The 143459-nt window shown below is 38.5% G+C and overlaps 2 protein-coding genes across 2 annotated transcripts; one reads left to right on the forward strand and one right to left on the reverse strand.

Moving 5' to 3' along the window:
• Nucleotides 1-39783: 39783 nt before the first annotated feature.
• LOC131155656 (ubiquitin-conjugating enzyme E2 28-like) lies at nucleotides 39784-41233 on the forward strand. The gene is made up of 4 exons (XM_058108931.1): nucleotides 39784-40087; nucleotides 40264-40391; nucleotides 40553-40657; nucleotides 40757-41233. Exons 1-4 carry the CDS (start codon nucleotides 40018-40020, stop codon nucleotides 40898-40900), a joined length of 447 nt encoding a protein of 148 aa, XP_057964914.1. The 5' UTR covers nucleotides 39784-40017; the 3' UTR covers nucleotides 40901-41233.
• A 1719-nt stretch (nucleotides 41234-42952) lies between these two features.
• On the reverse strand, nucleotides 42953-80442 carry LOC131155664 (vacuolar protein sorting-associated protein 35B-like). The gene is made up of 22 exons (XM_058108943.1): nucleotides 80181-80442; nucleotides 79997-80093; nucleotides 79711-79834; nucleotides 78364-78549; nucleotides 78139-78226; nucleotides 77888-77944; nucleotides 77697-77786; nucleotides 77459-77581; nucleotides 62293-62367; nucleotides 62161-62220; nucleotides 61824-61940; nucleotides 54236-54475; nucleotides 54095-54160; nucleotides 53782-53871; nucleotides 52032-52121; nucleotides 46269-46358; nucleotides 45407-45475; nucleotides 45231-45311; nucleotides 45021-45128; nucleotides 44832-44935; nucleotides 43728-43841; nucleotides 42953-43584 (listed from the first exon to the last, which is right to left on the reverse strand). Exons 1-22 carry the CDS (start codon nucleotides 80271-80273, stop codon nucleotides 43374-43376), a joined length of 2373 nt encoding a protein of 790 aa, XP_057964926.1. The 5' UTR covers nucleotides 80274-80442; the 3' UTR covers nucleotides 42953-43373.
• Between the last annotated feature and the right edge of the window lie 63017 nt (nucleotides 80443-143459).

The raw sequence follows: 143459 nt of genomic DNA on the forward strand, positions 1-143459 counted from the left end.
ATGGCACACATTGAAGCCCACGACATTGCGCATGCCGAGGATGAGTATTTTATTTCAGAGAGGTGCAAAGTCAGATACATACGAGAGTTCTGTCCCAAGGAGGCAATATTAGGTAAGATCCTTGATCTGGACTTCATGAATCAATATTTTAGTAACGTAATGGATATGTTCGAGTATTAGGGGTGGAAGACGTTTATTTCCTACCAGCCTGGGGGTCATTACCCAACCTATGTTAGAATGTTTTACGCCAATTTGGGTAACGATGAAAACGGGTACTTCTCCCATGTATTGAGGACAGATGTGTGTTTTGACGCCCAGTATATCTCAGATGTCCTTGATATTGACCGTGGAGACTTCGAGTGCCCAGATGTGGTAAATTCCTAGATCTTTGAACATGAATTCATGGTCGCCACATTTGCTAATCTAACCTTATCTGACCCTAGCACTGCTAGCCAAAACCATCCCCTACAGTACAAACAGTTCACATTAGAGGCGAAGGTCGTGCACCACCTGATCATATACAATGTCTTGCCTTCGGCAGGGTCTAGAGTGCACGTGTCGTTCTTGGACTGTTTTAACATGTGGTGTCTGTTTGCTCGAAAGAAATTGGATCTGCCCAGCCCGATAATCTGATGGATGATGGCCAAAACAATTGGCCACTGTATTATTATGCCATGTGGGGGGTATCTTGAACAAGCTATTTAGGAATATTGGAGTCACGCGCTCAAATGTGGCTTCACTGAAGAGGAGACGACCTGCTGATATCTTCTCTGGCATGATCCTGATACTGATGGGGTACGAGCTTGTTGGGAATATCTGGGTACCCTCTAGGGGAGCAGCAGCACATGTAGAGGCCCTACAAGAGCCACCACAACCTCCGCAGCCATCAAACTTGGATCTTATGCTTGTCATCACTAGTTTGTCTGACTCATTCGCATAGTTTTGAGGATCAGTCCAGTTAGACTTGGGGGACTTGGCATCGTCATCCACTGCACTTCGTGAGGAGTTCCAGCAGTTCTCCATCTCTACTGGCAATTGCTTTACAGATTTGGAGCGGTCCATGACAGTCAGCTTCAGTGAGCTGAACGACCGCATTCAGGAGATGCAGGATAAGAGAGACAGGATGACCATGGACTTCGATTTTGATGCTGGTGATGGGGGTGATGGAGGAGATGATGGAGGGGAGTTCTAGACTCCGGAGTTGTCTGCAGATCAGATCGCGTGGCTTTGATTCATTCTATTTTATCTTATTTCATCTGATCTGTACTAAATAAAAACAACCTTTACTTTTATTTTGTATTCTCATGATACTATGATATCCTACCCTATTTGATTATGATGTATATCAGCAGTACCTTGATTTTCATGTGCTTGTGGTTAAACGATTATTCTATTAAAATGCATGAATTGTATAGAATGCCTACTGCATAGCGGATGTAGTTGATGAGTATTGCCTGCTGGTAGATGATAGGTTCTCACATGCCTTACTCCTGTGATATTGTCTATTTGAGAATTGTTTTTGTGCAGGTAAAAATTTTGGGAAATGTCCTATTTATAGTTGACATGTTGCCGAATTTTCTGCAAATATTTGCCCAAATGTTTGGAACATTCCTATGTGTGCAAAATCTAAATATGTCACAGTTAATTCATTTGCATTGAAATATTAAAATTCCTTGGGGTTGATTGTGCGCGCGCGCGCACACACACACACACACACACATATATATATATATATATATATTTAGAGCAATTGGACCAAAATGCTCATTCTTAGGGGGAGCTCTCTCATGGGAACTTTTTCAAGTCTTAGCAAATAATTTTATTGTTGACTTATCTTTTTTCTTGAAACCTTGTGAAAGTTGATTATTGATTGTGTCCACAGTTCACATTTCTATCACATGCTTATATTGATTATCTTCTGTGTTGCACAATTTGTCCAATTCATTTTCATATTGATATTTTATTTGTTTGATTGGACCATACTGAACTGTTTGAGTGGTTATGAATAAATTGCTAGGAAATTTTAACTCAAACAGGTTACACTTATACAGGTTTTCTTTTGGAAAGTCTGATTTACAAACAGCACTTTGCCGAAATTTTCAAAAATTCTTTCCAAAATTATTCTTGTATAAATGTAATAATCACCCATTGCCTAGGATTTTAATTCAAATGACCCTTTTTTTCTATTGCCAAAAGGGGGAGATGGAAAGGGGCAAAAATAATGGGTGTGTTTAAAAATAAATTGGATGCATATTGTGAAGGGGAGCCTTCTTAGGCTTAACCCTATATTTTTTCCAATCGTATTTGTCATCATCAAAAAGGGGGAGAATGTTGACCTTATAGGCCACGCCCGATTTTGATAATGCAAATACTCATGTATTTAATAAATATCTAGTTCATGTGCAGGTCTATATTAGCAGATACATTGATAGCACGTGAAAGCTTAAAGCTTGAAGACAAATTCATGTTTTCAATTGTAATATTCAGCAGTGAAATTTGTCTGTAATAGTAATTAGGATATTTGGTTTGTAATAAGCACACACAACACATGCATGATTTATTATGTAAGCTCAAACAAACCGTAACCTAAAAGTGACCTCAGGGTTGGTCAACCGACACCGGATTCTTTCGGTGTCTTGATTTTGGATATAAATGATCATAGGACACACACATTTGCACCTATGTTTGTTAGGCACTTGATTAGAGTTTGTGTGATTCATAACAGGACCAAAATGCACACATTGTGCACTTTCGTTCGACCGGCCAAGGCAGTTCATTTTGCCCTGGTTGACTGAAACAAGCCTGGGTCAATAGTTGACCAAGGCCCTGGTCAATCGAACCAATGTAGTTCAAAACCCCCCGGTCGATTGAAACCCACAGAGGTAAACAATTTGACCATCTGGTCGACCGATCCAATTTTGTACTCCAACTACCTGGTCGACCGAGGGTCTTTGGGAAAAATCCCAACTATCTGGTCGACCGAACCAGCCAGTTCAAAATGGTCCGATCGACCAAACCTCGGAGAAATGGGAAATCGCCCACTTTCGGTCGATTGAGCCTTTGGTTCAAAATCCTCCTAGTCAACCAAACCATATGAGATATGGTCGACCGAAACCTTTCTAATCGACTAGACCTCTCGAGTTGCCCTGATTTTTACAGTAGTTAAATATTTTTTAAACAGGATTAACATATTTGAAATGTCATTAAATTTTCCTAATAGTACCCAATAAGTCCCTAACGGTCATATCTCTTTCCATGTCTATATATATGAGATCATTTGTGCAAATTTGTAGAGGATTAGCCACTTTGATTAGGAGAAATTCTCTGAAATTTCTAAATCCTATAATACTCATATCTAAGCCGCAACCACTCATACTTACCTTCTCTTATTGCTCAAACTCTCTGTAAGTTGATTGAGTGCTTGATTAGAAATGTTTGCTTTCCCATTCTGATTAGATTGATTTGATTTTTATGAGAGTTAAACCTAAGTATTCTTAGGGGACTTTGTTAATAAGTCTCTCCTAAGAAGACTTATATAAAACTTCTGGGTATTGCATAGTCATTGCAATATCTTGAGAAGTTTGTATTTGTTTTCGGATTGCAAAAACTTTTCAAACATTTTCAAATATCTATTATGCTTTCATCTTGAAGAATATTTGAAGAGATATTTGTTTGTGTGATAGTGATATTTGTTGCAATATTCACTTACTCATATATTATTTGCTGAACACAAAGATTACACATTTGTTTTGTAAACCAAGCATATACATCATTTGATGTTTTCATGTTAAGACATCTGACTGATTGAAATACTTGAGAGTTGACATCTTTTTGTGAACTTATTGGCTGAATATCTAGTGATACAAAGATCATATATATTTGCACTCTCATGCACTAATTACATCGATAGTAAATATATTTGAAAGTTGATATATTAGACCACATTGAGCTTACTTATTAAATCATATTGTGGTGTATGTGATTGAACGTAACTGGGTACACATCTGCTTTACTTGAAAGCATAATCACTGTACTATTTCATTTATTGAGCAAAACTGTTGTATTCCAGGCACGGGCCTGAAGAAGGAGACTAGCCCCGGAATAGTCTCGGATTGGCTTAGACCCGGTTAGGAAAGCTAGGTGCGCCATCCTGTTAAGGCGTGTAGGTTGAGGTCAGCCCCACTAATTGACCTAGTTAAGGTTTAGGTCAACCCTGTGCTAATTGACTTGATTGTAATCGATGCCGCCCCACCCTTAAGTGAGCTATTAGTGGAATCCTCGGGCTTGCGAGTTAGAGGCGGGGACGTAGGCACAGTTGGCCGAACCCTGATAACATATCATGTGTTTGTTTATATTTCCACATTTTATATTTACCGCACGTATATGTTGTTATGTGGATGATGCGCTTGATTTAAAATTCCGTATATTATATTTATCAGCGCATTTTAAACTACATAGAAATACCCTAGGTTGTAATATTTTGCCAACATCTTGTTCAACCTAGGAGAAAAGTTTAAAATTCCAATTCACCCCCCCTCTTGGGAATACACCAATTCTAAGAGAGAGGATGATACAAATCTTGGAGGATATGTTGCGAGCTTGTGTGTTAGACTTTGGTGGTAGCTGGATACATTTTATGCCATTAGTAGAGTTCGCTTATAACAACAGCTTCAAGGCTAGTATCGAGATGGCACCGTTCAAGGCTTTGTATGATCGGAGGAGTCGATCTCCTTTGTGTTGGAATGAGGTTGGTGAACGTCAGATGTTAGGGCTTGAACTTGTGCAGCAGGCGTCTAAGAAGGTGGGTTTGATCCGGGAGAGGATTAGATCGGCTCAAAGTTGGCAGAAGAGTTACGCAGATGTTCGCCGCTGTGATTTAGAGTTCCAGGTGGGGGGTAAGGTATTTCTACATATCGCTCCGATGAAAGGGGTGATGAGATTTGGGAGGAAGGGCAAGCTAAGCCCGAGGCATTTCGGACCATTCGAGGTACTTGAGCGAGTGGGTCCGGTAGCCTACATGATTGCACTACCCCCAGCACTCTCAAGGGTCCACGATGTGTTTCACGTATCCATGTTGAGGAGGTACGTGTTGGATCCATCACATGTTATCAGTTATGATGAACTAGAAATTAGGGATACTTTAGCGTATGAAGAGATACCTGTTCAGGTTCTAGACCGTAAAGTTCAGAAACTTCGTACTAAAGAGATACCATTAGTGAAGTTATTGTGGAAAAACCATGAGGTTGAGGAAGCTTCTTGGGAACTGGAAACGAAAATACTCCGAAAGTATCCACAGTTGTTTTGAGCACTTATATATTATCCTACTTTGGGTTGGGATAGGTGGTTAGTCATCGGGAGTGTGTATATTGTGAGCTCCTGAGACAGGTGTATATGTAACCACGGTATTCCTCCGCCATAAGTGAGGGTATGTAGGTGTATGTGTATGATAGGGCTACGCTGTAGTAGTCGCAAGTTTATTTCTAGAGTTGTGTATATGTGTTTGATTGTACGAATGAGTTTGCGAACGAAAGATGGCAAATTTCGAGAATGAAATTTTTGTAAGGAGGGGAGGTTGTAAGAACCTGAACTGTGATATATGGGTTTAATTAAATAAGAGAGGGGAAAATTGGGAATTTAGCAGGATTCGTCGACGAAGCCAGAGTTCATCGACGAAGTTCATGTAAGTCTCATCGACGAAGTTTAGAGGCTCATCGACGAGGAGAAGCTGAGAGATTTCGGGAAAATAGTGATATCAGGATTCGTTGACGAATCCATCGTCTCGTTGATGAGTTGAATATATGACATCATCGATGAGGACACCATTTCATCGACATGGACGCCCGAGTCAAAGGTTTATAAATATCAATTCTCTTTACTTCTCAACTAAGAAAACTAAATCCTATCTCTCTCTCTCTCTCTCTCTCTCTCTCTCTCTCTCTTTCGCTCTAGAACTCTCCCTAGTCTTTATCTCTCTATATTTCTTCGCCGTTCATCACGAGAATCGTAAATTTGAAGTTACCACGAGGATCGTGGAAGGATTCTCTACAAGTTCTACGAATCGAAATCCTGTTTCAGAGATTTTCGAGTTTCGGCTTAAAATTGAGGTAAGGCTCGATTTCCTTTTCTGATCTGGTAGTTTGGTAGAGGAACTGTTGATTGTAGGTTTTGGAACTCGATTCGCTATTTAGGGGCCTTAGAGTTTGAGATTTGCTATTTGGGGAAAAGGTAAGGGGAATTGTGTTTATATCGATTATTTTTGAAATCAGACTTGGTAGAATTGTGGTTCACGGTCCTATGTGTGTTTTGGCTACTCATTTCGGGGGATCTAACAAGGAAAACTATGGGTTTTTCATGATTACAGTTTTAGGAAAAAGGGGGCAACAGGCTGCATCCCTAGTTTTGTTGAAAATCGAACATATATGTTGATTTATACTGTGTTATAGGGATGGTCGTGCCTTAACTTATTTTAAACTGTATGTGTTTGAAAAACCATGATTTTAGATTACCAAATCGGTGTGATTTGTTTGGTTATATGAGCATGCATGTATGTATGATTAGTCGAAATGCTAGTAGGAACACGGCTCCGAATTGTTCCAGGTATTAAGAGTGTTCGGCTTTATATTCGAGGGCGTATGAAATCGCTAGCCATAGATTGGTAGAGTGTTCGACTCTATATCTGAGGACATGAGCCTATTCCAGTAGATCAGGCCGAAGGGTGTGGATCCACCAGTTTAGCGCCGGTACGATGCCATGGGAATCGGGGACTAGCCATGTGCCAATGGCCTTGTGTTCCTGGGTTAGCTACGGGCCAACGCCGTATGTCGTGGGTCGACTTCGAGCCGATGGGTGTGACGACACCGGGATTGCTGATCATGTGTGTGTGTGTGCGTGCGTGTATGCACTGTTGTGAATTAGTACTGGAACTGTATTTAATTGCTTGCATGTTGCATCATGATAACACTCAAATGTCACACACCGATATAACCTGTGTTCTTCCTTACTGAGAGGTGTCTCACCCCTACTGTACATACATTTTTACAGGTCCTTTGAGTAACTGGAACTAGCGTCCTGGTGTAGGGAGCGTAGTGGCCGATGTATTGCATTTAGCGCTTGGGTAAGTGCTAGGACTGTATTTTGATGGGTTGCAAATTTTGGGATGTGTTGGGCACCCGGTTGTACGTTGTACGATAGAGCCTATTTTTGCTCTTGTATAAACTCTAGTATGGTACTGTATGTATATAGTAAGACCTTATTTCGCTGCGTATGATCTGTCATGTTTGGATGTGCATTAGGTGCCTGGGAACCCCACGGGGTCGGACCCTCGTCCATTGTCCTGTAACTTTGGATGATTTGTATGGTACAGGGACTGGTTGGTTTACATTTCACCCTTGGGTCCCATTTTTGGGTTCGGGGCGTGACAGATAGTGTATGGATTATGATGAAATTAGTAGTACTTATAGATTAGCTCACTTGTTGAATCCCAATTTCATCTTGGGCAGCCACCTCAACTTGTGATAATCTTGGATCAACATTAAGATTTTTTTTGCGATGAACTTGTTACTGGTTATGTAATTGTTGAAGGTTCTCCTTGGTTATGCCCTACTCCTTTTATTGTTTCTCTTGGGGGCTTTGGAGATGGAATGTGTTGCCTTGTCTACTCGCATTCCTCTTCCCCACATTTAGGAGGAAAGCCTCTCTTTCTCTTTCTCTCTCGCCCTCCCTCCCTCTCTCTCTCTCTCTCTCTCTATGGATGTTTGTTAGGAATCTGTGAGCAATAAACACACACCAGAAAAATAAGAGACACCAGAAATTATGTGGTTTGGTCTAGATTGACCTACGTCCACGGAGCACACCACAATTCACTATTAAATTGGGAGAAAATACAAACTCTCTCTCTCTGCTCTCTCTGCACTCTTCCTCATGCTCTATTCTATACACATTTTTCACTAGCACACACCTCTCTATTTATAAATGGCTGGAGGAATTGCATTAAATGGTGATGGAAGAATTCCAATAAATCGGCAATCAATAGCCGCGGACACAGCTTAACGTGGCTCTAGCTTGCACCAGCTTGCACGCGGCACCGGCTCACACACAGCACCGCGTCTCTGGCTCTAACTACTCAACAATCTCCCACTTGGAGACGGAGATGCCTCCTCAACCAGTGATAAATTGTAACGACCTGCTATTTATTTCCAGTTTTTTTTTGTACTATGAGATTTATAATACTCTGATACCAAACTGTCAACCTAAGCAGCAAGAAGCTGAATTCATATATTCAAAATATACAATATTAGAGTGCTAAAATGTTCCCAAAATATATACATGCACAACTGTTCCCTAAAATACCCTCAACTAGGTTAGGGCTATACAGAAATACACCAAAAAAAATACTCACTCTCTACTGACAAGGCAGTACTAAAGCCCCTCTACCTACGAGCCTGATCTGCTCGCCTACCTAGAGCACTTGAAAAATATTAAAGTAATGGGATGAGACGACGCTCAGTAAGAAGAAATATGCTATTGCTAGTGTGTGGCAAATGAGTTACAATACTATGAAAATCTATTACTATATAATCATGTATAGCTGAATCTGTAAATACAATACAAGTAATATAAACCACCATCTTTTCCATATTGCTTAACATATCTATACATTAGGTTTCTACTCAAAATAATTCTAATGTACACAAGTATATTCTCTGTTTCTGTAAATTTGTATATACATATTATGTACATTAGGGAATATATATATATATATATATATATATATATATATACATATAAAATAATAACTGAAAACTTCCCTGTGGATAACTGTGTTTCATGATTTAACCCCTCATGACAGGGTTGCGGCCCGTAGGCGGAATCTATCCTGACTTGCCAACCAGGATAAACCACTATACTCCATCGATCTGATCAAACCTCCTCAACCCATATCTGATGGGGAGCCTATCCACTCGTGGGCTCTATACGATCGACCTTTATGCCACGTATTATCTAAATAGGTGGTTGTACTCTATACTGTATATAGCTACGGTACCATACTCTGTAAACTGTAATGGTCCAACAGAATCTGATACTATATAATACATTTATGTATATAACTATCTGTTTTACCATGATTCTAAATAACTGCATTAACCATGACGCTATGATAAATTGTATCTGTATCAACTGTATTTCTTAAATGAACTATAAAACTGTATGTTATGGTATTCTGTAATTGCTATAAAACATATCAATTGTCTGTATATTCCATAAAAACATATCTATGAAAAATATTGTAAAGCATGTTTATGTACTATATCCATATTCTCAAGCCACACAGTAATTTAAACATATTATTCATAATTGATAAACTGTATAAAGTTCTTCTGTGAATATTAATATGGTAAAAATATACATTTCATACTGAAAATCATTTTAAAATTGCCTGGCATAACATATTTCCCTTACTTGTTTCCTGCTAAAATCCCCCTACTACGACGGGTCCTAAACCCGCAGGGTTCTCCACTTAACACCCTGAAAACCATATATCCCAGAATAAAATACTACTATTTCTACGTCTACAACATTTCCTACAATTGCTGGAAAGCCAAATTTTGCTTAAAAGACCCTACCCTGAACCTAGGATGAAATCTAACTTCGTCCCACCGACGATCCGCTCCGGCAGACCTAAAGAGAACTTCCCTAGGAGCGTTGTGATGGCCTTAGATTTTCGATTCGGCAGCTAACAGGGCCGAAATCGAAGAAAAATGGGAGAGGAAGCGTAGAGAGAGGATAGAGAGAGTCTTCGCTGAAATTTCTGCGTAAAAACTGAGTTTAAGCACTATTTATACTACGAGATTCATCGACGAGACGAGACCTCATCGACGAGATCCTTAAGAACCCTTGTCGACGAAACCATTGTGTTCATTGATAAGGACTGGAACATTTCTTGGGTTATTTCCTCCAAAGTGCAACGAAGTCACCTGCCTCCTTCTGTTTCTGATTCCATTTCCTTCCCTTTTATTATTTAAATACCATAATTCTTCGGATCGTTACATTCTCCCCTCATAAAATTTCGTCCTCGAAATTTACTATTCATAAAACTCATCATCCCTTAAAGGCAAAACGGTCTACTTATTTTATTACCTACCCTCACTTATGGTGGAGAAATATCGTGGTTACATGGGTAGTTTTGGGAGATTACAGGTATAAAAGAAAATTCCCCCAAAATCAAAATACTACCTATCCTATACTCTACATTACAATTACATTGTACAAAAAAAAATTATCACTACTTTAATTTACACATCACTGCTATTACCCACTAAAAAGTGGGGGTATTTCTGTCTAATTTCATCTTCAAACTCCCACGAGGCTTCTTCTACCGCGTGATTCATCCACAAGACTTTCACTAACGGTATCCTTTTGTTGCGCAATACCTGTTCTTTTCTATCTAGAATCCGCACTGGAGCTTCTTCGTATGCTAAATCACCACTGAGTTCCAATTCCGCATAGCTGATGGTATGAGAAGGATCTAGAATGTATTTCCTTAGCATAGAAACGTGAAACACATCGTGAAATCTGAATAGAGATGGCGGTAAAGACAACCGATAGGCAACTAACCCAATCTTCTCGAGCATCTCAAATGGGCCAATGAACATAGGGCTCAACTTACCATTCTTCCCAAACCTCATGATTCCCTTCAACGGTATTATTTTCAGAAATACATGATCACCTACTCTAAATTTCAATTCCCGGCAGCGAGTATCTGCGTAGCTTTTCTGCCGAGTCTGTGCTACACTGATTTGATCTCAAATGAGTCAAAATTTATCGTACGCCTGCTGAACTATCTCTGGCCCCAAAACTCGCCTCTCATCTAGATCACTCCAGTATAAAGGGGAACGACACTTCCTACCATAAAGTGCCTCATAAAGAGCCATGCCAATGCTAGCCTAATAGCTCTTGTTGTAGGTAAATTCCACCAATGGCATATACTGAGTCCAGTTACCCCCAAAATCCAAAACACACGCTCGTAACATACCCTCGAGTACCCAAATAGTTCTCTCTGTCTGACCGTTAGTCTGAGGATGGAAAGCGGTGCTGAATGCTAGCTGAGTCCCTAGTGCCTCCTGAAAACTCCTCTAGAGCTGCGATGTGAAACGTGGATCACAGTCCAAGACTATGAATACTGGCACTCCATGGGGTCGAACAATCTGCCGTATGTAAATCTCTACTAATCTGTTCGTAGGGTAGTTAACCTTAATGGGCAGAAAATGCACTGTCTTCGTCAACCTATCAACTATTACCTAGATGGCATTCTGACCATGCGGTGCCGGCGGTAACCCAGTAACAAAATCCATGGATACGTGGTCCCACTTCCATTCAGGAATGAAAAGTGGCTACAACTGACATGCCAGCCTCTGGTGCTTAGCCTTAACCTGCTGACACGTCAAACATTGCTGCACAAACTCTGTTATTCCCCTTTTCATGCCACTCCACCAGAAATACTCCCACAGATCCCTATACATTTTCGTACTGCCAAGATGGACAGTGTATAAAGATCTGTGTGCCTCTTCTAGAATTGTCCTCCTGATACTGTCATCTGTGGGCACACACAATCTGGTGCGAAATCTCAGAGCCCCATCATAAAAAATGCAGAATTCTTCCCCTTGACCATCCTATATTCTGGCTATCACTTTTGCCAATTCTGGATCATCCCTCTGAGCAGCTTTAATTCTCTCATAAAGTGTAAGTTGTACAACCAGACTGGCAATAAGTGTCTGAGGATCATCTTCCACCAATTCGCATATTCAACTCTTTCTGTGTAAAGAAGTACTTTAGGCTCTTATGATCCGAAAATATTTCACATCTCTTACCATATAAGTAATGTCTCCAGATCTTTAGTACATGTACAACCACAACCAATTACAGATCGTGAGTAGGGTAGTTATTTTCATACTCTTTCAATTGTCTAAACGCATATGCCACCACCCTACCATAGTGCATCAGTGTACAACCAAGCTCTTTCAAAGACGCGTCACTATAAATCACATACCCATCACCTCCTGATGGAATTTTTAGTACTAGTGTAGTGATAAGTAGCTGCTTTAGTTCCTGGAAACTTTGCTCGCATTCTTCATCCCACACAAATCTAGCATTTTTCTTGGTCAACCGCGTGAGTGGTCCTGACAAAGCTAAAAATCCCTCCACAAATCAACGATAATAACCTGCCAGTCCCAAGAAACTTCTAACTTCCTGCACTTTCTTCGGCTTAGCCTAATTCACTACCACATCGATCTTGCTGGGATCCACTGATATACCGTCTCCTGAGATCACGTGGCCTAAAAATGTAACCTTCTCAAATCAGAACTCACACTTGCTAAACTTGGCATAAAGCTTCTCTTCCTTGAGAGTCTACAATACCCGTCTCAAATGCATCTCTTGATTCTCAAAACTCCTTGAGTAGACCAGTATATCATCAATAAAAACGACCACAAATTGGTCCAGATGCTGGTGAAAGAATCTATTCATCAATTCCATAAACATAGCTGGGGCATTTGTCAAACCAAACGGCATAACAATGAATTCATAGTGCCCATACCTGATCTTGAAAGTTGTCTTTGCAACATCCTCTACTTTTACCCTCACCTGATGATAACCTGATCTGAGGTTGATATTGAAATATACCCATGTACCCTGGAGCTGATCAAACAAATCGTCAATACGGGATAGAGGATATTTATTCTTAATAGTAACCTTGTTGATTTCTTTATAATCAATACACATCCTCAGAGACCCGTCTTTTTTCTTTACAAACAACATTGGAGCTCCCTGTGGCGATACACCGGGTCGTATAAATCCCCTATTCAGCAAGTCTTGCAACTGATTCTTCAATTCTCCCAACCCAGCTGGAGCCATACGATAAGGAACCTTAGAAATTGGTGTTGTCCCTAGAGGTAAATCTATGGGAAAATCCACCTCGCGTTTGGGAGGCAACCCTGGTAGTTCCTTTGGAAAAATATCTGAAAATTCTCGTACGACTGGGGTACTATCAAGCTTTACTTCATTCTCTGACACTTCCTTTACAAAAGCCACAAACCCCTGACTTCGATCCATGAGCAATCTACTCGCCTGCATTGCTGATACTAGCTGCAATGGAGCACGTACATGAGAGCCAACAAACCTGAATTCTTGCTCACTAGGGAGTCTGAAAATTACTTCCTTTTGAGAACAATCTATACTGGCGTGATTAGTTGCCAACCAATCTATACCCATTATAACATCAAACCCACACATCTCAAACACAATCAAGTCTGTTGGTAGCACTCTCCTCTGAATTTCTATTGGATAGCCTCTGTGTACCCTTTTACACCTCAACACTAACCTTGACGGTGTAGCTACTGATAGTTCTCTATCTAATAACTGAGTCTCACTTCCAGATAATTTAACGTATGATGTAGAGACAAAGGAATGAGTAGCACTTGAATCAAATAAAACAATAATAGAATGTGATAAAACAGTAAAAGTACTTGTCACCACATTCGCGGTAACCTCAGCATCACCCGACGTCAACGCATAAACCCTCATCGAGGCCACATTCCTCTAATGTCCTCCACAAGGCGCCTGATATCCTCCCCGATAAGGCCTAGAAGCTGGGACCTAGTCTGGAAGTCCTAGACATACACGTACCATGTGGCTGGGTCTCCCACATCAATAGCATACATCTCTCCCTACCCGGCACTCCCCCAAATGACATCTCCCGCACGTCAGACATACCGAGACAATTGGCGTACTCTGATTCCCACGAGGTTTAGCCATCTATCTTTGATCTCCCCTATCATGACCTCCTCTTCATGGACCCCTACTGGAGCCAGCCTGAAAGCCCTGAGGCGCAGACCTCTTCCTCTGAGTCTGAGCCACCATACCACTCTCAATTATCGCAACTCTGTCTACAACCTCCGTAAATGTTTGAGCTGTGAAGCCAACCACCTACTCAAACAAATTTTGCCTCAGTCCCTCTTCAAACTTCGTTGCCTTTTTCTCTTCATCAGGTGCTAGATGTGGAGTAAAACGTGACAACTCGATAAACCAAGCTGCGTACTGGGATATCGACATCTACCCCTATACCAGGTGCATAAACTCTGATGCCTTCAAGTTTTGAATGATAGCAGGGAAATACTGCTTGAAGAATAGCTCCTTGAATCGATCCCACATCACTGGCACTTTAACCGACCTCTGCTCCTCTATCAGTCGCGCTGATCTCCACCAGTGCTTTACCTCCCTTGTCAACTTATATGCTGTAAATACTTCTACTCATCCGAACAAGGAAGCACTGCCAATGTCTCTTCGATGTCCTGAACCCAATTCTCAGGTACAATTGGGTCATCTCCTTCAACAAAGGATGGGGACTTCATCCACGTGAACTGCTCGATCGAATAGTCACGCTCCATAGAGGTCCTGGCCATCTTAGCCATCACCTGTTGAGTGACACTGCGTAGCACAACATATATGTCTCCTCCACCTATGCTGGAAGGTCCTGGCCTACCCTCCCCAGCATTCGTATCACTACTTCCCGGGTCCATCCTGAAACGAGAAACACACTTAAGCACCTTATCTCCTATACAAACTTATCCTATACCAATTCAAAATTAACTACCTTCCCTGACCTTAACTCAATATCCAGTTCAGTCACCTAGACACACAACCCAACAATAGTTTACTATGGTTTTCTTGAAATCGTCACCCTAGGAAAAACACAGAAACCACCACGGTAATCCTATACCCAGACATAGAAAAAACCTCAAATCCTTTTCCTATACTCTCGTATTGCTTTTGCTGCACTCTAAAGTCTACAAAACCTAGAAACCTAGGCTCTGATACCAAATTGTAATGACCTGCTATTTATTTCCAGTTTTTTTTTTATACTATGAGATTTATAATGCTCTAATACCAAACTGTCAACCTAAGCAGCAAGAAGCTAAATTCATATAACCATATTCAAAATATACAATACCAGAGTACTAAAATGTTCCCAAAATATACATGCACGACTGTTCCCTAAAATACCCTCAACTGGGCCAAGGCTATACAGAAATACTCCAAAATAATACTCACTCTCTACTGACAGGGCAGTATTGAAACCCCTCTACCTGCGAGCCTAATACGCTCGCCTACCTGGAGCACCTGAAAAATGTTAAAGTAATGGGATGAGACGACGCTCAGTAAGACGAAATATGTTATTGCTAGTGTGCGGAAAATGAGTTACAATACTATGAAATATGTTACTATATAATCATGTATAACTGAATTTGTAAATATAATACAAGTAATATAAACCACCATCTTTTCCATATTGCTTAACATGTCTGTACTTTAGGTTTCTACTCAAAATACTTCTAATGCACATAAGTATATTCTCTGTCTCTGTAAATCTGTATATATATAATAATAACTGAAAACTTCCTTGTGGATAACCGTGTGTCATTATTTAACCCCTCATGACAGGGTTATGCGGCCTGTAGGTGAGATTTATCCTGACTGGCCGACCAGGATAAACCACTATACTCCATCGGTCTGATCAGCCCTCCTCAACCCATATCAGATAGGGAGCCTATCCACTCGTGGGCTCTATATGATCGACCTTTATACCAAGTATTATCTGAATAGGTGGTTGCACTCTATACTGTATATAGCTACGGTGGTACCATGCTTTGTAAACTGTAATGGTCCAACAGGGTCTGATACTATATAATACATTTATGTATATAACTATCTGTTTTACCATGATTCTGTAATAACTGTATTAACTATGACATTGTGATAAATTGTATCTGTATCAACTGTATTTTTAAAATGAATTGTAAAATTGTTTGCCATGGTACTGTAAACTGTATAATCATGGTATTCTATAATTTCTATAAAACATATCCATTGTATGTATATTCTATAAAAACATATCTCTGAAAAATACTGTAAAGCAAGTTTCTATACTATATCCATATTCTCAAGCCACACAGTAATTTAAAACATATTATTCATAATTGATAAATTGTATAAAGTTTTGCTGTGAATATTAATCTGATAAAAATATACATTTCATACTGAAAAACATTTTAAAACTGCCTAGCATAGCATATTTCCCTTACCTATTTCCTGCTAAAATCCCCTACTATGACGGATCCTAAACCCGCAGGGTTCTCCACTCAACACCCTAAAAACCATATATCCCAAAATAAAATATTACTATTTCTACATCTACAACATTTCTTACAACTGCTGAAAAGCCAAATTTTGCTTAAAAGACCTTACCCTGAAACTGGGATGAAATCCAACTCCATCCCACTAATGATCTGCTCTGGCAGGCTTGAAGAGAACTTCCCCAAGAGCGTCATGGTGGCCTCATATCGTCGATCCGGCGGCTAACGGGGCCGAAATCGAAGAAAAATGGGAGAGGAACCGTAGAGAGAGGAGAGAGAGAGAGTCTTCACTGGAATTTCTACGTAAAAACTGAGTTTAAGCACTATTTATACTACGGGATTCATCGATGAGCCACTTTACCTCGTCGACGAGTTCTGTAGAAAGTTCGTCGATGAACTTGCACTCTCGTCAACGAATTTCAGACATCCAAAAATCCTTCTCGATATCTTCTCGTTGACGAGATAGGACCTCGTTGACGAGATCCTGAAGAACCCTCGTCGACGAAACCCCTGTGTTCGTCGACGAGGCTTGGAAAATTTCTTGGGTTATTTCCTCCAAAGTGCAACATAGTCGCCTACCTCCTTCTGTTACTGATTCCATTTCCCTCCTTCTTTATTATTTAAATACCATAATTCTTCGGGTCGTTACATAAATAATGTGCTCAAATATGTCTTTAGGCATGAATACCAACTGAAGTTGAACACAACTTCAGCTTCTCTATAGTCACCACCTTTATCAACATATCTGCCAGATTCTTGCTACCTTTGATTTTTTCCAGTGTCAACACTTCATCCTCTAATAGAGATTTGATGAAATGATAATGTAATCCAATGTGTTTGGTTTTGGAATGAAATTGAGAGGTCTTTGCAAAATGTATCGCACTCTGACTGTCATTGTACAAAATATTTCTTTCCTGCTTTATTTTGAGCTATGTTAACAAACCTTGAAACCAAATCATCTCTTTACTTGCTTCTGTCACTACTACATACTCAGCTTCTGTAGTGAACAAAACAACAATTTTCTGTATCTATGACATCCAACTAACAGTTCTTGTGCCAACAGTGAATATATATCCGGTGGTGCTTCTACGATGATCAATTTCACCTGCAAAACTAGCATCTACATACCCTTGAATTTTCAAGTTGCTTTTGACGAAACATAGGCACTTATCAATAGTTCCACGTAGATATCTCAAAATCCACTTCAGTGCTTCCCAGTGAGTCTTCCCTGGATTTGACATATACCTATTGACAGCTCCCACCGCTTGGCCAATATATGATCTAGTACCAACCATAGCATACATGAGACTTCCAACAGCTGAGGTGTATGGTACCTTAGCCATGAAATCTTTTTCCTCATCTATCTTGGGAGACTGATCCTTAGAGAGACGGAAGTAACCTACCAATGGTGTATTTACTGCTTTGGTGCTGCTCATGTTAAACCTCTGTAAAACACGGCTAATGTACTCTAACTGAGATAATCGCAACGTACCTTGTTGCTTATCTCTAGAGATTCGCATTCCAAGAATCTGCTTTGAAGGACCTAAGTCTTTCATATCAAACTCCTCTGACAATTGTTGGTTCAAATTTCTAATCTCTTCTATATTTGTTCTCGCGACTAGCATATCATCAACATATAACAATAGGATAATATAGCTAGTACTATACCTCTTGTAGTAGCAATAGTGGTCGACATTGCACTTCTGAAAATTTTTGCTCTGCATATAGCTGTCAAATTTGTTGTACCATTACCTAGGAGCTTATTTGAGACTATACAAGCTCTTCTTCAATTTGCACACAAGATTCTCTTTACCTTTAACTAAGTAACCTTCTAGATGTTGCATATAAATTTCCTCATCAAGGTCACCGTGAAGAAATGTCATCTTCACGTCCAACTACTCAAGATGTAAGCCCTCTGAAGCAACAATACTCAAGACAGATCTGATGGTTCTCAGCTTCACAATTGGTGCAAAAATATCAGTGTAGTCAATTCCTTCCTTCTCCTCGAAACCTTTGACTACTAACCGAGCTTTATACCTTTTGGATCCATTATGCTCTTCTTTGATCCTATACACCCATTTGTTGTGAAGAGCCTTCTTACCTTTGGGAAACTTAGCTAGTTCCCATGTTTTGTTGGAGTTAAGAGACTTCATCTCGTCTTTCATTGCAAGCTCCCACTTGCTCAAATATCCTACCTAACATGCTTTAACATAGCATTCAGGTTCTCCTCCATCTGTAAGAAGTAAATGATTCACATACCTCCTATTTGGTACATGCTGCCGAGAAGATCTCCTAAACTCTGGAGCTGGAGTAGGAGGTGGTGGTGCAACAATCTGCTCCACAGGTTCCTCTGCCTAAGGATTCTCGATGTTCTACTGAGGATTCTCGATGTTCCACTGACGTGCCCTTACACCTTCTAGGACATCATCCACATCTGCATAGGTTGTTTCAAACTCTGTAGGTTCTGTTGTGTGTCTATCTTTGTACATTACCTTTTCATCAAAAATCACATCTCTACTTCTGATCACCTTTTTGTTTTCATCATCCCAAATGTGATACCCATATTCATCTCCACCATAACCGACGAAGGTGCATTTTCGGGATTTTGGATCAAGCTTATTCCTGACATGATCATTGATATGTACATATGCAACACAACCAAAAACTCTGAAATGTGAAAGTCTTACCTCTTTACCGCTTCATACTTCTTCTAGTAGTTTAGAGTCCAATGGTACTGATAGACTCCTGTTAATCAAGTAAGCTGCTGTGTTGACTGCTTCTGCCTAAAACATCTTTGGTAAGCCTGACTGCATATCATGCTTCTGGATTTTTCTATTAATGATATGTTCATCCGTTCGGCTACGCCATTGTGCTGAGGCATACTTGGCACGGTTCTTTCCATTCTGATACCATGCTCATAGTAGAATTTATTGAACCCGGTGTCATCATACTCACCACCGTTATCGGTTCTCAGCTTCTTGATTTTCAAACCAGTTTCATTTTCAACCATTGCTTTCCAAATTTTAAAAGAATCAAATACATCATATTTGTTCTTCAGGAAGTAAACTCATACCTTCCGAGAATGATCTTCAATAAATGTTATGAAGTAATGCTTCCCAGTTGTGGATGAAATGGTCGTTGGTCCCCATACATCTGAATGGACTAGCTCAAGTCTCTCCTTCTTTGGGGTACTGGTGTTAATCTGGAAACTGACCCTCTTCTGTTTCCCAAGTATGCAATCCTCACATGTGTTAATCTTCACTAACTGTAAATCACTCAACTTTTCTTTTGAGTGCATCACCCTGAGTCCCTTCTCACTCAGGTGTCCGAGTCATTGATGCCAAATATTGCTATTATCATTTCCTATAGCAACTGTAATAGACATGCATGCATTAGGGGTTATATAAAAAGTTCCACTTTTCTTACCTTGTGCAATCGTCAGTGCACCCTTCAAAATCTTCCATTCATCACCAATGAAAGTTGTGATATATCCTTCATCTGCCAGTTGACCAACTAAGATCAAGTTCTTCCTCAAGTCTAAAATATATCTGACATCTTTTAGCTTCCATACTGACCCGTTCATCTTTATCTTCACCGTCCCCTTGCTGGCAATGTCGCAAGGTTGATCATTGCCAAGGTATACTTTACTGAAGTCACCTGGTGTATACTCCTCTAGGAAATATCTACTGCAAGTGGCATGAAATGAAGCTCCAGAGTCTAACGCCCAAGACTCCTTTTTTTCTCTCCAAAGAGCATATCAACATATCATCATTTTCTAAAGCAACATATGCTTCTGTTTTCGCCTTCATCTCATATTCTTTCTTCGGACCTTTGCACTGGTTTTTGTAATGACCAGTTTTTCCACAGTTCCAGCACTCAATATTCTTTGTGCCCTGGGAACCTGTGTCCTGAGAACCTCTGGGTTTTCTGGATCTAGACCGCCTGGACCTAGATCTACTGTGATTTTTTGATCATCCATGCATGCTTCCTCTGCCTCAACTTTCCATGTTCAAGGTTGAACTCGAAGTGGAACCATGGTTTGACTGCATTTTGATTTCTTCCATCAAAATCATGCTGACAAACTCATCATATACTAGCTTTGATTTCCCTTTGGAGCTACTAATTGCAGTAACAATACCATTCCAACTTTCGGTCAACTGACTGAGAATTAGTAGGGCACGAATCTTACTATCAAATGTAATCACAACTGAAGTGAATTGATTCGACAGCTCATTGAAACTATTCAAATGCCTACTAAAACTTTCACCTATAGACATGGTCATAGTAAATAACATTTTCATAAGATGTACCTTATTAGCGGCTGACGGCTACTCGTACATATTAGAAAAAGCATCTATCAGAGACTTGATGGATGGTATGTGTTTGATATTAAATTCCACAGACTTTGACAACGTCATTCTAATATGTAACGTCCCTCAATTTCTTAACATAAAATATCATATAAAAATAAAATGGTCAACCAGAACCCGTGGGTAACGGGGACACCTGTCAAACACAGCGGAAAACCTAGCAGCAGTAAACATAAAATCTCAAACATCCAATCATAGAATATAATACCAGAGCATTCTATACATCCTCACATATATCCAAATATCTCTAGGGTCAAACACAAAATAACTCTGACCCTTTTACAAAATCTTACCCTTCTCACAGGGTAATCTCACTAGCTCAACGGCGGCCCTGACCCGCCAGTCTCTCAGGAGCTCCTGAAAAAAATTAATTAAGTTTGGGGGTGAGACACTTCTCAGTAAGGGAAAATAAACTAAATACAGCTGTGTGGCAACATGAATATTTAATGTATTTGTACGTATACAGTACATTTCATAATTCTATAAACATAATCATATCGTACTAGGTAAACATATATTTTCACATCTGTTAATAAATCATATCATACATAAAATCATCTATTATAACTGTAGTACTGAAAACAAACCCAGGATGACTAGCTAGCTGGTGTCATGTATTACCTCCCATGACGGGTTGTGCAGCCCGAAGGTGGGACCCGACAATGGCTGGCCGACCACTGGTGAATCAAATATGTCTGTAAGTACGATGAGCCCGCCACACCCTGGTCCGGATTGCCAGGTGGACGTCCACACTCTACTGAAAGCCACATCGACTATCCATCTCCCATCCCCTCGTGGGACGGTAGCACTAATAAGGCCTCGTGCCAAAATGAACCCATAGCTACGGTACCGAGCTCCTGGTCTGAACTAAACTAACATCCTGGTTGTGAAAACATATAATACATGATCATACGTAACATCATTACGGCCTCGTGCCGAAAACATAGATATGGCCTCGCGCCGAAATCATACATATGGCCTCGCGCCAAAATCATAGTAAATATGGCCTCGCGCCAATAATATAAATACGGCCTCGTGCCGTTAGCATAAATACGGCCTCATGTCGATAACATAAATACATGGTCTCGCGCCAATAACATAAATACGGCCTCGTGCCGATAACATAAATATATAGCCTCGCGCCAAAATTGTTTCAGGTATATATATACTGAAAATACATCATTTATCACATAATCGTCAAAACCATCGCAACATAACTCATATTTTCATAATACCTGAAATCATGCTTTGTTCGTAAAATCTTTCACATCATAATACATTTCACATAAAATAATATTCATGCCACACATATGCTGTTAAAAGTCATACTTCATATTCTAAAATCATGAATTTCTTACATCTCATACATACATATATATTTTAATCATCATAGTAGTATTTTCCCAATCGTACATTTCATTTGTAATACACAATATAACATATGCTTTTATGAAAATAAATTTACTCATAATCAATAATAATTTGTATGAAAAATTACTGCTTTAGTTTATTCCCTTACCTGCCTACTGAGAAATTCCTTAGGACCCAAAATTTCACGCCCTTGGCGCCCGAAATTTAATTCCTGCAATTTACATTTTTCCCTAGATTAATTAATCTATTTCTTCAAAATAATACTCATCTAGCCTTCCTTAGACTTCATATACCTCAAATTAACATTTAAACTATTATTTAACATCCCCACTTAATTTTCCAAGTTTTGCCTGCGGGTCCCAAAATTAGACCCGCGGCCCTCACCTGGGCCCTAAATTTCAGAAATCCTACTTCAGTCTCAGATGCTTAATATTTTAGCATTTCTAAATTAATGCTAATTAATTAAAAATAAGCCCCTTAATAATCGTCGCACCCCAAATTTGGGGTTTTGGCCCAATACCCCCACGAGAATTTCGTCCCACTAGACTTGTAGAGAATCATCCCTAGATTCTTGTGGTGGTGTCCGTTCGTCAATTGGGCTTATATTTTGCAAGAAATTAAATAAAAAATAAAAAATGGCTTACCCAAGGGAATACGCTTACGCCGCTCCTACCACCGATCTGCTTCGGTAGAAATAACGGCAGCGGCGAATGGAGTCCAGTGGTATCTTCGGATTTTCAATCGGGCGAAAATCTGTCACGTAATCGAGAAGAAAGGGAGAGAGAACGTGAGGAGAGAGAGAGAGAGAGAGAGAGAGAGAGAGAGAGAGAGAGAGAGAGAGATTACAGAGAAAAGAAAAGAACAGAAAAGAAAAGAAGAAGAAGAAGAAGAAGAAGAAGAAGAAAGGTGGGGGGGGGGTGGCTGCAGAGAAGAAACCAAGTTTTTTATAAAAAAAATTTCATCCTGAAGCTTTAAAGAAGCTTCAAGATGTTAGGTTTATAATAATAATAATAATAATAATAATAATAATAATAATAATAATAATAATTAATATTAATAATAATATATTTTATTAATAAAATAAAAATAAATTTTAATTAAATTTTTTTTTCTTTTAAATCTAATTAATTAATTAGTTAATTAATTAAAATTTTAATTAATTAATTATTTATTTATTTATTTATTTATTTATTTATTTTATTAATTAATAATTAATTTTTTTTTGGAAATCAATCCACTAATTTTTTTATATCTCTATTTTTGGGGTTTTTACATGATAGCTCTGAGAGCTTTCCAGTCAAGCAACTCCAACTCGTCCTCTTTCATAGATCTTGGTTTTCCCTTCAATGGTAAGTGCAACTCCTTCCTAAATAAGTAATCTTCAATCTACATATTCCAAAAACCAAAATTATTGTCGTTAAACAACTCGATCTTTGAGTTCTTTTCATTCGACATAATCTAGAGATGGAATTAGCTCAAATGGATAGCACGGTTGAATTTGGAACGGTCAAAAACCTTAGAAATGGTTCAAGTCGTTTGAAAAATGGACTCAAAATGGCTCCGAAAAGCTAGGTCAAAGGCCTGGTCAAATCTGGTCAACTATAACGAAATATTCCTCTAACTGACGGAATATTCTTGACTGCATTAATGACGCCGTTAACTGACGTTGTTTACTGACGTGGTAGGGTGTGGGGTTGTGACGCCCCGAACCCGAAAACAGGACCTAGGGGTGAACATATAATCTAACTTGTCCCTGTATCCAATATAATATCCAAAGATATAGTACAAAGGATGAGGGTTCGACCCCGTGGGGTTCCCAGGCACCCTAAACACATCCAAACACAACATAATATACGCAACAAAAAAGGTCATTCTATATATATATGCAATACCATACTAGAGTCTAAACAAGAGCAGAAACAAGGCTCTATCACAAATGTACAAACGGGTGCCCAATACATCTCAAAATGGCAACCCACCAAAACACAGTCCTAGCACTTACCCACGCGCAAACCGCAGTATACTAGCTACTACGCTCCCTATGCCAGGACGCTAGTTCCAGTTACTCGAAGGACCTGTAAAAATGTACGTACAGTAAGGGTGAGACACCTCTTAGTAAGGAAGAACACAGGTTATATCAGTATGTGGCATTTGAGTGTTATCATGATGCAACATACAAGCAGTTAAATGCAGTTCCAGTACTAATTTTACACAATGCATAAATGCACACAGACACATGATTAGCAATCCCGGTGTCATTACACCCATCGGCCCAAAGCTGGCCCACGACATACGGCATTGGCCCGTAGTCAACTTGCGTAACATGGCGCCACTGGCACATGGCTAGTCTTCGACTCCCATGGCATCGTACCGGCAATAAACTGGTGGATCCACACCCTTCAACCTGATCTGCCGAAATAGGCTCACACCCTCGGATATAGAGCCGGACACTCTGCCAATCTATGGCCAACAATTTCAAACGCCCTCGGATATAGAGCCAAACTGTAATGACCTGAAGAATAATAGTATTTAAATAACGATTAAGAGGGTGGAAAATGGAAACCAAAAGAGAAGGAGGCAATAGGCCACGTCGACGAACGCGAAATTGTAATTGGGCTCGTCGACGAGGAGTGGGTTTCATCAACGAAGTTATTAAAGGACTTATCAACGAGATGACGTGGCTCTTCGACGAGATGACGTGGGTCGTCGACAAATCCAGCCCTATAAATAGTGGAAAACTTAGATTTTTTATCGAAATTCAGCACAAAAACTCTCTTTTTCTCTCCCTTCGGTTTCCTCCCCTTCTCTCTTCGATTTCAGGCTGAATTTCCATTGGTTCGACAATCTGAAGCCACCACAACGCTCCTGGAGAAGTTCTCTCCATTTTTACCAGAGCGGATCATTGGTGGGAGCAAGTTGAAATTCGTCCCTGAATCAAGGTAAGACTTTTTATGCCAAATTTGGTTTTACCATAGTTGTAGGAAATGATATTTACGAAGAAATACAGATGTTTAATTCTGAGGGTTGTTATTTTTAGGGCATTGATTAGGAAACCCTATGGGTGTTAGACCGAGATTTTTAGCTTTCTCAGTAGTCAGGTAAGGGAATAAACTAAAGCAGTTCCACGCGTTTTATTATTATATATCAGCAAATTAATTTTCAGGGAAGCATGCATGATATTTGAATATTATTAAGAAAATATATGTTATTGGGAAATACTGCTATTATATGGAAAATGTGATTTTAGAATGAAATGTATGGAATTATTCAACTTTGTGTGGCATGAATGTTATTTTTCATGAAAAGTAATGATATGACAAATTTTATGAATAATGAACATTTTTAGGAGTTATGAAAAAATACAGTATATTATGATTTTGATAAGTACATGATAATTGATTTATTTTCAGAATGATATGTATAAAATGATTTCGGTGCGAGGCCGTATATATATGAAATGATTTTGGCGCAAGGCCGTATTTATGAAATGATGTTCGGTGTGAGGCCGTATTTATGAAATGTTCGGCACGAGGCCGTATTTATGAAATGATGTTAGGCCTGAGGCCGTATTTATGAAATGATTTTCGACGCAAGGCCATACTTATAAAATTATGAAAAATGCTATAATATCATGTATTATATGTTATCAGAACTCGGATGTTAGTTTAGTTCAGTTTAGGAGTTCGGTACTGTAGCTTATAGATCAGATATCTATGTTCAGATTGGTGCTAACCACCCCACGAGGGGGTGGGAGATAGATAGTCGATGTGGCTTTCAGTATGGAGTATAGACATCCACCTGGTGGTCCGAATCAGGGTGTGGCAGGCCCATTGTACTTATATACATTTTTGACTCGACAGTGGTCGGCCAGCCATTGTTGGGTCTCGCCTTCGGGCTGCACAACCCGTTATGGGGGGTAATATATGACATCAGCTAGCTATTCATCCTGGGTATGTTTTTAGTATTATCAGCTATAACAAACGTTTTATGAACGATATGATTTATTAGTAAATATGAAAGTATATAATTATTTAGTACGATATGATGAATGTTTACAGATATATGAAATGTACTGTATATGTATAATTGCATTAAATGTTCATGTTGCGACACAACTGTATTTAGTTTATTTTCCCTTATTGAGAAGTGTCTCACCCCTGAATTTAATTAATTTTTCAGGAGACTTTGAGAGACCGACGGGGCGTGGCTGCCGTTGAGTTTGTTGAGTTACCCTTATAGGAGGGTAAGATTTTGTACTAGGATCGGGATTATTTTGTTGTGAGATCCTAATTGTATTTGGAATGTTATGAGAGATTGAAAATATATGAATGTTATTTTGGTGTAAGTAGACTTTGGTATTATGTCTTATGGTTGGATGATTGTAATTTTATACTTACTGCTGTTTAGGTCTCCGCTGTGAAGGATAGGTGTCCCCGATACCCACGGGTTCGGGTTGACCATTTTATTTATTATGTTTCATTTTATATTAAAATAAGCAGGTCGTTACAGTTTGGTATTAGAGCCTAGGATACTAGGTTCTGTAAACTCTAGAGTGTAGCAGTAATAATACCAGAGTATAGGATAAGGGGATTTGAGGTCTGGTTTTGTAGTTTAGATGCAAGACTTTCGTGGTGGTTTATGTGATTTTCCTAGAGTGACGATTTCAGGAAAGTCATGGTAAACTATCGTTGGGTTGGGTATCTAGGTTGCAGGATTGAACCTTGAATTAAGATTAGGAGAGATGAATTAATTAGGAGTAAATACTATATTGGTTGGGTGATATGTATAGTGAAGGGGTTCTGAGTTAAGTTATTTGTTTTTAGGATGGACCTCAGTGGCAGTAGTGCCCACGCTAGTGGGAATGAGTGTGTTGGGCCCTCGGGCGCTACAGACGGTTTTGCGGATGCAGTTTTACGCAGCATTGTCCAACAAGTCATGGCTGAGATTGCCATAAGTTCAAGGGAACAGGATGCTCCGTCTGCGAGCCACGGTAGCTCGATCAAGAAGTTTATTAATATGAGTCCTTCGGATTTCTCAGTACGGATAGATCCTGTAGTCACTGAAAACTGGGTGCAGGAGATAGTGAAAGTGTTTGCAGTATTGCAGTGTTCGGAGGAGCAGAGGGTACTATTTGCCACATATAAACTGGTTGGAGAGGCTGAAAGATGGTGGTCGGCGGTGAGATTATAAGAGCAGCAGAGGACTGTACCTGTGGAGATGACGTGGGAGCGGTTTAAAGAGATATTCTTCGATAGGTATTTTCCAGCCTCGTCCAGAGAGGCTAAGATCGAGGAGTTCCTAAACTTGAAGCAGAAACAGTAGACTGTACAGAAGTACGTGGTGAGGTTCATCGAATTATCTCGCTTCGCCCTGTACATCATACTAGATGAAGCAAAGAAGGTATGACAGTTTGAGAGAGGTCTGAGGAGAGAAATATATAAGTGGGTATTAATATTGAAGTTGCATGATTTTGCTAAGGTGGTGGATAAAGCTACTATAGCAGAGATTGGAGAGCAGTTAGAGGCTGAAAAGTAGAGACAGAAGAAGAGATCCAACCTTTTGGTTCCCAGTAGGGGATTGGATTTGGTTCATGGAAGAGAAGTGGCTACTACAGAGACCGGAGGTAGGAAACCGGGAATCGCAGTTTTCAGGGTGCACAGCCATCTCTAGCTTGCCCATCATGCGGGAAGAGACACCTAGGGGAGTGTCATGCCGTGCGAGGTGTTTGCTATCGATGTGGGGAGCCGGGGCATTTGATGAGGGATTGTCAGGCCCAGATTGGTGCAACTCCTACTACTGCTCCTAGACCTGCTTGAGGAGGCTACCAGGCACCACGTGGCGGCCAGCAGAGGAATATGGCCCCAGTTAAGGTTTTCGCTTTGACGCCGGGTGATGCTGAGGTAGCCGGCGACGTGGTGATAGGTACGGTTAATATGTTTTCATTTAAAGTTATTGAACTTTTTGATTCTGGTGCCACACACTCGTTTGTGTCCTTGGGGTGTGTTAAATTGTGTGGGATTGAAACACAATCACTGGATGTCGAGTTATTAGTTTGCTACACCAACCGGGTCAGTGGTGAGATGTAGTAGGATGCTCCATGGTTATCCAGTTGATGTTCAGGGGAGAATTTTATCTTCTAATTTGGTGGTGCTGGATATGCATGAGTTTGATATCATCTTCGGCATGGATTGGCTAGCATCTAATTCTTCTATTATAGATTGTCGTACAAGAGAAGTGATTTTCAGACCTCTAGGGAAACTAGAATTCAGATTTATAGGGTCACGAGTGTAATCTTTACCTCAGATGATCTCAGTTATTCAGGCGAGGTGACTATTCTTGAGTGGTTTTCAAGGGTTCATGGCCTTCGTAAAGGAAGCAACAGGGAATGAAGTGAAGCTCACCAGTATGCCAGTGGTAAAGGAGTTTGTAGATGTGTTCCCAGGAGAATTACCAGGTTTGCCACCTGATCGAGAGGTAGATTTCCCTATTGATCTACTTCCAAGTACAGCGCCGATTTCTAAAGCACCGCATCGAATGGCGCTGGCAGAGTTGGCAGAATTAAAAGGTCCGTTGTAGAATTTACTTGATAAGGGCTTCATACGACCTAGTGTATCTCCATGGGGAGCTCCAATATTATTTGTGAAGAAGAAAGATGGGTCTATAAGGATGTGCATAGATTACAGGGAGACTACTAAAGTGACCATCAAGAATAACTATCCTTTACCCCATATTGATGACTTATTTGACCAGCTCTGGGGTACACGAGTATATTCTAAAATCGACCTCAGGTTAGGCTATTATCAATTAAAGTAAGAGCAGAAGATGTATCGAAGACGGCTTTTCGAACCAGGTATAGGCATTACGAGTTTCTTGTTATGTCATTTGGTCTGACGAATGCTCCTGCGATATTTATGGATTTGATGAATCGGATCTTCCATCCATTTTTAGATCAGTTTGTGGTTGTTTTTATTAATGATGCACTGGTCTATTCGAGGAGTTTTGAGGAGCACAAGATACATTTGAGGTAGGTTTTGCAGATGCTCAGGGAGAAGAAGTTGTATGCAAAATTTAAATGTGACTTCTGGCTAAAAAAAAGTTGTGTTTTTGGGGCATGTTATCTTAGGAGACGAAATTTCTGTGGATCCCAGTAAAATTGAAGCGGTAGTGAATTGGGCTAAATTGAGGAACGTCTAGGAGATTAGGAGTTTCTTGGGGTTAGCTGGGTACTACCGTCATTTTGTAGAGGGGTTCTCAGCTTTATCAGGGCCTTTGACACGACTAACTAGGAAGAATGTCATATTTGAATGGGATGATAGCTGTGAGCAGAGCTTTCAAGAATTGAAATAGAGGCTAGTCACAACGCCAGTACTAATCATTCCGTCTAGGGGTGAAGGTTGTACTATTTACAGTGGTGCGTCCTTGAAGAGACTTGGCTATGTATTGATGCAGCATGGAAGGGTGGTGGCGTATACGTCCAGGCAGTTAAAAGAATATGAAAAGAACTACCCCACCCATGATCTTGAATTGGCTGCAGTGGTATATGCATTGAAAATTTGGAGGCATTACCTATATGACAAGCAATGTGAGATTTTATCTGACCACAAGAGCTTAAAGTATTTCTTCACTTAGAGAGAATTGAATATGAGATAGAGAAGGTGGTTAGAGTTAATCAAAGATTTTGATTGTACCATCAGTTACCACCCAGGGAAAGCAAATGTGGTAGCTGATGCGTTGAGCAGGAAGACCGCAAGCCCAGTGTTAGTAGCTATGGAGATCCAGCATCCGATCATGAAGGATTTGGAAAGACTCGGTATCGAGTTGGTTAAGAGTGACCCACAGGTATATATTGTCAGTCTAGTGGTACAACCTACTCTATAGGAAAGAATTAAAGCTGCTCAAAAGGAAGATCCAGAATTAGCAGAGGTGATGGTTAGAGTGCAAATTGGTCAAGGAGAGGAATTCTCCATTTCAGATGATGGAGCTTTACAGTTCCATTTTAGATTATGTGTTCCTATTGATGCTAACATCAGGAGGACTATTTTAGATGAGGCTCACAGATCTTTGTATACAGTTCATCCTAGCAGTACGAAAATGTATAGAGATCTGCGAGAGTTTTACTGGTGGAGTGGAATGAAGAAAGAAATTGTCGAATACATAGCCCAGTGTCTGACGTGTTAATAGGTAAAGGCTGAGCACCAGAGGCCGACAGGTTAGTTGCAGCCGCTATTTATCCCAGAGTGGAAGTGGGATAATATATCTATGGATTTTGTCTCAAGGCTGCCGTCAACATCGCATTGCCAGAATGCGATTTGGGTGATAGTAGATCGGTTGACTAAGACCGCTCATTTCCTCCCTATCAAGATCATCTATTCCCTCAGCCGTTTAGCGGAGATTTACATTCAGGAGATAGTTCGTTCTCATGGGGTGCCTGTATCTATTGTGTCATATCGAGACCTGCGATTCACATCACGATTTTGGAGGAGCTTGCAAAAGGCTCTGGGGTCTTAGTTATCATTTAGCACGACATTCCATCCTCAGTCAAACGGGCAGACTGAGAGGATAATATAGATATTAGAAGATATGCTTCGTGCATGTGTATTAGATTTTGGGGGTAGCTGGACTCAGTTCATGCCACTGATGGAGTTTGTGTATAATAATAGTTACCAGACTAGTATTGGCATGACACCGTTTGAGGCTTTATATGGTAGGAGATACCGATCTCCTTTGTATTGGGACAAGATGGGTGAGCGGCGAGTTGAGGGTCCAGAGCTGGTGCAACAAACGTACGACAAGATTCGACTTATTAAGGATAGAATCAGTGCAGCTCAAAGCCGACAAAAAAGTTATGCCGATAACCGCCGGAGGAATTTGGAATTCGATACTGGTAATCATGTGATTTTGAAGATAGCTCCATTGAAAGGAGTTATGAGATTCGAACAGAAGGGTAAACTTAGCCCAAGGTTCATCGGTCCGTTTGAGATTTTAGAGAAGGTGGGACCGGTTGCCTACAGGTTAGCTTTACCACCTTCATTATCCAGGATGCATGACATATTCTACGTTTCTATGTTGAGGAAGTACGTCACAGACCCTTCTCATATCATCAATTATAGTGAATTATAGCTTAGTGATTCTCTAGTCTATGAGAAGGTGCCCATGCAGATTTTGGACAGAAAAGAATAGGAACTGCATAATAAGAGCATTCCTCTGGTAAAGGTTCTATGGAGGAATCATGTAGTAGAAGAGGCTTCTTGGGAGCTCGAAGAGTAGATCAGACAAAAATATTTGCAATTATTCCAAGAATTTTAAATGTAATTAGAAAATGTAAGTAAATAAGTAGTATTTCTTTTGTAGGTACATGCAATACTTTAGTTAGTATGTGGTATTTTAGTTTTGGGGGAAATTTTCTTTTGGTATATGTAATCTCCTAGAACTTCAAATGTAACCATGGCATTCCTCCGCCATAAGTGAGGGTAAGTAATAAAATAAGTAGATCATTTTGCCTTCAAGGGACGATAAATTACATGAATAGTAATTTCAAGGACAAAATTTTATAAGGAGGGGAGAATGTAATGACCCAAAGAATAATAGTATTTAAATAATGATTAAGAGTGTGGAAAATGGAAACAAGAACGCGTTCATTGACGAAATTGTAATTGGGCTTGTCGACGAGGTGACGTGTCTCGTCGACGAGGTGATGTGTCTCGTTGACGAGGAAATGCCGAGAGAGATTTTGAGGAGTCTGAATTTCATCGACGAGGAGTGGGTTTCGTTGACGAAATTATTAAAGGACTCATCGATGAGATTACGTGGCTCGTCGACGAATCCAACCCTATAAATAGTGGAAAACTTGAGTTTTTGATGGAAATTCAGCGCAAAAACTCTCTTTTTCTCTCCCTTCGGTTTCCTCCCCTTCTCACTTCAATTTCGGTCCAGATTTCCAATGGTTTGACGATCTAAAGCCACCATGACGCTCTTGAGGAAGTTCTCTCCATTTTTACCAGAGCAGATTGTTGGTGGGAGCAAGTTGAAATTCGTCCCCGAATTAAGGTAAGACTTTTTATGCCAAATTTGGTCTTACCATAGTCGTAGGAAATGATATTTATGAAGAAATACAAATGTTTAATTCTGGGGGTTGTCGTTTTTAGGGCATTGATCAGGAAACCCTACGAGTGTTAGACCGAGATTTTTAGGGGCTTTCTCAGTAGCCAGGTAAGGGAATAAACTAAAGCAGTTATTTTTCATGCATTTTATTATTATATATTAGCAAATTAATTTTCAGGGAAGCATGCATGATATTTGAATATTATTTAGAAAATGTATGTTATTCAGAAAAATACTGATATTATACGAAAATGTGATTTTAGAATGAAATGTACAAAATTATTCAACTTTGTGTTGCGTGAATGTTATTTTTCATGAAAAGTAATGATTTGACAAATTTTACGAATAATGCATGTTTTCAGGAGTTATGAAAAAATACAGTATATTATGATTTTGATAAGCACATGATAATTGATTTATTTTCAAAATGATATGTATGAAATGCTTTCGGCACGAGGCCGTGTATATATGAAATGATTTCCGTGCGAGGCCGTATTTATGAAATGATTTTCGGCGCAAGGCCATACTTATGAAATTATGAAAAATGCTATAATATCATGTATTATATGTTATCAGAACCTGGATGTTAGTTTAGTTCAGTTTCAAGAGCTCGGTGTCATAGCTTATAGATCAGATATCTATGTTTAGATTGGTGCTAACCACCCCATGAGGGGGTGGGAGATGAATAGTCGATGTGGCTTTTACTGTAGAGTGTAGACGTCCACCTGGCAGTCCGGACCAGGGTGTGGCAGGTACATCGTATTTACAAATATTTTTGACTCGGCAGTGGTCGGCCAGACATTGTCGGGTCCTGCCTTCGGGTTGCACAACCCGTCATTGGGGGTAATACATGACATCAGTTAGCTATTCATTCTGGATATGTTTTTAGTATTATCACCTATAACAGACGTTTTATGAACGATATGATTTATTAGCAAATATGAAAGTATATAATTATTTAGTACGATATGATGAATTTTTATAGATATATGAAATGTATTGTATATGTATAATTGCATTAAATGTTCATATCTTCACACAAATATATTTAGTTTATTTTCCCATACTGAGAAGTGTCGCACCCCCGAATTTAATTAATTTTTCAGGAAATCCTGAGAGACCGGCGGGTCGTGGCTGCCGTTGAGTTTGTTAAGTTACCCTTATAGAAGGGTAAGATTTTGTACTAGGATCGGGATTATTTTGTTGTGAGATCCTAGTTGTATTTGGAATGTTATGAGAGATTGTAAATATATGAATTTTATTTTGGTGTAAGTAGACTCTGGTATTATGTCTTATGGTTGGATGGTTGTAATTTTATACTTACTACTGTTTAGGTTTGCGCTGTGAAGGACGGGAGTTCCCGATACCCACGGGTTTGGGTTGACCAGTTTATTTATTATGTTTCATTTTATATTAAAATAAGCAGGTCGTTACACGGACACTCTCAATACCTAAAACAATTTAGAACGGCGTTCCTACTAGCATTTAAACGAATCACACACACATGTATGCTCATATAACCAAACAAACCACACCCATTTGATAATCTAAAATCATGGTTTTCCAAACACATACAGGTTAAACAATTCGAGGCAGGACCATCCTTATAACACAGTATAAATCAACATATACGCTCGATTTTCTACAAAACCAGGGATGCAGTCCGTCGCCTCCTTTTTCCCAAAACTGTAATCATGAAAAAGCCATAGTTTTCCCCATTAGATCCCCCCAAATGAGTAGCAAAAACACACACAGGACCGTGAACCACAGTTCCACCGAGTCTGATGTCAAAAATAACCGATATAAACACAACTCCCCTTACCTTTCCCCAAATAGCAAATCATGAACTCTAAAGCCCCTAAACAGGGAATCGAGTTCCAAAACCTACAAACAACAGTATAGAAGATACTCACAAGACTGTTCCCTACAAAACTACCAAATTAGAATTGAAAACCGAGTCTTACCACAATTTTACGCAAAAACCCAAAAATCTCTGAAACAGAAATCTGATCCGTAGAACTTATAGAGAATCCTTCCACGATCCTCATGGTAACTTTAGATTTACGATTCTCGCGAAAAACGGCGAGGAAATCTAGAAATATGGAGGATAGGGAGAGTTCTAGAGAGAGAGAGAGAGAGAGAGAATATATTTGAGTTTTTTTAACTTGGAAGTAATGAAACTTCTATTTATAGCCCTTTTACCCGGCCACTTCTCATCGACGAATTGCGTCCTCGTTGACGAGACCAAGACCTTGTCAACGAGTCTAGGATCTCCGGTTTTCCAAAACCCTTCAGCTTCTCCTCGTCAACGAGCCTCTGAACTTTGTCGACGAGACTTACATGAACTTCGTCGATGAACTCTGGCTTCGTCGATGAATCCTACTAAATTCCTAATTTGCCCCTCTCTTATTTATTTAAACTCACATATCACGATTTGGGTTCTTATAGGGGTCCGCTGCTAATGTGGCACTGTGGGGCCCACCTGCTAGCAGATTTTGTGGGTCCCGCTAGATGATGTGGCAAATGACGTGGCAGCGCTGTCGTGTCAGTTGATGGGGTTGCTACGTGGCGACTAACAGGGATGCCACATGTCAATTGGTCGAGTCTAGATCAATAGGTATAGATCCGAGTCAGGTACGGTCTGGGTTTGGAGTGTGACAACCCGAATAATAATGGGATTTAAATAATAGAGAGGAAAGAAAATGGAAACGAAAACAGCAGGAGGCAGTAGACTTCGTCAACGACAATGCATTTTGGGAATAATAACCAAGGGAAATTATTATCGCCTCATCGACGAACACAGGGGATTCGTCGACAAGGGTATAAGAGGACCTCGTTGACGAAGCCCAGTTTCGTCGATGAGAAGATATCGAGAGAGGGTTTTGGAGAAGACTGAAATTTGTTGACGAAGGTGCAGGTTCGTCGACGAAATTTCTACAGGACTTGTCGACGAGGCGATGTGTCTCATCGACGAATCTGACCTTATAAATAGTAGAAATCCAGAATTAAACGTGAAAATTAAGAAATCCTCACACACTCTCTCTCCCCCTTCATTTTCTCTCTCTTCTCTCTTCGATTCTAGCTCCGTCGCTCGCCGGATCGACTATCTGAAGCAACCACGATGCTCCTGGGGAAGTTCTCTGCATATCTGCCAGAGTTGATCGTTGGTGAAACTCCGTTGAAAATCATCCCTGAGTTGAGGTAAGGATTTTTAAGTCAAATTTGGTCTTACAATAGTTATAGGAAATGATATACATGTGAAAATACTGAAGTTTAGTACTGGGAGTTTTCATTTTCAGGATATTGATCAGGGAATCCTACAGGTGTGAGTCTAGAATTTATAGAGGCTTTTCTTAGTAACTAGGTAAGGAAATAAACTAAAGCAGTTATTTTCATGTAAATTATTATTATTTATAAGAAAAGTTATTTTCAGGTAAGCATGTATGATATATGTATATTACGAAGGAAATGCATGTTTGGGAAAATATTGCTACTATGTTGAAATGTATATATATGTATGAGATGCCAAAAATTATGACTTTTAGAATACAATTATGGTTTTATACAGTAAATGTGTGGCATGAATATTATTTTACATGGAAGAATATCATGATATGACAATGATACGAATGAAATATGTTTTGAGAAATTATGAAAGAATATAGTACATTATGATGTTGAAAATACATGATAAATTGATTATTTTCAAAATGATATACATATATGAAATGATTTCGGCACGAGGTCGTATTTATGAAACGATCGGCACGAGGCCGTATTTATGAAATGTTCGGCATGAGGCCATATTTATGAAATTATGAAAGATGCTATAATACCATGTATTATATGTTATCAGAACCTGGATGTTAGTTTAGTTCAGTTTAGGAGCATGGTACCGTAGCTTATAGATCAGATATCTATCCATCTCCCACCCCACGAGGGGATGAGAGATGGATAGTCGATGTGGCTTTCAGTAGAGTGTGGACGTCCACCTGACAATCCAGACCAGGGTGTGGTGGGTCCATCGTACTTACAGACATATTTGACTCGATAGTGGCTGGCCAGCCATTGTCAGGTCCCGCCTTCGGGCTGCACAACCCGTCATGGGGGGTAATACATGACATTAGTTAGCTATTTGTCCTGGGTATGTTTTCAGTATTATCAGTTATATCAGACGTTTTATGAACGATATGATTTATTAGCAAATATGAAAGTATATGATTATTCCACCATGTTATGATGTATGTTTTTCGATATATGAAAAGTACTGAGTATGTATAACTGCAATAAATATTCATGTTGCCACACAATTATATTTAGTTTATTTTCCCTTACTGAGATGTTTCTCACCCCTAAACTTAATTAATTTTTCAGGAGACCCTGAGAGACCGGCAGGTCGTGGCCACTATTGAGCGTATTGAGTTACCCCACTAGGAGGGTAAGATTTTGATCTAGGATCAAGAGATTTTTGTTGTATGATCCTAGAGTTATTTTGATGTTTTGGAAGTCGTGTATAAATATAGTATTTTGATGATTTAGTAAACTCTAGTATTATGTTTTATGGTTGTATGATTGAGATTTTATACTTACTGCTGCTTAGGTTTCCACTGTGATTGACAGGTGTCCCTGTTACCCATAGGTTCGAGTTGATATTATCATTATTTATGTTTATTATGTAATAAGTTAAGCAGTTCATTACATGAAGCGGGTTACCGGGTCGAGTCAAAGCGGCCAGGTGAGGAAGACGCGTGGAGTGCGTGCGGGCCCGTGGCCAACATGTTGCTGGCGCGTGAAGACACGAATGACTCCAGCGTGGCACATGTAGTGTCGTCTGGGCCTCGTTTGAGCTCTGGTTTGCACCGTTGGCTTCGTCTCGACGAGATGAATGTGATAGTGGCCAAAAAATTCAATTTTAAAACACTGGATAGGGCTCTATTTTCAGTGAATTTCTCCAATCTAGCATTTCTGCTCCAAACCAGACTCTAATACCACTTGTTAGGAATCTGTGAGCAATAAACACACACTAGAAAAAAAATAAGAGACACCAGAAATTACGTGGTTCGGTCTAGATTGACCTACATCCACGGAGCACACTACAATTCACTATTAAATCGGGAGAAAATACAAACTCTCTCTCTGCACTCTTCCTCACGCTCTGTTCTACACACATTTTTCACTCGCACACACTTCTCTATTTATAAATGGCTGGAGGAATTACATTAAATGGTGATGGAGGAATTACAATAAATCGGCAATCAATAGCCGTGGACACAGCTCAACGCGGCTCCAGCTTGCACGTGGCACCAACTCACACACAGCACCGCGTCTCTGGCTCCAGCTACTCAACAGTTTTGTTGCTCGATTTCCTATGCATATTTTTCCACATGCATATTATATATGATATCCTCTCTCTCTTTCTCTCTCTCTCTCTCTCTCTGTGGATGTTTTGTTGCACGATTTCCTACGCATATTTTTGCACCTGCATATATATGACGATATCTTAAATAATGAAGTCACTTGAAACTGAGTCTAAAATGGAAAGTTTAAACTTGGCTTCACACCCTTGTTAAGTTATGAAATTTGTATGGCCTCCTTATTGAATTATTGTGCATAATATTTATTAAAAAAAACAATTCATTACCTCCCTTCCTAATTGCCACCATCAAATTCACCACAATTTTTTTGTATTTTCTTATTGCTTAAGAAATGAGCCTTAAATATTTCTAAGAACTTATCAAAATTTGGAATAGAGTTATAAGAAGGTAAATTTATGCACCACTTTAGTGTAGCTCCAATCCCTTCAAAGTAGTAGTGAAGGATTTGCGTATAATCATATGGGATCTAACATAGCATGAAGGGTTATAACTTAAATTTATCCAAATGTTCCCCGAGTCTTGGGGTCCCATCATAATTTAATGTGTCACAATTGACAATGGCTTGCCTAGTATGTTCAAGATGAAAGGTAGGGAAGCTTGTGCAGTCACTACTAGGGTAGCATCTTTCTTCCCCTCTGTGGCACCTCTAGCACTTTATCTTTTCCTTACTTGTTCATGTGATGTATTGAACTAGAGCAACTCATTGCCTCGTCTCTTCTGTGTTTCATCCATATGCAATATATGTATCCTCATCCTTCAAATGGTGATGGGCTGGTCATCACATTTTAGAGTGCATCCTCCTCATTCCTACATTCTCAAGATGTGGATTCTTTTTGGGAGTGGGAGTTATGAGTTGCTAAAAGACCTCTTGTGCACGTCTCTCTCTATTCTTTGTCTTATACTATGCTCAGTAGAATGACAAGAGTATTGATTAGCCTATCGTCATGCACTTTCAACCCTCTCTACGAAGGTGCTCCATTTTTATACTATTCTATTTAATTTGTAGAGTTCTCATGATCCTTTAAATCTATGGATGCAAGTTTAAATATGTTTTTCATAGATTGCAAATATTGATACTACATAATTTGGTTTAATCAATGTGAATGGGGTATTTTTTTAATATGGTGCTTGAATGGTGCTCTTGCACAAGTACCAAACAAAACAAAACTATGCCAAAAGGGGTTCCAATTATGGCTCTCCAATTCAATTCTTGGTCAATAAGGATACTTAGATTCTTGACTATAGAGAAAATTGAATTAAATGGCATAACTTTGTCCTAAGGTCTATTTTCGTATAGGTATTCAATTTATTTCGTGTTACTCTTCATTCTGGGAGCATTAATGTCATTCATTTTCATGAGCTTCATGCCTTTTGTTACCACATGCGTACTCTTTTTTGAGTTGACATTCCTTAAATATTAATGTCATAAATGAGAGTCAACTTAACTTGAATGACATTGACCTTCAAGGCCAACCTTAACAATTTGACACCTTGACCGGGTCATGTGGTACTTGGACCTTTTTACCCCTTACTTTAAACAGTACACACACGTGTGTGTGTGTAGAGAGAGAGAGATGTTGGGAAAAATATGAACTAATTCTCACAACTAAATAAATGAAGTAATGTAAATAATAAATAAAAATGAGACAAAATTTAATATGATTTTCTCAAATGTTGAGGTACGGTCCAAAACTATAATCAGTTAAATGTGTACAAAGTAGGTATAAAAGGCATAAGTTTTACAAATATACAAGAATGTATAAACAAATATAGTAAGATGAAAAAAGCTCACCAATATTGTGAACAAAGCTTCCAAAAAAAGGAACCAACCAAAGTAGTTCAACCAGAATATCCCAATATGCTATTAATAATACACAGCTGGAGTTACAGAAGAGAGGAGTAGCAGTAGTTGGTGCAGGGAAGAAGACGACCAGCGTAGGCCTGGGCGTGCTAGCTGCAGGTGCTGAAGACTGTGTAAGAAAAACAGAGAGTGGAGAGGCAACCACTGTGCGCAATGCTTGGGCTGGGAGAAACTCTCGCAAAAATTAGTGAAGGAAGGGGAGGGGTCACACACTGCTGCAGGCGTGAAGCCTTGGGAAAAAAAATGCTCCAGTGCTTCCTTGAGAAGCCAACAAAACATTAAAAAAAAAACCTTTCTAATCTCTTGGGCCCCACAAGGAGGGACACCCAACAAGAGAGAGAGAGAGAGAGAGAGAGAGAGAGAGAGAGAGAGGATGTATTGTCTTTCCGACCAAAAAGAATGAGTTCATAGATTCTCTGGTCAATTTTTGATGTCTGTGGAATCTATATTCGCTGCCCACTTACTTTTTCTCCTGCAAGTTATAATCTATAAAGTAGCTTTGAAGGCCCACCCACTACATTTTACATCAATGCTCCATATATATATATAACCCCAGAGAGTTCCATCTAGCTAGCATGCATACATATATATGCTCCTGTGCTTGTTGATCATATCCATCATATAATATTTAGCATCGATCTGTTCTAGTTAATCAATTAATTAAGCTCGTACTTGAGTCCCCATCAGCAAAGATCTCACCAAGTTTTTTCATCACGAGATCAATTTTGTCTTCTGAGGGATAGCTGATCGAAATGGCGTCGAGGAGAATTATCAAGGAGCTGAGGGACCTGGAGAGAGACCCTCCAACTTCATGCAGTGCAGGTGTGTGGACTATACTCCCTCCCAATTATATATAACTGTCCGTTATGCAGACTGATGAAATTAATTAATTAATAATTAAAGAGATGGAGTAATTAATGATTGTGATAATATATACATGTATATATATAAATTAATTTGTGACATATGCATATGGGCGTGGGCATATATGGGGGTAGGTCCAACGGGTCAAGACATGTTTCATTGGCAAGCAACCATCATCGGCCCAAACGACAGCCCCTACACTGGTGGTGTTTTCGTCGTCACCATCCATTTCCCTCCTGATTACCCTTTCAAACCTCCTAAGGTACCTACTTTCCTCTTTTTCGCTTATTAATTACTTGAATTAATTTTCCCAGCATCATATATATCAACGCTACTGTATATAATTGCATGTGCATGGTTATTTACATGTATATTTGGGTTATTAATTAATTAATGGGTGGGGGTGGGGATGGGGATGGGCAGGTTTCGTTCAGGACAAAGGTCTTTCATCCTAATATAAGCAATACCGGTAATATATGCTTGGATATTCTCAAGGAGCAATGGAGCCCTGCTCTTACCATTTCCAAGGTCTCTCTCTCAGATCTCTCTCTCTCTCTCTCTCTCTCTCTCTCTCTCTCTCTCTCTCTCTAGACATGATAGATGATGATGATGCATGCATGGGTGCAGGTTCTACTGTCAATATGCTCCCTGCTAACGGATCCAAACCCGGATGATCCGCTGGTACCAGAGATAGCTCATATGTACAAGACTGACAAGTCCAAGTATGAGTCCATGGCAAGAAGCTGGACCCACAAGTATGCCATGGGTTGACTCGCTACTACTCTTCATTTCATTCTTCCAACAAACTTCCTTCCACTTCCCACTCAATAATAATATACATCCCACGTTTCACCATATAGTATCAATATATATCCCATGCTTCACTATATATTTTCATTATATATACTCATATGATTACTCTCATATGCGTTTTGCCCCCAAAGGTTTCTGCTTCTCACCGCTGGGTGCTGGCTTAATTTGCTAAACGTACACTAGCCTGTTTCTGTGTGTTGAATTATGTACTGGATCGTCAGCACTTTCGAGCCTGATGGTTTTCGGGGCTTTTAATTAAATTTATGGAATAAGAGGCTGTCATTTTTCCAAGCTAATGCGTATATGTTTAGGTGTTCCTTACTATGTATGTATGTTCATCATCTTGAGAGGAACCTCTTCTTCTTTCTTTTTTTTAATCGGTAAATGTAAATTATATTGATAAAAAATGGATATGTACAGAAATTTTAGGCATACCCATCAAGCAGAATGGAACAAATACAACCAATCTGGACATCCTCAGGGCACAAGGCCAATAAAAATAATCAAAAGGTATAAAAACAAGGAACCTCTTGCAATTAGGAAAGGACAGACAGATATTTCATAATAAATTCTTCTAAGCGGGCTCCATACCCAATTGATTATTTACTTAATTTATATGAAAAACTATAACTCATATTTGTGAAAATATTAGAGAGAAATAATAAATAGAAATATTAAATAAAATTTAAAGCAAAAATGTCATATATTTAATTATCAACGGGTACCCTTATATAACTAGTTAACTAATTGAATGGGTTTGGGTTGATATCTTAGACAACTACTAATGGGTCTACCAAAACCCAACCCCCTTAGATCCCATTCATTAAGGTTCCAATCCAACCTAAACCCAACCCGGTAACCATTTTGCATGCCTAATGACAATTTTATAATATTGAATTATGACTTATTTATTTTAAGGTGCGATTTGCATGAAAATTATATTTAACAAACATTATGTAGCACTATAATCATGTAAGAATTTTTCCTAATTTATTATTATTTATATATATAATTTAATTTTTTAAGAATATTAATAGAATTAGGATGTGATGTCAACTAGTTACTTTTCTCAATATGACATGACCAACGGAATTGATTAGTTCAAACGCAAGTATCCAACTTGGTTACAATTCGATTTTCAAAATATTATACTTTAGTTAACAAATTTTCTTACTCAGTTAAATCCATGTCATTTTCTTAATTTAATTTATTACAACTGACTGAAAAGGATAAAATTTTAATTTTACAAAGAGTATAATTCATTTTTTCCATATAGACTTAACAATTAGCTATCGAAGAAATTTTGTACTAGTGAAATTAAATCAAAGAGGTTTTTTTTTTACCTAAAAAATTTTAAACACTCAAGGGTGGGCATATTAAGTAGATTTAGGAATGGTTACTGCATTTGACCCTAATGGCCTTTGTTTCACTGGCATTGAGATAGAACCATTACGCTCTTTACCAATAGCATCATATGATCAACTAAAATTACTTATTAAACCCCATAAATTGGTAAAATATAATGTCATTGTTGGAGGTTTATATATATCATTAAAAAAATTTAAATTGTCCCAACACCACGTCAGCAAGTGGTGATCTCCGACACGTAAGACCCTTTGGGCTAATGTTGCATTTTGTTCGCTTGTCTAATCGGAGTTGGAGAGGTTTGAACCACCTCTCATGCTCGTGCATGAGATTTGCGACGGTGATTTAGGACCAACTGCACCTTCTTGCCGAGTGTTGTACCAGTAGGACAAGTTGCTTTTGATTCTCTGATGCTTCACAGCTAACTTGGCATCCAAGCTCGCCGCCCCACTACTTCCTTTACTACAAATATATTCTTCCAAATCCAATGGACCAATATTTAATAAGACTTGCTTCCTTTCGAGCCTCTCACTCCATCAGCGAAAAAGGGACCACGGCAGAAGCCATAAATATCAACAAGCACATTCACGGTTGCACCATAAAAGAAGTATCTAATCCAGCATGCAGATGGAGAAGGCCGAAGGATGAAAAATAGTTCATAGGATTATAAAATCGTACAATTCATACAAATCCAGGATATTAAAAAAAAAAAAAAAAAATGATTCTAACCTGTTTGCTGTAACCTCCAATATGGTATTGTGATAATTATTTACTTATTTATTTATCAAAACTATCATACACCCAAAAAAAAAAAAAAAAAAGCCATTGAAATTATCAGTGTCAACAGATGTTAAGCGCAACAGAATTTCTGCAGAATCAGGATTGTTGGCCTGAAATTCCTAAAGCATTAGGCAGCATCCCAAAGAGCACAGCAGCCAAGCCACCTCAGTCCCTCGGTGGGAGATGGAACTCCCGGGACAAGATATTTTTGAACATCCATACTGCAAAAACTCAATGGGCCGTCATTGCCCCGTCACCGTGCTTTTCCCTGGTATCCACCAGCAACTCACACTTTGATGGCTTCATATTTCTCCCCCATTGCAGCACCTTTCTGCTTCTGGAACTGAATGTACCGTAGGGTGCTAGCAAAGAAAGCATCTGCAGCTGAATCTGCTACTACGTTCTCACTTTGCATCTCAGTGGTAATTAATTCAATTAGACCCTGGATAGCAGCAACAGTAATTTGCGGGTTTCCCTTCTCAAAGAAATAGAGGTACCTGAGATTTAACCCAAACCAACACACCCCCACCCCCCCCCAAAAAAAAAATATCTCAACAAAATCTTCCAATATTTAAGAAAAAGCTGCAGTGTAATAAACAAACAATCATGAAATTCAGAATACTGTCTGCAAGTCATTTACTTGTTCAGAATTTCAATGAAGAGCATGACTGATCCGCTGCTACCTCGTGTTGCATTGGCCATTTGTTGAGCAGCATTTGCAATTCTCAAAGCACGCTTTAGGCAAAGCAGGACCCTAGACCATGACCAACAAGGAAAAAATATCATTAACAAGCTAAGCCGGTAGACTGCCAGCAATCATGCACACAGAAAAATCAATTCAACAATGAGGTGAGCATTTAAAATTGACCTATTACTTGATTAGGCAGTTCGAACTTTAAGAACCTAAACCATTTTGCCCAGAAGTTGGTGTCCACAAATAGAGAGCAGACTACTGAATCTGATCCATAATGACCCTATACATGGTCTCTTCAACAAGAAATCCCAAATAATCGCATAAATGAGCACCTCCAACCACAGTTATCAGAATGCCTTAACATCCTAACAAACATGGATTTTGTAGGGATGTCACAAAAATGCAATACATTTTCATTCTGGAACATTAATGCTAACTATCCACAGTTCCAGTTCAATATTTTTCACAGAACATTTTTTTGTTAGTTGAAATGGAGAACTATTGCATTATGATTCTATTTTCATCCATCATTAATCTGTTTCACAGAAGATCTCAGTATCCTCCCCAAATATACAAGTGCCTATTCATATTTTTCACCAGTATATCTAAGTATGCCCTTAATATTCCACATTTTAGAGCACACGTTGTACTACAATCCTGTCCCTGTTCCATAAACCGGAAAATTTTGCATTATACCATTGCTTCCAACTATCATTTCTACACAGAAACCCAATGAACTGTTTTCTATTCCACTTCCAGAAACATCACTGATAGACCCGAATTTTTTTTAAGGTTGTCGCCAAATAAAATACATAGAAAGTAAAACAGAAGCTTCAGAACATTTACACAGACCCAACCAGTCAATGATCTCAGTTCACCCATCAGAAAAAATGCACTAAAGGAAACAAGCAGCACACCGTAGGCACAGTTGATCTACTTGAATTAACTTAACATTCCCATATTTTATGCCGAAAACAGAGATGACACATGCAAGAATCAGAAGTGCAAACACTTAATGGATTTTGAAAATGTAAAATATTAAGAACACACCTTTCTCCATCCTTGACACTATCCTGATCATCAACCCAGAAGAGATGTGAGCATGCATAAACAGCTCTACACTGGTCTGGCTTCTTTAATAGCTTTGCAGAGTACTGCTCAGAAGAAATAGCACATGAGTGCTTCATAAGAGGAAACGGCTAAAATGACTTCATAAACATACAAATGTCCTATTGTTACCCCTGTGGCCTTGTGTGTCAACGTGTCCCTGTTCTCAACGCCAAAGACATGCATCCTCTGGAGAGTCCCTATTATTAAATGTATTGCAGTCACCTGTGCCTTTGAGTCCTAGTCGAAATAGACGAGAAGAAATAAGAAACCCTCCATCCACTAGAACTCAAAAAAAAAACCAAAATTAGTTCCAAAGAAAACTGGTTTGCAATCATTTACCGCAATTTCTTCTTCATACAATATATAAGCTTGGGTGAAAAATTCATACCCAACGGGTTCTAAATCAGAGTCATTGGCTGCCTGAATCCAAGGAAATTAAAGCAAATACAGGTTAGGAAGAACATGACTTTGCCACATCATTCCATAGACATCTAATGGAAAGTGTCTTTCCATACCTCGGCACATTCCAAGTACAAACGCAATGCCAATTCAGGTGCTGGGATGGTTGATAAAGCCTCAATAGTCTGTGCAGAGAAGAAGCAGCAGAATTAATAAATATATGTTCAACGTATAAAAACAAAATGAAGAAAATAACAGAAAACTCTCCACAATTAGAACAACAAATAAAAGAATCTTAAATTAGATATGCCCAACGGAACAACAAAGGCAGGCAGGAAAAGTCAACAACGGTTGAAAGACACAAGAAAAACGGAATAAACATGGGGAAAAAAAAATGCTGGTGAATGTTGATAGAAACAATGAAATATGATGGCAGATAAGGTAGCAAATATGAAGCATAAGCATTAATCAAACAAGTTGTCAAAGAGATCTTGCCCACTGAAGTTCCAGATGGATTACTATGATGGCAGATAGACTAGAAAATATGAAGCAAAAGCTGCAGAGCAAACAAGTGCAAAGAGAACTTCCCTTGCTAAAGTTCTCCAGATAGCTTCCCATGATATAATAGCTTACTCATGTTCCATTGGGTTTCAACATGGTTCTCTCCACAAAAAACAGAAAAAATGAAACTGAGAGTCCATGTATCTTGGTCAAAAGCTCAATGATAAGTTAAAATGCCCACATAATATATGAACTGATGTCAAGGTAAAGCCTGGTCAGTCCTACTGCAACAGCAGAACACTAAATTCCCGTTTTTGAAAAAAACAAACCTTTTAATGTATGCAACTATTTATTCAAAACATATTCTACTACATGCTTGAAGCCTTAACAATAATGAAAATAAACAATAGGTATGGCATCTATAGATTGGTGATTTGGGGCTCATTATGAAAGACAACTTTTTTGAGAGAAGCTTACCTGATTTAAAAGCTGGAAGATTTTCTTTGGCGTAGCTGATGCCTCTTCTGCAAAAACATTTTCCTCCTGGCCTTGCAGTTGTCTGACCAACTGTATGTCACAATTAATATCGTGTCAATGATGTGCCAATACCACATTTGACTTGCAAGGAAATGTTATTATCCAGCCTAATATTGACAAGTGTTCCCTCTCAAGGGTTTTGGTTGTGGTTAGCCTCCAGTGGCAAATTATGCTCGCCTTGATTGAGGTTTTGTCTATATTATATGAACCTACCCAGAAGTTTGCAACCAAAAAACAAAAACACCAATTCCCCCTGGTAAGCCTGTTGAATATACATCATTAGCATCACTACACTGCCACAAAGTGTCCTATCCTTACCCTTAACAAAACCCTTAAACATAGTACAAGTGCAGTACAAAAAGCCTTCAAAGTGGAGGGGCACCCAGTTTTCGTCAATTACTAAATAACTTATCCCAAATAGCCAAAGTAAAGGTACAGTGTAGAAACAAATGTCAACAGATCTACCCACTCCTAAAACAAGGGATACAAAAATCAGACAACAGAGCTGCCTTGTTGGGTCTTCTCTTCTGAAGTAAATCATTGGTATTGACTTTTACAAGGACTAGATTTCAGTAAAACTTTATTTTTCAAGGAATATTAGCTTTCCTATCCAACAGTAAGAGCAAAAGGAGCAGCAGTAGGGCCATGAGTCAAAGAAGTAAAGACGGACTTACAAGAGAATTCCCCAAAAAAAAAATCCAAGCTCCAAACCCTTTTATCAATTTGTTAAACTCTCTCTCATTAAGATTCCTCCTAAAATGGAAATCCTAAGAATGTCCATCCTCTTGCAAAAGGTGAAAGAAGAAGTAGGGGTTTCATGAAGATTTGATAACCAAAAAAGACAAAGATATGCAAGAGCCAAAGGCATCTCCCCCACTCAATGGTCCTCCCAAAAACAACTCTCCCTAATACCAACTTTGTACGTGGACATCAAGAAAGAATGCATGATAAATATGAGACAAAAAATTCCCATGACTCAAATAAGTGATATTAACACTTTAGCATCCACCAATTTTGTAGCAGTCCAAATTTACTTGAAACCGCGGTTTTAAATAGCAATTGCGGATAGCGTAATGTAACGGTAATGGGTGTAGCAGCACACGAGAGTAGAAGATGTTACATAATAGGAAGCAAGTGTAACGGCCATGAATTTTTTTCAAGCACACACAACCTTATGTAAATTAGAAAATTTGTATGTTTTAAGCTCTTAATTCTTCTTAAAAAGAGTTCTACTGTATTTTGGACCCTTTAGTTCAACTTACTAACATTGTTTAGTAAGGTGAACAAATTTTCCATTTTTTTTTAAAACCACTATTGACAGGAAAATTATATATATACTTTCATTTTTCCACCAATCACATATTTGATAAATTAATCGATAAAACAAAAGTCATTATACACTCCACTAATCTATTAGGTACATTAGACATAAATAATACAATAAATTAAAAAAATCTATTATTTTATTTGTTAAAGTAATAAAAATCAAATAATTTCAGACTAGCAAGTTATATTGTGCAACTGTAAGCTACGCTTTTAACACTATGACATATAATCATAAAAGTTATCATCACATAAATAATGTATTGAAGAAGTAACAACTTGAACAAGGTTAAAACTAGGAAAGAAAAGAAGCTTGGAATTAAAAAATGTAGAAGAAAAAAATCAATTTATTATCAAAATAAATATTTTTAACGAAATAGCGTTCATATCAAATTATTAATTAATGCATCTCTAGTGAATATTAAAAAAAAAAAAATTGTATCATTATCATCCTTATTATAAACCCCCCTCCATATAGCTTAATGAAAATAATTTATGAAAAGGAAAAAAAAAAAAAGTCAGAAGAAAAATTATTTAAAAAAGAAAAACATATTTTTTGCTTTAACGGTCTTGTAACGATTAAGTAATGGCCAACAATAGTGGCCATTACGAGTGTGATTTTTCTTCCCACCGATTTAGCAAGGTGCAATGTTATTGAGGACCCAAAAAACCGTTATGTAATGGTGTTACATAACGGTCATGGCTGCTATTTTAAATGCTTGGAACTACCTTATGCCAAAGAAAAATAGGTCCCAAAGGAAAGCACGATAACTACTTTCCCACCAAGAAGATGTTTTAGACACCAAATTACCTAGACCTAAACTTCCATTGCTTTTAGAGGATTAGATCTACTCAATAGCCCAATTCAAAAGATTGTCTCTATCTCGCACTCTTAGACCAAATCACCTATTGGCATCCAAACCTAGAACTTTGGCAACTCCTGCCTTCTCATTCACAATCACTCACCACCTATGGGCCACCATCCATTCATCACCCAATAACACCACCACCAACACTCATTCTCTTGTCATCAATAATCACCAGCACTATTACCATGCACATCTTCCATCACCACAATTCATCTCTCCTATTTCATCGAACCATTGTTACAAGTGGGTATTGATGTTCTTATTTCTTTAAATTTGTTAGAAAGAAGAAAGAGAAATACAAAAAAAAAAAAAGAGGAGAACAAGGCCCACTCCACACGCAAGAAAAATAAAAACAATAAACAAATACACCAGATTACTAATGCCTATTTAGAAAGCCCCTTTTATGACCCCCTACATGATTAACGGAAACTTTTTAATTAACCAACTCCCTCAGCTAATTCCTTTCCTTAGCACAATCCTCTGCCCAATTGTCAATTTTAACTTTTTGATCACCCAGATAAACCAACACTAAACCCATCTTATCTAACAAGCATTGAATTCTGTACTACCAGATTGATCCCTCATTCCCATGCAGTTCAGAGGTCTCTCCTTACAGAAAGCAAGGAATGAAAAGACCAGAATCTCACCTCCACTCCAGCACAACTTTCAGAAATATGAGATGCCTTAACTTTTTCTCACACAAAAACTTTATTAGATATGACCACAAAACAAATGTAGAGTCAAGATCACCAGAAATATTAATTCCAATCAATCATGTTTCTACAGTTCATTTACTTGTTCAATTTTTAAATTTGCATAACCATATCATTTGTTTTGGATTCAGCCTCAATCAGTGGATCAATTAGATAAAGAAATCATTCAAGTTGATGACTGCCAGCTTTTTATTTCAAGTAAGAAGTTGAATACTCTCACATATATGACCCTCGCTTGAGCTCAAGGAAAAATGATCTCATTTCTTATTTTACTGTAGACTCAAGCAGTCCTTTACCTTCCTGGGATTTTCACTTCAAGAGAGCCTTGAATGCTATGAAAACGACTGAGTTATCTTCTTTGTTGGTTATGTTGAATAATTGTAGGGTATCTTCCAAAACTGATAGTCAATCTTGGTTGTTGGATTCTTCGGATGTTTATTCTTGTAAATCTTTCTGTTGGTTGGTACCAATTTCTCCTTTCCACTCTACAAAGTTATCTGGAAGGTCATACCCCCCCCCCCCCTAAAATCAAAATGTTTCTTTGGTTGATTGTGCTTAATAGGATAAATGCTATTGACTTGTTGCAGATGAGGAGACCTTTAACAGCTCTCTCTCCTGGTATATGTATGCTTTGTTTTGATTGTTCAGAATCTGTTTCACATCTTTTCTTGCACTGCAATTTTGCATGGAAGGTTTGGAACAAGCTATTCAATTTCTTTGAAGAAAGCTGGGTTTGTAGTAGAACAGTGGAGCAGTTCTTGGCAATATCTTTTGTGGGGTTTGGGAGGAAGAAGGAATTGCATTATGGAATTGTGCTTTTTTGCAGTGTTCAGGGGCTTGTGGAAGGAATGTAACTCGTGCAAATTTTCAGGGAAGAAATTACCATATTGGTTGGTGTAAAAAAGGTTCTTTTTATGGCTTCTTTACGGCCTGTGGGCAATGGAAATTTCAAGGGTATATGTATTTCAAATGTTCAGCATGATTGGCAGTCTCTTCTTAGGGTGTGTTGATTTTCTTTTGCTGTCTATTACTTTTTGTGTTTTTTCTTTTTTCTGTTTTCCTGTGGATTCTCACATTTGTTCTAAGGAGATGTCTTCTCTCCTGATTGCACATTATTTCTTCATCTAATGAATTTATTTCTCTATAAAAAAAAAATTTTTAAAAATCAAGTTCGCAACTATTGGGTGATGATCTCTTCTGTGGCAGCAACCGATGTTTTGCCATCAGCTTTTGGAAGATTTGGGAACTGTTTTCCAAGTGTCAGAGTGGGGAGGGTATATTACTGGTTGGCAATGGGGAAGGGAAATTTTATTAGGTGGTTGTACTTCGTGGATCAAAAAGATATGGATGGAGAGGGTTTTTGGGTGAATTCAAAGGATCTGGGATCACTCCTGGTAATGGAGATTTATGCTAGGGTCACAGGTTACAGCTTGATCTTGAAGTTTTTGACAGTGGAAAAGAGAACGTATGTGTAAGTTGTGGGGGAGCAATGCAAGCAAAGAAGCCTCATAATTTCAGAGAGGGAGCACAGAACCTGTTGCAGAGACAGCTAGTAACACGATGGGGGCTGGATTGACGATTGGGTCGAGTGGCCCAGGCTGTTAGAGAAAAGCATTGGGCCTGGGCCACTTATTTTTTTATTGGGTTGTAACTTACAAAAATAATGTGGGTTTATGTCCTCAGCTGGGCCAGCAGATGATTTCATATCAACAAGGCCAATGTCTAGCAGGGGGCCAAGTGCCAAATGGGGATGCTGCTCAGGAAGCAATTCGAGCAGGACTTAGTGGCCACGAGCTGTGATGTGGCTGAGTCATCTACAAGGCAGATTATACTGGACAAAGAGATGAATAGACAGTTTGGCATTTGTTGAGTGTTTTGACACATACTGAAGGACGTCATAAGGCTTTACCAAAAAAGAAGAAAAAAAAGAAAAGCTGAAATTTGTCATAAAACTAGATGAAAGTGCCTAAGAGTTTTTGTACAATCAAGTTAATTTTATACAGTTGACCTATTAGAATACTTGGGCTTAATCACTTTTTCAACTCTGTAATTGCCTACTTCTTCGCTTGTAGACTATTTTATTGAAGAATAAAAAGGGAGTCCTTTAAAATTATAAGACAGCTCCAAATGACTTTAGGGTTAAAACAAGGCAGTTCTAAAAAATTAGATGAGCATCATAACATTCCACTAGTTTCGGCAACCACTGAAGAACAAAGGGGAGAATCTGTTTCTGACACCAAATCAAAGGGACATGCATGTAACAACAAAAATCTATGGGGAGGTTGTCTTTAATTCTGGTAAACCTATGGATATGTCTTCTTAATGCACCCAAAAAAGAAAACAGATGCTTGTGTACTGCACCCTAAAAAGTAATACCTTTACCAATCATTCAACATATTGAATTTGACGCATCTTTTTTCCTAATCACAAATCCAAGTGGTTATAGAATATAAACAAACATCAGGGCAACTGCATACACACCCAAACTCTTCATCAAATGTCAGGTCATTATGGCATTTTCCATTACAAACCCTTACGGAGAATTTTGCATTTCACAGTCAGATTCCAAGCGAGGTAGTTATTTCCAGTTTCGTTATTATACTGAAAGTCCATATGTTTAAGGATCTCGAATGAAACAGCTCAGCATTCATGAAAATCATCTAAACCTAGTTTGCTCCAAGAATTGCAATGGCAATTTTACATATTCAATCTTAATAACGTTAAGATTGACACTTCCATCCAAAAAAAAACATGCAGATTGACACAGAAATGTCTCATATTGAAAGATAGAATCAAACCTTCAGAGAAGAAAAAATAAGGGGAGGCACAGTAAAAGGTAAACGTGTTGGTCCTCCAGTCAAGATATGCTTCCTCACAGCACATATGATCTGATATTTCAGTGATAAAATTATGATCAACAACACAGTTTACAAGTGATTAAGACAAACCAATATTCAAGCGCAGAGATTACGGATGGGAATCAAACTAAAAGGGGCAAGGGGAGGAGTAAAGACCATCTCTATAAACAGCACGCAGAAATCTTTGTACAAGGAAAACAATAAGGAGCTAACGATTAAATAAACATGAAATACAAGAATCACTCCAGAAATTGATTCATTACCACAAACATAAACTAGCACAACATGAAATATTGCAATATTCAAAATTTCACAAGAACAAGATATATGACCCAAAAAACATGTAGGAACCACCCCAACCATACATTTCAAATTTCAAGCCAATTAGCCCCCCTACACTTATCAGGCCTTAAAAAATACTGATTGCTGATGGTTAAGATCGAAAAATATCATTCCACTTTTTTGATTGAAAATACTCCTGATACATAGTGCCCATGGATCTACCTTGAAAGTTTTCAGCTTCTCGTACTTGCATAGGATGCTAGAGATTATTTTCCATTGTTTAGCAGAGGAAAATGTGCTTACTGAATTCTGAAAACAATTCTAGGATTGTAAGTTTCTACAAGAATCTTTCTCCAATCAAGCAAGCTGCTTTCCTTGACTGAAATATTCTGAAAAACCAATCACCAAAAAATTTGGTAAAATTTTTCCAGAAGGTGATTTTCCATGAAAGGGCCTAAGCTTTCATAAATTTCCTGTGTTATTTCCATGGTCTTAAGTATCCAATAAATAGTAGAAATTTCCATCAATTCAGCTTTCCACCACTCTTGAAATCGAGACAGCAATCAATTTCTGTCAACAAAATTCTACTGAAGTTTCCACAAATCATCTGAAATATATCAAAATCTTAAATATGTTGAAAATTTGTATATGGAACAAAAATTCCTTGAATTAAAAAAAAAAAATACAACATTTTATTCAGTCATCTAGATGTAGTAGTTATATTTGCATAAGAACTAATATTGAACTGATTTATGAATTTCATATATACTAATTGAAGTTGTTTAATATGGTCATTGTTTTACAGTGTCTGCACCTAATACATCAAATGCTTGTCCTTGATATATTTTAGTTCCAAATCAAGTATTGTATAAGTCCATTAATAGTCCTAAAGTTTCAAAGAAAAATTCTAATTTCATAACCAAAAACAAAATAGCATCATTTTTTTAAAATCAAAATTGAAATTGGCTTCAAAATTTCCACATTTCTGAAGCCTCGAAATTTAAGTTGAAACCAAAACTTAAAAACTCACCTATACCCAGCTAGCAGCATCAATGATTCTAATTTTCTTCTGAAAAAACGATTATATATTTTTTGAGAATTCAAAGAACAAATAAAGGAAAAAAATATAACCAAAGAGGGGAGGTAGCATTCACATTAACAGAAGATATTTTCATTATAAAATTGTAGCACAATAGGAAGAGCAACTGTAGCACAGGGTCATTATAAAAAGAATGGTGCATAGCAATCCCCTATCAACATAGATGCATTAATAATTCTCCATGTCCAAATTTATTAAGGATAAATAGCTTTAAAGAAATACACACACACACACAAAATTTAAAAAAAAAAAAAATTGATACAAAAATGACAGCGGAAATACATAAAAAATCTTTAGCAAATCAATTACCTTTAACATCTCTTCTGGATCATTATTATACAGCATCTGGATAAGACGTGCAACAGAATTCTGCTCCTCCTTAAAATCTTCTTCATCAACCTGTGTGTGTTTTTTGGGAAAAACAATAATAAACAAAATGATAACTATAAAAAGAGTTAAATTTCCAAAAACAAATTGAAAGAATAAAGGGAAAAAAATTGATGAGATGGCTAGAAATAAGAAAGTGTGCCTATCCAAGGAGTACAAAAAATAAGTGGCAGATGAAACAATAGGTGATATCACTACATAGAAAAACTATAATGACCAGAAATTTCAGAACAACCTCGTCAAGGGAAGTTCCATCCAAATCCTTAATGAGACCTTTTATCAATTCAAACAATGCCTCCACCTACAAAGAACAGCAATACCACATAATGACAAGGCACACTTGACAGAACAATACAAACTGTGAATGAAAACAAACCTTGTCAGCAGTAGAAATGCAAGTGTTATTTTTCATGATGCTTTGAATAATAACAACAGCCATGACTTTATTTGTTCCATTGTCGAGGTATTCCATAACACGAGGATAATTAGAAAGCTTCAGGGCAGTCACAATGTCATTATACTTCTCCAGTGGAGCGCTTAGAAGTGTAACAATCTGTTTTGTTGCTTGGCTATCTTCAAGCTTTCCTTTTGCAGATAATTTCATTACACACGCTCCCTGCAGAAATTGGAAAATATGAATGCCAATTGAAAATAACTCATTGACTAACTTCCACAATTACATTTAAGTAAAACTGCTGAAACTGAAAGAATTTGAAGGGTGGGGGAGGGGCCTATCAATATAATGAATTGACAGCTACACAGAATTGGATTTAAGAGATTGATCAAGGAAAAAAGTACATAAGATGGAGAACAAAGGCTCTTCCAACCCAAATGGAAAAAAGGGAAACTACAAAAGAGCTGCCCCCAGTCCCTTTGAAAATCAGTTAGTGAAACACCCAGAAGCTGAAGACTAAGCCCAACGGGAAAAAGGAAAAGCTACTCTATCCCACAACAATTAAGGTGTAACTTGATTCTTGAAGATTCTAGTGTTTCCTTCATTAGCAAAGCAAGCACATCAACCAGCACTTTAGCTTTATTAACCTTGCCAAGACCCTAATACTTCACCGTTAAAAGCCACTTATAGCATGAGTTAACCACATCTCACAATTCTCACCAGAAAAGGAAAAAAGTGCTGAACTTTTTTCTTCTAAATTTTTAAGAATACATGATCCATGGAAGTCATACAGATGCGATTTAGAGAATTTTTTTCCTTACTGGTTCCTTACCAAATCTTTTCCATCACAACTTATTTTCTGAAAAACAAATTCAATATTCTTAACACCCTAGATGTGTGCTAACTTTTGAACTCGCAACAGCCACCACCGCACTGGCTCCAATGACCATCGCCCATATCTCCAGGGCCAGGAGAATCACCGTCTTCATTGAACGAAAATCCTTTGACATTGCGATTGAAGGGGAAAGCAACGATCTCCTTCGAATCACTGAGAACTGAAGGGGCAGAAGTTCTGGAAAAGGGGGAAACAGAATGGCTCTTCTTGGTGCTTGAAGAGTTCTGATTCGGCTGCAGGGAGAGGGGTACTTGGATCTCCTCCCTCCTGGGGGGGTCGCACCAGATCGAAGGAGAGACCCTTCAGCTTGAGCTTTGAGAGTACAGGTTGAATAGATTTCTTGCCCTAAACAAGACAAATGATAGTGGATGGAGGGTCGTCACCCTCCGTTCAACTTGAACAGGTAGCTCAAAATAAGCAGCACCATCTTGGAGTTGGGCAGAAAAATCACCCCATCCTCCCCTTTCACTCCAAGTCTTGGCCAGAGAAGTTGAAGCCTTCGGTCGAGCTTCCCCTCCTCCCCTCTCAAAAACACAAGTAGCCCATCTCGTACCTTTGCAGGCTCTTGCACCTGTCCTCACTGCAGTGGCTGCCTGAGTTTATCAATCTCCAAGTTGCAGCTGTTGAAGACAGCAAGTAAAGGTACGAGCTCTTTTGCGAGTGCAATACATGTTGGGCTTATGGTCAGCCATCCAGCTTTCAAATTTTGAATCTCCTGGGCCACTTTATCCTTGGCCCAAGATGTTTGCCAGCTTCAGTGATGTTGGGTCTTGTCTTTTTTGGTAGGCCCTCTGAGCCCCAATCCTCTTTTCTTCTATTTTGGGCTTCCTTCTAGCTGGGCCTCCCCCTTAGCCTCCTTTCAGGCCCAAAGCTTTCTCCCCCTTATCTTCCTGCACTGGTCCAACCAGAGGCGTGGCCCCACTGCATCACTTTGGCCCCCCTCCCCCTCTCAGCAAGTCCAATCCCCGCCAGCATTGTTTGCTTTGACAGATGATCGCCTAAGAGAGAAGTCTTCAAAGTCTGGGATTCTGGGAGATAAGCTGGTGATCATACCTACTGAGGAGGCAGAAACCTTAATGGTAGAAGACTACCATCCCCCTCTCCCTCTGAGTGATCTTAACAAGATTGATTTTGGCAGCCCCAGCTTGAAACTGCAGCTTCCAAACTAGGTTCTCACCAAATGAATATGGCGAGCAAGGCAATTGGTGTTTCTTTTGAAGGATTCAAAGATAGAGCTTTTTGTCTCTTCGATAAAATGGGGGAGGAAAAAAAAAACAAGGCAGCAACTGTAAGAAGGGCATAAGGAAGGAGCTGAACAGGCTGGAATCTTCTGTTAAGTATGATAAAACGAAAAAAGTTTCAGATGTGAGAATTGCTAGAAGCAGCAGGTCTCTTACGAACTGATGTTGACGAAAATAGTCTCTTGGTATGTGAGGGGGTTAAATGCCAAACTAAAAGAGCTGTTATAAGGTTGTTTCTCAATGACTGGAGACAGGATATTACCTGTTCATAGGAAACCAGGGTGGAATCTCTGAACAGCCAATGATGAATAGTTTATGGGGTTTCTAAGGTGCAAATGGATAGCATTAAAAGCCACTGGTTCAGCAGGAGGGGTTCTCATCATGTGAAATGATTTGGTTGTGGATTTATTAGACCATTCCATCAATAGCTTCTCAATTCCTACCTGTTCAAGACCTTGGATGACAACTTTTTGTGGATTTTCACCAGGATCTGTAGTCCAGGCGAAGGTCCTTCCAGGCATCTCCTTTAAAATGAGCATGTGGAAATTAGAGAGAAATGGGAGGACTTCGCATTACTGAGGGAGATTTCAACCTGTGTTTTTTTGGATGGAAAAAGAAGATTCCATTTATAGGAAGATAATTTACATGAGGAAGAATGAGACATCTCCCAAAAAAAGCCCAGAACAATTAAAAAAATAACAACTACTAAATACCAAAAAAGAAAATATCAACATGCCAATAGATTTCAACCTGATCTTGTATCCTTGTGAAAGGAGTGGGACATCCTAACTCTTCCCACATACGGGAGTTTTCATGACTTCGTGAAACCATCATTGACCTTCCCCTCATTGGAGGCTCTTTCACATGGTCTAACTCAAGAGAGTTCCCCTCTCGCTCAAGGATTGATAGATTCCCTATTTCCTCTAATTAGGAGGAACATTTTCCCAAGGCTTCACAATCCTTACTCCCTCAAGCCCATTTTAGATCACTTTCCCATCTTACTTGACATGGGACGAATCAGGTGGGGTCCAACCCCCTCAGGTTTTGAGAACATGTGGCTTAGTCACAGAGGTTTTGGTGATCTAATCAAGAATTGGTGGCATACCACACAGATTGAAGGGAAAGCCAGCTATCTAGTTTTCTCTAAATTAAAATTACTGAAAGAGAAATTGAAGTGGTGGAACAAAAATATTTTGGTAAAGTCACTCTAAGAATGAGATCCTAAATGATTTAAAGGAGTTGGATGATCAAGAGATCAGAGGGAGCTTCTCCACGCCTCAGTGGCTTGAGAGACCCTTTGAAGAAGAGGAAATTAGATCAGCCCTCAAGAGCTGGAATGGGGATAAGGTCCCACGACCTTACAGCTTTGACATGGATTTCTTTCAATGGAACCAGGACACTCTGGGGAAAGACATCATTTGAGTCTTCAATGACTTCCACAACTCAGGAATATTTGTGGCTAGTATCAGTTCAACATTTGTCTCCTTGATCCCTAGAAGATCAAGGACCTTAAATGAGGTTGTGGACACCTATTTGAGGGGAAGGAAAAAAGGAGTAATCTATAAACTGGATATGGAAAAGTCTTTTGAACATGTGAACATTAATTGTCTATTTTATATCCTCAAGACGATGGGTATTCAGGAAATTTTGTGCAGTTGGATCAACCATTGTATCTCCACGCCCTCATTCTCAATGCTCATTAATGGCTGCACTACAGAGTTTTTCAAATCTTCACACAGTTTAAGATAAGGAAACTCCCTCTCCTTCCTTTAATTTATCTTGGTTATGGAAGTTTAGAGTTATATGATAGCCAAACCCAATGAATGTGGCTTGCTTAAGGGGCTTAGCATCAAAAGGAACAGCGAAATCTTTGTAGTCTCCCACCTGTTTTTTGCGGATGAAACTATTACGTTTTGCGAAGGCAATCCTAACCAAATTCTTAACCTTATATGCATCCTTCTTGGGTTCAAGGCAACCATGGGTTTAAAGGTGAATTCAAGTAAGAGCGATATCATCCCTATGGGACCTTCTGATTGTGGACCCTCTTTGCAGGCATTTTAGGCTGCAATCACAGGACTTCTCCCACTTCTTACATTGGCCTCCCCCTGGGAGCTAAGTTCAAAGACAAGGGTGTTTGGGATATTATAATTGAAATATTTGAAAGGAAATTGGCTGGACAGAAAGGAAGTCTCTCCCCAAAGGTGGCAGACTCACTCTCATCAAAAGCACCTTGGCCAATCTCCTTGTTTATTTGTCTCTATTTCCTGTATGTAGTGTAGTTGCCAAAGATTGAAAGGGGTTTAAAGAAAATTCATTTGGAAAAAAACACAAAAGCAATTCAAATATCATCTCGTAAAATGGAGGATTGTCAAACAACCCATGTAAAGGGAGGGCTCATCCTTAGATCCCTTCTAACTTTCCAACAAGGCTCTCTTGAGAAAATGGTTGTGGAGGTTCATGGCTGAGGAAAATTATTTCTAGAGAGAAGTTATTGCTGCTAAATATGGCCTCCACCATAACAGATGGGTCTCCAAAGAGGTTAATGAAGGCTATGGCACAAGTGTTTGGATATTCATCAGGAGAGGGTGGGAGAATTTCTTCTCTCACTTTCAGGGTGGGTAATGGAGAGGATTTTTTTTTGGCATGACATTTGGTGTGGCGAGTCCCAACTTAGCTCTTTGTTCCATTCCATTTATGTGTGATAAAGATGCCCCCATTTGCCATCACTAGGAACACACTAATCATGGGATCTTCTAGAACATTCCCCTTATCAAGAATGTTAATGATTGGGCAAGTTAGGCTTCCTCCAATAGGCCCATTTAGGCCCTGAGCAAGGAGGGTATTTTCAGTCAAGTCTTATAATAATCACCTTGGCAGCCTAGCGCAGAGCATGAGCAAATTTCCTTGGAAGCTCGTTTGGAAAACAGCAGCCCCTTCGAAAGTTGCTCTTTTCACTTGGGAGGCTGCATAAGAGGAACCCACCTTAGATAACCTCCCAAAAAAGGGGCTTGACTACAACAAATAAGTGTTATTGGTGCACTGAAGAAGCAGAATTGGTGAACCACATTCTTCTCCACTACCCTTGGACTAGGAATTTCTTAAGCTTGGCCATTTCCGTGGTCAAGCAGAGATGGGCCATGGCAGCTTTGGTTGAGGGTAAGATTTGGGCTTGGAAAGGGATCTTGCTCCAACAAGTTCGAAAGGGGGGCTCTTTCCCTTATCCCACTTTCTATTGTTTGGGCATTTGGAAAGAAAGGAATAAAAGGGTCTTCAAGCAGATGGTTTCTTCTTTGCAGGCTGTCTTGGATAACTGGATGTCTATGATCTCTAGTGGGAGTTCTTGATTGCCTTGATGCACTTATTTGACGAGTGTATTTTTTGTTATTTGTTGTTCTCGCTATACTTGATCAGCATCCCCTTGATGCCCCGTTTTTTCTTATAATATTTCTTTGATGATCAAAAAAATATTCTTAGCACCCTGCTTCAGAGGAGAACAAAAAAATTGGCCACGCTTAAAATTATGCTCCAACTGACCATCACTCTAATCCAATGTGGTTCAGTTTCTTTAATACTTACGGAATGAGAAGGAAAAAGAGCATGGAACCACATCTAAGGTAATGGCCCAGCTCCAAAATCTTAAATAAGAGCAACAAACAGTAGACATCAAACCATTTTAATGTTTTGTGTAGCGGGCTGAATACAGATATTAAAACTTCCCAATATATTTTTTGACAATAAAAGAACGTATATTAGATAGAGAAGGAGAAGTTACAACGAAAGAGCACAAGAAGTCCACCCCATAAAAATAAAATAAAATAAAATGAAATGAAAAAATAATTTTAAAAAATTAACAATTAAACAAGGAACCCCCTCTTCAAACAGCTACCCTTTGACCCTTTTTTAAATTCTGTTTTTACACCTATCAAAAAGCACTTCAGTCCCCAGGATCACAAAACTTTAAATATAATTTATCCATGAAATCTTTAACTTCTAAGTCCTTCCTTGAAATCTCCACCACTAGTATTGGTAAAATTCCGTCCTTGTGCTGCAGATCATTAACCAAACCGTCATTTTCAAATATATGGAATCCCTCAAATCCTTCCAAAGGGGATGATATACATTAGATAAGTCCCTTAGAACGTCACTGGAATCAGAAACATATCCATATTGTTCCCTAATTTCATCCAACAGTAAACCTCCACCACAATTAAACTCACTAAGACTGTCCTTTCATTGTCTGATGAATCCCCCATTTTCATTACCTCCTTTCCCTTGCTAACCCCATCACAAGAATGGCCCGTCTTCTTAGCATTTATGTCTTCCACAATAACTCATTCTCCTTTTAAATTCCTCTTTAAAATCTTTAGCAATACCTCACCAAAGTGTTCTCTCTTTTTCTTTGGGTAATTTTTTTCATTTCTGCACCCATCTGTGCAATCTTCGAACAAGTATAAACCTTGGGACTCTTAGATCCCTCTGCCTTAAGATCTGAGGCATCAGATATCCTGCCCAAAACACCATCACCTTTGTAAACCTTTGCCGCAGCATCCTCTTACCCCTCTGCCAAACCAGAACCTTCAACCACTTTTAACACTTTCAGTTATTTCCTTTTTGTTGTCAAGAGGATTTCCCAAAATCGAGCAACCGGATTCCTGTAATTGCTCCACGATATGATCTTTTCCACATGAATCTTCGGGAATTGGAAAGAGATTTTGACCTTCATTTACAGATGGGTGAAAATCCTTATTCACTACATTCTCCACCAGTGAATTCGGGGCTCGAGTATTGGGCATCTTGAGCTTGCCTATAATGATTGGCCCAATCACCCTTTCCCATAGGATGGGCATCTAAAATAGGGCCCTGAATTCAATGGGCCTGTTCGATTAATAAGCCCATTTTATATAAAAATGAGGCTCCTCCTTTTTCCATTAACTTTCCCCAGTCCAATATAATAACTAATCAGCCCAGCCCAGACTTTTTATCCTTCTCTTCCCCTATTGTAACCCTAGCTGCCTCAACTGGAGCTACACCATAATCTGAAACCCTAGCTGCCATTGCAGTTTCAGCAAGCCTGACTGCCCAAACAATATGAACGTGCATCTTTGACTGGGAGATCTTCTGGCATCAGCTCCCCTGCAATCTTCGACCTGAGCTCAGCCCCACATTGGATGCACATCTCATCTATCCCATTCGCATCAATCCGCCTCCATCCAAATATTTTTATTCCATTTATTTGAATAGTTTCAACACAAAATGTCAATATTCTTAGCACCCTAGTTCACATGGGAGGACAAATTGGCACCATTTGAGAACTACACTTCAAAAGAACCAACATTTCTATGCGCATAAATCCTACAACATGAGCAACAAAACTGTCCAAGGCAATGCCTCATATCAGCATGTATTTCTGAAGCAAGATGAAAGGGGTACATACCAGCACTTGATCCACATAATCAAGTCGATCAGGGTGCACATGGAGAGTAAATTTAAGAAGAGATGAATATAAGGTAACAGCTCCAACAACAGGCATGTCAGTATGAGCTTCTATAACCTGCATTAACAAACAAATAGGCATCAAATTGTTCATGCTTGAAAATAAATTCAAATTCTTTCATAGAATGAAGTGTACATGCATAACATTACAAAACTCAGAGATATCTAAAGACATAATTTGATATTCCTAGTAAAAAAAAAAAAATGGCATTGTTTGATACTAAATAATAGCTGAAAACAGATGAACATGTCCAGCACTAAACAGAAATTTGATTCACCTTCCCTATGGCACTGTTCAGTTTGGCAAAAGCTTCTACTTGCAAAAAATCAGGTAACACCTGCAGCATATAATGATCAGTAACAGTAAATTCATAATCTGGAGGCATGAAAATAGTATATGAACAACATACCTCTGCACTTGAGGCAGCATAATTTGATAGTCTTTCCATTAATTGCGATAACACTGTCTTGACGTCAACAGATGGCTGAGAAACACAGGGACATATAAGAAAAAAAATTAAAAATAGAAAATTTTTCATATTTATTAGAAAAGAGCAGAGAATAAACATTTTTTTTACAAGAATTTATTTGGAAACATTACTCTGATATCATCTTTTAGTAACTAAAACAAATATTATTCCAACTTAGTTACATACCTTCATTAATCAACTAGATTAACGCTGCGCCTCATTTAGTTCATCTTTAAAATAAAGTCCAATATTTGCTTCTTCTTCTTTTTTGTGGGTGGGTGGGGGGATGGTTAACAAAAGAAATGTATTAACATGGAAGAAAAGGAAATAATAACTAATAGAGGGGAAGAGGTCCTTAAAAAAAAAAAAAATTTTAAAAGCAGCAAAAAAAAAAAAGATAAGAGAACCCAACAAATGACTAAATGAGAGAACCCCTTTAAAAACCCCTTCCCATCATTAGTTAATTGAACACTTCAAGTTTTCTAGCTCACACTAACCTTATTTCACTTTCCTCTTAACCCCATCCAATCGAACTTCTAATCCCCTAGGATCAGACAACCACAAGCCCATGTCGTAAATAAAACATTGAGCTGCTCGGGATTGACCCTATTCTCCCCCTGCCGAGCAGTAGGAGGTAAAATGGGACCAACTCGTGGAAGGTGACATCTCTACTAATAAACAGCTTACGAGTTTGTGGACAATAATACCTGTACCTTTTGTGAAACATCGAGTACCCAAGGAAAATACACTTTGTTGCATGAGGTTCTAACTTACTAACATTGCTTGACACATTCTGAACAAAGCCAACACACTGGAAAACACGTAGTGGGAGATTAGAGTAGAATTTAACCGTGCGGTATACTTCCCATTAATCTGCACCAAAGAAGAGGCAGGGATACATGGAGCACAATCCCTACTATGATCATTCACTTGCTGCTCTTTACCAATACCATGACCCTCAAAACACCCTCTAAACCTTCAAGCAGAGTTGCTGGCACATAAAATATATCACCAACTAAATCAAGGAAACATAGAACCCATTTTGCTGAAAAAACTCCACAAATAATAAACCTTCCTCACAAGAACATTCACCATAAAAATCACTCTGTTGCCCCATTTCTTTTTTCCCTTTAGACTACCTTCTTCATTAATCTTCTCATCTGATTCCACCTTCAAAGCATTCAAAGTTTCCTCAAAGCTAAAACTACCATCAGTATCTCTTATTTAAATTTTCCTCACCTTCGAATCAGAACTAGTTTGAATATCAGGAGAATTCCTTGTTTCAAGACCTGTGTGCACTGCCACCAATGAGTATAAACTTTAGTAGACTCAGCCCTATCAGTTTTCTTTCTAGCATCCAGGGAGGGACTCATTATTTCACAGAGCATAAATCTGCCTTCTATGCTTAGCATCAACATTTGTTCCTTTAGCATCTCATATGTACAACTCGTCATTAAGTTTTGATTTGCTTGTTCTATAGTTAAGTTCCCACAACCACCACCAAGTGGAAGATAACTTTTGGGACCTCTCCACAGCACAAATAGGTTCCCTCTTCACATTGTGGCTCAGAATTGTCAGCTAAAGCAGAAAAGTAACCAAATCTGACAGCTTTAGAAGATTGCTGGTCTCCCAAAGATTGCTGGGCTCTGATTCCACTCGAATCCTCTGAACAAGTTAATAGAATTCCTTTTGGAGAGTGAGCAGCCTAGGAAGTAGAGCAACTAAACCACAAAAAGTTCTTCCCACCTGCGCAGCAGCCCTATCGGAGACACAATGACCCCACTGCTCCCAGATCTAATTTCTGGTCCTGCCGATGAATAACTGCCCCTTTCTTAAATGGTTCACCTCACTAGCCATACCAGAGCATGAAGTATGCTGGGATTAAAAAACTCTGCTGAACCTTTTCCTCATTCAAAATATGGGCCTCCATAAAAGGTTTTAACTGTTGCCTCAAATTGAAATTAAAAGATAAAATACCTGGCCCACTCCAAAATATTGTAGCTTCAAGCCCAGGAACAACCAAGCCATCTTCTCCCAACAAGTGTTATTCAACCAGCCTGGCACTCTGGTTGGACTGGAAACCCGGCGACCAGGTCCAAAAACCAGGCTGGGCATCTTCTTAGACCGGAAATGCCAAGGACCCAGTACAACCCAATTAAACCCATTGAAACTTCCTTGCTTCCCCTTCAGCCCTTCAACATCCCCATGACCCCATGCCGCCACTTACACGCAACGGCCACCAGCAGCAGATGAAGATTGAAGTTGAAATCCTTTACTCCTTCATCCCCATGACCCCATGCCACCATTTACATGCAACAGCCACTGGCAGCATATGAAGATTGAAGTTGAAATCCTTTACTCCCTCATCCCCATGTCCCCATGCCACCATCTACATGCAACAGCCACCTGCAGCAGATGAAGATTAAAATTGAAATCCTTTACTCCTTCGATTTCTCTCCATGCCATGGCTCCTTGAGTAAATATTGAAACATTTCTCATCTTCAGAACTTCAAGATTGCAGGTTCTCCAGCACTGCAATATCCCCATGCAGCCATGCTATGACCCTTCATATATGTTGGAAACTTGCAGTGCACAAGTATCCAGTACTACAAGTAGGCAAGTAATTTTGATTCATCCCTCAAGCCTTTTTTTCCCCAAAGCTTTCTAATTTATAGTTTGTACAGTATAAACTACAACTTTCTTCTAGCAGAACAGAAAAGCCATTTTATCATAAGACTCTTGCAATTTTTAATGAAGTAAAAATCTTTGATAATTCACACAAACGCCTGCAGCACCTATGAACTGGAGATTCGATGCACAAAAAATTGCCCCTACATCACATTAAACATCAATGTGATTTCCATTTGTATCTTTTCTTGTTTAGTTCTTTCAAAATTCTCACTTTAAACTTTCAATTTCATGCATCCCACTATGGCCAATGAACAGAACTTAATATGCTAATTTCCTCATCACAACACCTCATGGCTATTGATGGCAGCAACAACAAAACCGAAATCAAGTCAACAATACAACCGTGCCAACCAAACACCTCTCAAACAATCTCCCATTGCTAAAAACAATCAAAGCTTTGAGCATTGGCTAGTAGATTGGGATAGATTCTTATTTTTCAGGATGTGGGAGGACAAGTTTCCAAACCTTACTCAAAGTACTCTCCCTAGGACCACATCTAGACTTATGGATGAGTTGGCTTCTTTGGATAGGAAGGAAGAGGAGATTAATCTCTCAGTTAATGAGGAGAGTCGAGTCATTGAAAAATGAACTAGAAGAGGTAATCTTCCAAGAATTAAGGAGTTGGAGGCAAAAGACCAAATTTAAATGGGTAAAAGACGGTGATTGTAACTCTTCTTTCTTTCATAGGCCAGCCAATGGTAAAAGTGAGAATTTCATTAGAGTTAGATGTGGGGGATGAGAGAGTCAGTAATGACAAACATCAGATGGCTTCTGTTATTACTAACTTCTTTAAGAATTTGTGTTCAAAGGACGATCATCATAGACCAATGCTAGAAGGGCTAGATTGGAATCCTACAACCGTTGATCAAAAGAGTTGGTTAGAGAGAACCATTGGAGGAGAGGGACGTGAGAGGGGTGATTTTCAAGATGGAAAGGGATAAGGCCCCAGGTCTAGATGGTTTCAAATTTGCTTTTCCCCAAGTTTGTTGGGAGGTTGTCAAGGGCAATTTGTTGAAAGTTTTAACTAACTTCTTTGGGAATGGGACTTTGACCAAAAGTATCAACTCCTCCTTTATAGCCTTGATGCCTAAAAAACCTGGATCTATTAAGGTTGAGGAATTTAGACATGTTAGCCTTGTTTCTACTGTGTACAAGATTATTCTTAAATCCTTAGCTAATAGGCTGAGTGCGGTGCTTGCTAATGCAATTTCTAGTGCCCAATGTGCATTTGTGGGGGGCCCGCAGGGAGGGAGGGGGGGGGAAGGAGGTGGGGAAGGCAAACAGTCAATGCCATTCTTGTGGCCAATGTGGTGGTAGAGAATAGTTGTAGGAATAAGAACAGGGGGTTTGTTTTTAAATTAGATTTTGAGAAATCCTATGATAGAGTTAGTTGGAGCTTCTTGGATAAATTTTGCTAGAAAGTGTTTGATAAGGGGCTGTCTATCTAATGTGTGATTCTTGATGATCGTAAATGGTGAACTCAAATCCTGGTTTATACCTCTAGGGGGCATTAGACAAGGATACCCCTTATCCCCATTTTTATTCGTCCTTGTAGCTGATGTATGCAAGATGGTGGATATGGCTGTGAAGGAGGGGTTGGTTAAAGGCTTAGAAGTAGAGAGAAAGAGTTGCGATATCCCACCTCTAGCTTGCTGATGATACCATTTTCTTCCTTGATGATTATAGCCCCCCCTTTAGGAGAATTTTAAGTATTCTCCAAATCTTTGAGAGGGTGTATGGCCTCAAAATTAATATGGAGAAGAGCAGTTTAGTTTAGCAGCTTTGAATGAACCCAAGAAGTGTGTCAGGGAGTGTACCACTGAAGTGGGGTGCGGCATTCTGGATTTCATCTTCAGAAAGTGGACGGAGAGGGTTTGGATTTCATCTTCGGAAAGCCATTGCTCCTGAGACGTTAGCCACCAAACAGTTATTAGCCAACAAAAAGACATCCCAAACTACACTTAAACCCACAGGGGAGAATTCCAAAACTTTTCTGTTGACAGCGGTGGAGGGGGGTCGGAGAGACGATGGTGGCAGCAAGAATGGAAAGCAATTAATGCCATATTCTCAAAATTCAAAATTGAGAAATTACAATCACGATATACGTCATTTGAGTACTGGGAAGGAACAAGCAAAATCAAAGGCTAACTTACTGAGAACGTTAGTGGAAACACAAATGTATCTCTAAATATAAGCCTCAAATTACATAGTGGACCAGATGGAGAATGGAAGGTAATATGGTCCAAAGTTACTCAAGCTCAGGAAATGGGCCGTACAGAAAAGATCAAGGAAAACAATAAAAGTTTTAAGCCCAAAGCTCCCTTCAAGCCAAAGCCCATATCCAAGCCCAAGCCCATCTCAGTCTAGCGGCCCAAACCAACACAAGCCCTTCAAAACAATAAGACCCAGATTCCAAAATCGTCATCTTCAACCTTGGGGAGTTCAGTGAGAAGGGGCGATGTTGTGGTGCTCAATTTGAAGCGATCTAAAGTTGATCACCGAAGCATGTCGATGCTAGCTCAGTCGATGAAATCTTCCAATGACACTGGGATTGACAGTATCGGCACCAATGAGCCCGATAATGAGCTCTTAGGCTTCGACGAGATCGATACGGAGCACTTAGGCTATGATGAGGCTGATAAAGAGTGCCTCGGTACCGGTGAGTCAGCAAACACAGCCGATGGTGAGGAAAACTTGCAGAGTGAGACATCCAATTGATTCTTCAAGAACATTCTGGAAATATTTTCAGGAAGTGAGGAAATTTTGAGCAGTGGGTGCTTGAGCTGCAAGATGGAAGAAGATTTGCGGTTCCAATTCAGATTTCTTTGCCACTTGATGAAGTCATAGAGGGTTTGGAAGAGCAAAACCAAGTGTCCTTGGTTCCGTTGAAGCTTGCAAATATTTTGGAGGATTGTGCCTCGGACAACGATACAAAGGTTGCTGAGCTACCTAACGAGAGGGGTTTGTCACCTTTAGCAGTGAAACCACTAGCCTATTCTTTACCCTTGACTATGGAAGGACAGGAAGTTGTGGATGTGGAGAGTCCAGTGAGGGAAGTACCTTATTCCGAGTGGTTCCAAAGAAGATTTAAAGGGTTTGAAAAAATTTCGGGCATGTCCTTGCAAGGTTTGGAAAATCAAGTAACCATTTTTTTGTTGACGGTTAATTACACCGTAGGGCGACTTTGGAAAAAAAAATGCACATGACTTGAAGAGAACAGGTGCAAAAGGTTTAAGAGAACTGAAAGGTTTATTCAGTTCAATTAATTATGGTTCTGCTTCATCTAGGCACAGTGGAATTAATCGTGAGCGAGCTCTCTCTGATTCTAAATGAATCTGAAAATACTTTCTCGGAATGTCAGAGGATTGAATGAGGTTGAGAAGAGGCTTTAGATTCGTAATTTGTTGCGTACATGGTAACCTGATATTGTATGTTAGCAAGAGACTAAACTTGAATGGATTACTAGAGGAATTGTCCAAAGTATATGGAGTTTGTCCTTATTAAACTTGAATGGATTACTAGAGGAATTGTCCGAAGTATATGGAGTTTGTCCTTATGTAGACTAGTTGTACTAGGGTTCAAAAGGTGCTTCTGGAGGTATTGTTTTGATGTGGGATTGAAGGGTAGTGGAAAAGGTGGAGGAAGTAGTGGGGTATTTTTCTGTTTCATGCAAATTTAAAAATGTTGGTGATCAACTTGAGTGGGCATTCACAAGTGTTTATGGGCCAAATTTGAACAAGAGGCGTAGGAAAATGTGGGAGGAGCTGACAGGGCTGATTAGTTGGTGGGATTCGCCATGGTGTCTAGGAGGTGATTTTAATATACTCCACTTCCCATTAGAAAGACTAGGGGCTGTAAGTTATACTCGGGCTATGCATGAATTTTCAGATTTTATCTCTTTCCATGGGCTGATGGATATATCTATGGAAGGAGGCCTTTACACCTAGTCCAATTCTTCCTCCGCTTCTAGAATAGATCGGTTTCTTTTCTCTCCGTTCTTGGTAGATCACTTCACTCAATTTTCACAAAGAAGGCTGTCCAAAATACTTGCTAATCACTACCCAATTATTTTGGAGGGGGGGAGTCATCGGAGAGGTAGAACTCCTTTTCACTTTGAAAATATGTGGTTGAGGGTGGAGAACTTTGTTGATAAAGTGAAGGAGTGGTGGGCATCCTATTCGTTCCAAGGAAATCCTAGTTTCATACTAGCTAAGAATTTGGCAGCATTGAAGTTGGATTTAAAAAAGTGGAACGAGGAGGAATTTGTACAAATTGAAGACCTAGATGTTAGAGAGGAAACTCATCCTTTAACAGCCGAAGAAAAGTTAGAAAAAGCTACTCTCCGCACCAATATTGAAAAGTTCACTCTTTTAGAAGAGATTAGTTGGAGGCAGAAGTCTAGGGTGTTACATTTGAAGGAGGGGGATGCAAATACCAATTTTTTCCATAGAATGGCTAATTCTAATAGAAGAAACAATGGTATTGCAAGCCTTGTGGTTAATGGTGCCTTGTCTTCCGATAAAGGTATGATTGCTGATTACATCACTCAATTTTTCATGAATTTATACTCTGAGCAACAAGTTAGTCGATCATTCCCAAAAGTCTTAGTATTTCCAAGAATATCCGGTGATAACGCAGATTAGCTAGATAGACCATTTGAGAAGGCTTTTGATCATGTAAATTGGGGTTTTCTTATGAAGTTACTAGAACGGGGTGGGTTCTCTGCCAAATGGAGGCGGTGGATTTTATTTTGTACATCTACAGTTCGTTTCTCCATTCTGATAAATGGCACTCCTTGTGGGTTTTTTGAGAGCTCTAGGGGGTTAAGACAAGGTGACCCATTGTCTCCTTTGTTGTTTGTCTTGGTTATGGAAGCCCTGGGGAGAATGTTGGATAAAGCTGTCCATGATGGTCACATGTCAGGCTTTGGTGTGGGGAATATCGAGGGAAGAGCTTTGGTAGTGTCTCATCTTCTCTTTGCGGACGATACTCTAATTTTTTGTGATGCTGATCTGGATCAAATTTGTTTCTCCGTGTGATACTTATGTGGTTTGAGGCAGTCTCTGGTTTAAAGATAAATTTGGGCAAGTCAGAGTTGGTTCCTGCTGGTACGGTGTTTAATTTTGACTTATTCTTGCACTTCCTTGTCTGTAAACAAGGCAATCTTCCTATGAAATATTTGGGTCTTCCTTTGGGAGCCAAATTCAAGGATAAGACAATATGGAACCCAATTTTGGAGAAGATAGAACGAAGGTTAGCAAGGTGGAAACGTTTGTACTTATCCAAGGGAGGTAGAGTCACGTTAATTAAAAGCACTCTATCTAATTTACCCACTTACTTTTTATCTTTATTTCCTATTCCTGCTGCTGTGGCTAACCATATTGAGACACTTCAAAGGAATTTTTTATGGGGTGGCATTGGTGATGAACCAAAATTCCATTTGGTTAAATGGGATACTGTTTGCTCTCCCATTTCTTCGGGTGGTTTGGGGATAAGGTAAGACAGTTTAATGAAGCTTTGCTTGGGAAGAGGTTATGAAGATTTGGGGTGGAGAAGGCTGCTTTTTGGAGGCAAGTGATAGAGGTGAAATACGGCTGTGAATGGGGTGGTTGGTGTACTAGGCCTGTTAATGGTCCACATGGTGTTGGCTTGTGGAAAAATATTAGTCGGGGATGGCCTTCTTTTTCAGGCCACGTTCTTTATGATATTGGAAATGGGTCTAAGGTGAAATTTTGGCAAGACCATTGGTGCGGTGAGACGTCTCTTGCAGTCAGCTATCCTGATTTGTATAGATTTTGCCGAGATAAAGAAGCTAGCATGGCTGAGCTTATGAAGTTTGATAATGGAGTCTTGTTTTGGGATGTAAGTTTCTTTAGGGGTATGCATCTTTGGGAATTAGAAGCCTTGACTGGTTTAATGGATACCATATATGGTGCATCGGTGAAGGGGTTCAGTGAGGATAAGATGTGCTGGAAATCTGATAGAGAGAAGGGCTTCTTGGTTAAAGGTTATTATGGTATTTTAATGGGCTCCAAAGATTGTGGCTTTCCTTGGAAAAGTATTTGGAAACAGAAAATTCCATCTAGAGTAGCTTTTTTCGTTTGGACTGCTGCTTTAGGGAAATGCTTAACAATTGACAATTTACGAAAAAGAAAGGTTTGGATATTGGATTGGCGCTACATGTGCAAGTGTAATAATGAGACGGTTGATCATCTTTTTATTCATTGTCTGGTTGCAGTGGACTTGTGGGTTATGGTGTTGGATTTGTTTGGAGTGAGCTGGTTTATGCCGCAATCTGTAGGGGGACTTCTAGCATTATGGCAAGGCAGATTTGGTCGTTATCGAAATGGGTTTATTTGGTTGATAGTTCCTCATTGTTTATTGTGGTGTCGTTGGAGGGAGAGAAATAGTAGGTGTTTTGAAGATAAGGAAAGATCCATTTCAGAACTGAAGCTATTTTTCTTTACAACTTTTATGGATTGGTTGGCTGCTTTGCGAAACCAATCATTTTCTTCTGTTTTTGAGTTACTAGATTCTTGTAATTTCTGTTTTTGATTTGTTTACCCCATGTACACTCCTTCTGTATTTGGTGTTCATTTTGTTATCAATAAACTTATTGCTTATCAAAAAAAAAAAAAGATTCCAACCAGGATTCCTATTAAGTTTGAGAGAATTATAAGAGACTTTCTGTGGTTTGGTGTGGGGATTTCACAAGGACACCACTTAGATGGGATGAGGTCTGTAGGTATAAGGAGGGATGGCTGGGTCTTGGTAAGTTGGTGTCTAAAAACACTACTCTTTTAGCTAGATGATTATGGTGCTTCCTCTAACATATTCTTCCCTTTGGCATAGAGTAGTAAGAAGTAAGTTGGATTGGATAAGAATGGGAAGGATACCAATATTAATTTAAGATGTTCTTTGGAAAGTCTCCGGAGGTCCATTTCTCAAATTTATCATTCCTTCATCCCTCGCGCTAAAATTGTGGTGGGGAGAGGTTCATGTATCTATTTCCAGAAAGATCCTTGGCTGGGGAATGTAGTTTTTTCCACTTCTTTCCCTCATCTCTTTTGTTTGAGTTTTGAGAACAATAAAGCCATATCTTTCTTTGTTGGGGATCTAAGCAGTCCTTTGTTTCCTAGAATCTCCATTTCAGGAGGCCTCTAAATGAGAGGGAGATGTGGGAGTTGTCTTCTTTGTCATCTTTATTGAATGGAAATAATCTTTCATCAGGGAGAGATGTTTGTTCCTGGTCCTTGAATCAGTCGGGGGTGTATTCTTGCAAATCTTCTTTTGAACTCTTGATCCTCTCTAGTTCTTCATTTCCGTCCTATCCTATTATATGTACAAGGCTCCTCCAAAATTTAAGGCTTTCACTTGGTTGGTTCCGCTTTCTTTTATATAGCAAGAGAAGAGATTTCACTAGAATGAGAAAGAATTTACAAAGAGGAGAATAAGACATCTCCCATCAAAGTCTTGGTTGGTACTGCTTTGTAAAATAAATACTAATGACTTGCTGCATTCTGCAAATCAGAAGACGTTTGAAGGAACTCTCTCCCAATGTATGTGTGCTGTGTTTCAAGAACTCCGAGATAGTTTCTCACCTCCTTTACACTGTGATTTTGTTTGGAGGATTTGGAATAAGCTTTTTGGCATTGTGGGAGAGAGTTGGGTATGCCCTACATTGGTGGGAGACTTATTAGCCATTTCCTTCGCAGGTTTTGGTAGAAGAAAGGACAGGGCGACTTACAGAGGTGTGGCATATCTTCAGCTTTATGGGGGATATGGTTGGAGAATAATGCACAGATATTCTCATTGGGAGCTAATATGGGATAAAATACAGTATTTGACATCACTTTGGCGCTTTGGTTTTGGATCTTTCATAGGAATAGTTTCCAGGAAATTCAAAGAGACTGGAGGAATGTGCTGGGCTTATTGATTTTTTTTTTTCTCTTTTAGTAGTTTTTAGTTGTTTCCTCGAGTTTGTTCCATATTTTCTTCTGGAGATGTCTCATTATCCCCACTGTAAATCCTTCTTATTTATGAAATTTTCTTTTGCTAAAAAAAATAAAAATAATAAATAAATAAATAAAACATGCTGCAGGATGACAAAGGAAAAATGTAATCTTGCTACAGCAAAGCGGATTCTTGCATAACCTTTTAATGCAATCAATTCCATGTATTACCAACCTATATTAGATGTAATAGCTAGCACGGTTAGTATGGATGCGGGTTATAAAGGCCCTAATTTCTATTCACTACATGTCTATTTGTAGTCTAAAAATGTAGAATACGTGAGAAATTTTGTTGATAGCTTTCGTGAAACATGGAAGGAAAGTGATTGCACTATCATGGCCAGTAGATGTACTGACAATATAGGATACTTATCGATTATTTTGGTCTACTGTCCAAGGAGACTATTTTCTGAAATCAATTGATGCTACCAATGCCTATAAAACAAAAAAATCATTGTAGAAATTGTTCAAACAAGTTATGCTGTTTGTTGGACAAGAACAAGTAGAACACATGGATGCTGACTATGTTGCTAATTATGTTGTTGGAAGCAATGTCACCTAGAATGTGGACCGTTCTGGTTCATGGAACAGAATCGGGATCGCGGTACGGCACATGCTCTAAAATGCAGACTGCTAGGCCCGCTAGGGGTATATTTAGATAGATATATTGGTGAGAAATATGCTATCGTAATTGTGTAGTTTGTGGAGGATGAAACTGCAATAATTCTCCACCTTAAATAATAATAAAACAATGCTATGTGAAAAATATTGAATTAAAACTTTGGATTGTTAGATTTAGCGTGCCATAACGAAGATGTACTATGTTTCAGAACTTTTGTACCACTATGTGGCTAGCCAAAGTGTTAGTGTTTTCTGGAAACTACAATTTGAAGGCCACTGGAGCAAGAGTTTCATTGTCTCCATGTGTAACTCAATTGTGTTAAATCCCATATCCATGATTTTGGAAAGGTAGATGAGGTAGTAATGTGGTGATGCATGCTAAAAAATAACAAAATATATCTATAATCATTACTACCCATTGCATCCAGTTTGCTACTAATTTTATTGCTTTGCAAAGTATATTGATACGAAAAGATGCATTAGAAGCCATAGTGATATCTAGAAATTGGACAATCTCAGCATATGCCAAAGAGTTTTTCTTTATTGGGTTGGGGGGGGGGGGGGAGGTGATGGAGATCTTGTTGATTTAGAGTTAGATTCAATATTTTCAAAGGAGTGTGCTACTATTTTAAGGATCACAGGTCCCCTTGTTCAAATCTTGCATATTGTTGATAGTTATAATATGCACTTCTATGAGCTTGTATGGTGCTATGCTTAAAGCCAGGGAAGAAAAGCTAAATGGATTTCAGAGGAGGAAGAAAAGAATTGATCCTAATATATAAATTCTTATTGTTGCAGGGTATTGGTTATTCCTAGTGATCAGTACAATGGTGTTGAAATGGAAAAACACAAAAATAATTTTTCTAAGCTTTTGGATGTCGTTGAAAATGTCCTACAGGAATCCCACCTAGCAAAACAAGTTAACAAGTGAGATGAAATTATTTAGAAATGTCAAAGGAGACTTTGGGAGATGGTTTGCCAAAAATGACCATGAGGTAACCCCACTAATCAGTAATACTTCTGAGTAACAGATTTTATATTTCAATGTTAGGAATCACTTAAAGAAAAGTACTTTTCTGGAAAAAGTACTTACCGAAAGTATTTTTTCAGACAAAATACTTTTTTAGAAAAATAATTTTTCAAAAAATACCTATTTTCCTTTAAAAAGGAAATTTGTAAAAGTACTTTTTGAAATAAGTATTCATTTTAAGTGGAAATCAAACACTACCATTGACACAAGTACATAATTTAAGTACTTTTCAATGTTTTCATAATAAGTACTTATTTTTTAAGATGTTCCACATGGGGGCTGACTACTTATGAATTTTAAATATGTTTATATATTACATCCACCATGCATACAAAGGCACTTATTATGTACTCTCACATTAGAGTTATGAACTTTTGAGGTTGAAAAGTTATTTTTGTTATGTACTAAAAATGTGTCTGAATTTACACAGGAACCTTTTCAAGAGAAGATGCTGTGATCCAATTGATTTTAAAGATTTTGATGAAACTACAACTAGGGTGCTAGAAGATGAGCCTTCAACCTTATCAGTGATGAATTAGAAACTTTTTTATGTCATTAGCATTGTGCATTTGTGCACTGTTTTGGACAAACCCAATGTTGTGAAAACCGGACCAGAACGGTCAGTTGGTCCAGGAACTGGTTGCTCTCCCGGTCCGGGTTAACAGCAGAAAAAGCATGAATATTGCACCATGGAAACCTGATCAGAACTGGCAATCCAGCTGACCTAGGGTGACCCAGCCTGAACCAGGGTTGAAACATTAAGCCAAGTTTTGCTGTTTTTCGCAAACATTTCCGTGGCCCTATGAATTTGTTCTTCCCAGCCCAGCAGCCCTTATTCCCTAGGGTTTCTTTGAATCATCTTCCTTAGTTCCCTTTGAGCAACAAAGAAAGTCACTGCTGCAGATACCAGCTCCCCACCCTTGCCTGCGTGCCACCAGTGCTTGTTGCCACCATTGTCCTCAGTTTTCCGTCTTTCCGGCACTGCAGCTTGGGCCACTCCTGAAGCTCCTTCATTTCAGGTTGTCTACTTTCTTTTTACCTCTCTTTGAATTTCAGAATTTTTCTTTGTCTTTGTTTTTTAGAACAATTCGCACAATTAATAAAAAAAAAATCTAGTAGTCAAAAACCAGTTCACAATAAATAAAATGGTGGGTTCATCAAATAAGAAAATTAGGATGACTGATACGTGTTGAAAACAGGAGTCCTGCTTTTAACTAAGGTGCTTAGTGAAGGCCAAGGCCAGGTGGAGGAAGTACCATAAAAATATTGATTGCAGCTATGTAAAATAAGAATAAAAAAAAAAGGAAAAGCTTACCTCTTGTTTTCAGTTTTTAAATGATTTACACAACTTGCTTGAAAGCAACAGTGGGAGCTATCCTGCAACTCCTCTGATGCTCCAACCAAATTTTATATACTCCAGCATATAAAATTTCTTCTATGTATGTTGTTTTTTATTTTTTTTAGATGCATTAGTAATTTAATTTGCATGATAATTGCATATAACAATCATTTTATATTGTTAAAATTATCTAGTTTTTTCTTTTCTTTTTTTTTAACTTTTTAAGGATTATTTCATATTTTTTAAAATTTTATGAATTAAAAAAATTATTATAATGTCCTGATGATTTCGTCTGGGTTAACCAGTCGGTCAGACCGGTCCAACCAGTCAAACCATAACCCAGTTAGGCTGCCAGCTCGCCTTCCAATCTGGCTTTCAAAACATTGATAGTATGCATTAAACAATTACAAAAGTGTCACTAATTCAAAATTATCATTGGTTTAAACAATTTCTGTTATCCCTCTAAAAATCTGGCTATTTCGCGTTATTCTGCTCGGATTTAAATTTGGAAGAAGTAATTAATAAATACAACAATGAGAGCAATGACAATGAAGCTAGAGGTGAAGAAGGAAATGGAACAAATGGAGGTGAAATCAAAGCTTTTGATACAAGTGAAGCTCCAGATTTTGGCACAGATTGGAGTGTATGGAATATGGAACATGCATAAGATCAAGATGATAGGAGCGTATAACATAAAGTTTGATTATTTTGATTCTTTCTTTTTTTATTTCAACTACTGTGACATGACTTACGAGACTTTAAAAGCTACGACTTTACAGTTTGGATGTTATCATTCGCATAATTTATTATTTATCTTGCAAATTAAAATGTAGTCTTTACATTGGGTTTTGCTTGAATTTTGAAGCTTAAGTGCTTAACTTTAGTTTTATGACTTATATATGTTATTTTTCAAATTTACATTGGTCTCACAACCGAATTTTTTAACATATTTTTAAAAAAATATTATCAAAATTTTCAATCAAATAATTATTGACCCAACGATTGATATAGTGACACAGTGACCAAGTACCTCAGGTGGGCAAGTGCTGGGCTGGGTTTAATAACATTGCACCAACTATGATGCTCATGGAAACCCCAGTCCCCCCCCCCCTTCAAAACACTCCAGCCACTTGATTTTTCCTCCGTGCCAACAACATATTATCACAATAAACACAAAAATCCCCACTTGCTACTACTCATCACCTCTAGATACTAAAGCTTCTCTCCATAATTCCAACTTAAATTATATTTGATTTATTAAAAAGACAACATCATTTGCCAACAACAATAGAAGATAGTCGCTATGAAATAGTACACACACCACACACACACACACACACACACACACACACACATACACACCAAAAGCTTATATGCCAACAAATAAACAATAGTAGTTCATGTTGAGTGCACCTGAAGCTGGGGACAAGCACCCAATAATATTTCAAGTGTTTGCAAGTGGTACTCATCAGGAAAGACTTGAATTATGCAATCCATCAAGTAAAATTGTGCAAGGTCATCTTTACAATTGACGACCTATTGAAAACAGCAGTGATGCAAGTTTAATCATATGATGATTAGCATATAGATATTCATGTATCTTAACTTTCCAACCAAATTAAAGATCAAGATAAAATTGAACAGATCATACCTGCTCCAAGACACGGGGAAGCACACTATCTTTGTACATATCAAGGTCCACACCCTCAATCTGACCGAGGACATGGAGATTCTTACCAACCTAATAAAAACAGATGGATGTAGTCTCGCATAAGTGCATCATAAATACTTACGCATTCAAAGGGGCAGTAATAAGAATCACTTTCAAGTTACTGATATTACAAGATCACGGAGCTCGCTCCTTTCTTTCTCCCGTTTCTCCTTTTCCCGGACAGGTCCCTGCAGACCAGAAAGCCCGATTGCAAGCCTCAACACAGGGTATGAATGATTCACAAGCACTATAACACCTGCATGACCACAAATCATGCCCTCATGATTTTTTTTTTTTTTTACCTTTATGACATGCAAGCACAGTGGTACCATGCATGTCTAAACATGAGAGCAGACGATAGTCCACTGATATTTCAACCAACCTGATGTTGCATCCGCACCCAAAGTTTATTCATCTCTGTGAAGTTCTGAAGTACAAACTCTACAGCATCTATGACAGTGTCAGCATCACTGCAGGATCCAAAGAAAAAAGTCTGGAAATTAGGTTCATTCCCAATCCACAAACAACATTATAGAATTTTACAACAGTGAGAGCGCGATAGCAGAAAAATGTAGTCAAATGGAACACAATCAACCGAATTACTTACCCTTCATACTCAGAACCAATATCAGGTAATTTATCCCTACTAATTTGAGAAAGGTAACTCCTTAGAAAGAGCCCACGTAGGGGATGTTGAATGCCACGGCACATTTCCACGAGATCTTTAAGAACATCCTTAGCAGGTGCCTCCTTCGATTTGATGTAAACAGATCCTACCGTACAAAGGAGATACCTGAGATACAAAGAATGATAATTTCCTGTGGTAAGGTAAAACAAAAAATTATAATTGACAATATATATACATATTTATAAAAGGAAGTTATACATGTTAATGTCTCTACAGCCTAAAACTGAATTAACCACACTGCAGTCAATAATTTGCACTACCAAGACTATTTTATTATTATTATGTTGGGTGTTGTATCAATGGTAAGGTTGCCCCTTTGTGACAGGTTTGTCATGGGTTCGCGTCCAAGGAAATAGCCTCTCTGCATAAAAGCAGGGGTAAGGCTGCATACACTGATGATCTCCCCTACCCTCGTAAAGCAGGGAGCCTTGCAACCTGGGGACACTTTTTTTATTATTATCAAAGCATTTCAACCTCAACTGAGCAGCCAGAAATAAAATTTAAAGAAATGAGAATATAAATTGACCACATGACTATCATCAATACTTGTTTCTAGGTTATAATTCAACATAGCACTGTTAGTGAAAGAGAACAAAAGATCAAGCATGTAGATATTCTTGGATCACCAGCCCATATCCGGAAGAAAAGAAAAAGTATGTAAAAAGTTGAATTTTCAGGGTAGAAATTATTTTATGAACTCCAACACCAAATCCATGAATATTTTTCACAATCTTTTTCTTATCTAGTAAGAACTTCTAACTTGCACCCAGTCCTTCCTTCAGCTTTGTTGACACACTTTAGCTACCATTGTAATTTGTTTAACAATGAAAGGAAAATTGACAGGAAAAATTTTATTTTCTTCCTCATAAATATAATTAGATTTCCACTGTTTCAACTATGCTCTGCTCTCATCAAACATTCTTCTCCATGAAGCATTGTTGGATTAAAGAAAACTGCACTATGAAAACAACTCCAATTGGGAAGGAAAGGGTCCTGCTTTAGAGCGCATAAGCATCAAAACTATTGTTATGATACTAAGTCTACTTAAGGGAATCTAAAGTAAGTGGGAATGTAAGACAATATGTGCAATATTTAGCAAGTGGACACAGTTCTACTCATTGTTCTACTCAGATCCCCAAGTTGGCTCCAGCAAAATATTGGAAAACACAACCGTAAATTTTTCTAGAGCATATCATAAAGAACGACTACCTATTAAACATCTGACCGAATTGATGACAACAACTACTTCAATGAATCATCACTTACAGCCTCGGCAATATGTTACCGGCATGTTGCACGAGTTCGTACAGATCAACAATGGAGCAACCACGCCTAGTCTCTTCTTTAAAGAACATCTCCAGTTTTCTTAACTCATCAAATGCTCGCATATCTAGTGCATCACAAAGGCAAGTCAGGCACTCTTAACATTTTCCTCCAAAGACGAAATCAATTCCAGATCTCAAAAAAGCACGAAAAAAAATAATCAAATTCAAGGAATTAAAGTTTCAATTAAACTGGAATTAACTGATCCAAATCAGAGAGGAGAGCTTACAAAGCTCGTAGTACTTGTGAGGGGAAAGCCTCGACGTGCGAAGCTCGGAAAGCATCTGAGCTGAGTACTTGAGCGCGTCTCTGAGATTGTTCGAGTCCTGAGGAACAAAAATCAAGTAGGGATGAAAAATTAGGGCTTCTAAGCGAAACTAATTGTCGCGGCATGAGAAGAAGAGATTCGGCACCAGAGCGCGATGCATGTAAAAGGCATTCTGCTGAAGGCCTGCGATCCCTGCGGCAAGCCATTTCTCTTCGTCTTCAACCCCGTCTGCGATCATTCTATCTCTCTCTCGCTTCGAACTGGGGTGCGAATATTGATGTAGAGCGGCGTTGCGTCTGACTTGGGGTGGAGGTGGGGTGGTTGCGTCTTTCTTTTCTTCCACAACTGCCTGTCAGTGTTGTGTTCTAGCATGCGGATCTAGTGGGTGGCGGTGTGATCGCTCACACCCGAACTTCACGTCCTCACAAGGTCTCGATCGTTGGCCCGTTAGTCTGAGATGGAGAGGAAAAATGTCAACGCTTACAGGTGTAAGCGTTGGATTGGTTCTTTTTCATTAAAATGGAAGCACCATTCTCACAAATCCGAAATTGAAGCAATCCGTTATCAATAATTATCAAATAATCAGAGAAGAAGTTTGGTTCATGGGCAATTTAAAAACTATAATTATCAAAAGTAGAATATAAAGAACTAATACCAAACATATACACACACGCACAATCGAATGATAGTAAAAAATTATAGCAAACCTTATAATTATTTGGACTAAAAAATTAGTAAGTGTAATTCCTTCTCACAATTAAATATGTTGACATAAGAAGAAATGTAATTACTAACAATATCATTTACAATTGCCTAAATGTCAAAAGACGTCATTCACACTGTTGCAGAATGGAAATATCGAGTGACCTTCGAGCAACCTTCCAATCTCGATTGCTTGAAAAAGAAGGAAATGGGAATGGCTTGGAGGACCTGAAATGTACTTTGAGGGATCACTATGTTGCTTAAGTAAGGGATTTGCTAGAGAGGTTATAAGCAACAACAAAAATGGGTTAAAATATGAGATATCTTTGCCTCTTCGCAATACCCCCTTTTATATTGACGAGGTTTGACCCTTAGAGATTTGCCATTATGGCGTCCGGCGTGAATCACTCCGGTCATTATAGTGTTGGAGTGGATCACTCTGGAAATTATAGGGCTGGCGCCAATTGCTCTATCTGAGCAATTGACTTGGGTGGTAACTGCCCTCATCAATGCTGAGCTTTAGTCTCTCTTTAACTCCTGGTGGTTGATATATTTGGGGTACATCAGTTGTCCCCCCTTCAGTTTCGAATTTTTGAAGCTCGTTTTGAAAGTTCGAAAGTTATCCTGTTGCTTTTTTTTTTTTAGTTGTTTTCCCATGTATGATTTGCTGAGCCGGCATTGGTGCTTCGTCGGCTCATTTGAGCCAAGCTTGGTGCATATAGGGCTTGGTCAAGCCGAACTCATCGGCATGTTGGCTTATCCGAGCCGATTTCATGTGTGTACGGCTTTGCCGAGCCGAAATCGTATGGATGTCGCTTATTCGAGCCAAAGTTGTCACATATGTGGCTTTGCCGAGCCAAACTCGTAGGCATGTCGGCTAATCCGAGCCAGTTTCATGTGTGCATGGCTTTGCCTAGTTGAACTTGTTGGCATGTCAGCTGATCTAAGCCAGTTTCACAAGTGCACGACTTTTTTCAAGCCGAAATCGTGAGGGTGTCGCTAATTCGAGCCGAAGTTGCCATGTTTGTGGCTTTGCCAAGCCAAACTTGTTGCCATGTTGTCTGATCCGAGCCAGTTTCATGAGTGCACGACTTTTGCTGAGCTGAAATTGTGAGGGTATCGCTAATCTGAGCTAAAGTTTAGGGGTAATGCTACTTGCTGAGTTGTGATCAACACATTTCTTTAATTCACCCAAGCCGATGTTTCTGTCCCTTCATTGTAATACCTGACGACCTTTTGTTGGTATGCTGCAATTCTCATATGCGCTTGGTCTTGTCTTTCCTCCAGGAGATCCAATTCTGCCCTGAATTCTTCATTATTGTTCTCCTCGTTAAAATGTTGCCTTCGCCAAGAAAAGATTCCAACTTCTACAGGGATGACCGCCTCTACTCCAAAGGCGAGCATGAATGGAGTTTCCCCCGTAGCTATTCATCGGATCGTATGATATGGCCAAATAATGGACGAGAGTTATTCTACCCATTTTTCATATGAAGTCTCGAGTCGCGTTCTTAGACTGTGCAAGATTGTCCTATTCATATTCTCTACTTGTCTGTTACTTTGTGAGTGCACAATAGACGCAAATAGTAGTTTTATGCCCAGGTCAGCGTAGAATTTTTTGGAGCAATCGTTGTCGAACTGCCTCCCTTGGTCTGTGACTATAGTTGTCACGCCTCGAACCCGGTAATGGGCTCCAGGGGTGATTTCGTAACCTAACTTGTTCATGTATCATTCAAAACTCATGATACTATACAATGTAAGGGTCCGACCCCGTGGGGTTCCCGTATAGCCTAATCACAATTACCAATACAATTTATGTAGCGGAAAATAGTCAAACTATAATAACATGTCATACCATACCAGAATTTATACAAACCCAACATCCAGGTCCTATAATACAAAACAAAGTCTCGAGTGTCTACAAAACCCGACGTGACAACCCGACCATAATCTAGTACTTACGCTAGCACTAAACGCAACTAGACCGATAACCACGTTCCCAACGCTAGGATGCTAGTTCCAGCTACTCGAGGTACCTGAAAACATGTACGTACGATAGGGGTGAGACACTCCTCAGTAAGGAAGAATTAGATTACATCAGTGTGTGGCATATGAGTGTTATTTTGACATAAAACATAACACAATTCCAATATTTTCTTAATGCAGTTACAATATAATTACAATTTAGTTCCAATATATCTCACAAACACATGATCCATATCTAGTCTCGTCACACTCTTTGGCGATGAAGTCGGTCCGAATTATACAGTGTCCCCAACATATGGCGCAGCCCCAGGCTCCTGTGGGTTGCCGGTACGATATCTGGTGAATCCACACCCTTCGATGATCAATCGATATAGAAAGTGATATTTCACACCTTCCGCCTACGGTATTATACCGACCCATCTCCACATCTAAGCCTTCAGGGATAAGTTGATGCGCTTCGACTATCATCAAAGTTCGGCCTTATTCCGACTCAGCATTTTCACAAAACCTGAAACAATTTGGGAACTCACATCCCTATAACTAATTTCAACAAACCATAGCCTACGGTACATGACCGGTTCGGCCTTTCACAAACCTGGAACATTTTTAATAAAATAGTTCATTCCACACTTATTTGGTAAATACATAATTACAATTTCAAGAATACAGTTTAAAAACAAGTCAAGGTGCGGCCATCTCCATACAATATACTCAACAATATATTTATATATATGTACGATTTTCCTACGAAACCAGAGATGCAACCCAAACCCCCTTTTCCCAAAAACTGTAACTCGAAAACCCCGTAATTTTACCCGTCAGATTTTCCCAAATAAGTAGCCAAACCATACATATAATTGTAAACAATAGTTTCACTGATTCTAATTTAAAAAATAACTGATATAAATAGAAACCTCTTACCCTAACCCGAAAACCAAAACACGAACTCTACGGCTCCTAAACAGCGAACCGAGTTTCCCAAACCTATAAATCACTGTACAATACATACGTACAATTTTACTCCCTACAGTTCTACTGAAATAGAAATGAAAATCGAGCCTTACCTCGATTTTGGGTCAAAATCCGAAAATCCAATGAAATGAAGATCCATTCCATAAATCGCGAAGAGAATCCTTCCCTGATCCTCATAGTAATGTCAAATCATCGATTCTAACGACGAACGACGAAGAAATTTAAAAAGAGAGAGAGTTCCCACTGGTTTTAGAGAGAGAGAGAGAGAGAGTTTTGGCTTTCTTAGCCAAGAAGCAATGAAATAGGATATTTATAGACCCTTTGACTCGACCAACCTCGTCGACGAGGCCGCGTCTTCATCGACGAGTCAACGAAGGAAGTTCATTGACGTAGCGGTGGTCTCGTCGACGAGCCTAAGATTTCTGAATTTCCCAAAACCTTTTGGCTTCTCCTCGTAGACGAACCCCTGAATTTTTTCGCCAAACAATAGAAGGGCCTTTGTCGACGAAACCCTAGCTTCGTCGACGAAACCCTGGCTTCGTCAACAAAGCCTACTCAATTTACTATTTTATCCTTTTCTTATTTATTCATTCCATATCTCACAGGTCGGGTTCTTACAACCTCCCCTCCTTAAAAAAATTTTATCCTCGAAATTTGTGATCTCTCATTTACGAACTCATCCACATAACCAAATACACACTCGAATCTAGGAAGAGCTGGCAACCATAGTACATACATACCCTCGCTTATGGCAAAGGAATACCGTGGTTACATACATAAACCATCTTAGGAGTTCACAATAATACACACTCCCAACGACTAACCACCTATCACAATACAAAAATGGAGTAATACACACATACTCACTGATTCTACTATCAAAACCACAACTCAGAACAACTGTGGATACTTCCGGCGTATCTCCGCTTCCAAATCCCAAGAAGCTTCCTCAACCCCATGATTTTGCCACAATACTTTCACTAATGGTATGTCCTTGGTACGTAGCTTCTGAACTTTACGGTCCAAACTCTAAACGGGTACTTCCTCGTACGCTATAGTATCCCCAATTTCTAAGTTCTCGTAACTAACAACATGCGACGAATCCGGCACGTACCTCTTCAACATGGATACGTGAAACACGTCGTGGATCCTCGAAAGTGCTGGAGGTAGTGCAATCCTGTAGGCTACTGGACCTACTCGCTTAAGAACCTCGAATGGTCCAATATACCTCGGGCTCAACTTGCCCTTCTTCCCAAATCTCATCACCCCTTTCATCGGAGCGATCCTCAGAAATATCTTCCCCCCACCTCAAACTCTAACTCACGGCGACAAACATCCATGTAACTCTTTTGCCGACTCTGAGCCGATTTAATCCTATCCCAGATCAAACCCACCTTCTCAGACGCCTGCTGCACAAGTTTAGGTCCTAAAACCTGACACTCACCAACCTTATCCCAATACAGAGGAGACCGACACCTCCGACCATACAGAGCCTCAAATGGTGCCATCTCTATACTAGCCTGGAAGCTATTGTTATAGGTGAACTCTACTAGTGGCATAAAAAGCATCCAACCACCTCCGAAGTCTAACACGCATGCCCGTAACATATTCTCCAAGATCTATATTGTTCTCTCTAATTGTCCATCAATCTGGGGGTGGAACGTTGTACTGAAAGTAAGCTTTCATCCCCAGTGCTTCCTGCAAGCTCTTCCAAAAATGAGAGGTAAACCTCGGGTGTCAATCTGACATAATGGACGTTGGTACCTCGTGCATTCTAACTATCTCATGCACGTACAAGTCTGCTAGCCTACTCAAAGGGTAGCTAACCTTCATCGATATAAAGTGAGCAAATTTCATCAACCTGTCCACGATTACTCAAATGGCATTCTGTCCGTGAAGTGATGGCGGCAATCCGGTCTCAAAATCCATGGAAATATGCTCCCATTTCCACTCCGGAATAGCGAAGGGCTGTAACGACCCTACCAACCTCTGATGTTCAACTTTCACCTATTGACACGTCAAATACTGCTCCACGAATTGAGCAATCTCCCTTTTCATATCACTCCACCAGAAGGTTTCGCGCAAATCTCGATACATCTTCGTGCTACCCGGATGTACTGTATACAAAGAACTATGCGCTTCCTCCATAATTGTCCTTCTGATCTCATCGTCATTTGGAACACAGCTTAGTTCCAAACCTCAATACACCTCCCTCAGATATGTTAAAATCCGCAGCCAACCCCTGTTGCACTTTCTCCATAGCCTCAACTAACTCCGCATCACTAGCCTACGCGACTTTAATATACTCAAACAAAGTCGGTTGGATCACCAAGCTAACAATGGAAGCCTGATGATCTCCGGTCACTAACTCTATGCCAAGGCTTTCTAGATCCCGTTTGATATAATGCTAAGCCATAACTACGGATACTGCCGCATGTTTTGACTTTAGACTCAACGCATCAGCTACCACATTAGCTTTCCCCGGGTGATAACTGATGGTGCAATCATAGTCTTTGATCAGCTCCAGCCACCGTCTATGCCTCATGTTCAACTCCTTCTGCATAAAAAAGTACCAGAGGCTTTTGTGGTCAGTGAAAATCTCGCACTGAACACCATACAGGTAGTGTCACTAGATTTTCAGTGCATAAACTACAACAGCCAATTCCAGATCATGCATAGGGTAATTCTTCTCATATTCCTTGAGTTGCCGAGAAGTATAAGCTATTACCTTACCCTCCTGCATAAGCACACATCCCAAACCTTTCAGAGATGCGTCGCTATAGATCACAAAACTGCCATCTTCAGAAGGAATGGTCAAAACCAGAGTAGTAACTAATCACTGTTTCAGCTCCTACAAACACTGCTCACAATCCTCGGCCCAATCAAACTTCACCCCTTTCCTGGTCAATCGTGTTAGAGGCCCAGACAACTTAGAGAATCCCTCCATGAACCGAAAATAATAACCCGCCAGTCCTAGGAAACTTCGAACCTCCTGCACACTCTTCGGTCTCACCTAGTCGACCACAACTTCAATCTTACTAGCATCAACTGAGATACCGCCCTTAGACACCACATGTCCTAAACACGCAACCTGATTCAACCAGAATTCACATTTCTTCAACTTGGCATACAACTTCCTCTCTCGCAGAATCTGTAGCACCAACCTCAGATGGTTGTCATGCTCTTCTGGACTCCTCGAGTATACCAGAATGTCATCGATAAACACGACTACAAACTGGTCTAGGTACTCATGGAAAACCCTGTTCATCAGATCCATGAACATTGTCGAAGCATTTGTCAACATAAAAGGCATGACTAAAAACTCGTAGTGGTCGTATCTAGTTCGGAAATCAGTTTTCGCCACATCCTCAAATTGAACCCTCACCTGATGATACCATGATTGTAGGTCGATCTTCGAAAAGACCTGCGTCCCCTGTAGTTGGTCAAAGAGATCATCAATACGAGGCAATGGGTAACGGTTCTTCATAGTCACCTTGTTGATCTCACAGTAATCAATGTACATGTGCATCGACTTGTCCTTTTTCTTCACAAACAAAATTGGAGCTCCCTAGGGCGAAACACTAGGTTGGATAAAGCCCTTGTCCAGTAATTCCTGCAACTGCTCCTTCAACTCCTGAAGTTCCACTACAGTCATCCGGTACAGAGTTTTAGAGATTGGTGCCTTGCCAGACAACAACTCTATCGCAAACTCCACCTCAAGATCCGGAGGTAAACCAGGTAAGTCTTCGGGAAACACATCTGGGAACTCATTAACCACTCAAATATCCTCAAGTTTCAACTCATCCTGCGGTGGTTCCCTCATGCAAGCTAGGTACCCCTGACATCCGTCCAAGAGTAACCTCCTAACCTATAATGCCGATAGAACCTGTGGTGTCAAACGCACACATTATCTTACAAACTCGTACTCCTGCTCCTCATGGGGTCTGAACACTACTACCTTTCCACGACAGTTGATCACAACATAACTGGAGGATAACCAATCCATCCCCAGTATGACATCGAACCCAGACATGTCGTATACCACAAGATTCACCGGTAGCAACCTTTCCTGAATTACCACTTGACAGTTTCCTAACATCCTTCTACAATACGATACACTCTCAAATGGTGTAGGTACAAACAATTCTTCATTCATGACTTGGGTCTCAACCCTACACAGTTTCACAAAATTAGTAGATATAAAGGAGCAGGTTGCACCTGAATCAAATAAAACCATAACTCTATTTGAAAGCAATATCATAGTACCTGTCACCACATTCCCAACATGCTTAGCATCCGCTGAAGTAAGTGAGTATACCCTTACTAGAGCTGTGTTCGCCTGATAAGTTCCCCGAAATACCTAATTACTACCTCGATTTTGACTCAAAGTGGGCGTACCCCTCATTGGTGCATGACAATCCCGAGTCATGTGACTTGATTGGCCACAGTTGTAGCAGTTATCCCCAAATGGTTAACATTCACCGTCATATCGCCTGTGGCACTTGACACAACATTCCCGATATTGGTCCCCTTGCGAACCCTGCCACTCCAAACTCTGGCGACTTCCCATACCATAGTTTCTCTTCTTCCATTTCCCTTAGCGAGAACCAGACTAAGAGCCAGAAGGCACTGGCCTCTTCTTCGGTTCTTGATCCACCTTATCTTTCCGGATGCCTGTCTCGATCACAATGACCTTATCCACCAAAATAAAAAATTCACAGATTTGAAGCATACCGACTAATTTGTGGATGTCCTTCCTCAGGCCTTTCTTAAACCTTTGAGTCTTCTCGTACTCGTTCGAGATCAAGCACAGTGCAAAACAGGATAGCTCTATATTCCGAGCGGCATACTCCTGCACCATCATATCTCTCTATGTTAGAGCAGAAAACTCATCTACCTTAGCATCGCGTGTGGAGGCCGGGAAGTATCTCTCAAAGAACACTTCCTTAAAGTGGCTTCATGTCATCTCTGTAGGACCAGCTCTCTGCTTCTCCAGCAGACTTACCGTAGTCCACCATTGCCCAGCCTCCCCAGATAGCTAGAAGGTAGCATAGAGGACTCTCTGCTTATCTGTGCAGCGTAGGACCTCCAGAATCCTTTCGGTCTTCTCGACCTAGTCTTCTATTATCATCGGATCAAGTCCTCCTGAAAATGCTAGAGGGTGCATATGTGTGAACCTTTCGATGGTACACCCCGTAATAGTCAGAGAACGCTCACGTTCCCTAACTTTCTGTTCCATCTTCCGTATAACCTGCCTTGTCAAACCTCGAGGCACAGAATGGGACTCATTGCTCGCAGTTCCCTTGGAACCACAATCCAAGTTGTTATCCTTGGGTTCCATTCTGAAAATACGATAGGAATCTATCAGCAATCCCACGTCACGTACAGTTAACACAATCATTTACAACTAATCATGTTAACTACCATCACACGGGTCCAGGCCTGTCTTATCACACCGACACAAAACCATCAATGGTTTGCCGTGGTTTTGCTGAACTTGTCATCACAGGAAAAACAAAGAACATCACCAATGAGTCCCTGTCTAGCAACAAAACAACTCTCGACTTAGTCTACCCATTTCCTACGTCCTATACTCTAGTATGTACACATAGCTACGCCTAACCAAGTCTACGAGACCTAGTAACCTGGTTAGCTCTAATACCAAGCTGTCACACCCCAAACCCGACAATGGGCTTCAACGGTGATTTAGTAACCTAACATGTTCCTGTATCATTCAACACAAATGATACTATACAATGTAAGGGTCTGACCCCGTGGGGTTCCCATATACCTTAATCTCAATTACCAATACAGTTTACGCAGTGAAAAATAGTCAAACTACAATAACATGCCATATTATACCAGAGTTTATACAAACCCAACATCTAGGTCCCATAATACAAAACAAAGCCCCAGGTGTCTACAAAACCCAACGTCACAACCCGGCCATAATCCAGTACTTACGCTAGCACTAAACGCAGCTAGACCGACAACCACACTCCCAACGCTAGGATGCTAGTTTCGGCTACTCAAGGGACCTGAAAACATGTACGTATGATAGGGGTAAGGCACCTCTCAGTAAGGAAGAATCAAGTTATATCAATGTGTGGCATATGAGTGCTATTTTGACATAAAACATAACACAATTCCAGTATTTTCTCAATGCAATTACAGTATAATCACAATATAGTTCCAATATATCTCATAAACACGTGATCCATATCCAGTGTCATCACACTCATCAACAATGAAGCCGGTCATAATTACACGGCGTCCTTGACATATGGGGTAGCCCTAGGCTCCCATGGGTTGCTGGTACGATATCTAGTGAACCCACACCCTTCGGTGATCAACCGATATAGAAAGTGATATTTCACACCTTCTGCCTACGGTATTATACCAACCCATCTCCACATCTAAGCCTTCGAGGATAAGCTGGTGCGCTTCGACTATCATCAACGTTCAACCTTATTCCGACTTAGCATTTTCACAAAACCTGAAACATTTTGGGAACTCGCGTCCCTATAACTAATTTCAACAAACCATAGCTTACGGTACATAACCGGTTCGGCCTTTCACAAACCTGGAACATTTTTAATAAAATAGTTCATTCCACACTTATTTGGTAAATACATAATTACGATTTCAAGAATACAATTTAAAAACAAGTCAAGGTGCGACCATATCCATACAATATACTCAACAATATATACATACGATTTTCCTACGAAACTAGAGCTGCAACCTAAACCCCCTTTTCCCAAAAACTATAACTTGAAAACCTCGTAATTTTTGTCACACCCTAAACCTAGAAATGGGACCCAAGGGTGAATTAGTAACCTAAGCTATTCCCGTATCATACAAATAACCACAATACGGCATAATGAATGAGGGTCCGACCCCGTGGGATTACCAGGCATCCTATACGCATCTATACACAAATCATATACACAGCGGAAAAGGTCATTCTATACATGTACTGTACCATACCAGAGTCTATACAAAACAAAACGGAGTCCAGGCTCCATACATACAAAACATACATCCGGGTGCTAACATACCCCAAAACAGCAACCCGCGAAACAAAAGTCCTAGCACTTACCCAAGCGTTACTCGCAGTACACCGGCCACTACGCTCCCAACTCTAGGGCGCTAGTTCTAGTTACTCGAAGGACTTGTAAAAATGTACATACAGTAAGGGTGAGACATATCTCAGTAAGGCAAACACAAGTTATATTAGTGTGTGGCATTCGAGTGTTATCATGACAGCAAATAAACACAGTTAATGCAATTCCAGTATTCTCACAATATAGTTCCAATACAGTGCATACACGCACACACACGCATACACACGCCCATGATCTACACGGTGTCATCACACCCTCGGCCAGAAGCTGGTCCGCGATATCTGGCGTTGGCCTGTAGCGGACCCGCGATACACGGCGCCACCGGCACATGGCGTAGCCCCAGGCTCCCATGAAATCGTACCGGCGCAACCTAGTGTATCCACACCCTTCGGTGATCAACTAGAATAGGCTCAAGCCCTCAGATATAAAGTCGAACACTCTTGCCAACATGGCAGGCACTAAACACACGTCCTCAGATATAGAGTCAGACACTCTTTTAGTACCTAAAACAATTCAGAACCCAGTTCCTATTGCATTTTAACATAACACATTCATGCATGCTTATATAACCAAACATACCACACCCATTTGGTAATCTAAAATCATGATTTACCAAACACATACAGTTTAAACAAGTCAAGGCACGACCATCCTTATATCACAGTATAAATCATCATATACATACAGTTTTCAATAAAACCAAGGATGTAGCCCAATACCCCCTTTTTCCTAAAATTGTAATCATGAAAAAATCCATAGTTTTACCTGTTAGATCCCCCCAAATGAGTAACCAAAATGCACACAGGACCGTGAACCATAGTTCTACTGAGTCCGATTTCAAAAATAACCAATATAAACTGTGTTCCCTTACTTTTTCCCCCAAAAGAGCAATCCCGAACTCTACGGCTCCTAAACAGTGAACCGAGTTCTCAAAATCTACAAAACACAGTACAAAAAATACTCATGACTCGATCCTCTACCAAACTACCGGATAATAAAAGAAAATCGAGCCTTACCTTGATTTTAAGTTGAAACCCGAAAATCTCAGAAATGGGATTCCGATCTATAGGTTTTGTAGAGAATCCTTCCATGATCCTCGTGGTAACATCAGATCATCGATTCCAGTGAGGAATGACGAAGAAATCTAGAGAGAGAAAGAGTAGGATGAGTTCTAGAGAGAGAGGGAGAGGATTTTTAGTTTTCTTAGTGATTAAGAAATGAGAAAGGATATTTATAGTCCTTTGACGCGGCCGCCCTCGTCAATGAGCCTAAGATCCCCGGTTTCTCAAAATCTCTTAGCTTCTCCTCATCGACGAGCCTCTGAATTTCGTCGACGAGAAAAACATGAACCTTATCGACGAACTCTAGCTTCATCGACAAAGCCTGCTCAAAACCCAATTTTACCCTTCTCTTAATTTATACAACCCACCTATTACGGTTCAGGTTCTTACAATTTTACTCTTCAGATTTTCCCAAATAAGTAGCCAAACCATACATATAATCGTAAACAACAGTTTCACTGATTCCAATTTAAAAAATAATTGATATAAACAGAAACCCCTTACCTTATCCCGAAAACCAAAACACGAACTCTACGACTCCTAAACAGCGAACCGAGTTTCCAAAACCTATAAATCACAGTACAATACATACTTACAATCTTACTCCCTAGAGTTTTGCTGAAACAGAAATGAAAATCAAACCTTACCTCGATTTTGGGTCAAAATCCAAAAATCCTCGAAACGAAGATCTGTTCCATAAATTGCGTAGAGAATCCTTCCTTGATCCTTGTAGTAATGTCAGATCGTCGATTTTGACGACGAACGATGAAGAAATCTAAAGAGAGAGAGAGAGTTCCCTCTAGTTCTAGAGAGAGAGAGAGAGAGAGAGAGAGAGAGGGAGTTTTGGCTTTCTTAGCCAAGAAGCAATGAAATAGGATATTTATAGAGCCTTTGACTCGGCCAACCTCGTCGACGAGACGATGTCCTCGTTGATGAGTCAACAAAGGAAGTTCGTCGACGTAGTGGTGGTCTCATCGACGAGCCTGAGATTTTTAGATTTTCCAAAATCTCTCGGCTTCTCCTTATCAACGAACCTCTGAATTTTGTCGCCAAACAATAGAAGGGCCTTCGTCGATGAAACTCTGGCTTCGTCGACGAAGCCTGCTCAATTTACTGTTTTACCCTTTTCTCATTTATTTATTCCATATTTGACGGGTCGGGTTTTTACAATAGCCTAGGGGATGCCAAACCGATAGAACACCGAAGTTCATACGAACTTGGTGATGTTACACTCTGTTATGTGGGTTAGGGCTTCTACTTCTACCCATTTAGTGAAGTAGTCAATAGCCACCAACAGGAACTTCTGTTGCCATGCCGATTGTGGTAACGGTCCTATGATATCCAGTCCATATTGGGTGAAGGGACAAGGACTCGTTAAGGGGGAGAGAATACTGGCCGGTAGGTTTGGTATGCTAGCTCCCCTTTGGCATATGTCGCACTGTTTAACCATCTTGATTGTGTCCTTCCTCATAGTGGGCCAATAGAACCCGTGCCGCAGAGCCTTGTGAGCTAAGCTCTGCTAGTCAAGTGATTTCTGCATATCCCTTCGTGAATCTCCATTAAAACATATTCTCCTTCTTTTATGCCTAAGCACCGCAGGTAGGGCAACGTCAAGGATCGCCTATACAATTATTGATTTATGAGTGTGTACCTGACTGCCTTCCTTCTTACTTTCATGGACTGCTTCTTGTTGTTTGGTAAGGAACCATTCTGGAGGTATTGTATCAAGGAGGTCCTCTAGTCTTCTTCGTTATCTTCTACTACTGCCACCTTGATACTGATCTCCTCGTAAGATGGCTTACCAATTCTTTTTAAGTAAATGGCATTCTCCTAGTCTAGCTTTGAGACTGAGGCCAATCTTGCCAACGCATCAGCGTTTGTGTTTTCTACTCGTGGTATGTGCTCTATATCGAACTGAGTGAATGTTCTAATGTACTCTTGTGCCCTCGCCAGGTATTTTTTTTTTCATTTTCCAATCTCTAGACTCAAATTCTACCTTCACCTGTTCAACCACTAGCTGAGAATCACTTGAGACTAGAAGCTGAGTCACCCCAAGTGATTCAGATCGGCGCAGGTCTGCTAACAAGGCTTCGTATTCTGCATCGTTGTTGGTTGTTATGAACTCCAACCACAGTGTGTACAAAATATCTGAGTCATCTGGCACCGTAAAGATTAACCCTGCTCCTCCTCCGACTCCATTTGATAACCCATCCATGTGCAGCACCCAAACATTTGGCTCCTTTGATTTTTCACAAGACTATTTTACCATGAAATCGGCCCGCACCTGAACTTTGATTGTAGTCCTTGGCCTGTAGTCTATGTCGAATTCCCCTAACTCAACTGACCACCATACCATTCTCCCTGAAGTCTCCAGCCATTGGAGGATTTTTCTTAATGGTAAGTTGGTCAGCACAATCACCTTGTGCGCCTGAAAGTAAGGTCTCAACTTTCGGGCTGTGCAAATGATGGCAAAGGCTGCCTTTTCTGCCATTGTGTAGTTGATCTTAGCCCCACTTAGCACTTTTCTTGTGTAATAGATGGGCTTGTGTTGTCTTCCCTCTTTACTAACCATGACTGCGTTGACCACATGCGAAGTAGAGGCCATGTAAAAGTAAAAGTCCTCTCCTATTTTTGCCTTTGTCAACAATGGTGGGGAACCAAGGTATTGCTTAAGTTGTTCGAAAGCCTTACCTTGTTCCTCTCTCCATTTGAATCTATCTGTTTTCTTCAACGCCTTGAAGAATAGCAAGCTCTTATCTCTCGAATAAGAGACAAATCTACTGAGTAAAGCAATCCTTCCGGTCAGGACCTAGACTTCCTTTTTCGTTCGTGAGGTTTTCATTTCCAACAGCACTCGTATTTTGTCAGGGTTGGCTTCTATCCCCATGTGTGTCACCATGAACCCTAGAAATTTCTCTACAAAGACACCAAACACGCATTAAGCAGTATTTAACCTCATTTTGTAACTGCACAGCAGCTCGAATGCGCCTTTTAAATCCTTGCAATGATCCTCCATCTTTAAGCTTTTCACAAGCATGTCATCAACATATGCTTCCATTTTTGTTCCCAGTAAATCTTTAAATATCCTGTTCACTAGCCTCTAGTACATTAATCCTGCATTCTTTAGTCTAAAGGGCATCACCCTATAGTAGTAGAGTCCCCTTTTGGTGATGAATGACGTCTTCTCCTCGTCTCCAAGGTGCATACGGATTTGGTTATATCCTGAGTATGCACCCATGAAACTCAGGAGCTCATGTACAAACATGGAGTCCACCAACTAGTCGATCCGTGGAAGGAGAAAGCTATCATTTGGACACACCTTGTTCAAATCTATGAAGTCGATGTAGGTCCACCACTATCCATTTGGCTTCTTCACTAAGACCACATTGCTAAGCCATTATGGATAACTGACTTCCTTGACAAAATTGGCTTTTAATAGTTTTGTTACTTCCTTGTCTATTACCTTAATCCACTCCAAAGCGAAGCTCCTCTTCTTTTGTTTCAAAGGCCTATGGTTTGGGTCTACCTATAATCTGTACTCCATGATTGTAGGGTCAATCCCTGGCATATCAACAGTCGACCAAGCAAAGACATCTACATACTCGCTTCGTAGTTGGTTCAGTTCTACTTTCAAGATCTTTGGTAAGCGGCTCCCAATCTGGACGCACCTCTCCTAGTCACCGTTAAGTGGAATGCTCATAAGATCTTCGTCGAGCATGCTAATTTGCAGATATTCTCCCCTTACCTCCAGATACTCAATGGCTAGGGTCTCCCATCCATTAGTTTTGCCCTTCAATGCCATTACATAGCAGTTGCGAGCCCCTGTTTGGTCCCTTTTGACTACCCCAACCCCGTGGGGGGTGGAGAACTTCACCTTCAAGTGGTAGGTGGAGGTTATGGCTTTGGCCACATTGAGCGTTGGGTGACCAATGTTGTACACTGAGGGGCAATCAACCACTAGGAAATCTGTCATCAAGATGATTAGCTGTGGAGATGTCTCCATTATCACAGGAAGTGTTATCGTGCCCATTGGATGGACCACATCTCCTCCAAACCCAAGCAAAGGTGTAGAAATAGGTTTTGGGCATTCTCTCCTAATTTTCATTTCCTACAGCACCGACCAGAAGATTATGTTAGCCAAGCTCCCATTGTTTATCAACACCCTTCTTATTTTGTAGTTGGCCACCACTAGCGATACCACCAGTGCATCATCATGAGGCTGATGCACACCTCCTCTTGCCTCTATTTCTTGTGATTTAGCTCCTTTCCTTGCTTCAGGAGTAGCTGTTTGGCGTACCTTTTTTAGGCACCTCCACTGTCTCCTCCGCTGGTAGGAATGCCGAAAATTACTGTAATCTCCCCGATAATCTGTTCTTCCCTCCGTTCTACTTTGGGTTTCCTATGCTCGTGAGGTTCTATTATGCGATCTCCTCTTTTTACAGATCCTAACAAATACCTCCTTTTTATTAGGGCCTCAATTTCGTTTTTTAGGTGAATGCACTCTTTTGTGTCATTCCCTTGATCCATGTGGAATTGATAGTATTTTGACATATTTCGTTATGAGAGGGTGCCCGCATAGGCTCAAGCCATGAGATATATCCATTTTCCTTTATATGCATTAGCATGTTAGTTTGAGGGGCATTTAGGGGAGTGTAGGACTAAAACTTATTGGTGTGTCCTGACCCCCTGGAACTGCTTTGCATCTTGCTACTCTTCTGCCTTTTTCCTGCTATGGATGCTTCACCTATATCCCTCGAAAAATTTCTTTTCAACTTGGCCCGGTCTCTCCTTGTATCAATCACCTCCTCCAAGTTGGTATACTTCTGTGCCCTTGCCATCAGCTCTCCCATGTTGGCTAGAGGCTTCTTTCCCAGTGAGTATAGGAAGTCTCCAGGTTGGAGGGCCATGGTTAGGTTTGCTAGCGCCACCTCGTGATCCAAATTGTGAATCTTTAGGGTTGCAGTGACAAAGCGATGTATGAATTTTTTCAGTGTCTCCTTTTCTTCTTGGACCAGGCTCATCAAATGGGTCAAGGTTTTAGCTATCCTATGGCTACTAATGAAGTTCCTGGTGAATTGCCATTCCATATCAGAGAATAAGTTTATAAATTCTAGCTTTAGGATTTGATACCATGCCTTGGCATTCCCTTTAAGGGTGGCAGAAAATGCACAACACATGATGGCAGGTGCGCCTTGCAATTGCATTAACACCTTAAAGGTATCCAGGTGATGAACCAGGTCATTCGAGTCTTTATACCTTTCAAAGGTAGGCATCTTGAACTTACTTGGCAGGGGGACCTCCATCACTTCTTTGGTGAAGGGTGGATCCGAGTACTTCAACGAGGTCTCTCCACAAGACGGGTTGGTTCGAGCCTCCTTCATCATCTTTTCTATTTGGTCAATCTTCTTGATCCACTCCTCCAGCTTGTTCGATCATTGCTCATTGACTCTTAGTGATTGATATATTTGGGGTATATCACACACTAATCATAAATTTTATTGAGATAGGTAAACCAAATAAACTCTTACTTTAAGAACCAGATATATTAAAATTTTCATCTCGTACAATTAGAGTTGAAATACCCCAACTCTAGTTATATAAACATAAATACATGTGTGTGTGTGTGTGTGTGTGTGTGTGTGTATAGTAAAATAGTTTCAACATAGGCCTTTAAATTTCAATTATTGCACTACGGTTAAAACACATCACTCTCTTTCTTACATGATACCCACACAATCATTCTACATTCTCCCCCACTTTTTAATAAATAAAATTTTCCTATAAAATTAGTTCCAAAGCAATTTTATAGAAGTTCTTTCCTAAAAAATTAAGCAATAATCTTTTCTTTAATAAAGGAATTTTTAATTAATTCCAAAAAACAATTGTCGCAACATCTCGGAGAAGGGTCCAGAATATAGAGGGACAATAGATTTTGAATTTTGAAATGGAGTCGCCACTAACCTATTCTTTATCTTGGTAGGCTTATAATACCTAATCTTAGTCTGATTTACCAAAATTAGGATTGACAGTTCGGTTATGCGAGGGGAAGGTACTAACACTCCTTACACACCCGTTCTACTAACGATACCCTATTAGTAATGAATTAACCCTAAGTTGAATTTTGATGGTCTTTAATTAATTCCATTAAAATAAAAAAATAAACAAATAAATAAAATCAAAGTGCGACTTTAGGAATGTCTAATAAGACCTCCAAATGAGGGATCTTGTTTATAATAACCCGAACCTAGAAAATAAAAGAAAAATAAATAAAAGAAAAAGGGAAAATAAATAAAGAGAAAAGAAAAGAAAAAAAATTATTAAGATGACATCATAGTAGGCCTTCGTTGATGAGAGCCCTGCGCTCGTTGACAAAGAAATACTGAGAGCCAGAAAAATTTCATATTTAATGGATTCGTCGATGAACCCGATGTTCTCCTCGATGAGTGTCCTTCTTCGGTTCATTGACGAACCTTTTAGACTTGTCAACAAAGACCAACCTATAAATAGGTCGTGGGTCATTTTCTTCCATGAAATCTCTCTCCACTCTCACTCTCTCTCTAGGGCTTCAGTCCTCCCACTTTCTCTCTTCGATTCTAGCCCGGATTTAGCCCGATTCGATGATTGGAAACCACCGCGGGGTTCCTGGGGCAATTCTCTCCAAGATAATCGAAGCGAATTCGTGATTTGGAGTTCTTGGGCACTACTCCAAAATTAGGGTAAGTAAGATATTTTTAATATTAAATAAATTATTAGGAGTGTGTGGGCCTAAGAAATGTTAAATGATAAGTATTCTGGGGTTGAACTGATTAAGTTAGGATTTTTGGAATACAGGGTTCCGTTTTTCGTTCGATTTAGGCAGAATTTCGAGGAACAAGTAAGGGGAATAAAATTATACCACACTTTTTATTAAATTTGAATATGTTATTTTCAAGTATAGGAATCATATAATTATAGTATGATTTTCTGAACGGTTTAGGTAATTGAGAATAATGATTTTTTATTATAAATCATATTTGGGAAAAACCGTGTGGCATGAAAATAATCCTTCTTAATTAACTAGTTGTAAATACTATTCGGTTGTGAATGTTGTCTACTTGTTAGTGTTGTTTGGTTGTGAGTACTGCCTGGTTGTAAATACTATTTGGTTGTGGATACTGTCTGGTTGTGAATACTGTTTGGTGATGAATACTATTTGATTATGAATGCTTCCTGTTTAGGTGAATACTATTATGAGCATAAACATACAGTGAAATACGTACTTGCCCTATGTGGGCCACGTACAATGAAGTATGTAGTTGTCCTATGTGAGCCATGTACTGAGATAGTATGCAGTAGTCCTATGTGGGTCACGTACTGAGATAGTACGCAATAGTCTTATGTGGGCCACGTACTGGATAGTACGCAGTAGTCCTATGTGAGCCACGTATTGCGAGGTATGTAGTTGCCCTGAGTGGGCCACAACTGAAATCAATGGAATGTATTGTATCCTGTGTGGATGAACTGTGGTGTATATGTTTGCAGACTATGTGAGATGATTGGTGTGAATGTGTGTGTGTACTCGTATGTGAACTTAAATGCATAAATATTTATGGCAAAGTAAAACTCTCCACTCGAGGGCTTACCTTAGGTGAGTGCCCTGATAAGTATTAGTTGTAGCTGCACTCAGATTAAAGGGTAAGGTTGCAAATGGTATCAAAGCAAAAGGGTGTTACATTTATGGACATATAAACTCCCCAATCCTCAGGAACTTTCGCTATAAATATTGGTTTTGTTTTTGTGACTACAGTCTGTATGTACCTTACCAGTTTTCGTTGATTAATTGATGAGTTTATTTTGTATATATATATATATATATATATATATATTAAAAATCTTCTGCCACACACAACTATAGTTTATTTCTTCCTTACCGAGAGGTGTCTCACTCCAACGAATTATTATTTTTTCAACTCCTTCAGATGATAGAGCTTAGAAAGCTCAGAGGGTAGGGTTAGTTTCTTTTTGGAAAGTTTGGGTGGGTGTAAGAACAGATATATGTCCAGTTTATATTTTGATATTTTTTTGGTGATGTAATATGGAGAATTTGTTATACTCCTTTTTGGGGTTGTATAAATTAGAACTCTAGTATTTTATTTGAGATTGTTTAATTATTTCGTGGCGTGAATGATATCAGAGATGGTGAATAGTATCATCACACCCCGAGCCCCACTTGACGGGTTTGAGGCGTGACAAAGTGGCATTAGAGCTTTAGGTTATAGATTCTGCAAACTCTAGGATAGATTAATACTAGAGTATAGGTTTGAGTTAGGATGAGGGTAAAAACAAGTAGATTAAGATATTGATAGGAATTTGAGTATTGTTTTATAGCTTGAAGGCAGAAATCCCTTGACGGACTACTGTGATTTTTTGAATCAGTCGACGACTTCAGAAAACGACGATAAATCCATCGATGGTGATGTTTCCATGCAGAGAGAGTAGAAATTGGAAGTAGAACCTGAAGGTTAGGATGGGTGATTTATGGGGATAAGTCTTTGAAAAAGAATTTTGATAATTGAAGTATTGTAATTTGATAATTATGGTTAATTGGGTGTTGGATGTTTAATTGAGGATTTGAATATTAATCTGGTTTATTGTTTTATAACTGTGCTAGTTATATTAAGATGTGGAGATTTTAAACTTGCCTCTATCCTATCTTCATGATGGATCCTAGAGGTAAAGGTGTGGATGCTGGAGGGGAGAACGAGTTAGGGTCTTCCAGTGGAGATGAGATTGAAACCTCCAGACAACTGCGAGGTATAGCTCGTCAGTTCAGGGAAGAGATGAGGCTCCAAAATAGTTCTAAAGCTTTTAAAGATGATTATTCAAATACTTAACCTTTGATCTAGTCAGATTAGTTGGATACTAAATGAAATTAGGATAGCTTCCCAAGAGGAGGGTGAATTGGGATTTTAAAAACTTTCTTTTAATTCCTTTCAAGAATACTTAACTTCTTTTATTGTTTAACCAATTCTTTGACTTGTTTGTTTAAACAACTAATTAAACATCCAATCTTCAACCACACTATCCAAACCAATCAAACATAATTGGAAAGCAAAACAACCAAGTCAAGATTAAGATAACTGCAACACTATTTAAATTGATGAAAGCATTCAAGATTCAGTACTTTTGGAATATAAACACACTCCAATCAATATCAAACTTTAAACAATTTAACTTTCAGTTTTTGTTTGGTTTGCAGCGCTGTAGTGAATTTGAATCAAACCCTGTATTAATGAATTTGCTTCTTCAATATGATGTTCAATATAAAATCCAACCACTCTTTCCAAATATTTAGAATTCAAATAAACTCTTGGTAAATTTATCTTTGGGTGTTTAACCAACTAACGTACTCCCGTATGGTTTCCGAAAAGTAAGGTTTAACCAACGTACTCTCTTTCGATTTCCGCAATCCCAAATCAAAATTGAACCTTAAGTTTATTTAACTTCCAAATTACGTAGTTTGTATGTTTATCAATTAAACCATCCACGCAATTGTATATGTACTGAAAGTAAAGAGTAAGGGAAAGAGAGAGGAACACAAGATTTTATGAGGTTCGGCGTCAATACAGCCTACGTCCTCGCCCTTGGCAAACCACCAAAGGGTTCCACTATAGCAGTTCCTTTACTGGGCAGAACAAAACCTTTACACACTCCTTCAGTGGGCGAGAGTTCGCCTCTCTAAATGATTTCCCCTCGTTCGGTCACTCCTTAATTAGGCTAGAACTCGCCTCTCCAAACGATGTCCCCTCGTTTGGTCACTCCTTAATTAGGCTAGAGCCTGCCTCTCTAAGCAATATCCCCTTTTTTAGCCAATGATCCAAACACCTTGAACCATCCAAGAACTACAAAAGATACAACCAATAGATGTGTACAAAGAGTGCTCACACAAAGAGCTGATTAGTACAATTTACAAACTAGTATACTTCAAAGTAAATAACTGTTAGAATTGGTGTATTCTCAAGGGGGGGGGGAGTGAATTGGAAATTTAAACTTTTCTTCTAGGTTAATCTATCCAACAACAATACATATATAATTTAGGGTCTGTGTATGCAATTTCCAAATGCGTAGATAAATATGATGTGGAAATTAAATCAAACGCATCATTCACACTATAACATACATGTGCGGTAAATATAAAGTATAGAAATATAAACAAGGCACACGATATGTTATCGGGGTTCGGCCAACAGTGCCTACGTCCCCACCTCAAGCTCGCAAGCTCGAGGATTCCACTAATAGCTCACTTAAGGGTGGAGCGACACCGATTACAACCAGGTCAATTAGCACAGGGCTGACCTCAACCTTAACCAGGTCAATTAGCGGGGCTGACCTTAACCTACATGCCTTAACAGGACGACGCACCTAACTTTCCTAACCAGGTCACCAATCCGAGACTATTCCAGGGTTAGTCTCCCTCTTTAGGCCCGTGCCTAAAAATACAACAGATGTGTATTATAATCGAATGGTACAGTGATTATGCTTTCATGTAAAGCAGACGTGTACCCAGTTACGCGCAATTACATACACCGCAATATGATTTAATATGTAAGCTCAATGTGGTATTAAGATGTCTACTCTCAAATAGATTTACTATCGGTGTAATAAGTGGATGAGAGTACAAACCAGTATAATCTTTGTGTCACAAAGTATTCAATCAACGTGCTCAAACAAAGATATCAACCAAACAATATATATATATATATGAAGCTCTAGCAATGCATAAGTTTGGTTTGCAAAAAGAGTTTAATCATTGTATTCAACTAAGGATATAAATCACTGAATATTGCAACAAAGATTTTTCTCACACAAACAAATATCTCTTCAAAGATTTATATCTCTTCAAAGATTTATCAACATAAAACACACTACATATTTGCAAGTATTTTGAAAATATTTTGAAACCAAAAACAAATACAATCTTCTCAAGATGTTGCAATGAAGGTGCAATCTTAGAAGATCAAATGAAAGTCTTCTTAGGATAGACTTATTAACAAAGTCTCCTAAGAATACTTAGGTTTAGCTCTTAATAAAAATAAATCAATCAAACATGAATGGGAGAGCAAACCTATTAATATAAACACTCAATCAACTTACAGAGGATTAAGAAGGTAAGTATGAGTGAATGGGGATAGGATATGAGTATTTGGGATTTTTAGAGAATTTCTCTTAATCAATCTTTTTAAGTCCATGCTAATTATCCCAAATGAGGGGGTATTTATAGATACCCCACAAAATATGACCGTTGGAGACACACTTGGAATAATTAGAAAAGATAAATGACTTTATAAATATTTTAACCCTATTTAAAAAATGTTTAACCGCGATAAAAATCAGGGCAACCCGAGAGGTCCATTCTACCAGAACAGTTTTGGTCAACCAGAGTTCATATGGTTCGATCGACCAGGTGGTTTTTGAATTGAAGGCTTGGTCGACCGTATATATGTGTCAAGGGTAATTTTTTGAGATTCGGTCAACTAGGAGAAAGATGAACTGTATGGTCGGTCGACTGGGATAGGTGATTTTTCCAATTAGCGTGGTTCGATCGACCGGGAGATTTTGAACTGGATGGTTTGGTCAACCAAACTATTGGGGCATCTCTCGAGGACCCTTGATCGACCAGGTAGTTGGAGTACAAAATTGACTCGATCGACCAAATGGTCAAATTGTTGACTAGAAAGGGTTTCGGTCGACCGGGGAGATTTGAACTATACTTTTCGATCGACTGGGGAGATTTGAACTATACTTTTCGGTCGATCGGGGCCTTGGTCAACTGTTGACCTAGGCCTGGTTCGATCGACCAAGGCAGAATGAACTACCTGGTTCGGTCGACCGAAAGTGCACCAAGTGTGCATTTAGGTCCCATTTTGAAACATACAAACCCTATTCTAGTGCCTAAAACATACAAGTGTAAAGATGAGTGTCCTAAGGTCACTTAGGGTTCAATTTTGAAGACATTGAAAAAGTCTGGTGTCGGTCAACCGAAGGGTGTTCCCTAAGGTCTGTCTAAGGTCATTTTTATTTTGAGCTTACGTATTAAGCCATGCAGGTGATGCATGCAATTATTACAATCAAAGCCCTACTTTCTGTTGCAGACCCTTCCTATTTAATTATTACAGACCCGACTATAAATTACAACAAATAAATTATATCTTGGGTATTCCGGGTCTTCGTCTTTGTTTTCCTCAGGGTCTCTGAGTGCCATCTTACGATACTACCAAGATAAACCTGCACATAAACTTGGCAGTCATTAAATACCTGAGTATTTGTAATAATCAAAACAGGGTATGACCCATAGGGTCAACAATAACAATATGAAATTTTAACTTGAAGCTCAAGGAAGTATATCACCGATTAATTCTTTCAATGATTGAAATATTTAGAATTTGTAGCACAATTCCGGTGGAAGAAGATCAACAAAAACTCAGTTGAATTCGTGCACAATATGTGAGCTTGAGAGCCTTTGAATGATGAGAACAATTGAGTATTGAGTGCTGATTTTGTTCTTGGTTCTTAGTTCATTCAATGATCTTTAAGGCTTATTTATAGACTTGAAAAAGTATGTTACTTGATCCCCAAGTGACTTGGAGTATTCCCCAAGTTTTCATAACATTTAGATTTAAAAAACTAATTTTTAGAATTTTCCCATTAAAGGTCAAAATTTAAATTTCCGTAGGGTTAGTTAGTTGACTAGGCGACTGGGAGGTTGTTTATACAGGGTCAGCCGACTGGATAGGCGACTGGGTCTGTCTCCCAAAAATCAGTTCTGTTAACTAGTCAGTCTACTAACTAAACACAGTTCATTTTGGTCAGCCGACTGACCAGACAACTTATTGTGTTGCTGATAGCTTTAACCCCCTTTTGTATTTTGGTCATAACTTTTTTATATAACTCAAAATTTAACTTTATTGGTGTCAAAAGAAAGCTAAGAGAAAATCCTACAACTTTCTTGTTGAACACTTTTTAAAATAATAAGTTTTTGATAGAGAAAAATGCTCATCAATACAAATGTATAAAAATTAACAGAATTTAGAAAATTCCTATTTTAGTGCTTTTCATTCCAAAAACAATTTTAACCTTTTTGAAACAACTGTTGACCTTATAAAAATATTTTCCAAGTATGTTAAAAGGTATTTAGGTCAAAGTAATTAATCCTAAGAGTTTCTTGCATCCATATTGAATTTACTTGAAGTACTTACATGAAATTTCCTTAAGATTCTAAATCCTTCATCTCTTGAAGTCTTCATACATGTCCATGCTTTGAGTCCATCATTTCTTCAAGCTTTCATATCAAGTTCATTCTCTCATAATCGTCAAGCTTTAATATATCATCCATTCCTTTAAGTATTCTTTAAGCTTCATATGATCATGTTCCTTTGAAATATAAGCTTCAATTGATCCTTGTGACTACTTGACCTTACTTTCACATATGTGAGATCTGAAATATCATCACTCAATCAAATATGTTAAGTTCCACTTGTTTGTTAGCATAAAAATAGGATGTTAAGCCTTGTAAGGCTAACACTAAACCTCCAAAATAGCCCTAGAGCTTTTAAAGATGACTATTCAGATACTTAACCTCCGAGCTAGTTAGACTATTTGAATACTTAACCTCAAAAATAGCCCTAAAGCTTTTAAAGGTGACTATTTCGATACTTAACCTCTGAGCTAGTCAGACTATTTGGATACTTAACCTCCAAAATAGCCCTAAAGCTTTTAAAGGTGACTATTCGAATACTTAACCTTCGAACTAGTCAAACTATTTGGATACTTAACCTCCAAAATAGCCCTAAAACTTTTAAAGATGACTATTCGGATACTTAACCTCCGAACTAGTAAGACTATTTGGATATTTAACCTCCAAAATAGTGTTGGCCTTTTGAGTTCGATTTTGTTTTGATGTTGACAAACACAAGTGTCTCATTTGTGTGCCTAGCATTTTGAATAGGTTCATATTTTGGAATGCACACACAAAAGAGGAGGATAGAAGCCATAAAGGATTTAAAGCTCACATCATCTTGGCTGCTCCATGTAGACTTGAAGAGCAAAAGAAGAAGAAGACATTTGTTGTATTTGTATTGCATTTAATTTTTATCTTTTTTATCTTTAGTCTGTAATAATGCATGCATCTGCATGATATGTTTGAATGCTTAGATTTACTGTAGACAAACCTTAGGGCACCTAGAGTTTAACCAAAAACCTTTTTCATAAAAAACTAAAATCAAACAAAGATTTTATAATATCCTTAAGTGACTTTTGGGCTTAATTTAAAAGCCCGGTCGACCGAATCCTTAGTAGTATAAATGCCTCGGTTGACCGAACCAAACCTAGTCGACCAAAACCTTTAGTTATAATCAGCTCAGTGGATCGAACCACTGTTTGTCTACGGAGTCAATTCTTTGACCAAGCCTTAGTCGACCGAACCCACTATGCACAAATTGGCTTGGTCGACCGAATAGATCAGAAGTCAACATATTGACTTCGTTCGATCGGTTGTTCTAAAATGAATGTACTGTCCTTGGTCGACCGAAGCATAAAGTGTCTGACACTCCAACTATTCGGCCGACCATTTGAGTTGCTTCCATTGGCCACAGTCGACCGAACCATATGAGCGGTCAACCTAACCTTAGCCATGGTCGATTGAACCTACGAAGGGTTCAAAATCGCTTTGAGACGGTTGACCAAATCCGTAGTTCAAAATTAACATGGTCAACCGAACCTAGTAATATGGTCGACTGAACCTTAAATATGGTCGATCGAACCTCTCGGGTTCTGAATTTTTTAAGGGCTTAAATGTAATTAAATTTTAATTAAACAATTTGGAAAATACCGAGCGTGTCCCTCAATGTTCAAATTTCCTGAAAATCTATAAATACCCCCTCCATAACTCAGATTAGTAACTTTGATTAACTCTAAAATTCTCTCCAAACTTTTGTTAATCAAAGTTCCCCAAACCAATTTTTATAGTTAAAATCATTCTTTTAGGGCAAAATTTTTTATCCAAACCTCTCCAAATCTCTTCCATGCTTTTATTTCAAAAACATCTTTGAGGAGAGTATTTTATTTAGGGCATTTCACTTGCCCATACTCTCACTTGTTCTTTATGTTCTAGAAATCAATTCCGCAGAGTATTGCTTGCATTTCTCCCGGTTATTTCTTTGATAAATTTTTTTTGGAAGAAAATTATTTATAGCACCAATATTTTCTTGAACTTCAAATCCAAGATTCTCCAAATATTTTTATTTTCAAATATCTTTGTTGAAGAACATAATAATCATCTTATATATTCATATATTTAATTTGTGTAAAATTATTTGATAGCACCCTTCTCTCTACTGAGCATAAGTTCATATCATATTAGAGTGTGCATTTTATGAGCTTAAATGTGTACATCCCAACTTATTATTTGAAGCATGTTATATGTACAAAAATGATTTTCATTGTATCAGTTAGGTTCAGCCCAGAAATTGAACTGGGGAGTCTCAGCCCCGTAAGTGAGACCGGTTGGGTTCATGTAATAACCTGAACCTAGAAAATAAATGAAAAATAAATAAAGGAAAAAAGGAAGAAAAATTTAAAGGAGCAACATAGCAGGACCTCGTCGATGAGTGCCCTGTGCTCGTCAACGAGGAGATCTCGAAAGTTAGAAAAATTTCAGATTTAATAGACTTATCGATGAACCCGTTGTTTTCATCGATGAATGTCCTTCTTTGACTCGTCGATGAACTTTTTATACTCGTCAATGAGGGTTAGCCTATAAATAGGCCTTGGGTCATTTCATTCGTGAAAATTTTTCTCTTTTCACTCTCCTTTTCTAGCGTTTTAGCCCAAGCTTTCTCTCTCTTTGATTTCGGCCCGAATTCAGCCCGATTTGACGATCGGAGACCACCACGAGGTTCTAGGGATGATTCTCTCCAAGATAATCAGAGCGGATTTGTGATTTGGGGTCCTTGGGCACCACCCCAAAATTAGGGTAAGTAAGATATTTTAATATTAAATTAGTTATTGGGAGTGTGTGGGCCTAGGAGAAGTTAAATGATAAATATTTTGGGGTTGAATTGATTAAGTTAGGATTTGTGGAATATAGGATTCCTTTTTTCGTTCATTTTAGGCAGAACTTCGAGGAAAAGGTAAGGGGGATAAGTTATAACAACTTTTTATTAAATTTGAACTGGTTAAATTCGAGTATGTAAATTTATTTATATGAGTATGATTTTTTGAACAATTTAGGCATTTGAAAAATGATGGTTTTGGGGACTAAGTAGGGTCTCATCAACGAGAACTTACCGAAAGAGGTTTAGTAGAGCCTGAATTTTGTCGATAAGGGTTACGAGTTTGTTGACGAACTCCTTTCGTGGACTCATCGATGAGGTGACGTGTCTCGTCGATGAATCCGCACCTTATAAATATGATGAACTTGGGTTTTTCAGTGAGAATTTTTTGCATGAAACCCTCTCTTTCTCTCTCTCTCTCTCTCTCTCTCTCTCTCTCTCTCTCTCTCTCTCTCTCTAAACCTCGTCTCCCTCACCTTCTCTTTAGATTTCCAGCTTCGTTCTTCGCCGGTTCGACGATCGTAAGCTGCCACACTACTCCTGAGAAGATTCTCTTCAAGTTTGCTGGAGTAGTTCGTTGGTTAAGCCAACTTGGACACCATCCCAAAATTTGGGTAAGTTGGTTATTTTAAGTTTTATAAGGTATTTGGTGTTTTTGAACTGAGAAAAATGCTTTAGATAGAATAATACTAAAGTTTTGTTGGGGAAAAATATAATTTCAGGGTGTTGAGCTGGGAACACCACAGAAGTAGGTTTGCTTAATTTTATGAGCTCTCAGTAAGCCAGGTAAGGAGATAAATTAAATCAGTATTTTCCATGAAATTATTTATTGTCATATAACATTTATTTTCAGAAAATATATATGTTATAGAATTATGTTTGGGAATACTATTGTTGAACAAGGAAATAGTTTTAACGCATTTTATAAGAAAGTATGATTTTAGAACAAATTATGAGCTTAGAAGGCTACTTACATTTGTGTGGCATGAGTATAATTTCCATGAAAATTATGTTGTACTAAAATACTATGATTTTTTTTCCAAGATAAGCATGTATAACAGTTTTCAGGAAAAACCATTAAAACAGTATAGGAACTATGGTTTTAGAATATTATATTAAATAGTGCAAGAATTTCATGATTTTTATATTTTGAATTATGCCGGCGTAAATGCCGTGATTTTTATGTTATGAATTATGCCGGCCCAAATGCTGTGATTTTTACATTATTAATTATGCCAACGTAAATGCCGTAATTTTTATGTTATGAATTATGCCGACTTAAATGTCGTGATTATGTATGATATGTAAGAAATCATAAAATATGATTATGTCAAATATTACTTTGAAATACGAAACAACTATGTTTTGATATTATGAAATGTATTATATGTTATCAGAACCCTGATAACTTAGTTTAGTTTTACGAAGCACGGTATTGTAGCTATATGTTTATGTTTATGTTTATGTTTATGTTAGTGCTACCACACATCTTATGTAGAGTGTGGGAGATGGTAGTCGATGTGGCTTTATGGGAGTGTCGTAGTTCCCGTGGTAGTTCGGCATAGGTGGAACAGGCTCAACGTACTTACACATCTATGCTTGACTTAGCATGGTTGGCCAGCCATTGCAAAGTCTCGCATTCGGGCCGCACAACCCTGTCATGTGGGGGGTAAGACATGACAACAACTAACTATCTATCTTGGGTAATATTTCAGTGTGGTATGGTTATATAAGATGATTTTTTGTACAGAAATTTAGTATCTTAAACTATGTTATGATAAGTCACGTTTTATTTAGATATGATACAATTGTTTTTACCATATATGAATTATGTACTGTTTATATGTATAATACGAAAATACTCATGTTGTCACACACTGATATTAATTTATCTCCCTTACTGAGAGGTGTCTCACCCCAACATTACAAACATTTCAGGAAATCTAGGTAGAAGGGTGAATAAAGCTTCGTAGAGGTAGGAGTTGACCAAACTGCCCTATTAAAAGGGTAAATAGGTGAGATAGGGTCAGATAGGTTTTTGTGAATATGACCTTAGGATACTTCTTGGGTCTTTTTGTGGGTGATTGTATATGTAGTAACCTAACCCAAAAAAAATAAAAAATAAATAAATAATACTAAATGAATAAATAATAATAAAAATAAATAAAGAGATATTTTGGAGGAGATATTTTGGAGAAGATATTTTGAAAGGAGAAATTTTGAGATATTTATATATAAATATCTTGGACGAGATATTTATTTTGATTACTTAAAGGCTTAGTTAGATTTTATTTTATAAACTCTCATTCTCTCACACACACACACTCTCTCTCTCTAGAACTTGAACTAACCCTCTCTCTCTTTAGGATTTCGTGTCGTCTGTTGCCGGAATCCACGATCCGTCGTTACCATGTGGATTAGGAGGAGAATCTCTACGTTTATTGTGGAACAGATATTTATTTGTGGAATTTCAGAATTTTTCCTAAAATCAAGGTAAGGGTTTGAATTCAGTTTCATTTTGGTGGATCGATAATATAAGAAATTATATTGAAGTATTGTTATTTGATTTTTAGGTTTTGGGGACCCCGAGTCGTTGTTTTGGATCGATTCGTTCGTATTTTGGTTTTAGGTTTAAGGTAAGAGGATTTGTTTACATCAGTTTATTTTGAAAAGTAAACTAGTAAAACTGTAGTCTATACTATTATGTATGTTATGACTATTTGTTTGCAAAATTCTACCAGGTAAAAGTGTCGGTTTAATTATTTTTATGATTTTGGTAAATTTGGGGATTTGCATATGATCTCCAAATATTTTAAAAACTTACCTAGTTGCTTTAAACAACTAGTAGGAAATGCTTGAACCCTCATTTTTCATTTAAATGACTTTTTAAACCGATTACTCCTTAAAGTGATTTTGGATGAAACGAATGTGATATATGCTGTTAAATGGACTTATAATGCATTAGTATATACAATTATGAACTATAGGAACTAAGGTTCCATTATACTATCTAAAATAGTGGAAAATAGGTGCCGGTTAAATATCGAGCTTTATATGTGAAAAGGGATAAACCGAGAGTACATGTGACGGTTGATAACTCAGTTTGAAAGAAAGAAAGAATGCTTGTTTAGTTCATTAATGAGATTGTGAAAATACTGGAAATGCACACGTTATTATGTTTTCATTGTAAATTGTATATATGATAAATGGGACCACAACTTGTTACTAAAGAAGTTGAAAGATACTTCAGATTAAAGGAGTTGAAAGATACTCCAGTTTCTAAAGGTGCGGTTTCATTGCTAGTAAAGTATAGTGCAACCACACATGTGAATTGGTGTGGGTATAGAGATAGTCAGCTTGCAGGAGTATTGGGACCACTGGTGAAATAATGGACCAGGTGGGGTAGTCGGACTATATAATAGATGTTTGACAGTGCCTGCACAAATAGGGCATGTCAGAGTTATCAGTGGAAAACCTTTGCCACGGGGTAAATAGGAATATTATGACATTTCAAAGTTGGTCGTTGTTCTAAATATTCATATACATGATTTAAAAAACTAAAATGGGCAAGTCATAGGGTTGAGTATTGTATGGAGGGATCGTACAGTGTGTGGGCCTGTACCCTACCCTCACTTGTAACGATGCTGAATTATCTTTGTATATCTCCTATGGTGCAGTAATATGAATGTGGAATTGTGCAACTGTTTTAACTAGAATAAACTCATGTAATCACGTGCTGTTGTAATATCTTCCACCTTACTGAGAAGTGTCTCTCCCCAATCTTACAACCTTTGTTTCCGGTCCTTCATAGCATCGATCCTAGTCTTCGAGTGAGACTTTGGAGCTTAGAATCTGATTGATAGGAGTAAGTTTTTGTACTAGTACTGGGTTGTTAGCCTGGTTAGTTTCTTTTGGGGATGTAATACAGCTTTTGTTTTAAGTATGGATCCTATGTTTTAAAGATACAGTTAGAACTCTGGTATATGTCTAATAGAATCCCTATGGATGTTTATGTTTTCCATAATATTTGAATTACAATTATATATGATATACACCCATATGTCCCTGCTTAGGGCGAGTTGTTTATGTATGTTTATCAGGTACATGTATTCTGTATATGTGGTAGCAATCTAGGTCCGTATAAAGGGCCGGGTCGTTACAGTTGGTATCAGAGCCTTAACCAGTCGGAAGTGTAATTTGATTCATACTTCCTGGTTAGGGATATGTGCAGAACTTAGGATTTTCTAGTTTCTGTAGTCTAGAATATACCAGAGTACAGGACATGGATAAAACCTTGAGTTTTGCTTATTATACTTGGAGACATGAATACATTGACAGACTTATATGATTTTCTAGATCTTTCAAAGGGTTTAGAAAACCATGGCAATCTATTGATGGTTTTGTTTCCGAGTAGAGGGGCGAAATTTGAGTTAGAGTGGGAAGGTAGAATTTGAAACACGAGTCTTTTAGTATTGTGATAGTAACCGATATGTAGAGTATTAAAGTACTAAGATGAGTTTCTCAATTGCTTTTCAGGATAAAATCTAAGGAAAATATTGCCAATGTTGGAGGCATTAGCAGTGAGGGAGCTAGCCTTGAGGCTGGTAGTGACTCCACGAATGTTTTGCGGGACTTCGCTCAGCAGCTGATGGCTGAGGTGGTTCAGAGGAATAGGGGGCACGATCGTTCTATGGCTGAGCTAGGTTGTTCTATTAATAAGTTCACTCGGCTGAAGCCTTCTATTTTCATAGGAAATGCAGACCCGGTTCAAGTTGAAAATTGGATCGGGGAGATTGAGAAGATATTGGACGTCCTAAATTGCACTGAAAAGAAGAAGGTGGCCTTTGCAACTTTTAAGTTGTCAGGCGAAGCAAAAAGATGGTGGAAGTCTGTGAGAATGCTTGAGGAGCATCGACCCATTCCACTGGCGATATCGTGGGCTCGTTTCAGAGAGTTATTTTTTGGACGGTACTTCCCAGCCATGGTTAGGAATGCAAAGATGGAGGAGTTTATGAGTTTGACACAGGGGTAGCTGACAATTCAACAGTATGCTGCCATATTTCAGGAGCTCTCTCGATTTGCTCCATTTATGATCCCTGATGAGGCGATGAAGGCATGAAAATTTTAAAGGGGTCTGAGGAAGGAGATATAGAAGTTGACGGCCATCTGGCAGATGCAAGACTTTACTGCTTTAGTGGACAAAGCCACTATTGCAGAGTAGAGTTTGCAAGAGGAACTTGTGGTTCAGGCTTCGAATAAGAAGCCAGAGCCTCCCAATTCTTCATATGGTTTGACACAGGGAAACTGGAAAAAGAAGAACCGTAGTGGTGCTTCTTAGAATACCACTTTCATTGCTAGTTGTTCTACGTGTGGGAAGCCTCACACAGGGCAGTGTTGGAAGGCCATGGGAGCTTGCTTACAATGTGCAAAGATAGATCATCAGGCGAGGGATTGCAACTCGCCAAAGTACGGTGGAGCTCCACAATAGCCTTTCAGAGGTGGTGCGCAGGTGCCATGAGGTGGACAGCAAGGGGGTAATGCCCAGGCTAGGGTGTACTCCTTGACTCCAGGGGATGCTGAAAACGCTGGAGATGTGGTAACAGGTAATATTTACAAGCTTTATAATAAAGTTGTTATACTATTCAACTTGGGGGCAACACATTCCTTTTTCTCCTGAGGATTTGTTAAACTATGTGGCATTGAAACTCAACAGTTAGATTTTGAACTGGTGGTGACTACGCCTTCAGGGTCGGTAGTCGTATGTAGTAGGGTAATTCGTGACTTTCCAGTAGAAATTCAGGAGAGAGTAGTAGCAGTTAATATAATTGTGTTTGATATGCATAGCTTCGATATCATTCTGGGTATGGACTGGTTGTCTGCCAGTTATGCCAGTATCAATTGCCATAGGAGAGAAGTGGTGTTTAGACCTCTGGGGAAGCAGGAATTTAGATTCTTAAGGTTATGTGTGTGCTCCGCACCACGGATCCTCTCAGCTTTGCAGGTTAGGAGATTACTTTTGGAGGGATGCCAAGGGTATCTAGAATTTGTGAAAGACACGTCGACAGGGGAACGTGAACTAGAAGAGATTCCTGTTGTGTTTGTTCCCAAATATGTTCCTAGAAGACTTGCCAGGATTACCTCTAGATCGTGAGGTGGAGTTTGGCATAGAGTTGGTTCCTGGTACAGCGCCAATATCGAAAGCTCCATATCGTATGGCTCCAGCAGAATTAAGGGAGTTGAAGGAACAACTTCAGGAGCTATTGGACAAGGGGTACATTCGACTGAGTGTTTCTCCTTGGGGAGCACTTGTGCTATTTGTGAAGAAAAAGGATGGGTCAATGAGGATGTGCATCAACTATAAGGAACTTAACAAGGTAATGATAAAGAACAAATACCTGTTACCCAGGATCGATGATCTATTTAACCAGCTACAGGGCATGCCGATCTTCTCCAAAATCGATCTACAATCCGGGTATCACCAACTGAAGGTGAAGGTGGAGGATGTTCCAAAGACATCCTTCTAAACTCGGTACGACCATTATGAACAGGGTCTTTCACGAATACTAAGACCAGTTCATCGTGGTATTTATTGATGACATCCTAGTGTATTCTAGGAGCATTATAGAGCATGAAGTTCATTTGAAGCTGGTACTACAAATGCTTAAGGAGAAGAAGTTATTTGCTAAACTGAAGAAATATGAGTTTTGGCTGGAAAAAATTGCATTTCTAGGGCATGTAGTGTCCAAAGAAGGAGTCTCCTTCTTAATGGATTCGAGTAAGATAGAGGCTAGTGAACTGGGCGAGACTAAGGAATGTTAAGTAGGTCAGAAGCTTTCTAGGTCTTGCAAGTTACTACCATCGGTTCATAGAGGGGTTCTCTAGTTTATCGGGTCCTTTGACGTGACTCACGAGGAAGAATGTGAGGTATGACTGGATTTACGGGTGCGAGCTTAGTTTCCAGGAGCTAAAACAGCGGCTGATTACTACTCTAGTTCTTACCATTCCATCTAGGGATGGTGGATTTATTATCTATAGAGATGCCTCTAAGAAAGGCCTCGATTGTGTTCTAATGCAACAAGGATGGGTGGTTGCTTATGCTTCTCACCAACTTAAAGACAAATGAGAAGAACTACCCGACACATGATATGGAACTAGCTACAGTAGGGTTTGCATTGAAAATCTAGAAGCATTACTTGTATGGTGAAAGGTGCGAGATTTTTACCGATCATAAAAGTCTGAAGTACATTTTCATCTAAAAGGAGCTGAACATGAGGTAGCATAGATGGGTAGAATTGATAAAGGACTACGATTGTATCATTAACTATCACCTGGGTAAAGCAAATGTGGTAGCTGATGCTCCGAGTCAGAAGTCTGTGGATGCGCTGGTCTCTGCAATGGAAGTTCAACACCAGATTTGTATAGACCTAGAAAGGTTGGGCTTGGAAGTAGTGGAAGGAAATCATCAGGTTGTTCTTGCTAGCTTGGTGGTATAGCCAACCTTACATGAGAGGATCTGTGTAGCGTGGAAGCAGGATCCTGAGCTTGTTGAGGTTATGGAAGGGTTCCATAATGGTTTAAAGATGGATTTCAGTATCTCAAGTGATGCGATGTTGAGATTCCATAATAGGGTATGTGTACCAGATGACTTTGAGATTAATCGGGTCATTTTGGAGGAGGCACACCATTCTCTTTACCCCATACATCCTGGAAGTACAAAGATGTACCGAAACCTGAGGGAATCTTTCTGGTGGTCCAACATGAAAAGAGAGATCGCCCATTTTGTAGAACAGTGCCTGACATGTCAGCAGGTCAAAACAGAGCACCAAAGACCCATAGGACCACTTCAGCCCCTTGACATCCCCAAGTTGAAATGGGAACACATTTTGATGGATTTCGTAACGGGGTTACCTACGGCGGTGCATGGTTAGAATGTTATATGAGTTGTAGTGGACCGGCTAACGGAGACTGCACACTTCATTCCAATCAGAGTCAGTTATTTTCTGAATAGGTTGGCTGATCTTTATGTGCAGGAGGTAGTACAAATCCATGGTATCCCTATTTTTATTGTTTCAGATCGAGATCTGCGTTTTACGTCTTGTTTCTGGAAAAGTATACAAAATGCCTTGGGATCACAACTGACGTTCAGTACATCTTCACCCACATACGGATGGACAGTCGGAGATGACTATTCAGACACTAGAGGATATGTTGCGGGCATGTGTACTGGATTTCAGTGATAGTTGGATACGTTATCTACCGCTTGTCGAGTTTGCGTATAACAATAGTTACCAGGTTAGCATAGAGATGGCACCTTATGAAGCATTATATGGTCGTCGGTGTCGATCTCTGTTGTATTGGGATCAAGTAGGTGAGCGACAGATACTGGGTCCAGAACTGATTCAGCAGGCCTTTGCAAAGGTTGAATTGATTAGGGAAAGAATCAGGACAGCTCAGAGTCGACAAAAGAGTTATGTTGATACTTGTCAACGGGAGCTGGAGTTCGAGGTAGGTGATATAATGTTTCTGAAGATTGCTCTAATAAAAGGGGTGATGAGGTTCAAGAAGAAGGGGAAGCTAAGTCCTTGATATATTAGGCCTTTTGAAATCTTGGAAAGGATAGGTTCAGTTGCTTATCGAGTGGCTTTACCTCCAACACTATCTAGAGTCCATGACGTGTTTCATGTCTCGGTGCTGAAGAAGTACGAACCTCTAGAGATTAGTGATGCTTTATCATATGAGGAGGTACCAGTACTAATATTAGATCAGAAGGTTCAGCAGTTACGGACTAGGGAAATACCGCTAGTGAATGTATTATGACGTAACCATGCAGTGGAGGAAGCTTCATGGGAGTTAGAGTTAGAGATACGTCAGAAGTACCCACAGTTTTTTTTTGATGGTACGCAGTTATGTATAGTAGTATAGGTGGTATGGTCTTCAGGAGAGTTTTGTGTGTGTGTGTGTGTGTGTAATCTTTCGAAGCATCGCATTGTAACCACGGTATTCCTCCGCCATAAGCGAGGGTAGATAATAAATTCGGGTCGGAGCTGCTTTGTGGGTGGCTATCGACTATTCCGTAGGTCTTTGACGTAAGGTAGAGTATGCTTGGTATCAGTTGGAGAATTTCGGGGACGAAATTCTTATAAAGAGTGGAGATTGTAGTAACCCAACCCAAAAAAAATAAAAAATAAATAAAGAGATATTTTGGAGGAGATATTTTGAAAGGAGATAATTTGAAATGAGATATTTTGAGATATTTATATATAAATATCTTGGAGGAGATATTTATTTTGATTACTTAAAGGCTAAGTTAGGTTTTATTTTTTAAACTCTCACTCTCTCTCTCTCTAGAACTTGAACCAACCCTCTCTCTTTCTCTCTTGGATTTCGCGTCGTCCGTTACTGGAATCCATGATCGGTCGTTACCACGTGGATCAGGAGGAGAATCTCTAAGTTTATTGTGGAATGGATCTTTGTTTGTGGAATTTCGGGATTTTCCCTAAAATCGAGATAAGGGTCTGAATTCGGTTTCGGTTTGGTAGATTGGTAGTATAGGAAATTATATTGAAATATTGTTCTTCGGTTTTTAGGTTTTGGGGACCCCAAGTCGTTGTTTTGGATCGATTGGTTCTTGTTTTGGTTTCAAGTTTAAGGTAAAGGGATTTGTTTACATCAGTTTATTTTGAAAAGTAAACCGGTAAAACTGTAGTCTATACTATTATATACGTTATGACTGTTCGTTTGCAAAATTCTACCAAGTAAAAGTGTTTGTTTAATTATTTTTATGGTTTTGGTAAATTTAGGGATTTTGCATATGATCTCTAGATGTTTTAAAAACTTACCTAGTTGCTTTAAACTACTAGTAGGAGATGCTTGAACCCTCATTTTTCATTTAAATGACTTTTTGAACCGATTTCTCCTTAAAACGACTTTTGATGAAACGAACGTGATATATGCTACTAAATGGACTTATAATGCATTGGTATATACAATTATGAACTATAGGAACTAAGGTTCCATTATACTATTTGAAACAGTGGAAAATAGGTGCTGGTTAAATATCGAGCTTTATATGTGAAAAGAAGTAAACCGAGAGTACGTGTGCCAGTATACCTTAGTTTGAAATAAAGAAAGAATGCTTGTTTAGTTCATTAATGAGATTGTGAAAATACTGGAAATGCACAGATTATTATGTTTTCATTGTAAATTGTATATATGATAAATGAGACCACAACTTGTTACTAAAGGAGTGTAAAGATACTTCAGATTAAAGGAGTTGAAAGATACTCCAGTATCTAAAACCGCGGTATTGCTAGTAAAGTACAGTGCAACCACACAGGTGAATCAATGTGGGTACAGAGATAGTCGGCTTGTAGGAATATTGGGACCACTGGTGAAATAATGGACCAGGTAGGGCAGTCAGACTATATAATAGATGCTTGACAGTGCCTGCACGAACAAGGCATGTTAGAGTTATCAGTGTACAACCTGTGCCACGGGGTAAATAGGCATATTATGACATTTCAAAGCTGGTCGTTGTTCTAAATATTCATATACATGATTTAAAAAACTAAAATGGGCAAGGTAGCAGGGTTGAGTACCGTGTGGAGGGATCGTACAGTGTATGGGCCTATACCCTACCCTAACCTCGGGAACTCTCGCTTGTAACGATGTTGAATTATATTTGTATATCTCCTTTGGTGTCGTAATATGAATATGGAATTGTGCAACTATTTTAACTGGAATAAACTCATGTAATCACATGATGTTGTAATATCTTCCACCTTACTAAGAAGTGTCTCATCCCAATCTTACAACCTTTGTTTCAGGTCCTTTAGGGCATTGATCCTAGTCTTCGAGTGAGACTTTAGAGCTTAGAATCTGATTGATAGGAGTAAGTTTTTGTACTAGTATTGGGTTGTTAGCATGATTAGTTTCTTTTGGGGATGTAATACAGTTTATGTTTTAAGTATGGATCCTATGTATTAAAGATACAGTTAGAACTCTGATCTATGTCTAATAGAATCCCCATGGATGTTTATGTTTTCCACATCATTTGAATTACAGTTATATATGAGATACACCCGTATGTCCCTACTTAGGGCGCGTTGTTTATGTATGTTTATCAGGTACATGTATTTTGTATGTGTGGTAGCAATCTGGGTCCGTATAAAAGGCCGGGTCGTTACAATATATATATGATAGATTCAGTAGAACTCTAGTATTGGTTTCTGGTGTTATATGACATGTATGTAATTTTATATTTTCCACTGCTTAGGTATCAGAGTTGTATGATAGGTATATCCCTAGTACTTATGGGTCTAGGTTGATCATGATTATGACAGTTTAACAGGATGTTAGAATTATTAATATTATTATTATGTGGAAAAAATAAATAAAATAATATGGTAAAATAGGCGGGTCGTTATAGATGTGTCTGGATGATTTGTTTTGTGTGGTTATTCACGTATTTCACAATAAAACATTGGCAGACCTGAGGAGTTTGTTATATTGCCCTGAGTATAAAGAATGATATAACATTGGCAAGCATGGGTTGGAATGGCTAAACTAGGAGCAACAGTTAAACAAAATATTTCCAGTGGGATCACAGCAAAATGAGACAAAAGAGGAGAAGTTTCCCTCGATAAAACAGGGGCAATTTTCCTTTCCATATAGCATGAACATGGTAAAACAATTATTTTGTGCATTTGATCTCTTGATTTAGAAAATTGATGTCCTAAATGCATGAACATTTATCCTTTGAAAAAAGAGACTCCCTTTCTCACTCTTCAAAAGCTCCAAAAGAGGAATGGATAGTCAAAGAACGTATCTTGCAAGGAATCGCCAAGAAGGTCCCTATTGAAAGAATGACAAGTGAACAGAATCAGCCACTGATGAATGTAACCAGGGCAAACTCCATGTTGAGTTCCTGTGAAGCCAATCCAGGTGCCTTCATAACAGAGCAAAAGTTGAAAGCATTGGCCAAGATTAGTTAGAAACAAATGTAACTGGGGCAGATTTCATGTTGAGCTACTATAGAGCCAGTTCCTGTGCTTTTAATATCAAAATAGAAGTTAAAATGACCAAGATCAGTGACATGTAACTAGGGCAGATCTTGGGTTGAGTCTCATTTGAGCCAGATTCAGGGGCATTCACATCAAAATGGAGTTCGAAAACATGGCCAAACTCAGAAATTGGGTTGTTGATTATAGGCGCATTGGAAAAGAAATTTCATACATCATCATGCATTTCATTACACTGAAAAGAAAAATGCATACATAATTTTGCGTCATAGGTAGCGACATGCATACATAAAGCAACATATCCCTACATTCTAGCATCACAAGTAGTGACATGCATACATATGGCAACATATCCCTGCATTCTAGCATCACAAGTAGCAACATACATACATATAGCAACATGTCCTTGCATTTTAGCATCACAAGTAGTTACATGCATACATATAGCAACAAAGCACCATTCATTCATACTTGTCTTTTTGAATAAGATTTTGAACATCTTATTGCATCATTGACTAAGTAATTCTTGAAGCTAGGGCAATTGACCCCAGGCACAGAATGACATCCTTTGGAAACTGGGGTAGTTTACCCCAGATACAGATTGATTCAATTTGAAATTGGGGCAGCTAACCCCAGGAGTAGAATGACATTTTTTGAAATTGGGACAATTGAACCCAGGCATAGATTGATATGCTTTGAAACTAGGGCAGTTGAACCCAGACACAAATTGATATGCTCTGAAACTAGGGCAGTTGACCCCAGGAACAAATTGATATGCTTTGAAACTGGGGCAGTTGACCCCAAGCACATATTGATATGCTTTGAAACTGAAGTAGTCGACCCTATGCACAGATTGATATGCTTTGAAACTGGGGCAGTTGACCCTAGGCACATATCAATGCTTTGAAATTGGCGTAGTTGACCCCAGGTACAAATTGATATGTTTGAAACTAAGGCAGGTGACCCCAGGAACAAATTGAGACATTTGCTCTGAAACTAGGGCAGTTAACCTAGGAGAAACTTAACCCATTTGTTTTAACACTTGAGCAATCCTTGAGTTTTTCGAGATCCTACACTCAAATGATCATTTGGACTCTCAAGATTCTACACTTGAGACTCTCGAGATCCTACACTTGAGCAATCAGCAGATTCTCAGAATACTACATTTGAGAAGTCCTTGAGATCTTACACTTGAGCAATTAACATACTCTCATAATCTTACATCTAAGAAATCCTCAAGATCCTACACTCAAGCGGTCATTTGACTCTCAAGATTCTACACTTGAGACTTTTGAGATCCTACACTCGAGAAATCAGTAGACTCTCAAAATCCTACATCTGATAAATCCTCAAGATCCTACACTCGAGCAGCCAACAGACTTTAAGAATCCTACATCTGAGAAGTCCTTAAGATCCTACACTCAAGCAATCAGCATACTCTTAGGATCCTACATCTGAGAAATCCTCGAGATCCCAGACTATCAAGATTCTACACTTGAGACTTTCGAGATCCCACACTCAAACAATCAGCAAACTCTCAGAATCCTACGTCTGAGAAATCCTTGAGATCCTACACTCGAGCGGTCATTTGACTCTCAAGACTCTACACTTGAAACTTTCAAGATCTTATACTCGAGCAATTAGCAAACTCTCGGAATCCCACATCTGAGAAATCCTCGAGATCCCACACTCGAGCGGTTATTTGACTCTCAAGATTCTACACTTGAGACTTTCGAGATCCTACACTCGAGCAATCAGCAAACTCTCAGAATCCTACATCTGAGAAATCCTTGAGATCCTATGCTCGAGTGGTCATTTAACTCTCAAGATTCTACACTTGAGTAGTCTTCGGGATCAAATTCCTGAGTAACCATCTGACTCTCATGATTTTAACGTGAGCAGTCTTCGGGATCATACACCTAAGTTACCATCCGACTCTTATGATTCTACACTTGAGTAATCTTTGGAGTCATACACCCGAATTATCTTCCGACTTTCATGATCCTACACCTGAGCATTCATCTTTAAAACAGTGTCTACCTAACTTTTGGGATCCTACACCCATCCTCAGTAGGACAATCATCTTCCAAAAGACTCTCAGGATCTTACACCTGAGCACTCGTCTTCCAAAAGATCTTCGAATCTTACACCCGATTGATCATCCCCATGTGGAGCAACCATTTTTCAAGGATTCAGGACCCTACACCTGAATTCTTGTTTTCCCAAAGGATTTTGAGACCCTACACTCGATTGATCATCCCCAGTGAAGTAACCATTTCTCAAAGATCCATGATCCTACACCTAATACTCATACTCCAAAGAATCTTGGGATCTTACACCTGATTAACCATCCTCATGTGGAGCAACCATTTTTCAAGGATTCAAGACCCTCCAACCAAATGCTCATTTTCCCAAGGATCTCGGGACTTGCACCTGATCGATCATCCCCATACCTAGTATGAGTCATTCCCAATGCAAGTCATCTCCAATTCCTTTTGATTCCATATTAACTACTGACTACTCACCTCCGCTAACTTCTAACCAAAAACTGCTAACTACAAACTTTCCAGAGAGCTGTGCGACATTTCCACTTCCCCTCCCTGATAGGCAAGCCTCCCTAATCGACTCAAGGGCACTAAATAGTTGTGCAGCAGGGTTAAAATAGGTGTCTCTTATCTTTGCAGGCTTGTTGCTACAAATAACGTAGGAAAGTTCCTACTGTTACATTAAAACAACAAAGCCTACAAAAAGGGGTAGCTGTTGACACCCTAATTTTAACCAGGCTACCCTGAGGAGACCCAGTGTAATAAAAGTCGACTTCGAATCTCGAAAGTTGGAGGATACTATTTGAAAAACCCAATGTTTTTTATTGAGTCCCGGTATTTTTATTTGAGTTATATTATTTTTAAATTGAGTCCCGGTATTTTTATTTGAGTCCTCATATTTTTACTTGAGTCTCAGTGTTTTAATTCAGTCCCGTTGAATTTTAATTGAGTCTAGTACTTTTTAAAGCAGTCAAGTCCAGGTCCTTCAATGTTCGAGAGTTAAGTTTTAATTTTCACTTTGGGAAGAATAATATTGGAAAAACGAAAAGCAAAAAATAATATACAAAAAATATACAAAAAGAAGAATGCAAATGTGTGAATACGTATATATATGTGTTGGGTATGTATGTATTTTAGAAAAAAAATTGTACACTTCAAACAATAGGTCACCCAAGACTACTCGAGGGTACATCAAGGGGGAGAAAATAAAAAATAATAATAAAAAGGGAGAAGATTCTTCTGTTAAGATTTTCTTTGGCCGCACAGGGAATTTTTCCTTTGTTAACAAACCTTTTGGCGCGAAATGAATGGTTGGAGGACTCTTTATAGAGAGTCTCAGCGCACAGGAAACAGGGCGGGTCTCCATCCATTTTCCATTTTCACTGTTCACGTATAGGGGATATTTTTCTGTTCATCGTCACCTTTTCCTTTGGCACTCTCATTTTCACTGCGACATCTCCCCTTCACCAGCGTTGCTCTACCATCCCTCACGCTCACCCTTAGACTCTCCCATATCTCTGTCTCTCATCTACATATAGACCCAGCCAACTCCACCCTCCCTCACTCTCCATATCCTCTCGTCGGCACCTGAACTCTCGTCACTCTTCGTCCTCTTGCAAAACACATACACAGCACCGTATACACACATACTCAACCGAGCCACCATCTTCCAGCAAACCCGCAACCACCTCTGCACCATCACAGCCACCACTCCCCACCGTCACCATCATCATCTCCATCGTATCCCTCACCTCCGCCTCCGTCAACAACCACTTCCCGCAGCCCCATAGCTTCGTGGATTCATCTATAGCTCACAGCAGATTTTCGACGTGCACCAGCGAGTCGTCACTCCTGCCTCCCTCACAACTTCCACTTGAGCCTCACCGTGGCCCTCTGCAACTCCGACCACCGTCGTCTCCATCTGCTCTTGTTCACAAACAACCCAAACCCGTCTACTGCCTCTCTTTCTCTCGTCTCTCTTGGTGAAGCTCAACACCACCATCACCATCAACCAACCTCAGTCCCAGCAACACCCCCCGACGTGAGCTTCCCAATTCTTTCACGTACACAACGTGCACACACATGCATGCATGTAAACACACAGACACACCGTATCCCATAGCAGCCTCACAGTCGGCCCTATTCTGGCAACACCCACACTCTCGATTGTTCGTCCCGGAGGATTTGGAGCTTAAACAGTGAGTCAAACTCATTTCGGTCGGAGACGTTGTTGTTCTGTTTGGATCTTCAGTGGAGTGATCTGCGTATTTCCGAGTGAGTTTGATTCTCGTCTTTTCTTCATTTCATTTGTTTGTTTGGATGTCCCTGAAATACATGTGTTGTTGGTGTTGAGTTGGGTTGAAGATATCACACGGACTTGCTTGTGTGCTCCTTCACTGCTAAGGTTTCCAAAATGCTGGAAGAGTACGTTTCCAGGAGTCTTTCATTTTTGGTAAGGTTACAAGGCTCGCGATGAATTGAGGTAAGAAATCATATCTGGGTTCGTTGGTGTTTTCGAATTGATTCCGAGATTCAGCTTCTTTGTTTCAAACGGAAATGTCTTGGTCAATTTTGCTTAGAGTTAGGGGCTGGGTAGATACCCTTTCACTGGCTTTATCTTGATTATTTGATGGAAATGTTTTGCATTTTGATGAGTTGATGGATCTGAAACATCAACTAAATGAACATCCATCAGGAAAATAAACTGAAGCGGGGTTCTGTGTGCGATCTATTCTAGGAAGGATTAGCCATTTTTGGGTATAGCTATAGTTTTCAAAATCACCAAGATTCCCGAACGATGTTCTTCTTGTGCTATTTCTGCCATCTCTCTTTCTCACACATGGCGCCGTTGGGAGCCTAAACAATTCACGCACATCATTTCTCCAACTCTCTCTCTCTCTCCATCCCCACCACCTGCTTCTACCCTATCAACCACAACTCCACAGCCACATTCACGGCCAACAGCTACCATCCAGCCTTCCCCATATCCAACGAATCTCCACCGCAACCAAAAACAAAAAAAAAAAAAAACACTCCCGGCAGTATCACCGCTGCTGTCATCATACCCTCAGCCATTCTCTTCGTCCACGGTCGCCATCCTCACACCATTCTCCTCTCCAAGCTGTATCTCCATATCCATCCTCTCCCTTCCGACACCACCATCTTCCACATAGCCGTGAACACTGTTCATGGCCAGCTCCCACTAGACCTAAGCCTTCTTCCCAGCCTCAAAACTTTGCAAATCCGTCGGCCATATTAGATCTAGAAATTTTCACCAAGTACGTTGGTGATTTTGAGTTCGTGCTTGAAGATCCAGTCACAATGCTCCCTGCCGATGAGCTCTTCCCCGATAGAAAGCTCGCGTCATTGCAGCTCTTGGCAACTCAACCTCTCCTATTATCTTTATTTTAAAATAATATATTAAATAATACCCAGTTTGAAAAAATATTTCCCAAAATGAATTTGATATAATCTCGTAACTTGGTCCAGCGAGATTTAAACAAATCTTATTAGACCAAGTAGCGAGATTTGCCACGCGTCCACACACAATTGGACAGATTGTTTAAATATCGCTAGATGGTCCAGTAAGATTTGCTGCCCTTCGACTCCTTGCCTGCTCTCCCTAACCCCATATAATGACCTAATTAATTCTAAACTTATGAATGCATTAATGACATTATTTTAGTCTGCCTCTTTCGTTATTTGTTTTACTTTTCGGTAGCTGGTCCGCAAACGATATTTATGATACTCTTTTAGTCTACCTCTTTCTAAAATTATTTCAATTCAAATTAATATGAATAGTCTTTTTATATTCATAAAATTAACATGATATCTTCCCTAGAAATGTCACTTTAGAAATTTGGGTCAGTATCACTTCAGCTATATAATTGTGTGGAAATTTCCATCTAGCACAAAATTACTTGTGTCAATTATGAAATCACCCTCCTTACCTCCCCCTCCCCCTCCCCTTCCCAACATGCTCGTTCTCTTTTACTGTCTCCTAATCCTTCTCTTCACCTCTCTTCCATCATTGGCTGAAATCAAACCTTCAGGTTTCACCATCCATTTCATCCATCGCGACTGCCCCTCATCTCCATTCCACAACGCTTCTGCCACCAAGCATGATCTCTTATGCACTGCCTTCCGCCTCTCCTCTTCCCAGATGAACCACCTCCTCCGCTTCGCACGCCCAGGCAGAAATACCGGTATAGAGACCATCGTCTCCAAGTCCGACGGGGAGTACCTCATCAAGATCTCCTTTGGCATACCACCGGTGCACAAAGCTCTACTCATCGCTGACACCGACAGTGACCTCATATGGCTTCAATGCTCCCCCTACATCATTTGCTTCGCCCAAGGTGCCCCATTTTTCAACTCGACCAACTCCTTCGGGTACAGAGCCTATTCCTAAAATTCGGACCCTTGCAAGGCCCTCCCCATGTACGCTCGCGTCAATGAAAAAAACCAACCCGGAAGACATTTGTGGGTACTACTACAAAAAACAAAACAAATATGGAATGAGTGAAAATGCAGTAATGCATTATAAAACGAAAAATTCACAAAAGCCATAGCTGGACATGAACAAAATCTTTGAAAATATAATACCATTGAATGCATTAATGAAAAATTTTGAACATAACAAATTTGGATACAATAAATGAGTGATATTTCAAAAGTTTATTTTCAAAGATTAATGCATTCATAAGTTTAATGAAAAATTAATGCATTCAAAAGTTTACAATTAATTAGGCAGAAAATCTCGCTGGATCATCCAGCAAGATTTAAACGGTCTGCCCAATCGTGGGTGGACGTGTGGCAAACAAATCTCACTACTTGTTTTAGCGAGATTACGTCAGAGTCATTATGAGAAATATTTTCCCAAACATGGTATTATTTAATATATTATTTTAAAATAAAAATAAAACGGAAAAAAATTCAGTATTTCTCACACAAAGCAACGATCATTCATATCTATCCACATCACATGATTAGATAGGCATTAGGATTGTCATCACTGAAGGTGGTGACGTGCTTCACTTCGATGGGACTCGCACGTGCAAGGGAGGAAGACTGAGGGTCATCTTGCGTGAGTTTTTTCCCGATTTATCTTTTTTTTTAAAAAAAATATTAAATAATACCTTTTTTGGGAAAATAATTTTCGAAATGACTCTGATGTAATCTCGCTACTTGGTCTAGCGAGATTTGCCTTGACACACGGCTAGATCAGATTGGGCTGCCATTTAAATCTCGCTACTTGGAGTAGCGAGATTTGTTTAAATTACAATTTATAATTTAGTTAAAAATATTATTTTTCTCATAAATTAATATAACAGTCATACATTACAATTATACACTAATAGCAAGATTATATTTAATTAAATAGGGAAATCTTCTATTATTTTATTGAGTAAAAAATATTTAAATATTAATTAAAAATAATTATTGTTGAAATTGTTAACTAATAATCTTAATAATTGGATGAGGTACAAAAAATTAATCGACAGAGAAATTAAGGCTCACAGGTTTTTCGTAAAAGTGGAACAAGGAGGGGCTGAGATAGTCTTTGTGCTTGCTGAGGAGGGGTTGGTGTAGGGAGGAGGAGAGTAGTTGAAGGGGCAGGAAGAGGCCAATGTGGATAGCTTATATAACAACGAAAGAAAATTGCACAATTCATGCTTGCTATGGTGTACTACTTTCCAAAATCTCTCCTTTTGTGGTCGCATTTTCCCTCACTCACCATCTTACTTTGCCCATTTCCTAGTTTTTCTATCTCAGTTCACCCTCAAAATTTTTCTTCCTCTTTTAATTTTGCTATATCTCAGCGGACACAATCCCTCAATTTGTGTCTTTTTTCTTATTTGCGATTTTGTCAAACTTTCTCTTATGGATAAATCCATCAACATTCCCCTCAATAACAAAATTTATTAATATCTTCTTTTAAAATTTATAATTAATTCTCGATTTTGTCAAACTTTCCCTTATTGATAAATCCATCAACCTTCCCCTAAATAACAAAAAATTATTAATATTTTCTTTTAAATTTGTTCTCGATTTTGTCAAACTTTTCGTTATTGATAAATCCATCAACATTCCCCTAAATAACAAAATTTATTGATATTTTTTTTTAAAATTTATAATTAATTCTCGATTTTGTCAAACTTTCCCTTATTAATAAATCCATCAACCTTTCCCTAAATAAAAAAAAATTATTAATATTTTATTTTAAAATTTTTCTCAATTTTGTCAAACTTTCCCTTGTTGATAAATCCATCAACATTCCCCTAAATAAAAAAATTTATTAATATTTTATTTTAAAATTTATAATTAATTCTTGATTTTGTCCCTTATTGATAAATCCATCAACCTTCCCCTAAATAACAAAATTTATTAATATTTCCTTTTAAAATTTTTCTCGATTTTGTCAAACTTTCCCTTATTGATAAATCCATCAACATTCCCCTAAATAACAAAATATATTAATATTTTCTTTTAAAATTTATAATTAATTCTCGATTTTGTCAAACTTTCCCCTATTGATAAATCCATCAACCTTCCCTTCAAAGTTGAAGTCTACTCTGCAAAGTCCCTTTTATCTCTGCGGCTGGTTCGTCCACGAGCCAAGGAAGGAAGAAAGTCAATATGCAAGCAAATCTCGCTGGATAAACCAGCGAGATTTGCCACGCGTCCAAAGACAGATGGATGAGCTAATCCCAATTCCAAAGAAAATCTCACTAGATGAACCAGCGAGATTTGCCACGCATCCAACGCCGCACCATTTTTCTAAACAAATCTCACTGCACCAAGTAGCGAGATTACATCAGAGTCATTCCGGGAATTATTTTCCTAAAAAAGATATTATTTAATATATATTTAAAAAAGATAAACCAGGAAAAAATTCCATCTTGCACACTCCGCACGTACCCCTGTGGGGCCTTTTTATCATATGCTCAAGGCGTGTAGGGGTGAGAGACAACGCTGTAGGGGACGTTGGGCCATAGCTCCGCTTTATTCCCGGTATGCTATCTCACTCGGTCCAACACCTTCTTAGGATCCACGTAACCAATGACGATGAGCTTGTCCAGCTTGGGCTCCACCTCTACTTGCGTCACTCCCTTCATCCCTATCACTGCCTTCTTCACCTTTCTTGCACACCCTTCATAGTCCATTCGCACTTTTATCTCCACCATCTAATCATCTTCATTTCCCAAAAAAAGTGACGATATGTATCAAAATAGTTTAAAAAGGGAGAGAGAAAGCAGAAGGTAAGAAGAAAAAACTATAGATGGTTGAAGAAGTAAATAAAGAAGAGAAGAAGGGGGGAACCTGGAGTTGGTTGCGTTTTCTATGCTTCTTCGAGGGTGATCTACGACGACGATGGGGAGGAGGAGGGCCGCGACACAGCCTATGAACACATGACCTAAAGTTAAACCCACACATCACCTACCTACCTGCCACGCTTCCTGATTAATAAAAATTACTACTCTGAATTGAAGCACTCAACACTTACACAAACTCTCCCAACTAAGATAAGAAGTTGTGTCTCTCACTTTATATATATATATAGCGACATTTATAGTTTTCGGACATGTTGGTGTTAGGGGAATTGTTGGCCTTACAAGGCTTAAAATCTTGTTATCTTGTTTTGATGCTAACAAACAAGTGAAATTTAATGTATTTGTGTGAGTAATTATATTTCAGGGCTTATATATGACAAAGCAAAGGTCAAAGTGCTCAAGAGAATCAAATGAAGTTTAAAAGAGTCCAAGTATGGATTTAAAGATGATATACTAAATCTTGAAGAATATGAAGGCATGAATGAGTTGTTGAAAGCCAAGGAATACTAAAAGATCTAAAGAAAGGCAAAGTGATAAAGCTCAAAGAATATGGAAGCTTGAAGAAACAAAACATGAAGACTTAAGAATGAGAAAAGTTTTAGAAGTTTTCATGTAAGTACTTTAAATATTTAAAATATCGTTTGCAATATTTTGAAGCTCTTAGGTTAACTTCTTGGACCTAAATACTTTTTAAAATATTTGTAAAATAATTTTATAAAGTCAAAAATTATTTTAAAAGGGTTAGAATCATTTTTGGAATAAAAAGCACCAAAAAGGGTTTTCCTGTTTGCTGTCAGTTTTTATATAGCCGTATTCAGGTGTATTTTTCACTATCAAAACTTCATTATTTTAAAAATAATGAACATTAAAGTTGTAGGATTTTCTCTTATCTTTCATTTGACACTAAGAACACCTAATTTGGAGTTATACAAAAAAAGTTATGGCTAAAACACTGAAATGGGGTCACTGCTGTCAGTTAACTGAACACTGTTCACGGGAGGGACTTCAGATGACTGAACAGATGACTTCGGTCAACTGAAGAATAAGTTCAGATGAATGAAGTATTTCCAGAATAGGCAGAAAGTTGCAGCAGTGAGTTCAGTTGACTGAACTTGTGACTTCAGTCAACTGAACTTGCGACATCAGTCAACTGAACCCTACTTCAGATGACTGACCCTGTATCCAGCTCTATTTTAAAGGGGTTTAAGGAACTTCAGTTGACTGACCATGACACTTCAGTCAACTGAACTCTGTACAACGGGAAAATTTTTCAAATTCTAATATTTTAAAATATAGCCGTTTGAACTCCAAACTTTCTATAATATTGGGAAACACTTAAAGGAAACTTTTACAACATGGAAACAAGTTTGAAAGCCTATAAATACATGATTTTGCAAATCAAAACACATCCAAGAATTGAAAAATCTGCTTGTAAAGCTGAAAGTATTCTTGTTCTTCAAAAGCTCTCTTGCACACTCATTGAAAAATTCTTTTGCTGAGAATTCTGAAGTGCCAATCCTTCCTCCTTTGGATTCCTACTATTAATTCTTATCTAAGAAGGATATTGGTGAATTCTACACTTGAACTTCATTGTATTTCATATTGGTATTTTACATTTAAAGTACATAGTGCTGAAATTGTACTAACTTGCTCTTTAAGAGAGTATACTTGTATGCAGATTATATCTTGTTTCTTGTAGTTCTTTGACGATTCCAAGGGTTGTTTGGATCGTTGGCTAAGCAAGGAAATATTGCTTAGAGAGGCGGGCTCTAGCCTATGTAAGGAGTGACCGAATGAGGGAATATTGTTTGGAGAAGGCGGACTCTAACCTTAACCAAGGAGTGTTGTAATCGGTATTGTTCCACCCGTCAACGGAACTGAACTAGTGAATCCTTTGGTGGTTTGCCAAAGGCGAGGACGTGGCCTGGGTATAAGCCGAACCTCGTAAAAATTTTCATCTCATTCTCTCCTTCCCTTACTCTTTATTTTCAGTATATTTGAATTGTGTGGATGGTTTAAAATTTGGGAATCATATAAACTACATATATTTGGAAAATCAAACAAACTTAAGGTTTAATTTTGATTTGGGTTGCGAAAATTGAAAGGGAGTACGTTGGTGACACCATATCTTGCGGAAACCTTACGGGAGTACGTTACTTGGTTAACATCCCAAAGATAAATTTACCAAGAGTTTATTTGAGTTCTAAATATTTGGAAAGAGTAATTTGATTCATCTATATAGGGCTTTACATCAGCAAGCATAAATTCTCATTCACTACAGGGCTTGGTTCAAATTTGGCAAATATAAACAAACAACCATCTTGAGTTGTTATATTACCAAAGTGCTGAATACTTTATATCTTGGTTTGGTTGTTTGTTGTTTGACTTATACTTGGAAAATAAATTGATTGTTTGGTTTGAAGATTGCGTTTAATTGATTGGTTATTTAATTAAGTTGTTGTGTGATTGGTGAAATTAAATAAATAAGTTAAAGAATTGGTTAAGTGTTTAAAGAAGTTAAGGATTCTTAAAAGAAGTTAAAAGAAAGTTTTAAAAACCAATTCACCCCCCCTCTTGGGAAGCTATTCCTAATTTCAGGAATGCCATGTATACTTTGCTCCACGTGCCTCCCTCCTTCATCCACATGTCCCCAACTCTCTCTCTCTCTCTCTCTCTCTCTCTCTCTCTCTCTCTCTCTCTTTATGAGCTTATTATTGCTTTAATTCTCTTACCAAAACGAACTATGACAGCTTAAAGAAAATATTTTGTTTCAAAGATTTTTAATAATTTTAATGGTGTGTTATATTTTATAAAAATAAAATAAATCTGAAATTTGTTAAAAAAATATTATTATTTTTTAAAATTTGATAAAAAGACACTAATATTTTTTAAAGTTTTAAAAATTTTAAAAATTCTCTTCAAATTTTAAGAATTTTATGGACATTGCATAAGATTTGTAAATATATATATATAGACATCTTCCTATATTTTACAAAAGGACAAATCTTTGAAGATATGTTTGTACATTTTTGAAAAATTTTAAGAAACATCTATGATATTTATAAAATTTTAGAAAAGATAAATAAAATTTTTAAATATTTTAAAAAATTATATATTTTTTGACATCAGGGCCAATATTTTTTGCTCATATAAATATTATTGTCATTAAAGTATTTAAATTTTTTTCCTAAAATAAAATTATAAAAAAAAAAACAAAAATGAGATTAGGAGAAACAAAATATGAAAATAGAGTTTTCTGCATTTTAAGAATGCAAAAAAAAAATTCACTGAAAAGTGGGTGGAGTCTTAAATTTGTTGGGGTTTCTATTTGAAGGTTGGAATTGGTTTTTAGCAGCAACTACTGCTATGCATTGTATTGATCCTATGGGTCATATCCCGATTTTGATAATGATAAATACTCATGTATTTAATGGATATCTAGTTTATGTGTAGGTCTATATTAGCAGATACATTGATGGTACGTAAAAGCTTAAAGCTGGAATTATTAGATATATTGATGGCACGTAAAAGCTTAAAGTTGGAAGAACCAATACATGCTGTACTTTATTTCATTATTATTTAAAGGGTCTGTAATAGTAAATAGGACTTTGATTGTAATAATTGCATGCATCACCTGCATGATGTAATGTGTAAGCTCAAAATGAAAATGACCTTAGACAGACCTTAGGAAACATCCTTCAGTCGACCGAAGGTCGACCGACACCAGATTTTTTTGGTGCCCTAAAAAGGACCTAAAAATGACCCTAGGACACTCACTCATGCACACACATACTTGATTATTTGGAATAGGGTGTTTATTGCATGAAATAGGACCGAAATGCACAAAATGTGCACCTTCGGTTGATCGGCACCTCACATGTATTTTGCCCCCGGTCGACCCAACTTCGTCCGAGTCAACAAGTTGACCACAACCTGGTCGACCGACCTATGTAGTTCATTTTGGCCCCAGTCGACCGAACTTAGTTTGGGTCAACAAGTTGACCACAACCCGGTAAACCGAACCTCCTAGGAGTCAACTTTTTGACCACCTGGTCGACCGAGCCCAAAATGTACTCCAACGCTCTGGTCGACAGAGGGTCCTCGGGAGATATCCCAACGCTATGGTCGATCAAACTATCCAATTAAAATATTCCTAGTTGACCGAACAGCGCTAATTTGGAAAAATCAACTCGAATATATTTGTCCGCTCAACCGAACCTGTAGTTCATTTTTTTCCTAGTCGACCGAGCCTCAAGAACTTCGGTCAACCGAACCCGTCTTGGTTGATCGGTGCTCTCGGGTTGGTCTGAATTTTTTACCGCGGTTAACTTTTTTAAATGGGGTTAAATAAATTAAATATTGTTAAAACTTTTCTAATTATTCCACTTATGTCCCCAAGGGTTATATTTCAAGGGTAGTCTATAAATAGCCGCCCATTTGGAGTAATTAGTGGGGATTAGCAATCTTGATTAGGAGAAATTCTCTGAAATTCCCAAAACCTATAATACCCATTTTGAGCCTTCAACACTTATTCTTACCAGTTCTTACTACTCAAATATCTTTTGTAAGTGTGATTTAAGTGTTGTTGTTCCATAAGGATTGCTTTCTCAAGATTGTGGTTGTGTGAAAGTATTTTATTTGAGAGCACATCCTCAAGTGTTCTTAGGGGGCTTTATTAATAAGTCTTTCCTAAGAAGACTTCGTTGGAGCTTTTTAGTATTGCATCGTCATTGCAATATCTTGAGAAGCTTGTATTTGATTTTGATTGCAAAAATTCTTTTCAAATCACTTTCAAATATCTAGTGTGTTTTTATCTTGACAAATCTTTGAAGAGATATTTGTTTGTGTGATAAAAATCTTTGTTGCAATATTCATTGATTTATATCATTTGTTGAATACAAAGATTAAACTCTTTTTGCAAACCAAACATATATATTACTTGAGCATCATACGATTAAGAAAATCTGCTGATTGAAATATACATATATATTGTTTGGCTAATTTCTTTGTTTGAGCATTTAGATTGAACATCTTGTGATACAAAGATCATATAGGTTTGTATTCTCACGTACTGATTACATAAATAGCAAATATTTATTTAAGAGTTGACATATTGTAAACCACATTGAGCTTACTTATTATATCGTATTAGTGGTGTATGTGATTGCGCCTAACTTGGTACATATATGCTTTACTTGAAAGCATAATTACTGTACCGTTTCATTTATTAAGCAAAACTATTGTATTCCAGGAACAGGCCTGAAGAGGGAGACTAGCCCTTTGAAATAGTCCCAAATTGGCTTAGACCCGGTTAGGAAAGCTAGGTGTACCATCCTGTTAAGGTGTAGGTTGAGGTCAGCCTCACTAATTGACCTGATTGTAAAGGTTGAGGTCATCCCTGTGCTAATTAATCTGGTTGTAATCAGTACCGCTTGACCCTTAAGTGAGCCTTTAGTGGAATCCTTGGGCTTGCAAGCTAGAGGCAGGGACGTGCACAGTTGTCCAAACCCCAATAACATATCGTGTGTTTATTTATATTTCTGCACTCTATATTTACCACACGTGTATATTATGGTGTGAATGATGCGTATGATTTAAATTTCTGTACATTATATCTACTTGCGCATTTGGGATTGTAAAGAAAGACCCTAGGTAGCTAAATCGTATTGATTTCTTATTTAACATAGGAGAAAAGTTTAAAATTCAAATTCCCCCCCCCCCTTCTTGGGAATACATCAATTTTAACAATTGGTATCAGAGCCTTGTTGCACTAGATTTAAAAGTTTTTGCAAAAAGATTGCAATGACTCAAGTTGGTGTATCCCTTTTCGGTGAGGGATAGTCACCTTTCAGTCCTTCTATATTTTGTGGTGTTGATTACACTGCTTGCAAAATTAGAATGAGCATATTTGTAAAATCTATGAGTTGGAGAGCCTAACAGGTGATTGATAAAGGAATTTGTATGCCTATAGAAAATGATATTAATTTGATGCTTGCAAATTCATATGCCATGGACATGTTATATCTTGCATTAGATTCTGATATTTTTGTTGAGTTTATTGCATGTACAAATGTGAGGGAGATCTGGGTTGAGCTGGAAAAGAAATATGGAGAGACCCTGGAAAAGGGAACCATCACTCTAGAGATGTCATGTTCAGATGATTAGGGAGTGGTAAGTGATAGGGATAGTGCATCAACAGACCATGAGGTATATGATTCTTACTCTAGCTCATTTGAGGATTCATGTGTTGAAAGCTATGCTGCTAGTTGTGCTGAATCATCTATTGAATATTGTGATAATCTTGTTATTGATGCACATGATGTTTCTTGTGAAAAATATTGTAATATATTGTATGATGAATCATCTAGTATTCCTTGTGAAAATACTGTTGTGGTTACATGCAATGATTCATCTGAAAACTATTGTGTTAATTCTTTTGATGAATCATATGTTAAATTGATAAATGAAAGCATGCATTCGTGTGAAAAACTGGAAAATGATTTATTGAAAATGAATAAGTTTCTAGTTAGGGTGAACAAGAAGAAGGTATCTTTCAAGAATGAAAATGAAAGGATAGCTCAACAATTAGAAAAATTGAAGGAATATCACGCTATCCTTGAGAAGAAAAAGATTAAGAAGGTCTTGAAAATCATCTGCTTAGAAAGAAAAATTGACAATTATTCTGAAATGATTTTCAAATCTAAGAAGTATAGTTCAAATAAACCCTTAGGAGTTGAAAGAAATAAATATTTTGAAAAGGGTTTATCTTGCGAATCCCATTGTCATGCCTTATTGAAAAAAAAATAGATTAAATAAGCATACTCCTTTATGTATATTCAATATCTGCTTATTTTGCAAAACTATGTGGCACATATGGTTTAACTGTTTACTCAAAAGTGCTAGAGGCTTAGAAAAGGAAACGAAATGGATAATCATGAAAGCAAACCCTATAGGTCCTAAAGAAAAATGGATTTAAATTAATATTACTTTATTAAATGTTTCCTTAGATCATAGGCTTAGGTTTAGGGGTTTGTGATGACTGTAGGGTTAAGAAGTGGTATGTGCTCAAAATGAAAATTCTTACTATATGTATTCACTATACACTTTTTCCATACTAAGAAATTGAATAAACTTCCCTTCAAAATGGACATGGCATCTATGGCTTGTACTTAATTCTAAATGCTTAACCTATGCTAACATGAAAATCACAAAGTTAAGCAACTGTTGTCCATTGCACAAAATTGAGTGTTAGGGTTCTATTTTACATCATATATCACTATACCCTAAACTCACTTTTGAATATGAAAAGCCTAAATCAAAATCAAGTCATCACTCTAAGATTAAAGCACTATTGATCATAAATGACCAATATATATTGAGTGCTTCTCATAGCTACAACCAAATAAGAGGTATCCACTAAGGGAGAGGTCCCTTTGAAGTTAAATTGTAAAACCTTTAATTTTGGAATAATCGCTTCATAGGAAATCTTTACCAAACCACGATCATATCAGGTATAGATTCATCCTTTCCTTGGTTTGTATCCTTGTTCTAAATTGTGATAATATTTATAGGATACTTTTCATTCTCCAAAAAGCATTGTTCAAGAAAATTCAAATACTCATAAATGCTCTTTGCTTAAGCGATTGGATATATCCACTTCCATGAAAATATCTTGAGTCATGTCCACTTATATTGAATACTCTTTGAACTTAATAGAAATTATAATCCTTAAAAGTATTTAATCTACTTCACACACGTAGCTCTCAAAACATTAAGTCATGTCCTTTAGAGCTTCATATCCTTAGAGATGAGTTGAATGGCTAAACTGGTTGCCTAGGTCCTTATCTTGAGTATATCTCAAAGTGACCTATGCACATGTAATTAATATCGAAAGTCATTCCAACTCGTGCCTCTCACACGCATTGAGATTCATAAGAAAAGAGGTAGACATTGGCTTATCATCTCAACAAATATTCATTATGACTTTATGGCCCAATAAGCCTAAAGCATTCACCGCCAAGATATAATCATGAAAAATCTAAAACACTTGGCTAAGTAATTAGAAATTAAGAAAAGACATAAAATGAATAAGTACATAACTAAAGGGGGGAATTTCTCTTTTATGACTATTTATATTAAATGCTCTTATGATCACAACTTATATGTTTTAATGAATTACAACACTAAACTCATAACTATTGTGACGCCCCGAACCCACCAAGTGGGGCTTGGGTGCCACGTGTTCCAATCACTTGCATCTGATACCATAATTATCATGCACGTAGCGGAACATAATAAATAATCTCAAATAAATACCAGAGTTCTATATAGCAACCCAAAAACGAATACTCCAACATCCAAATATCTATCTCCACAACCAGTATTTAAAACATAATCCCGTACAAATATATCTATACATATTTCAGTATCTCACAATACCCCAAAAAGGAACCAGCGAAAACAGTCCCAGCCTAGGCCTTCAAACCCGGTCTCTAGAAGAACCTGAAAAATTGTTAATCCACTAGGGTGAGACACTTCTCAGTAAGGGTGGAATAAATTATAACAGTGTGTGACAAATGAGTTTTAATATTTATATCTGAAAATAAACTGCTTCTCTTATAACATCAATAACAATTGAGAAAATGTACCATTAATAACATTCTCGACATCCAATATCACACAAACATTCAATATGCACAAGTACATAATTTTTATGCAGGAGAAAGTCCCCAAGGATAGGGAAGATTACCTGCTCATACAAGTAGCTTCCCTTTGCTCTGGTACTAAAAACTACCTACCAGAGCACTCACCTTACTCAGTAAGCTCTCAGGTGAAGTATTACCTCGCCGCCAGTACACACATCTTTATTATTTTAAAGGCGAAGGTTTCCGAGAATCCGGATGTCTACCCGCCCATACAAGTAGCATCCCTTTGCACTGATACCAAAAAACTACCTAGCGGAGCACTCGCCTTTTTCAACAAGCCCCCATTGGTATGTTTACCTCACCGCATGCACACACATGCATTCACAATATGCTATACCATTATTTTTATGCTATAATTAAATTCACATGCGCACAACACATCCACACAGGAATCATGCATCTCATACTTCATCTTCCAATGTCCTCAGTACGTGGCCCACACAGAGCAACTACGTACATGTCAGTATGTGGCCCACACAGGCACCTACATACTTCTTATCTACACGTAGCCCACACAGGCACCACTATCCACTCAGGGTACAGAGCATGGCCCACACAGGCGCCATTATCCACACAGGATATAACGTGGTCCACACAAGCACCACTACCCACACAACATATATAACATGGCCCACACAAGTGCCATTATCCACACAAGATATAACGTGGCCCACACAGGCACCACTACCCACACAGGGTATATATCATGGCCCACACAGGCGCCATTATTCACTAGTATCCAATCCCCATGACCTACCCGTCATATATCAGTAGAACAAGCTTCTCGACCTGCCAATGTTGTAACGCCCCGAACCCTTAAATCCGGGTCCAGCGCGTTATACCTGATAAAATCCTTGATAATCCATAATCCATAATATATGCAGCCGAAAACATAACCATAATCTCCATATAACATAATACTAGAGTTTACTAATTCTAACTACCAACTATAATAAATTAATCATCCACCAGTATTCAAATATATACATGTCTCCAAAACATTATCCACTAATACTAATATGTTTCACAACTATCCTTTCATAACTGAGTTAAAACATAAAGATATAAAACATAAAATATACATATCAGAATTAACATAAAAATATACCCTTTTTCTAATATCTTCCAAAAATGTTATAAAATCTCAAGCTCTCAAAGCTCGATCCTGAGAAATCCTGAAAAAAAATGAATTCATATTCGGGTGAGACACATCTCAGTAAGGGAAGAAACAATATATTAAAATAGTGTGTGGCCAACATGAGTTTATATATGACATATTATTTAACATTTGAAAATCGTTAACATAATTTCTGAAATCATTCCCTAAACCTAATCAAACACATGCAAATGTTTAATCCACGAGATTACCTGAGGATAGGGGTGATTACCTGCCCATACAAGTAGCACCCCTCTGCTCTGATATTTAGGCAACCCAAAGGTCGCGGCTAAAGCATACCAGGGCACTCACCTTACTCAGTAAGCCCTCAAGTGATAAATTGATCTCGTACTCACACCGTTCAACAATAGCTTACTGGCAAAGGCCCTAAGCATAGGAAAATCTACCCGCCCATACAAATAGGTTCCCTATGCTCTAGTATGTTATACGACTACTGCCACATCTGTAACTACTAGTGCACTCACCTTACTCAGCAAGCCCTTAGGCGAAAGGTATGCCTCGCCCAATCGTAACATGTTCTACGTACATACATACTTCTATTATCATAATACATCATTCTTTTCTGTCATTATATATTCATGCACATTCATTCCTGTTCATAACTTAACTTTGCATTCGTTTCACTTTAAGTGACTCTTTCCCATTTACATCATTTACCTTTGTCATTTCATTTCATTGCCTTTTCATCGTCATTTCATTGCATAACATTTCATTTCATTACTTCGTACTACAGTTGGTCTTTAGCCATCATCAGTTAGTCTACATAGAAACATGCTAGATCTGCTAACACAGCTCCTTTTAGCTGTCATCAGTTAGTCTACATAGAAGTATGCTAGATCTGCTAACATGGCTATCTTTCAGTTGTCTTACATTTACATGGTTGCATTTAACATACAAAGGCAACATTGTCCATATCATATTTTATTTTCTTTGCTTTACTTACTTAGCCTGGATCTCATACATTTAACATATATTTGCACAAATTCTCATGCCACATAATTTAGTAATAAAATTCATACACTGCCTGTAAAATAAGCCAACCAACATTTAATGTTTATATACTGAAAATACCTTTCATTTCTTACTTAATTATCCTGAAAATATTTTTCCACTTTCATCAATTCATTTTCACACATGCATATCTAATAAACAACCCTAAACTCGAAAAAAATATAATTTAAACAGTTAGCATTTTACTCATACTGAAACATATACACGTACATATAACACAATTTATTTTTCCATTAAATTCATAAAAATTATGATTTAATATATATTTTTCCCCTTACCTGGTTTCTTAAACTACGCCAACAGGAACTCTGAAAAATACCTGCGGCGCTCACCCGGATCCTGAATCAAAAATTCCTAACTCCAATAAATTATTTCTAAATAAAATATTATTTAAATATTTCCTAGGGCCATAATTCCTGAATAAATAAATATACCCTTAAATTTAGTCAAATTGCCAAATTTTTCAAATCCTACTCTCGCTTTAGAGTATGGCCTAGAAAACCTCAATTGAAAAATTACTTGCGCCAAAATGACGACAACGACGACTAGGACCCCATGGTAGTGCGTGATCGTCGATTCAACAACAGATTTAACCAGAAATTGAAAAATTAGGAAAAAATTACCTTCCCCAAGAGCAGTGCCTAATTCGTTCCCACGACAAATCCGCTCCAGTAAAAATGTTGATGGCGGAGTTAGGAACCCAACGACACCTTTTGTTTCTCGATTGGTTGAATATTCATTGAGAAATGAGGGGAGAGAGAGAGACAAAGAGTGGGAGAAGAAGAAAGTACAGAGAGACTGAGAGAGAGTGAAGTTGAGAGATGCAGGAAGATGGAATTGGATTTCAAATTGAAATCCAATCCATCTTATTGCCTTTAATATATATTATTATATTATTAAATCTTATATATATATATATATATATATATATACTTTAACTTATATAAATATATTATAATAAACTAATATATATATATATATATCTTTATTTAAACTTTTTTTTACTATTCTTTTATTTATTTAATTAATTTAATAATATTTAATTAATTCATTAATTACTTAATAATTACTCATTTTGTTTTCATACTATTTTTTTATTTGTTTATTTAATACATTAATTTAATAGTGTTTAACTACTTAATTAATTAATAATTTTAATTAATTATTATTTTTTAATTTTTTTTCGAATTATTACAAATGTCCTACCCCATATAAATGACAATATAACAAGCTCCTCAACCTGCTAATGTCATATCATGATTTACATTTAGGCAATATAACAACCTCCTCATGCCAACGTTATATTGAGATGCATACGAATAATCACACCAGTTAGTTCACATAGATGCATCAATGCATTTCCACATAAGAATCCAACAGATTAATACATTTCCCACACAATATCCCAACAGATCAATACATTTCCACACAGGAATCAAACATAACAACTCATTCATCATGCCATAATCATTTCAAACACCCCCACATGCAAACTCAAATGTCACAAAAATTCATATTCAATTTATTAGAAAGAAATTGTTCTCATGCCACACGGTTTTAATATCATAAACAATTATCCCAATATAACCTTAAACCAAAATCATCATTTTCTCAGTAATCAGGCTATTCTGAAAATCATATAGATAAATAATAAATTTCATATGCTCATAAATAATCGGTTCACCTTAATAAAATACGACTGATATAATTTTATTCTCCCTTACCTAATTCCCTGAATCACGCCTGCAGGGCTCTCAAAATTATACCCACAACGCTCACTCGAACCCTGATTGATCAAATCAACCCCAATAAAATATTATTTTAACATTTTCTAATTTACAATAATTAAATAATAATTAATTTCTAAATAACCCATTTATCCTAATTTTGGAGCTATTTCTACAACGACCCCACGAGAATTTCGCTCCACTAGACTTGTAGAGAATCATCCCTAGATTCTCGTGGTGGTGTCTGATCGCCCATTTGGCTTAAAATTTAGGAAAAATTGAGATAAGAATGAGAATTTGGCTTACCTTGGAGATATGCCCACGCTACTCCTACGACAAATCCACTTCGGTAGATATGTTGGTGGCGAAGAATGGAGTTCGGTGGTATCTTCGGATTTCCAATTGGGCGAGAATCGGCTGCGAAATCGTAGAAAGAAGAGGAATGGAGAGCGTGAGAGAACATATTTAATTTTTCTTTCTCTTTCCTTCTGTTCAGAGCGCGTGAATCTGTTTTTTTTTTCTTTCCTTCTTCTCTTCCTATTTCTCCGAAGACTTAACCTTTAAGTTTTTTTTTTTTTTCTTTCCTTTATCCTCTTTAACCTTTATCCTACTTTAACCTTATCATATACTTATATATATTACTTACATATATACTTATATATATATATATAATTAAATATACATATATATATATCCACAATCCTTAATTTTCTTAATAATAAATAATTAATTAATAATAATATTTTTTTAATTAATACTTTTTATTATTATTTATTTATTTATTTATTAATTATTATTATTATTATTATTATTATTTTTTAACGTTACAACTAGCCACCGTTTTTTATTGTTCATATTATATCTTGATGGATAGTGATTTTTGATTGTCTAGTATTGTGAGCTATTATTGAATATATTGTTTGATAATACTGGATTGCATGGAACGCCATCTACAAGGCTGTTGCAGAAACTTATTTACTTGCATGCTTGTATGGAACGTCAATTGCATGGCTGATGTAGTATGTTATGTATTGCATCCTGGTAGCAGATATAGGTTCTCGTGTGCCTTGAACTTAATTATAAATTACTTAATTGAACCTATCAGGTACTGGTTTTATGGAAAAATGTCCTATATACAAATGACATGTTGTCAAAATTTCGTCCGAAATTTTCCCAACATAAAACCTTATGCTGAAGATGATTATGATAAAATTAATGTTAAAACATTTTTGAAAGAATAAGTGAAACCAAATAGATAATTGAACTTCATCCTAGCATAATCATCAACCATTTAGAAAGACTCAGATCCATCCCTATAGGAAGCGCATAAATGATCCATATGCATCACTTTCATTTATTAAATATCGAGGTTCTTGAGAATACCCTAAATATTATATCCAGTACTTAAAGGCTTATGATTTAATATGGAATGTTCTTGGGTCATGAACACTATTGCATGCCTTAATATATAT

The sequence above is a fragment of the Malania oleifera genome, chromosome 1 (assembly GCF_029873635.1).
Source record: "Malania oleifera isolate guangnan ecotype guangnan chromosome 1, ASM2987363v1, whole genome shotgun sequence".
NCBI classification, from domain to species: Eukaryota; Viridiplantae; Streptophyta; class Magnoliopsida; order Santalales; family Ximeniaceae; genus Malania; species Malania oleifera.

What these genes read in the sequence shown, in the direction of transcription:
- LOC131155656 (XM_058108931.1), top strand. Translation starts at nt 40,018, where the DNA reads ATGGCGTCGAGGAGAATTATCAAGGAGCTGAGGGACCTGGAGAGAGAC. An exon ending in TCCAACTTCATGCAGTGCAG is followed by an intron (nt 40,088 to 40,263) that starts GTGTGTGGACTA and finishes ATATGGGGGTAG; the next exon opens with GTCCAACGGGTCAAGACATG. An exon ending in ACCCTTTCAAACCTCCTAAG is followed by an intron (nt 40,392 to 40,552) that starts GTACCTACTTTC and finishes GGGGATGGGCAG; the next exon opens with GTTTCGTTCAGGACAAAGGT.
- LOC131155664 (XM_058108943.1), bottom strand. Translation starts at nt 80,273, where the DNA reads ATGATCGCAGACGGGGTTGAAGACGAAGAGAAATGGCTTGCCGCAGGG. An exon ending in ATTATGTGGATCAAGTGCTG is followed by an intron (nt 54,476 to 61,823) that starts GTATGTACCCCT and finishes CAATTTCTGCAG; the next exon opens with GGAGCGTGTGTAATGAAATT. An exon ending in ATGGAACTTCCCTTGACGAG is followed by an intron (nt 53,872 to 54,094) that starts GTTGTTCTGAAA and finishes AAACACACACAG; the next exon opens with GTTGATGAAGAAGATTTTAA.